This window comes from Myotis daubentonii, chromosome X (genome assembly GCF_963259705.1).
Source record: "Myotis daubentonii chromosome X, mMyoDau2.1, whole genome shotgun sequence".
In the NCBI taxonomy this organism is placed as follows: domain Eukaryota; kingdom Metazoa; phylum Chordata; class Mammalia; order Chiroptera; family Vespertilionidae; genus Myotis; species Myotis daubentonii.
Genome location: NC_081861.1, coordinates 26,196,233 through 26,337,389, shown reverse-complemented (window position 1 = coordinate 26,337,389; position 141,157 = coordinate 26,196,233). Strand labels below are relative to the sequence as shown.

General features: G+C 41.1%; 2 protein-coding genes and 1 non-coding gene across 12 annotated transcripts; all 3 read left to right on the top strand.

Moving 5' to 3' along the window:
- Window positions 1–11,422: 11,422 nt before the first annotated feature.
- Window positions 11,423–15,075, top strand: LOC132223860 (small integral membrane protein 10-like protein 2A). The gene is made up of 3 exons (XM_059678899.1): window positions 11,423–12,207; window positions 13,050–13,207; window positions 13,839–15,075. Exon 1 carries the CDS (start codon window positions 11,584–11,586, stop codon window positions 11,818–11,820), a length of 237 nt encoding a protein of 78 aa, XP_059534882.1. The 5' UTR covers window positions 11,423–11,583; the 3' UTR covers window positions 11,821–12,207; window positions 13,050–13,207; window positions 13,839–15,075.
- Window positions 15,076–29,793: 14,718 nt separating this feature from the next.
- LOC132225387 (small nucleolar RNA SNORA67) lies at window positions 29,794–29,935 on the top strand. Its single transcript, XR_009450900.1, has one exon. It is a non-coding gene; the product is annotated as a small nucleolar RNA SNORA67 (small nucleolar RNA).
- Window positions 29,936–68,286: 38,351 nt separating this feature from the next.
- Window positions 68,287–137,921, top strand: LOC132225091 (integrator complex subunit 6-like). Of its 10 annotated transcripts, none has more exons than XM_059680309.1 (18): window positions 68,289–68,757; window positions 68,899–68,976; window positions 92,208–92,357; window positions 93,167–93,256; window positions 93,489–93,672; window positions 93,933–94,061; window positions 97,470–97,633; window positions 100,164–100,316; window positions 104,350–104,482; window positions 124,204–124,298; window positions 125,297–125,407; window positions 127,587–127,805; window positions 128,688–128,811; window positions 130,174–130,316; window positions 131,458–131,560; window positions 135,288–135,659; window positions 136,501–136,594; window positions 136,963–137,921. In XM_059680309.1, the coding sequence occupies exons 1-18, from the start codon at window positions 68,647–68,649 to the stop codon at window positions 137,069–137,071; spliced, it is 2,562 nt and encodes an 853-aa protein (XP_059536292.1). In that variant the 5' UTR covers window positions 68,289–68,646; the 3' UTR covers window positions 137,072–137,921. The 10 variants fall into 10 exon arrangements, 9 of the variants coding, with proteins under 9 accessions (XP_059536287.1, XP_059536294.1, XP_059536292.1 ...); XM_059680305.1 differs by having other exon boundaries at window positions 68,290–68,757; window positions 131,458–131,692; XM_059680304.1 differs by having other exon boundaries at window positions 68,288–68,976; window positions 131,458–131,692.
- The last annotated feature ends 3,236 nt before the right edge of the window (window positions 137,922–141,157 follow it).

Genomic DNA, 141,157 nt, shown 5'->3' with positions numbered 1-141,157 from the left:
TTTTGTTTTGTTTTTTAATGATAAAAGCATTTAAGGCTATGGACTTTCCTATAAATATGGCTTTGGTCACATTCCATAGTTTTTATATATAATGTTTGTATGAATCAGGATTCTTCAGAGATACAGAAGCCAATAGATATATATATAGAGAGAGAGAGAGGGGAAGATGTTTGTTATAGGAATTGACTCATGTTGTTATGAAGATTGATAAATCCCATAATCTACCATCTGCAAGCTGAAGAAAAAGGAAAGCTAATGGTATCCCTCAGTCTAGAGTCTGAAGACCTGAGAACCAGGGGATCTGATGGTGTAACTCAGCCAAAGTCCTGAGACCTGGGCAGGGGGATGTAAATCATGAAATATGAAAGCCAGAGAACCAGGAGCTCTGATATCTGAGGGCAACAAAAGATGTAGGTTCCAGCACAAGAAGTGATGGAATTCACTCTTCTCTGTCTTTTTGTTCTATTCTGGTTCTCAATGTATTGGATGATACCTACACACACACATTAGTGAGGGCAGATCTCTGTACTCATTCTACTCAATCAAATGTTAATCTCTTTGAGAAGCACCCTCCAAGACACACCCAGAAATATTTTACCAGCTATCTGGGCTTCTCTTAGCCCACTCAAGTTGGTCTATAAGATTATTCATCACAGTGTTATTACTGATAATTTAAAAATTGTTTGTTTTTACTGTTTTCATTAATATTCCCTCTGACCCAAGAGCTGTACAATATTGCCATTTTCCACTTCATTTTTGGTTTTGCTATATTGTGATTAGAAAAATGCAGTTCATTCTATTTCTGCTTTTAAAGTTCATTTAGTTTTTTAAAAGACATATTTGATAAAATTTGGTAAGTATCCTAAAGACCCTAGAAAGTAAGGATTTGATCTGTAAGGCAGAGGTTCAGAATACAGTATTGGACCTCTCAATTAAGTTAATGTCTTTAGGAGTGTCCTTATGAAGGGACAGTGACACAGAATAGATTGCCTTGCTCCCCATTCTGAAAACCAGAATCCTGGTATTCTCCATTCCCCTCTTAAGAGTTTTATATTTTTGATCCATTTTATGAATGTCTTATAGCAATTACTAATAGCTTCCCAGCTATCAAAGCTGGCAGTTAAAGCTGGAAGCTAAAGGACCTAGGAGAGACCTAGCCTCTCCATACCAGGATGAGGAAGCTCTCCCTTGAGATTCCAGAGTAGTTTGTTCTGAAAGCAGAGAGATAAAGCAACTCTGCAGCAGTGGTCCTCCTGAATCAGCAGGGACTGTTTGACAGTGTGCTGGGGAGGTTGTCTAGGCCAGGGGTCCTCAAACTTTTTAAACAGGGGGCCAGTTCACTGTTCCTCAGACTGTTGGAGGGCCAGACTATAGTTAAAAAAAAACCCACTATGAACAAATTCCTATGCACACTGCACATATCTTATTTTGAAGTAAAAAAACAAAACGGGAACAAATACAATATTTGTACTTACATGTGGCCCACGGGCCGTAGTTTGAGGACCCCTGGTCTAGGCTAAAGTCAAGGTAATCAGGGAACATACAGGTGAATCAGCCCCCAAGTGGCTCACCATCAGGTTGGGGAGCAAAGACATTACACTCTGCCCTCTTGCATCTGCAGTCATCATGACATTCTGAAGAGAAACATTCTGGGCACCTCCAAGAAGCTACATGATCTTTGTTCCTGATACCCTCTTTCATTTCTAGCCTAGTCATATGGGCTGAATATTCTTTTAAAGAACTAAAGCTCACACTTAAAACTTGAGCAGCCCCTGCTTCTCTAGTCCTATTTGACAGATATAGAACAGATGGAAAGGCAGCTCATCTCTTACTCTTGCCTCAGTAGTAGTAATCTGTTTACTCAGCCCCCTATGAATGTCACATCCATTTGCAGCTAGGGTTCAAGGTCTCTGAGAAGGGGCTAATGCACAAATGAATATACTATACAAGAAATATAAATTTAGAAGGCATGGGGGAGCCAGACGGATAACTTCCCTCTAGTGGAGAAGCTGTCTGACTTCTTGGTCCCCTTGGCTTTTATTCACTTGAATACACATTTGCCCTTTAGGAAAGCAAACAGGCATATCATAGGTAAAGTTTGGTAAACAGTAAAAGGATTATCAGGTTAGGGGATTGCCTTCAGCCATTTTGCCAACAGCAGGGTAATATAAAGCTGATTTTCAGCCCTGCTAAATATCAAAGTCCATTAGCCTTCTAGCGGACTTCTCAAATTTATATATTAACTACTTTTGGTCTTTGCCTCCAGTAGCCCCCGATTCTGGAATTTTAACTTTTGGGGTTGGGTGTGGTAGTAGAGCCTTTTCTCACCAGAATGATGTATAGGTTAGTTTTTAGCCTTTTCCAGCTTGCATTGTCAGAGAGGACATCTCAGACATCTAGCAAGGCCTAAGTTCACATTTTTAAGCATCCAAAGATATTAAAAAACTGTATATCTTCCTTCTAAATGAGTGAAACCCATCTCAATCCCCAACAGACATGATTTTCAAAATCAAAGTTTTATCACCAAGGGATTACCTAGAACCATGGTTGGCAAACCGAGGCTCGCGGGCCACATGCAGGCGCGCACATACAGTGCGACTGAAACTTCATGGCCCATACGCAGAAGTCGATATTTTGTGGAAGAGCCATACTCAAGGGGCCAAAGAGCCGCATGTGGCTCGCGAACCGCGGTTTGCCAAGCCGCAGTTTGCCGACCACTGACCTAGAAACTTGATTCCTATATTAGAGAACCAGTTTACATTCAAAAGATATATTACTACTGAGTCACTGAAGAATTTCTTCAGGTTTTTATTTGAAATAAGCAATATCAGTAGTCCGTTTTGACTGCACCTTGCCTCTTACTGCTGCACTCAGAATTTTCTTTCAACAGAGCAATGACATATTCCATCCATGATCTTCCCTCCTGGACACTCCTACCGCCATCTTTACCTTTCAATATAGCCTGCATTTTGAAGTGCTATATTCTGAAGGGAAAAATGTCCAGGATAAAGAATGCAAAGGACTTGTATGCATGCATATTAGCATAACCAACAGTCACAGAGACTGGGGCAGTGGGGGCTTGCCCAGGGTGGGAATGGCTGGGGAGGTCGATTGGTGGAAAAGGAGACATATGTAAAACTTTAGACAATAATAAAAAAAGAATATACTTCATGCCACTCACATTTCTTAAACTACTTGCTTCATACTCCTGTTAGAGACACCTCTCACAGATACCAGAGAGGTATTACCAAACAGCCCCCTGAGTCAGTGGGAGATGGTCATTCCCAACCTTGATCCTTGTCTTCTCATATAAACAAATTTATACAAGAGACCTTACCTGTGTTGTGAAAAGCCAATTTATTAAAGTAATTAAAACATGTACCTTTACTGAAAAAGCAAAGCAAGCAAACCTATACATCTGGCTTATGAAGTGCAGACAGGCTCTCAGCGAATCTTAAGAGTAAGTAGGGATTTTAAAAAGATTCCCAGGTGATTCTAATGTGCAGCCAAGGTTGAGAACCACTGGCTTAGGGAGTAAAACTGCCTTTTTTTCCCTTTCCCTGGTACCATCCCTTTCTGTATTATCTCATTAGGGAGATTTTTAACCATTTGCTCTCAAGTGTCTTTAGCTGGGGAAGATAATGGCTTGTTAGTTACAAACTGGCTGCAAATTGCCCACATTGTTTGACCTTGTTTTAACTTTCCTGTCTCATTTTTCCTATTCCTTCTGCCTTTCAAAACAAAATACCTTTACTCTTCAGCTGTACCAAAGCCCCTGCTCGGACTCCTACATAAACTGACCCATATTTCATGCTTCTAGAGAATTGTAAAGCATGAAATAAAGAAAGCAAACCATCCTTCTGAATGCATCTTTGGCCTTTTCCTTCAACTGCTCCAGCTGCTGAAGAACTATGGAAGTTGATAAAAATATCTTTGTTGTGACTACAACACCTTGCATGAAAGTGATGAATTCAAAACCGGATGCTCTCTCTATCTAGCTCAAAATCTCAAGGTCCATGTAGATCTCCTTCTTGACACACTGAGTTTTGAACAATAGAATCTCCAAGCTTTGGAGTCTGGTTTCCCCTTAGAGGGCATTATGTTAACTTTATCACAGCACTATATTCTGATTTACCTCTTTAAAGGCACCTGATGTTCAGTGGAGTAACTTTAAAGTCTATTGTGAGACAACAAGAATGATAATACCTGGAACTGTTATTGGTCGGGATGTTACTGATTTCAAGGGGTTTGACACTTGGGGTGGTCTATTCAAGAACCAGATATGGCTATCATTAGGTAGTTTTATTTACTTATAATGGGTAAAGAAGACAGAGGATTAACATCCAAAGCTCTGTCTCCCTAAAGGAATTCTTAGTCATTGCTTATATACACTATTTGGTTAACTACATGTTGATTTCTTCTTTGCAGTTAGTTAAATTTATCTAGTTGCAATCCCAGTCAAGCTCATTAGTTTCAGCTGCATCTGCAAAATTATTACATTTTAGCATTTTAGCAAGAGTAGCATAAGAACCAACCTTGAGATCGTTGTCCTTTCTTAAAGGAGACAAGAAGCATTAAGACGAAGACTCAAATAATGTTAGTTCTTCAACAATAAAGATTTAAAAAACACACAAATAATGTTAGTGCCAAGTGTGTGGCATAAAAAATGACTGCTCCAGGTCCTGTCTAGGCAGAGAAGACAGCTGCACAACAGAGGTGACTGAGGGCCAGGCGGGGCCAATTGCAGTAGGATGCTGGGTGGTGGGCTCATCATCTCCCCCGCTTCCCGTCTGTAATCAGTAGGGTGGTCCATTACAGAAATGACATCATGGAGGGTTATATGAAGGAGGAAAAGGGGAAGGAGCAAAGCCTTGACTACAAATATCTTAATAATGAGCAAATATGCCAGGAAAAATATATTAAGTAAAATGCAAACAATTGAATCCCAGCAGGGTGGAACAGATTCTATGTAACATTCTGTGACAGAGAGCAAATCTGCACATATGCAAACTTAGATTGATCAAAATTCAATCTCTGATATAGCTCAGGTTTCTGTAGCTAGATCTGGTAGCAGAAGCAGCTCCCCAGCTGTAACTCTAGTGTAATTGCCCTCAGGCCAAACACTACATGTCCAAGGAGTAATTGAGACACCACAAACATCGGTTATTCAGTTGCCACAAATACAAACTGTTCAGGTAGCACCAATTGGAGAGAGATGAATCTGCAGAATCAGAAGGTGTTATCAAATCTCATAAATGTAGAGAAATCATTTTATGAAGACACTTTATTAAAAGTACTGAATGAACTTCCCTCTGCTGATGTGACTGGTGTTTTCAAGACTGAAGAAGAAAAATGAGAGGAATGAGAAATGTCTTATATGCTGTAATAAGAAATGATATAGTAGTAGCTTTGTCTTCTCTATTTATAGTGAAGCAACACAGGTTTTGCATTAAATTGTTCCATTTAAAAATACTAATACCTAACCTGTGTATTATAAAATGAAAAATGAATATTTTTATTAAAATGAGAATTTTTATTGATACCTGTCATATATTTTTGAAAAGTAAAAATTTTGTTACTAAATATAGAAGACAATTTGGGGTTAAAATAAACAAGGAACAGTTTTTTTCTATTTATATGTTCATATATTTATGTCTTGTAAAAGTTTAAAACTTATTTTTGTTGTCTTTATAATGCATTCAAACATGATAAGACACAAATGTCTGTATTTGATTCTTGTTAGCTTTTGGTACCAAATTTATATATCATAGTTACTAATCCAGAGGAAGTACATTTGTTTTCTAAATTATGTTTTATTTATTAAATATATTTTATTGATTTTTTACAAAGAGGAAGGGAGAGGGATAGAGAGTTAGAAACATCAATGAGAGAGAAACACTGATCAGCTGCCTCCTGCACACTCCCTACTGGGGATGTGCCCGCAACCAAGGTATATGCCCTTGACTGGAATCGAACCTGGGACCCTTGAGTCCGCAGGCTGACGCTCTATCCACTGAGCTAAACCAGTAAGGGCTCTAAATTATGTTTTAAATGTAATTTTGTTTTCACTACTCTCTACTAAGTTCATTTGTGTTGCAGTTTTTTTCCTAAAAAATGGGGAAAAAGTTTTTTTTAACCATAGCAATCAGACAGATCAATTTATTTAAAATATTAGTCACTAAACTAAAGCAGTCACATTTACTTTTTAAAATGACTTACATGAATTATATTAAGGTTCAGAGTGAGACAGCAAGCATGGATGGCACTTGGAATAAAATTAGGGTTCAATATTTGATAAAAAACAGGTAAATCTGACTATGGAATAATTTTAGATTCAAGCATGAAACAATGCACTGGATCAAAGTTTAGATTCATTTTGAAACCGCAAGCACAAAGGCAATCACTTGTTCATGTGAGACAAAAACCACTTGTTCTGTGTGAGACAAAAACAGGAAATTTTTACTGGGAAAGGTTATGGTTCAGTGTGAGACATCATGCAGACTGCTGCAATAAGGCTATTCTCAGTGTGAGAAACAATCCTGAATATGATTGTTGGAATGAGGTTAAGTTTCACTGGACAACACAAGCAATTAGATGGCTGCTCAAATAAGATTATGCTTCAGTTTAACACAACAAGTATACGATGAATGCCAGAGTGAATTTATTCATCAATGTAGAAACAAAAAAGTTTCAAACTGACTGCTGAATGAAGTTAGGTTTGGTATGCAACAAGAAGAAAGAAAATCCCCCTAGCCTGTTTGGCTCAGTGTTTAGAGCTTCGGCCTGTGGACTGAAAGGTCCCGGGTTTAATTCTGGTCAAGGGTGTGTAACTCAATTGCAGGCTCTATCACAACGATGTTTTGCTGTCTCTCTCTCTGTCTCTCCCCCTCCCACTCTCTCTTAAACAAACCAATGGAAAAATAACCTCAGGTGAGGATTAACAAAATAATAATAATAATAATAATAATAATAATAATAATAATAACAACAACAACAAAACAGAAACTGACAGAGTAGATTTTTAAAAAACATTTCTATGCTGCCTATAAGAACTTCACTTCAAATTTTAATGTGATTTTAAAGATTTTTTCATTTTAAACATAGTTTTTTTATTTTGTTATCCTCTCTGGAGGGTATGTTTTTACTGATTGTAGAGAGAGAAGAAGGGGGGCAGGGAGAGAGAGAGATACATCGATGTGAGAAACATTAAGTAGCTACTGGGGATGGAACCCACAACCTAGGTATGTACCCTGACCAGGAATCGACCCCACAACTTTTTGGTGCATGAGATGATGCTGAAATCAACAGAGCCACACTGGCCAGGGTGTCATTTTAAGCATAGTTTTATGCTTGTTATAAAATTTTTTCCAGGGGGGAGGTCAATGGGGGAAAAAGGAGACATATGTACTACTATTTGTAATACTTTAAACAATGATTAAATAAAATAAAAGAACATTTTTCCAAATATATTACAAAATAAAATTACTTAATTTTATAATGAACACAAATATTAGTGAACTTGGAAGCAAAAGAGCCCAGAATTGTAAAGGTTCTTTCAAGTCATCTAGTTTAATGACCCTATCATGGAAAACTTAATTTAACAATATCCCTGACCAATAATTTCCAAGTGGTGCTAAGATACGCAAATGACAGGAGCCTTATTGCTTCTCAAGGTTGTACATTCCTTAAATTGGCCAAAGACAGTTTCAGCCAACTGGCCTAAATTCCAAACCACAGAATAGTACTGTGATAGTTTAATCCCTCTCCAACATAGTAGGCCTTCAAGTACTTGAAGGAAATCTCATATCTCTTTTATGTCTTTGTTCTCTAAACTACAAACATTTCATTCATCAAAAGGCATGGATCCAGTTCTTTCATCACCCACATTGCCTTTCTCTGGAATCACTCCAGAGGGATGCTCTTCTTAAAGGCATAAAACAAATCTAAAAATATCTAAAAGAATGAGAAGCATACCGCCCAGCTGGCATGGCTTAGTGGTTGAGCATCAACCTCTGAACCAGAAAGTCATGGTTCGATTCGGGTCAGGGCATATGCCCGGGTTGCGGGTTTTATCCCTAGTATGGGGCATGCAGGAGGCAGCCGAGCAATAAATCTCTATCAACATTGATGTTTCTGTCTCTCTCTCTCCCTCTCCTTTCCTCTGTGAAATCAATAAAATATAATTTGAAAAATCAATTGCAGTTCTATATACTAACAATGGACATGTGACAACCAAAATTAGACACATACTATCTTGTGCAGCCACTCCAGAGAAAATGAAATAGATATAACTCTAACAAAATATGTACAGGGTGACTAAGTGAGAACAAAGAGCCCAAAGGAGTTCTTATGTGGTGATGAAATATTTTTGTATTTTGATTGTAGTGGTGATTACACAAATCCTGACATGAGAAAAAATTGCTAGAGCAATACATATGCACACACACAAATTAATGCAGGCTAGAAAAAATGGTGAATGCTGAATTAGGCTGTGGTCTAGTTAACAGTAATGTACCAAAGTCAATTTCCACGTTTTGATACTATACTGCATCTATGAAAAATATTACCATTGGGTAAGCTAGGTGAAAGGCACAAGGTCTTTTATGTATTATTTTTTCGACGTTCTGTCCCTAATTGTTTCAAAACCAAATGTTAAAAATAAATGAGATGAGGCTAAGGAGAGATTGCAAAAATGTTTGGAGAAAACAGGCACTGCACATGAATTAAGCTGGATCCAGTATAGAACAAAGGGTTCCTATGTGGCTCAAGTCTATATTTCTGTGGCCCCTTTTTCAAATAATTAATATTTTCATTGAATTACACAAGTAATACTTATATACATGTAGATATGCATAGATATACACAGTAAAAAGTGTTATGTCATCCTTCCTACTGTCTTAACCAGAGTTAAACAATGTTGACTAATTTGATATATCTGCCCTGGTATTTTTTATGCACTCATACCCATGCATAGTTATGTTATTGATAAAATCATGATAACATGATGACACACAATAATCTAGTGTCTCTGAAACTTGTTGTTTTTCCTTGACCATGTAGGTATGACAATTGCTCAATCAGTGTACATGAATCTGCTGGGTTCTGTAAACATTTATACGGATGCCATAGGGATGTTCACTTGCGACAGTGAACAGACATTTTGAGAGGGCCTTAATACTCAGGCCAGCCTTCCTCTTGAAAACTTGGATGAGTTCTTCCTAAATCCACTTCCTGCAGATAGATTTTTAAAAGTCATAACTATAATGAAGCGCGAGCATTTCAATAGTTGTGAAAACATGGTCGAGTTTGGGTTGGATTTGGTTTAGAATGAAGATGAGATGAAACCATGAAAGGGCTTTTAAGCCCACCAGCAAGAAAAAGTCATGAAAAGGGCAAATGAAAATCTGAGAAGACCTGCAATATCCAGGGCAAAAACAGACTAACAGGAATCCTTAGAAATCACTATGGAGTGAAAGGGAAGAGCAACGGGGCAATCCTATCTAATAAAAGAGAAACATGGTAATTGGCATACGACCGCTACCCTTCCCATTGGCTAATCAGGGCGATATGCAAATTAACTGCCAGCCAAGATGGCGGCCGGCAGCCAGGCAGCTTGAAACTAACATGAGACTTGCTTGCTTCAGTGATGGAGGACTCCAACATTCCCCGCCTGCCGCTGCAGGCCTCTGAACTGCAACTCTAAGCAACTATGTAACAAATATTGAAGCTAAACAAAACCCCAGAAACCTGCTTTAGTCGCCGGGCTTCAGCCAGCAGGATCGCAACATTGTAAGCAAAGGCAAGAAACCTACTTTCAGCAGCGGAGGCCTAAGAGCTGGAGCCAAGCCTCAAAGCTAAAGCTGGCCCAGAATAAAAAAGAAAAAAGAAAAAAAGGAGCGGTTGGGAGCTTCAGTCACCCCCAGCCTGAAAACAGCCCTCAGCCCCTCACCCAGGCTGGCCAGGCACCCCAGTGGGGACCCCCCACCCTGATCCAGGACACCCTTCAGGGCAAACCAGCCGGCACCCACCCGTGCACCAGGCCTCTACCCTATATAGTAAAAGGGTAATATGCCTCCCAGCACCGGGATCAGCGGAGCTGCAAGGCCTCCCGACACCGGGATCAGCGTGACAGGGGACAGCGCCCAAACCCCCTGATCGCCCTGCGGCTCTGTGTGTGACAGGGGGTGGGGCCACAACCTCCCTATCCACCCTGCTCTGTGTGTGACAGGGTGCGGCGCCCCAACCCCCCCTCCCCCCACGGGCCCTGCTCTGTGTGTGATGGGGTACAGCCATAACCTCCCCATCGGCCCTGCCCTGAGTGTGAGAGTGGCGGCACCCCAACCCCCTGATCGGCCCTGCTCTGTGGGTGATAGAGGGCGGCACCCCAACCCCCTGATGGGCCCTGCTCTGTGCATGACAGGGGTCAGCGCCCCAACCCCCTGATGGGCCCTGCTCTGTGCGTGACAGGGTACAGAGCCCCAACCCCCCTGATGGGCCCTGATCTGTGAGTGACAGGGGGCAGTGCCCCAAACCCCCTGATTGGCCCTGCTCTGTGCGTGACAGGGGGTGGCACCACAACCTCCCCATCGACCCTGCCTTGAGTGTGGCAGGGGACGGTGCCCCAACCCCCCAATCGGCCCTACCCTGAGCGTGACTGAGGGTGGCATCACAACCTCCTGATCACCCTGCTCTGTGCATGACAGGGGGCGGCGCCCCAACTCCCCAATCGGCCCTGCTCTGAGCCCGACCAGGGGCTGCACCTAGGGATTGGGCCTGCCCTCTGCCACCCGGGAGCAGGCCTAAGCCAGCAGGTCGTTATCTCCCGAGGGGTCCCAGTTATCTCCCAAGGGGTCCCAGACTGCGAGAGGGCACAGGCCGGGCTGAGGTACCCCCTGAGTGCACAAATTTTTGTGCACCGGGCCTCTAGTTCATGAATAAAGAAAAACACACATGACCAGCAAATGTACCAGAAAGGATATTTTCTGGGTTTGTTGGAACGCCATAGTGCATTGGTACTAGAGAAATATGAATTAAACAAAGGAATGATGGGTTGGGTGGCCACATTTTCTGTGGAGACAGTGAATGGTGGGCCTTCGGTAAGGACTCAGTATACCAGTCCAGAACTTCTGCCCTCCACTCTGCTCTAGGGTTTTCCACAAAAGTAATCCCTGGGGAGCACTGCTTTCTAATTAGCTCAAGCCCTAGTGCTTTGCTCTGAAAAGCCTGGGCTTGCCAACTGGGCCATGTCCTGGGGAGGCCTTGCCAACAGGGCCGGTGCCATTGGTCCAGGCTATATTCCCTGCAGAGGCTCTGAGGCTGCAGGCAAGAAAGGTAGATAAAAATGGGGGCGAGGCTACGCTGGTGGCCACACCTCAGGGAGCCGGCGAAGAGGCGGGGCTGTCTGTGAGCCTCGGAGGAGGGGCAGGAGCTGCTGCAGCTTTCTCCAGAGATGAGCTAGGGAGGAGACCAAGTGCGGAGCCGGGCAGGAGGGCTTCCACGGCTGGCGGGGTGCTCCAGACCTCCTGAACAACTGCCCTTGGCTCCTGCTGCTGCGGGTCCGCGGGGCTTGAGCCTGCCGTGCCCATGGCGGCATCCGCAGCTCTGTCAGCTGCTGCGGCGGCAGCGGCCCTATCCGGTCTGGCGGTGCGACTTTCCCGCTTGGCAGGGGCCCGCGCCTCCTATGGCGCCTTCTGCAAGGGGCTCACGCGCACGCTGCTCACCTTCTTTGACCTGGCCTGGCGGCTGCGCATGAACTTCCCCTACTTCTACATCGTGGCCTCCGTGATGTTCAACGTCCGCCTGCAGGTGAGGATCGAGTGAGCGCCTGTGGCCACAGCGGCCGCGGGAGGGTGCCGCCCCCGCCCGCCCGCCCGCCCGCCCACATGGAGGACAGCCGGGCCGCCCAGGTCGCGGGGACGCGGCGCGGAAAGGAGGAGGGGTGGCCCGGGCCCCTGGACCCAAGAGCTGCCCGAGAGGACGCTGGCCACCGAGCCCCCAGGGCCACGGAACCCCGGACCCAGGCGTGACCTGCGCACCCGCGTGGCGGCCAGTGCCGCTTTGCACAGAAACGGACAAAACGGGCCCTTTCCGTGGGGCTCCAGAAAATTCTCCGAGTACAGCCGACCTGTTGCCTCACATTGGGCCGAAGTGGGAAACCAGGAGGAAATGCTGCTGCAGGGACTTGCTTTGACTGGTCTCAGCCAAAAGGTGGGCTGCCAGAGAGAGGTTGCACCTGCGGGCTGGAGGGAGGCGGTTGCCATGGCATCTAGACGTCTAGGCCCCTGGGGTTTGGGTGGCGGGGATGGATATGGAAGGACCCAAGGAAGCCAGCCCAGAGAGCTGCGGAGCGGAGGCAGACAGGGAGTCACAGGCTCTTGGAGTCCCTTGCCATGATTCCAAACTGGGGGTGAGGGGCGGCTGTAGCTTAGGCATCTTGCATCTCAGAGAGAGGTTCAGCCCACCACCCACGGAGACCTGGGTGTCCCTTCCTGGGTGCCCCCTCCCGCCCACAGCCAGCCGCCCCCCCATCCCCAGAGGCCCAGGAAGTGTCACCTGAGCCAGAGGCAATGGAGGGGGATGGGCTGGGGTGGCCCACAGGAAGGCCCTAGAGGAGAAAAGATGGTACCCACTTCACCCTCCCGGACAGGGAGCCTGGAACCCCAGGTCTGTCCCCTTTTCAGCACTCAGGCCCCCGGACTCTCTGCAGCCCCCTGAATCCTGCCCCTGCTCTCCCTTTTGCTCTCCTCCTTCCTCTTTCGGGAAGAGTGGAGAGATGCCTTCCTCCCTAGCACTCCCCCCGGTTTTCCTCTTCTGCCACCCCCAGCCCTCCCCTGGCCACAGCATGCCGCCCTTTGGCCCAGACAATGTCCAGGGGTGCCCTGTGAACCCAAAGCACCTGGGAAAATGTGGATTTCCTTGAGCAGAGGCAGGTGTCAGGCTGGGGTGGGGAAAGCAGATGGAGAAGGGGCTTGTGGAGAAGGCAACACTTGGAGAAGGGGGGGCCTCTCTGGGTAGGGAGGCAACTCTCAAGTCTCATTTCTTTGTTTCAGAAGCCAGTGTTTGTAGCCAGTGACTCACCCCTTCTCCGGCCTCATCAAGAGTCAAATCTGTGCCCCAGGACCCCCTGCCCCTAGAGCTTCCTGCTAGCAGCTGAGAGAAGGGCCTGGCTGAGGAGGAGATGAAGGGCGTGCCTGGCAGAGGCCACGAGGTATGGGGCAGCCCAGAGGTCCGGCTCTGGCGTGGGCAAGGACAGGACGACGTCACCTGGGCACTGAAATCTCCTAGCACACCATGAGGGTGTTCTCTTCTCTCTCCCTGCTGACATGGGAAACGCGTTCTGGGAGGGGGGCTCACCTTTGCCCTTGCCACACAGATAAGGAGTGGTGGAGCTAAATCTTCCCTAAGGCCTGCACTCCCCCACCCGCACCCCAGGCTTCTGGAAGACCTGGCCCAGCGGGATGGGGCAGGGGCTCCCAAGGCTCCAGGGGAGCTCGGGAGAGAGGTTCAGGGTGGGGAATGTGGGGAACCAGCTTTCCTTGGAGTGGTATGGGTGGTCACAGGAAACACAGGAGGACAGTCTGAGCTGAGATAGATGGGCATAAGAGAGATGAGTGCAAGGATCCCCTGGGCAGCTAAGGTCCTCACCCACAGAGCCAGGTCTTCCCACCCCCACCCCAGGCTTAACCAAGGGCTCCTGCACAATTGGGCACAAGCCTCTCAGTTTGGGTCGGGGAGGTGGGGGTAGCTCCCGCGGACATGATGTGACCAGAGGGTAAAGGGTGACCTGGGGAGGGGAGTGGAGACAGGGAACCATGCATGACCCACCTCTCTGTCCCCAGGCTCGGATCCCCCACACCCAGGATCACACGGGAGACTCTCCTCCAGATGGGCTTGGACTGGTCCTGGAGGCCCGGGCTGTGCTGCTGACTGGTGCACCAGCACGGCCAGAAACAGCCCAGAGGGGAGCCAGGAGAGACCTGGCCCTCACCACCCACCCTCGGTCCCACATCTGCTCTGACACTGGTTGCTGTCAGCCCAAGTTCTCAGAGCCCCTGAGACTGAAAACCACAGTAGTGTGGTCAGCCCAAGGGACGGTGTGGCCCAGTCTCACAACATCTGCCCTACTCAGCTGCCCAGCTGGAGCCTGGGGCCTGGGTGACGTGCTCCTCCTGCCTCACCATAGGACTGGGGACCAAGGCTCCCACGTGCCCCCTGCAGTTTCCCACTAACAGGGCCTGATGGCTTCCTTCCTTGTGCCAAGTCACCTGGGAGCCCCTGGTCCTGGTGGCCCCTCCACCCCAGCCCTGTCCAACCAGGACCACTTTTGGGAGCCTGCCAGCCTGCCTGCCAACTCCATCCATAGCTCTCTGGGGACAGCCGCAGAAAAAGGAGAGCAACACGGCTGTATAAGATGGGAGGAGGACCAGGGGCCTCCTTGGGGCTGAGACACAGATGTGCCCCTTTCAGGCCCAGGTCTTACCCTCTGGGTGACTCCATCCTCAGCTCCAGCCTCTTCCTGGGCTGGCCAGGGAGGAAGAAGACCTGGGAATGGCATGAGGGAGGCTCCTCACTGAATGTGTGCTGGTGTCCCACAGGGAGAAATATGTCTCTGAACCTCAGGGTCCCCTGGCCTCATAGACCTGCTCCCCTGCCAGGAAGCTCTTCCCCATCCAGGGGGACACGGAAGTCCGCTGTGGCTCTGGCTGTGGCTGCCTCTGCTCAAAGGGAATGGCTGGGGGAGGGGCCAGCCACCAGTCCTTAGCCTGTTCCTGCACTGCTTTTCTTACCATTTTGGCCTTGAGTAGTGTGAGCTGCTTCTGCTCTCCCACCTCCCTCCAACCCCACTGGGCCCTGGCTGCTTGACTGGCTCTCAGTGCACTTTACTTGTTAGTCATCCGTTTTCCAGGCAGCGGAAATTCTACGCAATCAGAGACACCAACCTGAATAGGATAACTCAGTTTTCTGTGTGTGTGCACTCTGTACTGGTCAGAAGTGTTCTTGTTTCTGGTGTTGTCAAAACTTGTTGTCTAAGTTATTAAAAAGTCCTCAAGTTCAATAAAATAAATAAAACTGGAAGGCTCCTGTTTCTGGTGTGGTGCAATAGCCCTGGAGGACAGAGGGGCCAGTGGTGAGATCACTGATGCCCAGGAGCTGGGGAAGGGAGCGCCCTCAGAGGGCTACAGGTGGGCAGGGCCTCCTTAGGAGGCACTGGGGACCCCACTGGCCCTGGACCACTGCCCCCATGAGGGGAAGGCGGCAGCATAGGCCTGGCCCCGCAGGTGGCAATTGTCCCACTCACAACCTTGTTTGAAGAAACTAATACCTAAGTCTCAGCTTCATTTTAGAGCCTGGTGTTACAAAGCGCTTCAGTTGAAACCCAAGGGTGGGATGAGGGAAGTGAGGTGAAATTGTCTGTCTGCAGATCATTGTGTTTCACCAGAAGCCCCTCTGCAGCAGCAGGTGGCAAGGTCCCTGTCGCCTTCCTGCCGGCCACGTGGGTGCAGAGGTTTGGAGGAGATAAAGCACAGGGAAAGAAGCGTCCCTTCCCCCCACCTTAGATCCCAAGTCCCATCGGAGCTCCACTCCCAGTGCCTCCCCAGAGAAGCCAGGCCAGGGGTGCTGCCTTCTGAGGCTGCTGCAGGGGAGAGGGTGGCAGGTGGGCAGAGGTCTGAGTCAGGAGGCCTGGGGAGCAGCGCAGTGGCCAGGAGAGAGAAAAGCAGGTCCACAGGCCCCAGGAGAGAGCCGTCTCGAGGACGCAGGATTTGGGTAACAAGGAGGAGCACAGCCTGGGGAAGGGCCCTGGGTGCACTCCTCATCTGTCGCCAAGATCTCCCCAGGGGTCAAAGCACCCTGACAGCACAGACCCTTTCAACATCTGCCACCACAGGAGGGAGGGACCCAAGTGCCCTGAGCTTCCCACCCTTTGTCCAGATGGTCCTGTTCAGTCCCTGATGGTCTCACACCCACTCCAGGGATCATGTGGCCTGGCACAGCAAGATGGGAGAGGATCAGAACAGACCTCCAAGGCCCTCTGAAGAGGGAGGGCCACCGTTCCCGGCTAGGCACACCCTGTTCTGGTTAAGACCCGTGCCCTGGCCCAGCTGGCATTGCCTACCTATGAACCAGGAGGTCACAATTTGATTCCCAGTCAGGGCACATGCCCAGGTTGCAGGCTCGATACCCAGTGGGAGGTGTGCAGGAAACAGCTGACCGGTGATTCTCTTTCATCATTAAAGTTTTTATCTCCCTCTCCCTCTCCCTCTCCCTCTCTGAAATTCATAAAAATATATTTTTTTAAAAAAGACCCATGCTCTGAGCCCAGCTCCTCCTGTGTGGGCATTCAAGGGGATGTTGTCTAGTCAACATTTGTCCTCAGGCCTTATCACTCTGAGGAGAGAAAACCAGATGAAGGGAACTGGCATGTAATGCGAACCTACCAAACTCCTGGCACTGTGATGGGTGGTTTGCTGCCATCATCTATATATATAAAAGCCTAAGTGACCGTCCAACCATCTAACCAGTAGCTATGACGTGCACTGATCACCAGGGGGCAGACGCTCAACGCAGGAGCTGCCGAGCTGCAGTGACTTGGCAGCTGTGAAGCCAAAATCTTATTTCTGTATTTGTTGAAAACCAGGTGACCCACCCGGAACCAGAGAGGAGAGAGCCCAATTCCAGGGTGCATCACCTGAGAACCACCCTCTCACAGTCACAATCCAGGACCTCTCAGGGGATTTTAGAGAGCTGGTTTTGGCCCAATCCCTGCATGCCAGGCCAAGGGACTTCACCACTGTACGAATCATTCACCAGGCCTCTCGTTTAATTATAATTCCACAGCCATCTCCTGGAGGAGGTCATTGAGAGAATGTGACCACCAGTTGATCCTTGAGCTGGACCTGGACAATTAGGCCCTTTACCCTCACCCTTATCCTTGGATTGTACATTCTGCCCACCATTCCCATAGGCAGAGCTGTTTCAAAGACAGAGCCTTGAGAGAGTGAGGTGTTGAGACCATCTGGACAATAGAGAGACTGAACCAGTTAGGGCACCTATACATAGCTTTAAGATTCTTGCAATCACCCGACAAGCCGCGAATGTTAGTTTCCTAGCTAATTTAACCTGACCCCCACCAATCTGACTGGTCTGCCTCTATTCACTCTCCCCTTGTCCTCTATATTCATTGAGGTTGGGGGATGCATAAAATTTTGACTATATGTCTTCCTAATAGATATATTTTATCAGTATAAATAGCCCCTCATGGACATGCTTAATTCTTTGTTTTGTTGGAAATTGAAAATGCTATTTACTCAGCCATTTCTCCAAGGATTCCTAGTCCTTCTTATTGGAGACCATCATGTTTAGAAGCCAAAATCTTATTTCTGTATTTGTTGAAAACCATGAGGTTACAGCAGCACCTTCAGTGCCAGTCCAACAGCACAGGAATCACACCAGATTTCTTTCACTTTTCACCTTTCCATGTCTTCTGGCAGGAGAACCCAACCTCCCAGTATACTCAATATATTTGCTTATTTGCACAGTCCTTGTGTATACACTTTGACCCCTCTGGGTAGCCCTTTCATTATACTCTAATTCACTCCTCTCACTGGCCCTGGCTTTCATGAGGCCACCTTCACACCTTTTTTGGGCAGGAACCAGACCACCATCCTACCCCCAGTGATATACTAATTAGTGCTGGGAGCCAGTCCATGCTTGCTGTTTCAAGGGACCTGGCATATATGGCATACTGTTCTTAATATGTTTGCTCACCTTCTTGGCACTATGTGTTTTAACCAAGGTCACCTCTCCGAGAAAGGTTGAATCCCCAGGTAGGGATTTTCCCCTGAAGTTAGGGAGGGAATAAAACCCCTTAACTAAGTGCCAGGTGGGTAATTAATCACTTTAACTATGAACAATCATGCTTAAGCTACATAATCTTTACTCCCTGGAATGGAGATAAGAAACGCCCTAACCTTTGTAATAGAGATTGATAGGATTGAATCAACTGGTATAAATACAGTTGTAACAAGACAGAAAGAGACAGAACTCAGGAGACAGAATTCAGAAGACAGAACCTACACGGAGCCTGGAGACAGAAGAACTTCGCTGGAGAGAACATGGCAATAGATCCTGGACTGAACCTGACTATAGAACATGGCAAGAGAACCTGACTAGAACCTGATGACTGAACCTGGCTGGAGATCTGAAGCAGAACCTCTCTGGAGATCCAGACCAGAACTTGGCTGGAGATCCGGGCTAGAGATCCTGGCCAGGCTGCTGATCAACTGAACGCTATCTCCGTGTCATTCCTTCTTTGCCGACTCCGTCCACACCTTTGGGGACCCCTGGACCCACTGGGGCTGGACCCCAGGAAATTAGGAACAAACTTCTAAGACTCAGCCATCTCTGCAGGGGTTCAAATTCTATTGGCAGAGAAGCAGCTTGGAGACTCTGACACCAGGAAGGCCAGGTCACTGCTGGGAGAGGAATGCTCACCAAAGAGGAATCACTTCCAAACTGCCAGCCTGAGCACACTGTGAATTTACTCCCATGGGAGAAAGCCCCTTAGGGGTTGGAGTACAGAGGTCAGGAATGACTGCAGGGCTCATGGACTGGGTGAGACTAGCCTTCTGCCCTCCCTTCCCTGGTTGTGTCTCCTTGACACAGCTGTAAAATGAACTTGATAATACCACAACTTGTCTGACAGGAGTTTTTTGAGGATTAAAATTATGAATGCCCTTAAGGCCCAGATGTGATGACCACAGAAAATCTTCTCATGTTTTTCCAGATTCCCACCAAAAATATGAAGCTTCAAATTGTCCACTGAGTCATCAACTCAATGCCGTATTTGGGGTAGGTTTTTAGAATATAAAGGTGAGCAAGATAAATACGTCCCCTGCCCTTTGAGGGGGAACAGATATATGACATCCTCTTGGCTTCAAATAGTCCACTGAATTCCATTGTATCAATAAGGCACAAATTATTTATTCATTTGCCTAATCTAGCAGCATATTGAAATATAACACACTGCAATTAAATGAAGTTTATCCCAGGAAAGCAAGATTGTTTTATCAATTAAAAATCAATCATGTGACATGCCATACATACTAACAAGAAAGGAGAGTGTGGGAGAGAGAATAATGGTCCATCAAAGCTGCCTGTGTCTTAATCCCCAGAATTTGAGAATACTTTGCTACAAGGAATTAAAGGCGGGGATGACACTATATGGTTTCTAATCAGTTGACCATAAAATAGATTGTCCTGGATTATCTCATCACATAAACTGATAAAAGTGGAAGAAAGAGAAGAGTCGGTTAGAGAAATGCCATGTGAGAAAGACTCAAACCACCACTGTTGACTTTGAAGATGGAAGAAGGGACCAGGAGCCAAGAAATATGGTGGCTTCAGGAGCTGGGAATGGCCCCCAGACAGCAAGACAATGGGACTTGGATCCTGCAACCACAAAGAACTGAATTCTGCCAACAGCCAAATGAACAGGAAAGGGATTATCCCAAAGACTCTCCAGAAAGGAATGTAGCCTTCCAGTACCATGATTCTGGTCTGGGAAGACCTGTACCAAATTTCTGGCCTACAGAACTGTGAGATGATAAATTTATGTTGTAAATTTGTGCTAATTTGTTAAGACAGCAAGAGAAAACTATTACAAAGAGAAAAATCCCTATGATCATCCCAATTGAATAAACGCAGGCCGCGCCCTTCTAGGACAGATATATGACTGTCCATCTGGCGTCAAATACACGTGTGTTTGAAACAAAACCAAGCGCACCCTCTAATGAGGGCAGCACACTGTGTGGGAAATACAGAAAAGAATCTGCTGAAGGAAATGCAGGGGAGGGCAGCACCCCCAAAGGCCTTCTCTGCCTCCATCTTTGCCACTTTGGATGGAAAGGAGACTCTGGGGCTTGGGGTGGATGCCAGCCCAGCTTGGGGGACACTAGAACTCCAGGACTTGGGGACGCCCTTATGCTCTCAGGAGTTGGAGCCACCTCCCCACCGGCTCCCCACCCACCCATCACCAACCTGACCAAGGGTGGGGGAGCCCTTCAGGGGAGGGTCACTGTATGGGGAAATGAAGGGACTCAAAGAGTAACTGGCCGGGCCCTGGCTGCCTCAGGAACTGTCACTCCATGGAGTCTGCCCTCCTGCAGAAGAAGACCACAGCCGTGGTCAGAAGCTTGACCATGGCCTGGCCACTCACCACAGAAGAAAAAGCACAAGGCTGCCTCCTGACTCACTGTGGTGACAGAGGCCTCTCAGGGTCCCCGCCTCTTACTTCACTTGGTTACTCAGCCTCTAGGTCTCCCCACCCTTCTGCCCTGCTGGGACCTGCTGCCATCACAGGAGCTAGCCCACCAAGGCTGCAGACTCCCTACCTCTTAGTGCCTCTCCTTCAGGGTCTGTGCCCATCAAGGTCTGGCCAATGAGGGTGCAGCAGGAGGGTGGGATCTTGGGCCACCAATGGGTAGTGGCCAGGGCTGTTTTGCCTCCTCCCATCATTGGGAAAGGCACAAATATTGTGGCCAGTGGGCTGGGATCTGGGCCCTGTGTGTGCTTCAGGGGATAGAGGGGTTTCTGTGTGAGGTCGCTGGGAGGATGGGAGGTGCATCTTTTTAACCTGGCTGCAACCCTAGAAGAGGCTGGTTGCTCCACACCACCAACACTAGGATTCCGTTTTTTCTGCCTCATGGACAGCATTCTTGAATGCAAAGTAGGGAGATCAGGCAAGACCTGGTGCAAACACCCTAGAGATACATACCATGACCAAGTGGAATTTATCCCAGGTTCAAAGTTAGTTTCACATCTGAAAATCAATAAATATGATATCTCAATAAGTTAAACTTAGACTTACCGTGTGATCTAGTAATTCCCCTCTTAGATATGCACCCCCAAAATGAAATTAGGTTTTCAAATAAAACTTGTACATGAATGTCCACAGTGTCACTATTCAAAATGGCCAAATGGTGGAAACAACACACCTTTATCTACATTATTAATGCCGGGGGCAGGAGGAGTGACAGGGATGTCCATTGCAATAAATGTATAAAACAGATTTGACAGAAAACATATTTGACATAATCCAACACCCACTCATGATAAAAATGTTCAATAAATTTAGACTAGAAAGGAATGTCCTCAACCTAATAAAAATTGTCTACATAAACTCCCAGTGTGCATAATAATTAATGGTGAAAGAATGAATATTTTCCCTAATATTGGGAACTATGCAGGATGTCCACTTTCACCTTTTCTATTCAGCATTGTATTGGAGGTTCTAGCCAGTGGAATAAGTGCCCCCATCCACTAAAATAAAACCATTCTTATTGAAAAGGAATAAATAAAAATTTCTTTATTCACAGATGATCTTATATGTAGAAAATCCCAAGAAATGCACATACACAAAAAAGCTGCTAGATCCTTAAAGAAATATAGCAAGGCAAGAAAGCACATGATCAAGAGTAAAATGTTGATTTTATTTCTGTATACTGGTGACAAACATTCCAAAAATGAAATTAAGAAAATAATTTGATTCACAATAGCCTTATAAAGAATAAAACACTTATGTGGCCCAATTGGTTGGGTGTCATCCCATGCATTGAAAGGTTGCTGGTTTGATTCTGCGTCAGGGCACACGCACAGATTGAGGGCTCATCCCTGGTAGGGTGCGTGCAGGAGGCAGCAGATTGATGTTATGCTTTCACATCCATGTTTCTCGCTTCTCCCTTCCTCTCTCTCTCTCTCTACAAATCAATAAGCTATTCTTTAAAAAAAAGAATAAAACACTTAGGCATAAGTATTATAAACTACGCACAAAACCTGAATACTAAAAACTACAAAACATTTCTAGGAAGATTTAAATAAGCTACTAACAAGGACATTTCATGGATTGGGTAACTCAATATTATCAAGATGGCAATCTTCCCCAAATTTATCTGTATGTTGTCACAACATCTATCAATATCTCAGCTTACTTTTCTATAGAAATTGACAAGCTGATCCTAAAATGTATGTGGAAATGTATATTACCTTAAATAGCCAAAATATTTTGAAATACAAAATTAAGTTGAAAACTTATCATACCTATTTCAAAACTTACTATAAAACTACAGTAATTAACACAATGTGGTATTAGTGCAGGATAGGTGTATAGATCAATGAAACAGATTGAGACACTATAAAATCCTTGATTTTTATTGTGGCAAAATACATATAAAAATTGCCATTTAACCATTTTTAAGTATATAATTCAGTGGCGTGAAGTAGAGTGCAACCATAACCACTATCTAATTCCAGAATATTTCAATCATCCCAAATATAAATGCCATACCCATTAAATGGTCACTCTCCATTAATTCCCTACCCCAGCCCTTGGAAAACATAAACATACTTTCTGTCTTTAAGTTTATGCTTATTCTGGATATTTCATATGATATTTGGCCTTTTATATCTGGCTTCTTTGACTTAGCATAATGTTTTGGAGGTTCATCTACATTGATGCATATATCACTATTTCGTTCATTTTTTTATGGCTGAATTATATTCCATTGTATGAATATACCACATTTGTTTATCCATTCATATGTTGGTGGACATTTGTGTTGTTTGTACCTTTTGGACATTTTATTCATTTATTTTTAATATCTTTTATTGATTTTTTACAGAGAGGAAGGGAGACAGATAGAGAGTTAGAAACATCGATGAGAGAGAAACATCGATCAGCTAACTCCTGCACACTCCCTACTGGAGATGTGCCCGCAACCAAGGTACATGCCCTTGACCGGAATCGAACCCAGGACCTTTCAGTCCGCAGGCCGACGCTCTATCCACTGAGCCAAACCGGTTATGGCACCTTTTGGACATTTTAAATAGTGTTACTATTCATGTACAAGTTTTGTTTGAACACCTGATTTCAAATTTTTGGATTCATATTGAGGAGTGGAATTACTATATCACATGGCAATTCCATGTTTAACTTATTGAGGAACCATCAAATTGTTTTACATAAAGGCTGCACCATTTTTCATTCTTGCTAGTAACGTTTGATGGATCCAGTTTTACACATCCCCTCTAAAAGTTGCTATTTTCATTTTTTTAAAATTATAGCTATCCTAGTGAGTGTGAAGTGGTCTCATTATATCTTTACTTTGCACTTACCTAATGACTAATGATACTGAATATCTTTTCATTTGCTTGTTGGCCATTTGTATATCTTCTTTGTAGAAATATTATGTACTTAGGGATAAATTTGATAAAAGATATATGAGATCTGTACACTGAAAGCTACAAAAGAAATTAAAGAATATATACATACATAAATAAATGAAGAGATATACATACTATGCTCACAGATTTGAAGACTCAATATTTCTAACTGTCAACTCTACCAAACTGATCTAGAGATTCGGTGCCTACCAATAAAGTCATAGCATAAAGTATTTTAAAAAAACAGACAGATAATTTGAACACCTATATATATAAATCCCTAATATGCAAATAGATTGAACTGCGGAACAACCAAACAACTGGTCACTATGATGTGTGCTGTCCACCAGGGAGCGCATGCATAACATGGTGGGCATTGGCTGTGGTGGGATGGTGGAGCAGGTGAGCGGGGGTGCCTGGCCAAGGTGGGGCGTCAGTTGCTGTCATAGGGGTGAGCCTCTGGTGGTTACTGAAAATTCTTTGCTCCCGTGTGCTGCGGCCCTGCCTGGTGTTCTCACGTGCTGCTGGTGTCAGCCCCACTCTCACCCACTGCCAGTGCCAGAGCTGCCACTTGCACCCAATGCCAGCGCCCGGCGCTGGCCCCAATCACCCCTCAGGGTTTCTCCACCTCCTCCTGCTCCTGAGGGGTGATCAGGGCAGCAACTGCCACTTGCACCTGGTGATGGTGCTGGCCCCACTCTCACCTGCTGCTGGTGCCACCGCTCTGCACTGTCAGCAGGTGTAAGCAGGGCCAATGCCATCAGCAGGTGGGAGCAGCGGTGGTGGGAGTGGGGGCTGCAGGCAGACAGGGGACTGGGGCCGTGGCAGGAGGGGCCGGGCAGGGGTGTGGAGGATGGGCCGAGACCCACCCCTGTGCCCACCACAGCCTCGTGGCCCACAGTTTCTTTCAAGGTGCATGAATCTGTGCACTGGGCCCCTAGTTTGTAGAAATGTAAAAGGTTGAGGACAGGGAAAACACTTTTGAAAAAGTACAAAGTTGCAGGACTTACACTACCTAGTGCCAAGATTTACTGTTGAACAGCAATAATCTGAGCATGGTGGTGTTTCATTAAAATGGAGATCAATGGAACACAACACAGAGAGTTGAGAATATCTTCACAACTATAAAGACAATTGACTTTTGACAGAGAAATTAAGGCAATCCAATAGAGGAAGATTATTTTCAACAAATAGTATTAGAAATAATGGAAAAGCATATCTTTGAAAACAAAACATGATCCTTATTTCACATCATATACAATAAAATCATAACATATATGTAAGAGACAAAACCATAATAACATGTCACCTGCTTGTTACTTCAGTTCGAGGATGCAGTGCTGGGCCAGCATTTCTCTGATGTCAAGCAATAAAATCAGACCATATCACCCTTCGAATCAAGTGAAATTGCTAAAGCAGAGGCTCCACTCCCCCAATCTCTTCCTGAGCCCAAGGACCTTTCTCCTCTTCCCTTTACCAACACCTGCTGTGCCAAGGTGACTGGGGCTCTGAGCTATACTTAGGCTTTCTGATGTAGTTCAAGGGAACAGCCAGTAGGTGGCGCCGTTCCACTGGCGCAGGCCAGACTGGGGCTGCGGGAAGGGTCATTTCACCTCTCTTAGTCAGCTTCCTGTAATTGACCAAAGCAGGAGAAGGAGAGATATAGGTCTTCCAAAGTTCTACGTGGTGCGAGCTCTTGAACAAATAAGAACCTCTGAACTGATATGTGTTTCTGTGCGTTACGGCAGTGGTTGGCAGATACAACCTGGGAGAAAGGCCCCTCCATAAGTCAGGGTCCTTTCAGAACACCAGTAATACTGGGACACGGTCAGTCCATCTTTAAACTTGGGAAAGTGCGGTTTCAGCGGGCTTGGGCGAGGGAAACAGCTGTGGTTGAACCCTGGCTCGCCAGGTCCCGAGCAGGGTGACTATGGCCAGGTCCCAGACTGTCTGAGCTTCACTGTCTTCACATGCACAGTGATTAGTACTTGAGCGGTCCTGTGAGGAATGGGTGAAATAGTGCACATCGCTCAGTGAACACAGAGCACGGTGCCTGACACGTGGGAGCTGTCAGTGAAGCAGGACTCGTCTTTGTTAGCTATTAGCCTTATTCATCATGGGAGCTGTTCAGTCGCAGGGACGCCCAAAGACAGCACAGAGTCCGTGTCAAGGGTCAAGGGCACAAACTTCGTCGTCAGATACGGCAGCTGTACCACTTGACAAGGACTGTGGGAACACCCCTTGGCCTCTCTGAGCCCCAGCTTCCTGACTGGTAAAATTAGCATGTGCACCACCCACCTCAAGGGCTGTCATGGCCATCAAATGCCACTCTGTACGTGTGGAAGTGCCTGGCACTTGGAAGGGCTCCATAGGTGGCAGCTGCTGAGGCACTCTGCCAAACAGGAGCACCGACCGAGCTCCCCCCTCCCTCCCGCCCCGCCCCCCCCCCGCTCCCCACCCCCTTCCGTGGAAACAACTCATTCCTTCCGCCTTCGTCTTTTCTGAGCCTTGTTCATCTATTTCTCACAAGCTCTCACCCTCAGTTAAACTGATCTGGTAGTAGATATACCAGGATACCAGGGCAGGGGGGACGGGACAGTGACATAAAACAGGACATTCTATCCATCAACATTTTTCTCAATTTGGAACAGACAGTCACTCCATGACTTTGATGATTGTACTGCAGCTTAAATCCGATTGAGCCTCCCTGAATCTCCCAGCCTTCCTCTGCTGGCCCCCAGCTTTGCTGGAAAACACACAGCGTCTTAGTGTGCCTGCACCTTTGGCCTCCCACAGCCACAGAGCAAGCTTCTCCAGGAGGGTGCCTCTAGGGCAGACAAATGAAGGACAAGAGCTAGGCCACATTCCTGCCCCCACCGTTTCTTCCTGTGAGTTGGCTGTTTCCCCCTGCTAGGTTGAAGCAGGCCTTGCAATGCTTTGCACAGTTTCCTGTCCTTGCTTCCTGAGAAATCTTCTAAGCAGGCACACTTATTCCCCTCTTGTTGGTTCAGTCCAGCCAGCGAGGCTCTGTGGTGTGGCTTGTTTATAGTGGAAAGAATTTTGAATCCCAGCATTTTAGGGACCAAACATAATCTATGTTTTTTTGTTGTTGCTTTTTGTTTGATTTGGTTTGGTTTCATTGTCGTCACTAATAATATTATTGGACACTGAAGATGAACAGGCCCTGGCCTAGGCACCTTATAGTACTGGATTCCACAATGCTTTTTAGAGACAATAGAGATGAATCAGAATGGCTGATGTCAGGTAAACATAAGGCATTCAAGAAAGAACTAAGTTTTCTTGGTTGTAATTTTGAAAGCTTTTTTCTCCCCAATCTCAAAGCTGGCTTTAAGTAGAGCAATAGAATAAAGGCAGTTAAAAGTATGCCACAAAGATGGTAATGAGGCATAGTTGCAGGGAAAGAAATAGGTATGGCAAGTATGAGCATTTTATAGCCACTTTCTCGACCACTTCGTGAGTGCAAGCTGTCCTCATGTCTTTCCTGGAAGACAGCAACAACATCCTAACTGGAAGACTTGCTTCTATCTTTGCCCCTCCATTCTATACACACAACAAGGTTGAGTTTTTTAAAAAGTAAAACATGTTTTTTCCCTGCCAAAAGTCCCATGATTCTGCACATAGACTATGCTGCAAATACTATCTTTGTGTTGTTCTCTTGTGCTCTCCCAATGATCCTGCCACATGTGCCTTGGGAGATGCCATCCCTTTTTAATGGAAAGCTTCACCCTGATCATCTCATGGGACCTCCTCCTTTTTGTTCAGACCTTAGCTTAATGTACCATCTCAAAGTGGCCATTCCTGACCACCCTCTGCCATGCTTACTTATTATTTGTCCCTCATTAGAGAATGTGAATCCCAGTAGGGCAGCATCCTTGTCTGTCCTGCCCCTTCCCCCGCCACACATACTTCAGTTATCTCCAACACTTAGAACAGTGCCTGGCACATAACAGGAAGCTGGTAAATATTGGTTTAAAACTATCAAGATAATTGGACTATTATTTTCTCCTCTTTTCTTGAACATACAGTGATTCTCCACCTGGTTTCCTTATACTTTATAGTGCCTTTAAGCTTGGAAATGGAAAAAGGATCCAGGTATGGATTCTTGTCCTTCAGGAATTTTAGATAAGTGCTTCAGCGTTTCTAAACTTCAGCTTTACTTAAGCCCTACTTACCTCATGGGCTGTGAGAATTAGATAATAAATGAAAGTGAAAGCTCTTATGAACTACAAAGCACTGTACTAGACCACAAGAATGGAAAGATGATGAAAAGGAAGCCCAGAAAAAGTGATAGCAAATAGAGATTTGTCCATTGCACCAAGCTGTAAAGCACAAATACTAAACATTATGTAAATGCATTGATGTTAAGTAGGTAAAAATACCAATACAACACTATTAGGAGAGGTAATAGATATTGAATGATGTTGGAAAACTTTTTTAAATGGAGTTTTTCATTCTTTAAAAGTTTATCTCCCATTTCTCAAATTGCTTGTCCTTGAGAATTTTAAATAAGCTTGTATCAACCTTATCAATGTTATTTTTAGTCCTTCCCTACAGTCTGTACTACATGAACTGCCTTCAAACATGCAATAGTATTGTTTCTAATCTTTTGTGTTCTATTTTTTTTTAATCAGGGATAGAATTTTCTGAAATTCTACTCAAATAATCAATTACCCCAATTATTTTAAATTTCAATAGTGACTACAGAGTTGTATTATAATGTAGTGGAAATATCTTGACTCTTTTAGGCATTTTGGGCTTTTCATAGAGATAGCACAGCAGTTCCAGCACTATAAGCTCTGAAGCTAGGCGCTCAAGGATGGAATGACAACTCATCCTTACTAATAGTGACTCTGGCCAATTACTCAACTACTCAAAGCTCAGGTCCTCTGTTTAAAATACAGGGCTACAGAGTGAGCAGAAGGAAGGAGATAATAAAGATCAGAGCAGAAATAAATGACATACAGACCAAAAAAACAATACAAAAGATCAATGAAACCAAGAACTGGTTCTTTGAAAGGATAAACAAGATTGATGAGCCTCTAGCCAGGCTCACCAAGAAGCAAAGAGAGAGGACCCAAATAAACAAAATCAGAAATGAAAGAGGAGAAATAACAACAGACCCACAGAAATTAAAAGAATTGTTAAAAATACTATGAGCAACTCTACTCCAACAAACTAGACAACCTGGAGGAAATGGACATATTCCTAGAAAAATACAATCTTCCAAAACTCAATTGGAAGATTCTAAAAATCTCAATAGGCCAATAACTATGGAAGAAATTGAAGCAGTCATCAAAAAGCTCCCAGCAAACAAAAGTCCGGGGCCAGACAGCTTCACAGGGGAGTTTTACCAAACATTCAAGTAAGAACTAAAACCTATCCTCCTCAGACTACTACAAAAAATTCAAGAGGAAGGAACACTTCCAAGCTCATTCTATGAAGCCAGCATCACCCTCATACCAAAACCAGACAAAGACAACACAATGAAAGAGAATTATAGGCCAATATCTCTCATGAACATAGATGCCAAAATACTCAACAAAATTCTAGCAAATTGGATCCAGCAATACATCAGAAAGATCATACACCATGACCAAGTAGGATTTATCCCAGGGATGCAAGGATGGTACAATATCCGCAAATCAATAAATGTGATACATCACATAAACAAATTGAGAGATAAAAATCACAGTCATATCAATTGATGCAGAAAAAGCATTTGACAAAATCTAACACCCTTTCTTGATAAAAACTCTCAGCAAGGTAGGAATAGGAGGATCATACCTCAACATAATAAAAGCCATATATGACAAACCCACAGCCAACATCATACTCAATGGTCATAAACTAAAACCATTTCCCCTAAGAACAGGAACAAGACAGGGAAACCCCCTCTCACCACTCCTGTTCAACATAGCACTGGAAGTACTAGCCATTGGAAGAAGAATTAAAAGGCATCCAAATTGGAAAAGAAGTAAAACTGTCCTTATTCGCAGATGACACGATACTGTACATAGAAAACCCTAAAGACTCCATCAAAAAATTATTAGACTTAATAAATGAATTCGGCAATGTAGCAGGATGCAAAATTAATGCCAAGAAATCTAAGGCATTTCTTTGCACCAATACTGAACTTACAGAAAGAGAGACTAAAAAAGCAATTCCATTTATCATCACACCAAAAAAATTAAGATACCTAGGAATAAACTTAACTAAGGAGGTAAAAGACTTATATGCAAAAAACTACAGGACACTGAAAAAAGAGATAGAGAAAGACATAAACAGATGGAAGAACATACCGTGTTCATGGATTGGTAGAATCAACATCATCAAAATGTCCATACTACCCAAAGCAATCTATAGATTCAATGCAATCCCCATTAAAATACCAATGGCATATTTCACAGATCTAGAACAAGCATTCCAAAAATTTATCTGGAATAAAAAAGACCTCGAATAGCTGCAGCAATCCTGAGAAAGAAGAACAAAGTAGGTGGGATCTCAATACCAGATATCAAGCTGTATTACAAAGCCACCATTCTTAAAACAGCTTGGAACCAAGGTGATTCCCTCTCCAAGGAGACTAATAGTGCCCCTCTTCAGGAAAGTAGCAACTTGGAATAGAATCTGGCATGCCTCAGGTTTTCAGGGGAGGTGATACATAATTTCCTTGGCCTTCCTTTGGCTGCCTACATGTAAAAAACAAACAAAAGAAAAACAGGTTGGTACTGGCACAAGAACAGACATATAGATCAATAGAATAGAATAGAGAACCCAAAACTCAACCCAAACCACTATGCTCAATTAATATTCGACAGAGGAGGCAAGAGCATACAATGGAGTCAAGACAGTCTCTTCAATAATTGGTGTTGGGAAATTTGGACAGATACATGCAAAAAGATGAAACTAGACCACCATCTTACACCATACACAAAAATAAACTCAAAATGGATAAAAAACTTAAACATAAGATGGGAAACCATAAAAATACTAGAGGAATCCACAGGCAGCAAAATCGCAAACATATGCCGAAGGAATTTCTTCTATGATACTGCTCCTAGGGCAATGGAAACTAACGAGAAAATAAACAAATGGGCCTACATCAAAATAAAAAGCTTTTGCATAGCAAAGGAAACCATCAACAAAACAACAAGAAAGCCCACTGCATGGGAGAACATATTTGCCAATGATATCACTGATAAGGGTTTAATCTCCCACATTTACAGGAACTCATACAACTTAACAAAAGGAAGATAAACAATCCAATCAAAAAATGGGCAATGGACCTAAATAGACACTTTTCGAAAGAGGACATACAGAAGGCCGAAAGACATATGAAAACATGCTCAAAGTCACTATTTATACACGAGATGCAAATCAAAACGACAATGCGGTACCATCTCACACCTGTCAGAATGGCTATCATCAACAAATCAACAAACATGTGCTGGCTAGGATGCAGATAAAAAGGAACCCTTCTGCACTGCTGGTGGGAATGCAGACTGGTGTAGCCACTGTGGAGAACAGTATGGAGTTTCCTCAAAAAATTAAAAATGGAACTCCCATTTGACCCAGTAATCCCACTGCTAGGAATATACCCCAAGAAGTCAGAAACACCAATCAGAAAGGATATATGCACCCCTATATTCATAGCAGCACAATTTACAATAGCTAAGATTTGGAAACAGCCTAAGTGCCCATCAGCAGGTAAGTGGATTAAAAAACTGTGGTACATCTACACAATGGTATACTGTGCTGTTGTAAAAAAGAAAGAACTCTTACAGTTGGCAACAACATGGATGGAACTGGAGAGCATTATAAGCAAAATAAGCCAATTGGAGAAAGATAAATATCAAATGATCTCACTCATTTGTGGAATATAATCTACACTAATAAAAGATGTACATGCAAATTGACCATACCTTCGCTATGCCCTAAGCCACACCCACCAGCCAATCAGAGTGACTATATGCAAATTAACCCAACCAAGATGGCGGCCAGCAGCCAAGTAGCTGGAGCAAGCAGGAGGCTTGGTTGCCCCAATGATGGAGGAAGTCAAGCTTCCCGCCTGCCGCAGCTGGCTCTGAGCTCCACTCAAGGCTACAATGTTTCAATTATAGAAGGTAAATAAATCTCAGAAAAAAAAAAGAAAAAAAAAAGGAGAGGCTGGGAGCTTCTGTCACCTGGGGGCTTGGCCAGCCTGAAAACGGCCCTCAGCCCCTCACCCAGACTGGCCAGGCACCCCAGTGGGGACACCCCACCCTAAAGGGGGTGTGACCAGCCTTAAAACAGCCATCAGACCCTGACCCAGGCTGGCCAAACCTCCATGGGGTGAGGGTCCCCACTGTGGGGAGACCTTGACCAACCTGAAAACAGCCATCATCCCCTCACCCAGGCTGGCCAGGCATCCCGGTGGGGACCCCCACCCTGAAGGGAGTGTGACCAGCCTGCAAACACCCATCAGCCCCTCACCCAGGCTGGCCAGGCACCACAGCGGGACCCCCACACTGATCTGGGACACCCTTCAGGGCAAACCAGCCGGCCCCCACCCATGCACCAGGCCTCTATCCTATATAATAAAAGGGTAATATGCAGATTGACCCTAACAGCAGAACGACTGGGAATGACTGGTCACTATGACACACACTGACCACCAGGGGGAAGATTATCAATGCAGGAGCTGCCCCCTGGTGGTCAGTGTGCTTCCACAGGGGGAGCTCTACTCAGCCACAAGCCAGGCTGATGGCTGCCAGTATAGCGGTGGTGGCGGAAGCTTCTCCCGCCTCCTCAGCGGCGCTAAGGATGTCCGACTGCAGTTTAGGTCTGCTCCCTGGTGGCAAGTGGACATCCCCCGAGGGCTGCCGGGCTGCCAGAGGGATGTCTGACTGCCAGCTTAGGCCCGATCCCCCAGGGTGCGGGCCTAAGCCAGCAGGTGGACATCCTCCGAGGGGTCCAAGACTGCAAGAAGGCATAGGCCGGGCTGAGGGACACCCCCCCTCCCGAGTGACAAATTTTTGTGCACCAGACCTCTAGTGATCAATATAAACTGATGAACAGAAATAGATCCAGAAACACAGAAACATTGAACAGATCATCAAACCTCAGAGGGAAGGCAGGGAAGGGTGGGAGTAAGAAATCAACCAAAGGACTTGTATGCATGCATATAAGCATAACCAATGGACACAGACAGTAGGAGGGTGAGGGCATGTGCTGGGGGGGCGGGGTGGGAGCTGCTGGGAAGAAGTCAATGGGGGAAAAAGGAGACATATGTAATACTTTAAACAATAAAGAATTTAAATTTTTTTAAAAAAAGAACTGAGCATGCCTACAAATGAGTGAAAACATACCTATTTGTGGAAGGCTGGCAAAGTTTGAATGTCCTGGGATTCTTTCTGTACCTTTCCTGGCCAGAAGGAGGCTATCTCATATACAGTACACATGAATACAAGACACATTCTACTGGGAATGAAGGCAATGGTCCTTATGGTTGTGAGATTAATTGGGATGGGTTATCACTAGCCATCCATGGCTGCTAATTAACAGAAGTCTTCATTTGTCCTGTGAGCTTTTGAGAATATGAGATATCACAGGGGCTCCTGTTGGATTTCAGTACACAAAGCAGAGTGTGACTGGGGATGTGGACTATTTAGAGTTGTGTATGCCCTTCAATGTCTGTGTTAGAATAACATGGAAATGGCTGCTAAAACCCCTACAGCCCTTAGGTGATGCTGAGAAACAATGATCCCTTAACTAGAGTAATTTCTCTAGGCCTCTATAAATTATGTGAAGCCACTGTATTCAGGTGGGGCATGATAAGTGCTACTCTGAAAAACATTCTTTCCTCACCACCTGAACAATTCCCAACACCTACTAAGAATGCAAGACTCCTGGTTTCCATGGATCCTTAAAGGATAAATGTCTGTGTGTTCTGAACTGGGGCCTTGGCCAGGAAAGGAACATGTCAGGAATAAGGACAAGGGTCAGGATCTGGGAACAGGTTAGCTGGGTCCTCTGCTCTAGGTCTAAACCAGGTTACAATTTTCATCTAAGGCTCAGGGTCCTCTTCCAAGCTAACTGGATGTTGACAGATTCCTTTCTCTGTGGTTTTAGGACTTTCTTGCTGGCTATCAACTGGGGGATACTCTCAGCTCCTAGAGGCACCCCACAGTTCCTTGCCAAGTGGTCCCCATATTTACTAAAATAAAAGAAATACAAAAGGCTTGGATAGTGGTGGGAAGTCTGGAATGACAGGGAGAAGATCTCCATAAACCTTATCCTCCATAAAAGCAACAAAAACACTAGCAGATATTGTCATGTTTTAGAACTCTGTAAATTAACCAAAGACATGCAAAGACATGTGAGGCTTTTATTCAATAAAAACTGCTGGATTTAAGTAAAAACAGCAGGGTTTAAGGCTTTTTAACTTGGACTATTCTAATACCCCTCTCCCTAGCTTCATGGGAACCTTACAATCTAGCAGCTTCGCAATTATGGTGGCTATGAAAACCAGCCACCTGAAAAAAGAACTGCAACAAAGAAAAGCCAACATTGAAACAGCCAAAATGTCTTTCCTTTAATAGTGTTGACCACAAGAATAAATGTTCCTCCTGAGAAGGGCTCCTAGTGACTAACTGAGCTCAAATTTATAAACAGCTAGAAGGCATTTGCTAAATGAGGACCTCTCACTTAAGCCATGCTTTAAGGAGAAGCTTGCACTGACTGCCTCCCTCCCACACTGAACTACCAGCTTGCACTGTGTTTTTGCAGGCTGGGCCAACCTTTCTAAAGTAGTTTCGGGAATTGTATTTCAGTCTATAGGACTGAGACTTTCCCCCATCCAATTGGAACTGCACAGACATTTCCTCATTTGCATCCTCATGGACCAATCAGAGTGGATCCATTCCTACCAATCAGGACATTGCTTTTTTGGACCAATCAGACTGAGTGAGGAGTGAAATTTGAGAGACTTTTACTTTTATGTTTTACTAGCGGCCCAGTGCACAAATTCGTGCACATTGAAAGGAAATTAATTAGAAGAAATATTTTAATATTGCTATTCGCCCTTTCTCTATAATAGAAGTGTCAACCAAATTCACTGACAGATTGAAACACATGTGTGCAATTGGTGCCAGCAAGAGCTTTATATGTATCACTCATGCACGAATCAACTTCGCCTTTTATATAGAGAGAATAAACTTGCTTAATTAGATCTGCTTTCTGATTTAGCTAAACTTTTTCCAGCCCAGTGAAGCACCCCAATTTCTCTTTCAGGTAATTGTCAGAAACACAGCAGTAAATATCAACACGAAGAAAATTATTATTACAGATCACGCAGGGAGAACAAAGGGTAAAATATTTAACTGCAGCAGTGTTTGACTATATTCTGTGTAGTGAGAAAACCTGAAGTCACTTTCAAAGTCCACCATTTCTTACTTCTTTTCAGTTGGGTCAAGTTTCTCAGCTTTCTAAATCTCCATTTTCTGGCTAATGAAAAGAAAATAGGATTCCACTGAGTCTCCTATCTACCTACTTCAGGACTTCTGTGAGGATCAAATGAGATGAGACATGGGAAAACACTTCACAGACATTTGGTTAAAGTGTAAAATGTTTGCACCTGGCTATAAAGCAAGCCATGTTCCTGAGTTGAAGAAACTTCAAGGAGGCTAGTCGCTAGGGAGAGGAAACCAGACATTGCTATGTGATATCTTTACCTGGCGCCCACAGCCACTGTTTCCAGGCTGGACTGTGGGCTGCATTTTGCACCATGGGGTCTCAGCAGCATCGGCTGTGATTTGGTGGGCTGTCGCTCTGGGGTGGTTGCTTTGTGGGTGCCAGGTCCACAGTGCCTTTTATTGTTAAACTAGGGCCCCGGTGCATGAAATATGTGCACTGGGGAAAGGGGGTCCCTCAACCCAGCCTGTCCCCTCTCGTAGACTGGGAGCCCTCAGAGGATGTCTTACTGATGGCTTAGGCTGCAGTCTGGCCTTCCTCTGTGGGAGGTGACCAGGCTGATCAGGGCAAGGCTCCAGCCCCATCACCCACTGCTGCAGCCACCGCAGCCACCAAGGTGTTTTCATCAACATGGACTCCAGTTCCTTCACCATGAAAAAATGACAACTTTCTTTAGGCATTTTCAAGATGTGTCTTTCATAGGATATGACATTTCTTTCTTTTTTATTTTTTTATCCTCACCTGAGGATATGTTTCCATTGATTTTTAGAGAGTGTGGAAGAGAGAGGGAGAGACAGAGAGAAGCAACAATGTGAGAGGGACACTTTGATTGGTTGCCTGCTGCATGAGCCCTGACCTGGGCCCTGGCCAGGAAGGAGCCTGCAACCTAGGTACATGCCCTTGATCATAATCAAACCCGGACCCTACAGTCAGCAGGCTGAGGCTCTATCCACTGAGCCAAACCAGCTAGGGCAGTATATGACATTTCTTAGCCCCTCTAGCAGCAGACCTTCGTTTTTTCCTCCAGGAGTGTGGTGGAAAACCCTAGATCACCTTCTTGGATTCTTATAACCCAAGTTATAAGAACACTGCAAGTGGCAATGTACAGGGAGTTTAGCCAATGAGCAGTCAGAAAAGGTGTTTAAGCTCTAACTGGTTTGGCTCAGTGGATAGAGCATCGGCCTGCAGACTGAAGGGTCCCAGGTTTGATTCTTGTTAAGGGCATGTACCTTGGTTGGGGGCACATTCCCAGTGGGGAGTGTGCAGGAGGAAGCTGATCGATGTTTCTCTCTCATCGATGTTTCCGACTGTCTATCCCTCTCCCCTCTTCTCTGTAAAATTACCAATAAAATAAATTTTAAAAAAAGAAAAGAAAAGGTGTTTCCTCTGCAGCTCATGCGCAGAGGACCCACTGCATTGTGTCCACTGAGCTAGGGGCGTGTCCCTGCCACCAGGGTGAGGGGGGGCACACCTCTGAGGCTGGCAGCCAGCCCCGCGTTGTGGGCGCCAGGCTGGGGGGCATGGACCCAGGCCGCTGCTTGGCACCGGCACATGTGCAAGCGGCCATGAGGCGGGAACATCCGCTTGGTGCCTTTGCTCATAGGCCCAGAGTGGCGTGGGGCGTTCTGGGACCCCGGCCACACAGGGCCTACATGTGGGCCTACAGGCTAGGAGCAGTCTGGGTCCCAAGGATGTTCCTGGGATCCAGGCCGCTTGGCGTCTGTGCATGCAAATTAACCCGCCATCTTTGTTGGTTTAATTTGCATACTCAGTCCTGATTGGCTGGTGAGCATAGCACGGGGACGGTCAATTTACATGTTTCTCTTTTATTAAATGGGATGGCCTGTTGCTAGAGAGAGGAAGCCAGGCATTGCTACATGACATCATTACCCAGCACCCACAGCCACCGTTTCTGGGCTGGGCTGGGCTGTGGGCTGCATTTTGCACCATGGGGTCTTGGTAGCATCGGCTGTACTTTGGTGGGCTGTTGCTCTGGGATGGTGGCAGGGCCTGTGTCCCATTTGGAGGAAGCTGAGTGTTGCTTTGTGGGCACCAGGTCCACAGTGCTGTTTCTCTGTAAATGGACAGTGTGTGTCACGGCAGCTCCTGCACTGAGTGTCTGCCTCCTGGTGGTCAGTGCATGGCATAGCGACCAGTTGGGCGGTCAGACACTTAGCATATTACCCTTTTATATACCGGTATATAGCTAGTACTTCTATAAAACTAAATTGTTACAGGAGTATTACTTTAAAAATAACACAATCAAGATAAAACAGGAAGAGAGATTTCCTGAATATGCTCTAATGATTATGGAATGATAGATGGAAATTATACAGGATTATTTATGACCATTTCTAACTGAAGACATATATAAAATATTGACACTTTTTCTTTTTGATATGCCATCTTTGACATTTCATTTTAGTGAAAGCCAAGAAACATTTTTTAAAAATATGTTTTTATTGATTTTAAAGAGAGAGGAAGGGAGAGGGAGAGATAAACATCAATGAGAGAGAAACATAAACAATCAGCTGCCTCCTGCCCACCCCCTGCTGGGCATTGAGGCCAAAACTCATGGGAATGGAACTGGCGACCTCCTGGTGCATCATTTGATGCTCAGCCACTGAGCCACACAAACCAGGACAAGAAACATTTGTAAGAGCTTGTGTAGACTCATATTTGACCTTTGGTTCATGATTCTGCTTTCTCCATAAGATTCTAAGTTCATCAACTGTAAATGCTCTTACCGTGATTATTTTCAGGAGCATAACTATAGCAAGTGGAGAGAGACTACAGTATAGGTCAGCCGTGGGCAAACTACGGCCCGTTTGAAATGAATAAAACTAAAAAAAAAAAAAAAAAAAACAAAACAAAAAAAAAAAAACTAAAAAAAAAAAAAAAAGACCGTACCCTTTTAGGTAATGATGTTTACTTTGAATTTATATTAGTTCACACAAACACTCCATCCATGCTTTTGTTCCGGCCCTCCAGTCCAGTTTAAGAACCCATTGTGGCCCTCGAGTCAAAAAGTTTGCCCACCCCTGGATAGGTCTTTATCTGGCTTGTTTGCTCTATTACACTATGCAAAAATAATTGTGACTAACTCAGCTATAATCTTAAAAGCTAAATAGAAGCCATCATAAGAAGCTTTTTTATTCCCAATATTATAGCTTGACCTGGAGCTTGGAACTATTTTTGACAGTGCAGAATAATGTATCTTGTGCCCAAGAGATACATTAGCAGGAAGACTTTAGGTAGTTACCTGCTGTGATAATTTCTCCACAATTATTTACTAGGCCACCTGTGTGAATGAGTCTAGAAAAAAAAACCTGCCAGTAAAAAAATCCTCCACATTCCACTCCAGACACAACAATTATTCATGTTTTGTTTTAGAGAAGGAATTAAACTGCAATGCTCAAATTCTCCCCATAATTATTAGAAAGTATGTCTGCTTAAGTCCAGGAAGTAACTTCTGTGATCAAATTTCTACAATTATCTATTGACTCTAAATGGGATTCAGATGGTCTTTGATGGCCCTGAAATCATAGGTATAATTTTGTGCTAATGTGAATTAGAGAGTGTCCATGGCTTTCGTCAGTTGCCTACGGTGGCCTATGGCCAAAAGAATTATAAGATCTATTGATCTAAAGGTTTCCTGGATTGAGAGCGATGAAAGATATTCCTTCATCCACCCCCACCCCCACCCAGATTCTTCAAAGACAGCTCTGAGTCTGGGGTAATCCCTGTACCTGCAGTTTCTTTGACACTACTAGTATATCCAGGCAGAGGATGAAAGAGCTGAGGGGAGAGCTGGAGGCAGAAAAAAAACATGAAAAGACAGAAGGTTGCTTCCAAGCTCCTGACCCAAAAAGGTCTTCAGGGAGAAGAATCTATCCCAGCTTTGAGAGTAACCCCAGTCTAGAGGAGAGGGAAGCTGGATGTTTCTGGACGTAAGGACCAGGCAGTGAGTAACTGCCATCTTAGGAACCATCATGAACCATTTACTAGTTGGATTCCAAGGGATTGTCCCTGGAGCCCAGGCAAGATAAGACAAACAGCCAAGGCTGAGTAAGATAGCCTGCCAAGCTTAGAGTGAAATAGGCTGGAACTTGACAGCAACATAATATACAGGTAGAAATGAATGGCGGGACAAGTCCAGAAATCTCAGTCATTGATCAACTGTGTGCACTTGAGGAAGACCTTTTACTTTTTGAGATCTCATTTCCTTCTCTGCAGACTGTGAGTTTTGGACTAATGACACTTCCAAGTATGTATCAGTTAGAGGTTCAGATCCAAATATTTGTTTATGTTTCCAAAACTCAGAAAAGCCTGCCTTAAGAGCTAATTTCAGCCAAGTAAGATGTGACTCAGGTGATCATATAGTGTACCTACCTGGGGCCCTGAGATGCCTCACACTGTAGAAGAGTAGATTTTGATGTCTCAGTTGCTACCTCAGAGTGTTTGGATTTGAATGAAATGCTAGAGAGGAAAGGGCTAGAAGTGGAATAATGCTTAGAGCTGCAACCAAAAATTTGCTTTTCTAACAGGATAAATGAATGCATTTATCCCTCTGGTGGAGGCAGCATTCAGCAGCCCTAGAGTAAAAGACAGAAAGAAGACAGGTGCAGTTGGATTGATCCAAGATTGAAGTTCTTCTGGAGAAGCGGAATAGAATATAAGGGGTGCCTGGCCAGTATGGCTCAGTGGTTGAATGTCGACCTGGAAACTGAGAGGTAACTGGATCAATTCCCAGTCAGGGCACATGCCTGGGTTGTGGGTTTGGTCCCCAGTGGGGGTGTGCAGGAGGCATCCCATCTAAGCTTCTCTTTCTCATCGATGTTTCTATCTCTCTATCCCTCTCCCTTCCTCTCTCTCTAAAATCAATAAAACATACTTTTAAAAAAGAAATATCAAAGGATAGGGAGTCATTGAGTTATGTCTGGTATGGTCTGGATTGGAAAGGAATTGAAGACAGGAGTAAATGACTAGAAAAACATGGGAGGGTTAGGGACTGAAATCTGGTGAGATTTTAAAAAACCAAAAAAACCCAACAATAAACATATTTGTTATGGGTTGAATGGGTTCCCTCCAAAAAAAAAAAATATGTTAAAGTTTTAATCTCCAGTACCTCAGAGTGTGACCTTATTTGGAAATAGGGTCTTTACAGCCAGAATCCAGTTAAAATGAGGTTATTAGTATGGGCTCTAATCCAATATGACTTTATATGTCCTTATAAAATGGAGAAATTTGGACACAGAGACAAACACATATAGAGGGAAAACAGTATGAAAACACAGGAAGAATGCCATGTGAAGATAGAGGATTGTAGTGATGTTTCTACAATCCAAGGAACCCCAGAGACTGCTGGCAACTCACCAGAAGTTAATAAGACATAAGGAAGGAATCCCTTAAAGGTTTCAGAGGGAGCATGACCCTGCCAACACTTTAATTTCAGACTTTTAGCCTCCAGACTGTGAAACAATAAATTTTGTTATTTTAAGTCATCTAGTTTGTAGTACTTGTTGCAGTAGACCTAGGAAGTTAATACTAAGTATATGGAGAGTAAGGGAGGCAAGAAGCCCGAAGGATAAGGGTTGATTAGAGAGTAGACTCTAATTGAGTCCAGACCTTAAAGCAGTTAAGAAATCTTGAGAGGTTATACAGAATAATCAGTTACCCCAGAATTTCTGAAAAACCCAGATTTTAGAGGTTGATGCTAAGTAACTAGGGAGCTTAATTGGAGTCACTGGACTCTTTCTTATCTCAACCCAAATCTCACTGGTGGTCCTAGGACACCCCAGAGCAAACCAGGGGTTAAGAAAAATCCTCAAGGTAATTGTTTGAGGTAAAGGAGCCCTGTATTGCTTTTATCAAACATTGCTACAAGGCCATTTTGTGTGAAACTGTAATGGCAAACAGACGTGTGGTTCACCATAGGGTGACTTCCTTTGGCATCACTAAGCAACAAATCAGGATGTGTCCATCTGTAGCTAATTACATACTCTCCAGAAAAAAGACACTTTCTTTAGGAAGCAAACCTAAAAATCCTATATAATGTCATACAGCAGAAATCCTTTGCTTTGCTAAACACACTTACACCTTTTGGAATTTCTTCAAAACAAAGGCCAAAACTTCATGCTATAAATTGGGGTATAAGTTGTAGTTAAGAAATTCATTATTGTATGAGAGTATCTGGTTTTGTTTTATAAAGCTAGAGTTGCAGGTGACCCATTTCACTGATCTATTTTCAGTCTAAATAGAAAGTGTCAACTAAAATTCACCTCATGTCAGTTGCAGAGATCTGTCAAAAACAATGCATTAGGGAAAACTATTACTTCCAGTTTCCTCATAATCAACAACAAATTTCCATTGGACATTGACTTCAAAGATGAGTAAGACCCAGTTCCTACCCTCAGTGATATGCTACAACCTAGTTGGGAAGACAGTACATAGATAGTAAATAGAAAGATAATAATTCAAAATAGTACAGAGATTATCTCATTTAATGTTCACAACAATCCTATGAGGGAGGTACAGTTATTGTGGCCACTTTACAGATAAGAAAATCAAGGCAAGGGAGGTTAAATAAATTGTCTAAGAAAACACAGCTATCAAATATTACCTCCAACATTTGAGTCCAAGTAGTCTGGTTTCAGAATCCACACTCTTAAGACTTACTAGAATAAAAATGAATAACTCTTTGAACGGTAACCTCTCAGGTATTCTAAGTCTCAAACTAGGTCGAGAAGATGGACACTTAAGGAAGAAAAGCCTTTAGAACATAATTGCACATTCAGGTCCATAGTCTCTTTATAATATGGATAGCTTTTTAAAAGTACACTAGGTTATTATAGATGGTCAGCCAGTACCAATCCATTACTAGTATTATAAAAATCCCCGGACATGGGTGAGCATGATAAAGGCTCTAGATCACCCATACTTCAATGGAGAATCATCTCCTCTCTGGTTTGTTGCATTAAGCATTTCCATCATTATCCTCTGACTCCACTGTGATGGTCTGCCATCTGGCCAGGTAAGAAAATATTATGACTAACTAGGGGCCCGGTGCACGAATTCGTGCACTGGGTGTGGGGTGGGGGGGAGTGTCCCTCAGCCCAGCCTGCCCCCTCTCACATACTGGGAGCCCTCAGGCGTTGACCCCCATCACCCTCCAATCGCAGGATCGGCCCCTTGCCCTGGCCTGACGCCTCTGGCCTAGGCGTTCGGCCCGGGCAGCGGGGACCCACAGCTGCAGCGGCCCCGCGATCGTGGGCTTCGCTTTAGGCCCAGGCAAGGGACCCCTAGCTCCTGGGACTGCCAGCTTCAACCGTGCCCAGCTCCCATCGCTGGCTCCACCCCTACTTCCTGCTATCACTGGCCAGGGTGGAAAAGGCACCTGATTCTCTGATCATGGCTGGGGGGCAGGGCAAAGGCGGCCCCAGGGCCGCCTTTGCCCTGCCCCCCAGCTCTTAGCTACCCCCTAGGTTTCCGATCACTGTCAGTGGCAGGGGGCTTCTTCCTGCTTTCCCTTTTGCCTCCCTGCATTGTGCCTACATATGCAAATTAACCACCATCTTGTTGGCAGTTAACTGCCAATCTTAGTTGGCAGTTAATTTGCATATAGCCCTGATTAGCCAATGAAAAGGGTATCGTCGTATGCCAATTACCATTTTTCTCTTTTATTAGTGTAGATAAGAGACATACAATCTTACATTTGCATTTAAAGAACAATAGTAATAATGTATTGAGCACTAGCATACCTCAGCCTGTTTGTATCTATTATCTCAATCTCTATAAAAATCTATTGAATTATTATTATTATTATTATTATTACCCCATTCAACATCTGAAGAATCTGTGGTGCAGAAAGGTTAAAATCCATATAGCTAGCAAGTGGTAGTTGGGATCAGGTATGACTGATTGTGGTCTGTTCTCTTAAATATTGCACCCTAATGAGTTTCACACAATGTTGAATGAAAAAATTATTTCTACATTTCTAAATTGACTGTACTATTTTATATTCTTATTAATTTTATATGTTTATTCTGGATACCTCTTCTTAGCTTATTTTGAATGTGATTGCTATAAGCTTTCCTGTCATTAATATCTGCAAAGAAATCAGAATCCCCCACTTCCATATTGTGTGGCGAACGTCTCTAATTTGGGCTAACTCATTCAATTCACTCACTTTTCCTCTTTAAATATGCACATATGTATGTGCATGTGTGTGCATGTGCATGTGTGAGTGTGTGTATGAAGCAAAAATTTAGTTCAGGATAGCTATCAAATGAAGGACCTTACTTATAACAAACTTGCATTTCTAGATATGATTGCTGTGGGACAGCTAACACACACACACACACACACACACACACATGCACGCGCACGCGCAAGCGACTTGTGTCAAGTCAGAAGAGTCATCGCTACTTGGGCAGGTGACTTTGGGAGGCCCATTTTGCTGGAACTCATGTAAAGGGAGTGCTGGGAGAGAGAATAAATATCGGACATAAAAAAATTACCTGGGGCTTGTAAAGTGAGGCTGTAACGTGAGAGAGTGGCTTCCCTGGCAGCCACAATCACACTGCTCTGATTTCTTTTCCCTTTAAGACTATCTTGATGTGTATTTTAACTGGATTTGAAAAATAGATGGCAATGATCAAAGAAGGCATTGTGAGGTGATTTTCCTAGGCTCCTATTACTGATGACTGAAAATGTTCTATCATCATCTATTCTTCTCCAGTCCTACCACCTCAAACCTAGCCCAGGCTCTCATTTTCTCCTGCTTGAATAATCACTAGCTGGGTGAGATAACCACAGAGTACTGGTCTTTAAACATCACACATGACGCTCACTCTCCAGTGCTAATTTTTTAATGGCACCCCAGATTTCCAATAGCAAAAAATCAAAACTTATCAATTAGGCTATCAAGACCCTCCCCCATCAGGCCTCATCCCAGCCCCCACCCATTCTTTTTTCCCACAGCTCCCAACATTCCTCTTCTACTCTGCTCAGGCCTATCCCACTGGTGCTGTAAGAACCTAGCAAGCTTATTCATTCACACATTGTCGTATTACAGTGAGATACTGTATTTGTTTCATCCAAAAACATATTGTAAGTCTACTCTGTGCCAGGTTCTTGATGACGTGCTAGATCCCAAAGATGAACAAGACAGTCGTTAACCATCTGGTGGAGGTGACAGATTGCTAAAAGGGCAATCATATTGTTACAGCATGATAAGTGGTGTGGTAAAGGAGGCCCAGGAAGTTGTGAGTGCCCAAAGGAGAAGCGCCTAACTCAGACTTGGGAGAGCAGTGAAGGATTTAAGAAGCAGTGTCATAATCCTTACACATGAAGGATTAGTAAGAGCCAGGGAAACAAGGAACTGGAGAGGGGGAAAGTGATATTCCCAGGAAAAAGAACAGGAACCAAAGAAGACCACAGAGACAGAGTTAGAATGTGTTTCAGACATCTTTGCACTGTACCTGCACCTAGCACTCTCTTAGCACATAGGAAGCACCCAGGAATTGATCCTTAATTGACCATTCTGCCTCTTCACCTTATAGGCTATTTAACAGGTTCATTTTGGCCAAGGGATCCTGTGTTATTTATTCTGTGGTAATAAACAATGTAAACATCTCAGTGGCGGACTACAACAAAATTTAATTTCTTGCACTAATAAAGTCCATTGCAAATCCAGGTGACAATCTGGGGCATCTTTCCTCCATGTGGTGACTCAGTGATACTTGCTACTCTGATTTTGTGGCACCTACATCTCCACATATATTTCCCCAATCACGCTGAGAGGAGGAAGAGAAAGTGGAATGTCTCACACAGGCAATGAAATGCCCAGTCATGAAACATGTCACTTCATCTCACAATTCATTGGGTAGAATGAGTCACATGGCCCCTCACAAGAGCAAAGGGTTATGGAGTAATGGAATCCTTCAATGTGCTCAGAAGGAGAAGAGAGCCAGTTAGACTAGCACCAGCAATGTGAGTGCTAGATTTCACTTAAGCAGATATTATTTCTGATTATCATGTGTTAAGCTGGTCTATTGGTTATTGTGTTCAGAGAACAAACTACTCAAATGTTTGGGCTTAGATGGTTTTTTTACAGTTGTTGCTTTTCCTGAAGGGAAATTATGCCATCATCTATTCTTAGGTTTGAGCCAAGAATGCCAAGTCATCTGGCAAAGTGATTACATTACTTGAGCCACAGTATTAGTGATTATTTTGTCACCATTTGGAAAATATAATTTATACATGGTATGAGTGAAATAAGACAGCCAAGTAATAGACCCAAGACAGATCTGCTATACCCTCTAGGTCTTTGTTACCTAATAAAGATTTTCTTCACTTCACTTGTGTGTTTGATGGGTGATTAGGCTAATTCCTTAGATCAGGCTAGTATGTAACCTAAGTCATACCTATTATTCATTTATATCTATATTTCTTATATACAAACTCTACTAAGTGATGTATACCAGACAAATGTCTTGGTGTGTGTTCCCAGAGTGGGCATCTAATATTCCAGGTCCTGAAAAAATGGTCCTAATAACATCTGAATATATTTTCAGGTTATATGGAAGAATCATAGATGCCAGTTAATACTAGCTTCCTTATTCATCATAAATATAGAAGTTAAACATATATTGATTATGGAACAATCATAGTAGGAAAGGTTTAAAAGTTTGATGCTATTGAAGCAGATATGAACAAGCCATCACACTCTTACTGAAAGTGAAAATTAGTATAACATTTTCAAAGATAGATATCAAACATATCTTTCAATATATATTAAAAGATAACTTTTCAGACCCTATGATATAATGTTTCTAGTGCTAGAAACTTACCCTATGGAAATGTCACTTTAAATGTGCAAAGATTTATGTACAGGATGTTTACTGAAGCATTGTCCATAATAGAAAAAAATGGAAACAACCCAAAAGTCTATTCATAAAGGAAGTGAGAAAACAAATAATGGTGCATTATTTTTTAGGAAATTAGATGGATCTACATGTACTGATATGGAAAAATTTCCACATTTTATACTCAGAAGAAAAAAGTTTGAAATAGCACGGATAGTTTGTTTTAAAATGGTTTTGTCTTAATAAATGCTATTAATACATACAAGAAAAAAAGTTTTTGAGGAATAGATAGCAATCTAACAGTAGATATCTTTGTAGCACTGGGACTATGGGACATGTTCACTTTCTATAATACCTGTACAGTTCTATAATGTTTGAAAATTTTGTAATCACAAAATGACATTACGTTTTTTTTCTAATTTAAAAAGCAATGTAAACCCTTCTTCCATAAACACATAAAATTCTTTGAATAAAACCTAACTTCTGAGAAAATCCTGGTTTAATCTGAATCTCAGGGAATATATTTGACCAGCCAAGTGTAACAGAATAGAGCTTAGTAAAAGGCTCTGAGCAATTAAAGCTGCAGAATAATTACTAGACATCAGAGCTTCTGATGGAATCCAGGCCTTTGCACTGTTGGCTCTGATCTACTCTCAGGGCCTAATGATCTAAGTGCTTAGTGCTTTTGGGACAAGAGCACAGTTCTCATGAGATTAGACTCTAAAACTTTTCATGGCTATCGGTTGTCTACAGAATAAATCCAAATCCTTTAACATGGCATTCAAGGCCCTATGCTATTTCTCACCCTAAATCCCAATCTATTCAAAGGGCTTGTACAGCATAATGTCTAAGGGATGAGGCTTTAAATTTTTAGTCACATCTGAGATTGAATTTTCTGCCTCATCTCCATTTCAACAAACCCTAAACTATTTGTCTTTCAAAGCCAAGTTCACCTGTCCTTTTTAAATACCTTAACCTTTCCAGATCCCTAACAGAAAGCATTAAACTGCCTTTTTCCTAAACTCCTGCATGGCCATGTTTATACTGCTTTCATGGTACTTACTTACACTTTCTTACAAATGACATTCCTAATAAAATGTCATCCCCGTGAAGGTAAGAAACACCTGCCCCCCATAGTGCACAGCATCTTGCTTGCACACTCCAGGCTAATAGTGAATATTTATGGAATTGAATAAGTAAAGAATAAATTAATTCCATTTTAACAAGAGCCCCACCAATTTACACTCGCTGCCAGCCAGTGGCAATAGTCTCCTTTGGCTCTTCTACCATTCAGCACACTGCTCCTCAGAGTCCAAAATTATTCTGTAAGTGGAAAGCAATTCTCAGTTTAAGATAGTGTGGAAGATTTCAAAGTGCTGAACTCAGAGTCAGGTAACCTGACTTTTAGCCTCAGATCTTCCACTAACTAGATATGTGATTTTTCAAGCCACTTCCTTCACTTTCTGGATCTGTTTCCATGTTTTCAAAATGAAAGAACAGCTGGGATGATTTCCAGAGTCTGACATTCTATGGTTTACATGCTCTGCAAACTCAAGATAACTAGAGCTATGAAATCCTTGGATAGTTGCCACCGTCATTTCTCATCTATTCCAGAATGTACTTATGATAACAATATGGACAAAGGCATTTCCTTAAAAATTTTCTCCAAATGCTCTTTCCTTGTTTGGGTATAATGGGACACATCAGGGCCCAACCATCTCAACTGTGTGACTAGTGTTGACTCTCAGGAGGAAACTGGGTAGTAATCCTTAGAAGTGGAGGTCGGGACGATAAGGGGAGGACACTCAGTTTCAGAACATGGAGTCAGCCAAAGCCTCTAATAGTGGGAAAGAACTCTTGTATTTATTTGAAACCTCTTTTTTTGTTAGAAATGTGTTTAAACGCTATAATCTGGGGGAAAGGAGTAGTAACTTTTAGCATTACTATTATAATTAAACTAATTGATTTATTTTAAAACCACAGTTTGATATCAATAAAACATTGTTCTTGCCTTCCAAGGTGGGGAGTAGAGAGAAGGCCAAGGTAAGTGCAGGTAGGCATAAGGAGAAGAGAAATTGTAATCATTTAGGTCAGATTTTAAAGACAAGAAAGAACCAAGGGCTGCAAGTTACTTAGAAAAATATGTACATAATGAGGGTTTTATATTTCTTTGCCAGATTTAATGGATATTGCATTTAAAATTTGGGTGCTTATAAAATTACAAAAAGAAATATATTCTTTTGATAAAAAGTTGAACTTGGTATAGAAATCTGATTCTTGCTCTAAGGGAAATTAATCACCATTTCTCTATTATATGATGGAAGAAGGTAAAAATTACAAGAACAATGATGAAATTTGGAATAAGAATCTCCCTTGAGAAGGAAACTGCCAGGTGGGAAAAAATGTTTCCTAGTTACAATGAATGATTGCTTTAACTTTTGCTGAACCAATGATATAATAACATAAAGAAATAGTATCTACAGAAGACAGCAAGAGATGGGGGAAGGGAGGAGAAAGGGGAGGTACACACATATCACACTCTCACATATAAACCTAAAATAAAACGTTTGCAAACAATATCTGACAATCAGGCCTGGTTTCCTAGGCATGTGACCTGTATGGTAGCCCAGAGCTCTATGTCTGGATCCCTCACTGTATTGAAATTCTTAATTTTATTTTAGAACTTATGTTTTGCAAGTGAAGTCAGATGGAACAGTGGAGCATGCCTGTGAGCAGATGAGATTCAGGCAATGTGTGTGTCTGCTGCTATTTCTTGCTGATCCATTTGCATATAGAGTTTGTGATGCCCCATAAGCATAGAGCTCCAGTGAACCCATGATGCATGGGAGCTCAGTAAGACTCAAAGTGAGAACAAATTCAGTATGTTGTATCTATATTTGAGTAAGACGGGGGTGTGGGGTGGGGATGTGGTGGTGATGACAAACCAAAGAGGCCACACTTTCCTTTCCAACCAGAACTTGTTTCCAGTGCAGAAAGAATGCAATAGAGTTCTGAGAAACACAAAGACCAAGGAACCCAGCCACATCCTATTGTGTTACTTTCCTGTATTAGCTAACAACTTATGTTGAAAATGATGACATCAAAGAAAAAGGAAAGATAACCCAACCAGTTCCTATTCATCCTCCTTAATCATCAGTAAACTGGAGTTAGACAATGTTGATAGAATGCACATGTATGAAGAAGTGAAATCAAAACAGTGGAATTAGTTTCATGCAGTGTGCCCAGTGCTCTGGTTAAGAACTAAATACATAATATATGTGCATGTATGAACTGCAAAATATGAACTATGGAATTTTGGTGATTTAGCATGTAAGTTAAATGCTGTTACATTTGCATTTTAAACTGGCATTGCAAAACAAAGATGTATGGTAAATTCATGTTAATTATTTTTTACTTAGGATGATAATAAATAGCAAATGCAAATACCATGATAAGTCAAGAGAGAGAATGCAAAAGAGAGGAAAAAGGTTTACATTTGAATATTTTTAACAGCACTTTTTTTCCTGCTTTTTGACCAAGGCGGCTCACATTTTCATTTTGCACTGGGCCCTCCAATTCTGTAGCTGGTCCTGTTTATAATGTGTGAGGCACTGTCATGCTCTCTACTCTGATCTTCTCTATTTGTTTTTAGATATTGTTCATGATCCACTAAATCGATTTCATGACCCCTAAAGGGTTGTGATGGACAGATGGGAGAACCCTGGCTTAGAAGTGAGAGAGCATGGTTAACATTCCCTGAAACATTTTTCTCCTCAACTAAAGCAAGGGTCTTAACAGCCAGGCCTGGGGTCAATCAGAGGTTGTATTGGTCCCCTTGAGGGAGATAATAAGAGGTATCAGAAATGTCCTGCCAGCACATTCACAAGACTGCTTGATTAATTATTGCCATGGCTTCTAGAACCAATGAGATGGGTCATTTAGCTCCTCAAGGCCTTATACATATGTCTCTTTGATCTTACCTCAGAAGTCTCTGTAATCTATCAAACTAATGCTTCAATTATGTTTATCCCAAAGCTATGCCAAGTACTAGGTCAAGAAGTCAGTCACCCTTATGCTATTTCCCATCTAAAATCATGCGTGACTCTTATCCCAATAAGGTCATAAGACAGAATTATACAGTGTGTGCCAGATATTCACATCCTGCAGAGGAAACTACAGTTTTAACAAAATTAATACTATGGTGGTTCAGAACATAAGCTTAGGAATCAATTACACACAGATAGTAATCCCAACTCTGCCCCTGTCTTGGGCATGTCACTTAATCTTTCTGAGTTTTGATGTCCTCATCTGTAAAATGGGAATATTAATCCCTACCTCATAGTGTTGGGATTAAATTAGTTAATGTTTGCAAAGTGTCTAATAGCACTTAGTAAATGATAGCTGTTATCATTGTTGTCATTAGTATTTCCAACAGAATTTTAAGTGAAGTTATCTACAAATATATCTTCCTTACACCATTTTTATCCTAAATTGTTCAGTCCAGGCAGAAGCGTCTATCTTGAGTGCCTTTTCAGTGGTTCTTAATTGAGGTTGACTTTGCCTCACCAGGTGATATTTGGCAATGTCTAGAGAAATCATTAGTTGTCACAATTGTGGGAGAGGTGCTACTGACATCTAGTGGGTAGAGGCCAGAGATACTGCTAAACTTCCTATAATGTACAGTACACCTACCTCCTCCCCACATGCAACAAAGAATGATCCAGTGCAAATGTTAATAGAACCAGGGTTGAGAAACCTGCCCTGGTTGAAGCCTGGACTAGCATCTGTAGGAAAAGTACATACTCCTTCAACACCTCCAAAATTGAATTACTACAACTCACAACTCCTATTTTCCAAAGCTCCCAGAGCTATCCAATTAGTTGACACAAGGTGTAGTATCAAAGAAGAATATCCATAACTGTCTGAATAAATTATTAAAATACTCCTCTTTGGCCCTGGCCGGTTTTTCCCAGTGGTTAGAGCACCGGCCCACAGACTAAAGGGCCAAGGGTTCAATTCCTGGTCAAAGGCACATACATCGGTTGCAGGATCAATCTCTGGCCCCAGTCAGGCCACGAGCAGGAGGCAACCACTCCATGTGCCTATCTCACATTGATGTGTCTCTCTCTGTCTCTCTCACTCCCACCTCCCTTCATTCCACTCTCTCTAAAAAATCAATGGGTAAAAATATCATCAAGTGAAGATTAAATAAAAAACTCCTCTTTTTCCAAATGCATATTTATGAGTCCCAATTATCTTCACATACTGTAACCAAAACAACATATGGCAGCCAATTGAACACAGAAACAGATATGAAAAATTATTTTTTATTGCACCAGACATTGGAGATTTTAAAAAATGCAAAACAATGACACTTTTCTCACTCTTTTGAAAATGTAAGCTTTTTTAAAATTCACTTTACCAGTCCTGAGAAATACCTATACTCAATATGAAACTAAAATTGCAAATGGGACACAACCCTCATCACCTACCTGAATTATTATCACATCTAAGAATTATTATTTCAGAAAGAAACATCTATACATATAAAAGGCTAAGTGACTGATCATATGTCCATCTAACCATCCAACCGACTGACCGGCTGGTACATATGACGCACATTGGCAATTTAAAAATAAACATTGACTCACGCATACACAATACATATAAAGCTCTCTCTGGCACCAATCACACACGTGTGCTTCGACACTGGCCTCCCATTTAAATTAATTTGAAAGCAGTTTCCCATGATGCCAGCATTTGTGATGACTATTGATAAATCACACCAAGACATCTGGGCGTGTGGATTTTTCTAAGTTCCCAAGGTGATTCTAATTGTGTGGCCAAGATTGAGATGTTGCATCAAAAAGAATACTGCCAGAGTCCAGCTGGCATGGAGCAGTGGTTGAGCATTAACTTATGAGCCAGGAGGTCATGGTTCAATTCCCAATCAAGGGCACATGCCTGGGTTGTGGGCTCAATCCCCAGTGTGGGGCATGCAAGAGCCAGCTGATCAATGATTTTCTCTCATCATTGATGTTTCTATCTCTCACTCCCTCTCCCTTCCTCTCTGAAATCAATAAAAAATATTTTTTTTAAAAAAAGAAAGAATAGTAGATACACTAAAACTTGGATACCTCTGATTATTTACAAGTCCTTACCCTTGGCTGAACGTTTCAACCCCAAGCAGAGGTTCTCAATGTGCATTCCTCTGAGTGCCTAAATCTGCTGAGCTTGTTTAATGCAGACTTCTGGATTCCAAACCCAGAGTTTTTATATGAAGCCCATGGATCTGCACTGAAACAAGCATCTTCCATGGCTCTTAGGAGTACTACATTCTGAGATCCATGAGTCCTAGAGATGGGCCAATACCAACAAGTGGGGGGTGCAAAGCCCTGTTGTAGGTGATGCAATGGGTTACAAAAAGAAAGAATAAATCAAGGAGCTCACAGCCTAATTAGAGTGTTTGAATATCAGCAATTTCCTATTTTCCACCTAAATATATCTGCTGTCATCCCCTGTATTACATACATTAATGCTCAGCTATTCATGTTCAGCTTTCCTCTCCCCTACAAAGCTGTAATGCAAAAGGAATCAAGAAAATGTAACCAAATAGAACCCAGCAATATATAACAATTCTACATCATAACCAAACTAGTTTTATTCCAGAGATGCAAGGCTGAGCCAGTAATTTTCAAAAAATGAATCAATAAAATCCACTATAATAATCTAAAGTTATTCATACTTACTTCCTTGAGTATTTTTGCATCTAAGGTCATGAGAGATATTAGTCTATAGTTTTTTGTTTTTGTAATGTCTTTGTCTCATTTTTTATATTAGAGTAAAACTGGCTTCATAAAACCAGTTGAAAAGTGTTCCCTTCAGTGGCCTGTGTTGCTCAGTGGTTGAGCACCCACCCATGAACTAGGAGATCATGGTTTGATTCTCAGTCAGAGCACATGTACAGGTTTGGGGTTTGATCCTCGATGGGGCGGGAGGGGGGGGGCGGAATGCAGGGGGGGGGTATGAGATGCAGGAAACATCTCATCATTGATGTTTCTCTTTCTCCCTTCCCTTCTCTGAAATCAATAAAAAATATGTTTTTTAAAGAAGTGTTCCTCTCTTCTATTTTCTGGGAAACATGGTGGATTATTACTGTTCATTAAATGGTTGGTAAAATTCTTTAGTGGAATCATCGGGCCAAGAGATGTCTTTTTAGGGAGATTTAAAGTTAAAATTTCAATTTCCCTCATTGTTCTAGTGCTAATCAAATTATTTATTTCAAGTTGGGTGAGTTTTGATAGTTTTTGCTTTTGAAAGAATTGGTTCATTTTATCTAGGTTCTCAAATTTATGGGTGTAGAGTTGTTTATAGTATTTTCTTATTATCCTTTTAATGCCTTCAGACTGTAGTGACATCCTGTTTCATTCCTGATATTAGTCATTTGTTATTTCAATTTTTATAGTCTGGCTAGAGGTTTCTTAATTTTATATACTTTTTCAAAGAACCAGGTTCTTGTTTCAATGATTTTCTGTAATTTTTTTCTATTTTCAATTTAATTTATTTGTCCTCTTTTTTAAAATTAAATCTTTATTGTTCAGATTATTATAGTTGTTCCTCTTCCCCCCACCCCATAGCTCCCCTCCACCCGGTTCCCACCCCACACTCTGCCCTTGCCCCCCCCACTGTCCTCATCCATAGGTGTATGATTTTTGTCCAGTCTCTTCCTGCACCCCCCCACACTCCTTTCCCCCCAAAAATAGTCCACTCCCTTTCTATTACCCTGATTCTATTATATTCACCAGTTTATTCTGTTCATCAGATTATTTATTCACTTGATTTTTAGATTCACTTGTTGATAGATGTGTATTTGTTGTTCATAATTTGTATCTTTACCTATTTCTACTTCTTCCTCTTCTTAAATACCTTTCAGCATTTCATATAATACTGGTTTGGTGGTAATGAACTCCTTTAGCTTTTTCTTATCTGTGAAACTCTTCATCTGACCTTAAATTCTGAATGATAGCTTTTCTGGGTAAAGTAATCTTGGTTGTAGGTTCGTGCTATTCCTCACTTTGAATATTTCTTGCCACTCCCTTCTGGCCTGCATGGTTTTTGTTGAGAAATCAGCTGACATTCGTATGGTTACTCCCTTGTAGGTAACTAGCTGTTTTTCTCTTGCTGCTTTTAAGATTCTCTCTTTGTCTTTTGCCCTTGGCATTTTAATTATGATGTGTCTTGGTGTGGTCCTCTTTGGAGTCCTTTTGTTTGGGGTTCTCTGTGCTTCCTGGACTTGTAAGTCTATTTCTTTCACCAGGTAGGGGAAGTTTTCTGTCATTATTTCTTTAAATAGGTTTTCAATATCTTGCTCTCTCTCTTCTTCTGGCACCTCCATAATTCGGATGTTGGTATGCTTGAAGTTGTCCCAGAGGCTCCTTACACTATCTTTATATTTTTAGATTCATTTTTCTTTTTGTTTTTCCACTTGAGTGTTTTTTGCTTCTTCGTATTTCAAATCTTTGACTTGATTCTTGTGATCCTCTAGTCTGATGTTAGATCTCTGTGTAATATTCTTTATTTCAGGGTATGCTTAATTTCTAGTGTGTCCTTTTTCATATCCTCGAGGGTCTCACTAGATTTATGGAGGGTCTCACTAAATTTGTTGGCGGTTTCTAGAAAATTCTTGAAAAACCTTATAACCGTGGTTTTGAACTCTATATCCAGTAGTTTGCCTTCCTCCATTTCTGTCATTTGTGACCTGTTTCTTTGTCTTCGCATTTTGGCTGCTTCCTTGTGTTTGTAGAGTGGTTTTGTGTGCTAGGTGTCCTATAGGGCCCAGTGGCTCAGCCTCTCCCGTTACCTGAGGTGGACACTCTTGGTGCACCCCTTTGTGGCCTTTGTGCACAGTCTTGTTGTAGTTAAGCCTTGATTGTTGTAGGTATCACTGGGAGGAATTGACCTCTGGGCCAATTGGCTGTGAGAATCAGCTGTGTCTGCAGTGGGAGAACTTCTGTGCTGGAGACACCCTTATGGGGCAAGACTTGCTTCAGTGGGGCTTTGGTGCTCCCTGAGTCTGCCCCCTGAGTGTGTCCCTTATGGATCTGAGGAGTTGTAATCTGGATGTTCCCACTCTGACCACTGGGTACACTGGCTCTTGGATCTGTAAGGAGGTGCTAATTTAGCCTCTGCCTGAGGCTACCCAGCAGGAACTATGGAGAGATCTGCAGATTCCTCTTCTTTGTTTGGGATTTGGAGGTGCCCAGATGAGGCCCAGCTGTGAAGCAATGCAAGCTACTGTGGGGCCTTGGGCCTTCTTTTGGATGTTCTGGTTCTCTCTGACCCAGCTACAGTTTGTTAGGTAATTTTAGATTGCAAAGGGCCAGGCCATTCATATGCAAAAGCCTCTGTGCACAGGTTGGGTGGGGCGGGGTCTCAGGGAATCAACAGGGCAGAGCAAACAGCTATGGTTGATCCTCAGCCCTGCCCTAAGAGGTCCCAGATCTCAGTGTCCTTCAGTAATCACAGCAAGCACCTCTGAGAGAAAGCCGCCCTGGAGTTCCACCCGCTGCCAGACAGTCCAGTTTCTCCCTGTATGAGCCTGGCTCCCCACAGACTCGCCCAGAACTGGAGTTCAGAGCAGACAGGAGCTGTGATTCCCTCCCGATTGAAAAAGACAACCACATCCTCAATTACATTTGACATATAATATTATATAACAGGGGTCCTCAAACTTTTTAAACAGGGGGCCAGTTCACTGTCCCTCAGACAATTGGAGGGCCGGACTATAGTTTTTAAAAAAACTATGAACAAATTCCTATGCACACTGCACATATCTTATTTTGAAGTAAAAAAACAAAACGGGAACAAATACAATATTTGTATTTGCATGTGGCCCGTGGGCCATAGTTTGAGGACCCCTGTTATATAATATATAATATTATAGTTTCAGGTGTACACTTCAGGTATATAACTTACTAAGTGATCATCCTGATAAATCTCATACATAGCTATTAGAATACTAGAGGCCCAGTGCACAACATTTGTGCACTTGGGTGGCAGGGGAAGGGGGAGCCTTCAGCCTAGCCTGTACCCTCTAGCAGTCTGGGAGCCCTTGGCAGATATCTGACTGCCATGGAGGTGGGAGAGGCTCCTGCCATAGCCGCTGTGCTCACCAGCCATGAGCCCAGTTCAGGGCTTCTGTCTGAGTGGTGCTCCCCCTGTGGGAGTGCACTGACCACCAGGGGGCAGCTCCTGCATTGAGTGACCACTTGTTCCACTGTTTGGTTGATTTGCATATTAGCCTTTTATTATATAGGATTATCTATAACCAGAGGCCTGGTACACAAAAATTCATGCACTCGGGGGGGTCTAAGATGGCAGTCAGACATCCCTCTGGCAGCCCAGGAGCCCTCGGGGGATGTTGGATTGATTGGTTAGTGCTGCCAAGGAGGCAGGAGAGGCTCTTGCCACAGCTGCTGCGCTCACAGCCATCAGCCCAGCTTGTGGCTGAGCAGAGCTCCCCCTGTGGGAGAGCTCTGACCACCAGGGGGCAGCTCCTGCATTGAGCATTTGCCCCCTTACGGTCAGTGTGTGTCATAGCTACTGGTCATTCTTGGCCGTTCCACTGTTAGGGTCAATTTGCATATTACCCTTTTATTATATAGGATAATAAAAGAGTAATATGCTAATTAGGCCAGACAGCCGAATGACCTTCTGGACGAAGCTGGGGCTGAGAGGGCCAAGGCAAGCCACCATGGCTGCGAGGGCTGAACCCCTTGCTCGAATTTCGTGCATTGGGCCTCTAGTTGACTATAAACCCTATGCTTTACATTACACCCCCATGACTATTCTATAACAACCAATTTTTACTTCTTAATCCCTTTTCCCTTTTCACCCATCTTCAACCCCCCTCCCCTCTGGCAACTGTCAAAATGTTCTCTGTATTTATGCGTCTGTTTCTCCTCTCCTTGTTCCTTTATTTTGTTTGTAAGATTCAATTGTTGATAGATATGTATTTATTGCTATTTTATTGTTCATATTTTTTATCTTTTTTCTTCTTCTTCCTAAAGAAGACCCTTTAACATTTCATGTAATAGGGTTCTGTAATGATGAACTGCTTTAGCTGTTTTTTCCCTAAAAAGCTCTTTAAAAAAAATCATCTTTATTGTTGAAAGTATTACAGAGATGTCCCTGTTTTTCCCCCATTGACCCCCTCCACCTTGCCCTTGCTGCCCCCAACCCCCGCCCCAGTCCTTCACCACACTGTGTCCATGGCTTATGCATATATGCATATACTAGTAAATTCTTTAGTTAATCTTCCCACCCACACACCCCCACCTTCCCTCTGAGATTTGTCTGTGGGAAGCTCTTTATATGTCCTTTGATTCTAAATGATAGCTTTGCTGGGTAGATTAATCTTGGTTGTAGATCACTGCTTTTCATCACTTTGAATATTTCTTGCTAATACCTTCTGGCCTGCAAAATTTCTGTTGAGAAATCAGCTGACAGTCTTATGGGAACTGCCTGTTAGGTAACCTACTGCTTTTCTCTTGCTGCTTTTAATTAAGAGTCTCTTTTTATCTTTAAATTTTGGCATTATAATTATGATGTGTCTTGATGTAGGCCTCTTTGGGTTCCTCTTGTTTGGGGCTCTCTCCACTTCCTGGACTTGTATGTCTATTTCCTTCACCAAATAGGGGATCTTTTCTGTCATTATCTCTTCAAAAAGGTTTTCAATTTCTTGCTCTCTCTCTTCTCCTTCCATCACCCCCATGATGCAAATGTTGGTACACTTGAAGTTGTCCTAGAGACTCTTTACACTATATTTTTTGGGTTCCTTTTTCTTTTTGCTGTTCTGATTGGGTGTTTTTTGCTTCCTTATATTCAAAATCACTGACTTGATTCTTGGCTTCATTTACTCTACTATTGATTACCTATAAATTATTTTTCACTTCAATTAGTGTATCCTTCATTTTTTACTGGTTCTTTTTAGTGGTGTTGAAGTTCTAAGTTCATTGACTATCATTTTTTTTAAATCCTCACCTGAGAATATGTTTTATTGATTTGCGAGAGAAAGAGAAAGAGAGATTGATGTGACAGAGAAACAATGGAAACATTGATTAATTGTCTTCGGTTCTCACCCCAACCATGGATTGAACCTAAAACCTAGGTATGCTCCCTGACCAGGAATCAAACCTGTAACCTTTTAGTGTATGGGATGATGCTCCAATCAACTAAGCCTCCTGGCCAAGGCTACTTGAGCATCTTTATAACCAGTGTTTTGACCTCTGAATCTAGTAGTTTGTTTGTCTCCCATTTCATTTAGGTTTTTTTCCTATATTTTTATTGATTTCAGAGGGGAAGGACGATGGAGAGAGAGATAGAAACATCAATGATGAGAAAGAATCATTGATCGGTTGTCTCCTGCATGCCCCCCATTGGGGACCGAGCCTGCAACCCAGGCACGTGTTCTGACTAGGAATTGAAACATGACCTCCTGGTTCATAGATTGATGCTCAACCACTGAGCACACCAGCTGGGTTCATTTAGTTTTGTTTTTTTTCTGGAATTTTGTTCTGTTCTTTAATTTGGGACATGTTTCTTTGTCTCCTCATTATGACAGCCTCCTTGTGTTTGTTTCTATGTATTAGGGAGAGTTGCTGCATCTCCCGGGCTTGGTAGAGTGATCTAACGTAGTAAGTATTTTGTAGTGTCCAGTGGCACAACCCTCTTGTTCACCTGAGCAGGGCACTCCAGGTGTGTCCCACCCCATGTAGGCTGTGTACAATCTCCTGTTGTAGGTTAGCCTTGATTGCTGTTGGCACATCAGTGAGAGGGATTTACTCCCAGGCTGTTTGACTATGAGGACTGGCTACAACCACTAACCACCTTGGAAAATCAGCTTTGCAGTATCCCACCCCACAGACCAGGATTTACATCAGCAGGACTCAACCTGAACACTTCCAAGCCCAGCAGAAGTAGCAGCCATTTGTAGATTGCTTTGTAGCTCATGCCGAGTGGCCCTGGGTAGAACATCTGTGGTGGCTGACTTTGGTCTACACTTTCCAGGAAGCCCCAGAGCCAGTACACCTGGTGCCTGCTGAGTCTGCTCCTTGAATGTATTACTTGTGGAGGTGGTTTGGTGGTGCTTCCACATGGTCTGAAGCTGTCTACCAGATTTATATTTATTTATATAGGTCACAGATTTAGTTTTCTAAATTTGTCTGAGTAGGAGAATAATCTGAGAACTTGTTAAAAATATGGAGTTCCAGGCCCCTTTAGTGCGGATTTAGACTCTGGGTTATAATAAGATTCAGGTTTGGGATGGTTTCTGAAAAAATCAGTTCTTTTAAAAATACCTGGGATGATTTTGATGTTCAAGCAATTTTGGGAAATAGGTTTAAGTGATGGGGGGAGGGGGGAGACACTGAAGGTTTTTTCTCTCTTAATTGTAAATTATGTTATTTTCTAAAATGTCTCATTGTTTCAGTAGCTTATTAGAATATAGTTAATCAGAATTTTAATTTATCATACATGTTTGCCAAAGACCAATTAAGTGTTCTTATATTTGAGCTCCGTTAAACAAAGAGAAATGCTCTGTGTATTTGTAGTCCGTATGATATTAAGTCGAATTATGTCTCTTTGGTCAGTTTGCAGTTAACAGATGTGAATGGATGTTGACACTAGATTTCTAACTGCTTTCTCACTGTTTCTCCCACCTTGTTCCTTTTTTATTTTTATCCATGTGTAGCACATTTCTAACATTTACATCATTTATGCAATGTTTTCCAAAATGGAAAACCTCTTCTTACTGATAGTATTTAAACATTTTTAACTATAAAGAAAAAAATTAAAGTTGTCCATGGACTTACCTACTTTCCCAAAAAATCTTCTCTTAATGCTGCAGTATACTAGTATATAATTCAGACACTATGCCTTTATACAAAAATGGAATCACACTATGCCTTCTCTCTTTTTCACTTAATATGGGGAACATATTTTCATGTCAGTGCTTTAAAGATCTACCATATCCATTTTAATGACTGTATGCTATGTATGTATATGTTATAATTTACTTAATCACTACCCTTTTGAGACACTTAACTTGTAATCCATTTTGTTGCTAATGTGTTTTTTCCTTTGGAATAGAGATTTAAATATTAAAAAATAAAACCATAAATGTACTAGGAGAAATATAAACATTTTTATAACCATGGATTAGGGAGAGCTTCTTAAATCATGACAAGAAACCTAGAAATCATAAAGAATATTTTGATCAAACTTGACAGCAGAAAAATTACAACTTTTAAAAAAAGTTTTTTAATTTTTCAATTACAGTTGACATTTAACATTATATTAGTTTCAGGTGTACAGCATGGTGGTGAGATAGTTCTCTAACTTACAAAATGATTCCCCTGACATTTCAAGTACTCACCTGACACTATACATAGTTATTACAATATTATTGACTATATTCACTATGCTGCACTTTACATCTCCATGATTACTTTGTAGCTGCCAATGTGCACTCCTCAATCCTTTCACCTTTCTCACCCAACCCTTCAACCCCACTCCCACCTGGCATCCATCCGTATGTTCTCTGTATCTGTGTTTGTTTCTGGGGTTTTGTTGTTTGTGATGGTGGTTTATTTTGTTTCTTAGATTACACATATAAGTAAAATCATATGGTATTTGTCTTGCTTTACCTGACTTACTTCCCGAACATAATACCCTCTAGGTCCACCATGTTGTTGTTGTAAATGGTAAGATTTCATTCAGAAAAACAGAACTTTCATTTTTTTCTAATGGATCTTTTTCAATGTCTCTCACCATCTCATGCACCTCACCATTTCCTGTCTAGAACACTTCCTCCTCCCCCACATCATTCTTCAACCCCACCAGCCTTTCTACACTAGGATACTTCCTACATTTCCTGTGAGTGATGGCTTCAAAGTCGTACCCTTCTGAAAGTCTCTGCATGGCCCCCTGACCGCTCCACCCTCTCTAGAATATATGCTCCTTCTGAGTGCTCCCATGCATTTCCTCTTTCATAGCACTTATATCACATTGCATCTACTCTTGGTTATTTTCCCTACTGAATATAATTTATAAGAGCATGTACTATATCTATTCTTGCTTTTATTTAACAGTCATATAGAATTTACTCACTCTGTGCTAAGCAATTCTATAGACTATTTATAAATATCAATTTAATCTTCATAACAATCCTATGAGGAATTATGGTTATTAGCATTATATAGATCATGGAGCTGAGGCAGAGAGAGGTTAAGTAACTTGCCCAAGGTCACATAGCTAGTAAATGGCAGAGCTGAGATTTGAACCCCCAAATCCGAGCTCTTAAACACTACAATACACTGATCTTGTTTACCAATGTTCTTCTTGTTTGCCTGAAATATACAAGGTCTACCCAAGAAATTTTTAATAAAAGAAAGAATGACTAAATGAATAAAGATAGTGGAAATAATAAAGGCCTTCATGGAAGCAGTGAGAAGAAAAGATGCAGCCACAGATCGAGACAGAGATTAAGGTTAGGAGTCAGAGAAGTTGAAAGCAATAGTCTGAGGGGTAAGAAAGACAGCAGGAGAAGTTGCAGGTGATGAAAGGCAAGGTAGCGGGGGCAGGGCAGCTCAGAAGGACAAGTGACAAATAGCTCTGCAGTCAACAAAGGAAAAATAGAACCGACCATTTGATTTGACCAGAAGTTGGCCTCTGGGGACCTCAGAACAGTTTCCAAAGAGTGCTGGGGAGAAAAACCAGATTGCATTTGCTTCATGAAGTTGTGGGTTAGATTTTTCTCCCTTCTGAGCCATGAAAGGCAAGATTTGCGAAGGGGTATTCATTAGGTTAAGTAATGTCTTTTTTTTTTCAAGATGTGGTGATTAGGGCTTGCTTGAAGGTAAGAGGCAACAAATCTTCAGAGAATAACTCAAGTCAAACCAGCCCTCACCAAAACAAAAAGTCCTGTATAGTGAAGGACCACATCACAGGCCAACTACATAAAATGTACACATGACCAAAGCATGCTAATGTTTGTTGTGAAGGGAATGAAGGCCAGGAGAACAGTACTTGGTAGATATTTTTTTCTGAGAGATCTCTGGTAACCCTAGACACAAGTTAGAAAGGTCTGGTATGAGGGAGCATGGTGATTTGATTTAGAGGCTACTAATGAAATAAAAGCAGATTAAGAGTGGACACATGAAGAAGAAAATAGAAACTATTTTCAAGAGTTCAAAAAGCATGAGAAAACCAGAAAGAAGACAGGATGGTTAGGAAAGGTCATGGAGCTGCAATGAAAAAAGAATTATATTAACTGGCCAGAGGCCTGGCAGTGAAAATGGGCCTAATATTGAGGATCAGTTGGAAAGAAGATTTGGCTGAGGGAGCCAAACAGTGAGCAATGGCCCAGAGAAGAGTCACTTCAGAAGGGCAAGTGCAGAGATTCTGGAGGGGGCTAGCAGCTCAAGGGCTTGGCCTGTAAAGGCCTACTGAGGCCCAGATCCAAAAGGCCCTGCTTCCACAGAGAAAGGGAGCTAGGCCTACCACCTCTTTGGTAGGGGATAGCAGGCAGGGCTGGGCAGCCTGAGAAAAGGAGCACCCAGGAAGGCAATGAAAGAATGGTAGCCACAGCATATTAAATGATTTCTTTCAACAACTATTTATTGAGCGTGTACCTCATACCAGGTATTGGGTAGAGGCTCTGCCTGTTCTCCAGGAGTTTACATTCCAGTAAAAGAAAGCCAAAGCATAGATTGCTGTATAATACAAAGGCACTGAAGTTCAGTGGCTGAGACAGATGTAGAAAGAGTTCTGGGGGTTTTAGTGTTGATGTGTGCCAAAGAAACACAATACAAAAGTCTGTACATACTCTAGTTAATACAAGGTCTACTTTCCTCCAGGAAGTAAAGAAGAGAGGCTGAAGTCTTGCGTTTTGGTTTAATCTGAATATACCCATAAATCTACCAGATGGTTAGTTTTGGTATGTTGTCCCATTTTCCATTTTACTAGTATAATGAGACAGGTATTTTTCAGACATTATCTTTACATCATTTCAATTCCATTTTAGTATTTGCCAGAAAGGATCAATAACATGTTTGTTAGAAAAAAAATATGTTAAAAGGCATTCACCTGCCTGAAGAGCACATCCTAAGGTCCTATGGAGCCTGCATGCCCTCAACCTCTGGAGCACTGTGTGGCTAAAATCATTGTGTTTCCCTGAAACTGATAAATCAGTTTTGAAAACAGTTTCAATAGTATTTACCTTGGAATGATTTTTAAAATATTTAAATTTTTAACATAACCTCTTTCTGATTATAAAAATAAGGTATACTCATTGTAGAAAAGTTGGGGGAAGTATAAAGATTTTTTGATTTTTTAATGTAATCTTAAAATACTGTTTTGATGTGGGGAATATAATAATCTATATTATATATTATATATAATATATAAATATGTATTTGTTGATAGGTAATGTAACATTATAATTATAATCACCTAGATATATAAAAGCCAAGTGACTGGAATGACCAAAATGACCGGTCGCTATGATGTGCACTGCAGCTGGCCAACTGGCCTGATTTGGAGCAGGGCCAGCAGGCCAACCTCCTGTGGCCCCTCCCCCTGGCCGGCCCGGCCCCCGATCGGCCCCCCCCAACCCCAATTGGCCAGCCAACCTCACGCAGCCCCAGTCAGAGCAGGCCGGCCAGACCCCACCTGTGCACAAATTCGTGCACCAGGCCTCTAGTATATCTATAATAAATTATATTACATATCAATAAATATATAATGTTAATTAAGACCATTATAAACTGATGAACAAAAATAGATACAGAGGCAGAGCAACATCGAAGAGACTGTCAAACTACAGCGGGAAGTCCGGGGAGGGTGGGAGGGGGGGTAAGAGATCAACCGAAGGACTTGTATGCATGCATATAAGCATAACCAATGGACACAAGACACTGGGGGGTGGGGGAGGCCAGGGGAAGGTCAAGGGGAGAAAAAAAGGAGACATATATAATACTCTTTGTAATACTTTAAGCAATAAAACAAAATTTAAATAAATAAATAAATATATAATGTTATGTTACATATCAACACATATATATTTATGTTTATAAATAAATATATGTTTGTTTATATATAAATATACAAATAAGGACAGTGATATGCCCAAGTTCACAAATGTTATTATATATATATATATATATATATATATATATATATATATATACTAGTTACCCAGTGCATGAAATTCGTGTATGGTGGGGGAGGTTCCCTCAGCCCAGCCTACACCCTCTCCAATCAGAGACTCCTTGGGGGATGTCTGACTGCTGGTTTAGGCCCAATCCCTGTGGGACCCCTCAGGGGATTGGGCCTAAACCGGCAGTTGGACATCCTTCTCACAATCTGGGCCCACAAGCTCCTAACCCAGCCGTGGGCAAACTACGGCCTGCGGGCCGGATCTGGCCCATTTGAAATGAATAAAACTAAAAAATGAAAAGACCGTACCCTTTTATGTAATGATGTTTACTTTGAATTTATATTAGTTCACACAAACACTCCATCCATGCTTTTGTTCCGGCCCTCTGGTCCAGTTTAAGAACCCACTGTGGCCCTCGAGTCAAAAAGTTTGCCCACCCCTGTCCTAACCGCTCACCTGCCTCCCTGCTTGATTATCCCTAACTGCCTCTGCTTGCCTGCCTTATTGCCCCTAACCTCTCTGCCTGCCAGCCTGATCGCCCCTAACTGCCTCTGCCTGCCTGCCTGATCACCCCTAACTGCCCTCCCCTGCCGGCCTGATCTCGCCCCCAACTCCCCTCCCTTGCTGGCCTAATCTTGCCCCCAACCACCCTCCCCTGCTGGCCTGATTGCCCCTAACCCCCTGTGGGCCTGATCTCATCCCCAACTGCCCTCCCCTGCCAGCCTGATTGCCCCTAACCTCTCTGCCTGCCTGCCTGATCTCCCCTAATGGCCTCTGTCTCAGCCCCCACCACCATGGCTTTGTCTGGAAGGAAGTCGGACATCCAGAAGATGGCCTGTCTAATTAGCATATTACCCTTTTATTAGTATAGATAGATTATATAGGATAGGATTGCTTAAACCGTGCGGGGGGGGGGGGGGAGGGCCTTTTTCAGCAGCATAGTATTACTTGGAGTTGACTTTAACAAGAAAGTTTGTTTCCAGGTACTAATCTCATCCCCACTTAATGTTAGGCAAAATTACTAGACTGCCCCATGATCTCCACCTCATGGTGTTACATCCTGTATAATCCTCTCTCCTGAGTGTGGGTGAGACCAGTGGCTTGCTTCTAGTCAATAGAATATGGCAAGGGTGATGGCTGGCATTCTCATGATTAAGTCAAATTACATAAACTGGAGCAAGTGAGTGCCCTGATGGCCCTGAAGAAGCAAACAACCTTGCTATGAACAAGCCTATGGAGAGAACCACATGGCAGCAAACTGAAGCTGCAGAACCAAAACTGCAGATATACAGGAGGGTGGCCCTGAGCCAGCAGGCAGCCATAAGAAAGTGAATTCTGCCTGAATGGGCTTGGAAGCGGATTCTTTCCCAATCAAACCTCCAGATGAAAACACAGCCTGTCTGACACCTTGATTGAAGTCTTGTACAACTGAGCAGAGAATCCAGCTACACCATGCCCAGACCCCTGACTCACAGCAACTGTGAGGTAATACATGTGTATGCTGTTTTGAACTGCAGAATTTATGGTACAGTTTTCTATTTACACAGAAATAGAAAACTGACACATCAGCCCTCACCAGTCCTGTAATTTTTAGCACCATAGTCCATGTAGGCACTGCCCTTCTCCAATAATATTTATATGAAAATGGAAATGGGGACTTCTAGTGTCTATTTCCCCATTAATTCCCACTAAGTGAATCCCACCAGACTTGCCTGAAATGCAGCATGCATATTACTATCTATCTCTGGGTGAACTTTTGTTTACACCATTCCTTCCAACCTATAATCCCTCTCTTTCCTCTGTGCCTCATCCCTCTCATCCATGAAACCTTCTGAACTTCTAGATCACTGGACCATTGCTTTCATTGCACTTTTTATTTTCATTAATTATTTGTCCCTGACGCCGGGAGCCAGTCCATGCTTGCTGTTTCAAGGGACCTGGCATATATGGCATACTGTTCTTAATATGTTTGCTCACCTTCTTGGCACTATGTGTTTTAACCAAGGTCTCTGAGAAAGGTTGTTTCCCCAGGTAGGGATTTTCCCCTGAAGTTAGGGAGGGAATAAAACCTCTTAACTAAGTGCCAGGCGGGTAATTAATCACTTTAACTATGAACAATCATGCTTAAACTACATAATCTTTAGTCCCTGGAATGGAGATAAGAAACGCCCTAACCTTTGTAATAGAGATTGATAGGATTGAATCAACTGGTATAAATACAGATGTAACTAGACAGCAAGACACAGAACTTAGGAGACAGGACTTAGAAGACAGGACCAAGAGAGACAGAACCTAGGCACAGAACCTACACAGAACATTCTCTAGAGATAGAAGGACTTCGCTGGAGAGAACATGGCAAAAGATCCTGGACTGAACCTGACTACAGAAATTGCCAAGAGAACCTGACTAGAACCTGGTGACTGAACCTGGCTGGAGAACCTGGACAGAACCTGGCTGGAGAACCTAGCGAGGGAACATGGCTACAGAACCTGGCTGGAGAACCTGGAGAACCTGGAGAACCTAGCAAGAGAACATGGACACAGAACCTGGATCGAGATCCTAAGCAGAACCTCTCTGGAGATCCAAACCAGAACTTGGCTGGAGATCCTGGCTAGAGATCCTGGCTAGGCTGCTGATCAACTGAACACTGTCTCCGTGTCATTCCTTCTTCGCCGACTCCGTCCACACCTTTGGGGACCCCTGGACCTGCTGGGGTTGGACCCCAGCACCCTGATTCATATATTTCCATGTGGCCTTTTCTGAAATCTTATTTTTCTGACATTTATTATTGAATGTGTGCACATATCTATAATATATAATACAAGGAACATAGAAAAGATTACATAAAGAAATGTAGCAATAAAAGTATAAACTCATTGAAATTCAGAATTCCATATCATGCATAGCATCCTGCTAGGAATACACACCTCTGCATTTAAAAATTGTTTTACATGTCTGGCAGGTGTGGCTCTGTGGTTGAGCATCAACCTATGAACCAAGAGGTCATGGTTCAATTCTTGGTCAGGGCACATGCCTGGGTTGCAGGCTCGATGCCCAGTGTGGGGCATGCAAGAGGCAGATGATTGTTGATTCTCTCTCATTATTGATGTTTCTATTTATCTCTCTCCTTCTCCATTCCTCTCTAAACTAAATAAAAAAATATTTTTTAAAAAAATCGTGTTACAGCCCTGGCTGATTTTGCTCAGTGGTTAGAGTGTTGGCCTGTGGACCAAAGGGCCTCAGGTTCGATTCCCAGTCAAGGGCAGGTCAAAGGCGTGTACCTTGGTTGCAGGTTTGTCCCAGGTCAATGTGTCTGTCTCACATCAATGTGTTGTTTTTTTCCCCTCCCTCTCTTCCCCTCCTCCCTCCCTTCTTCTCTCTCTCTAAAGATCAATGGAAAAAATATCCTCAGATGAGGACTTTTTAAAAATCGTGTTACATAAAATAGCCAAAGGTGATTGGCCACTTATTGAGCTTTTCCTTGGAGTCAGACCTGAGAACATCCCTCATCCCTTTACTGAAAAATGTCATCTACTATAATCATTTCAAGCATTAAGTGAGACTAACACGGGTGCCTGGTACTTATTCAGTGATGGCGAACCCATGACACGCGTGTCAGAGGTGACACGTGAACTCATTTTTTTGGTTGATTTTTCTTTGTTAAATGGCATTTAAATATATAAAATAAATATCAAAAATATACATCTTTGTTTTACTATGGTTGCAAATATCAAAAAATTTCTATATGTGACAGGGCACCAGAGTTAAGTTAGGGTTTTTCAAATGCTGACACGCTGAGCTCAAAAGGTTCGCCATCACTGTTATAAATGCTCAATAAATGTGAGTTGAATGAGAATCTTGGTTGGCTAACCTCCCATGTGCAAAGGCTGTACAGATACAAGAGTGGGTGGATTTATCCCTAGCCGGCCAATACCTCAAAGAGATCGCCTTGAAGAAGCTTGTGCACACTAAAGACCAGTTTAGGTAACTGTGTTTAAGTTTTAGTTTCCTTTCCAAAGTAGATATATGTGGAATGCAAGGCCAGCAACCAACTTATACTTATCAAGAGTAGGGAGGGAGCTAAAGGAATGCGAGTAGGTCTTGCCAGGAATGAAGTTTGCTGTTTCTAAAATGTTTTGGTCTTAGCTAGTAGCAGGATTGATCGATTGAAGTTAAAAAGCATTTTCTGTGCAGCCAATCTAAGCATCTGCTTCTGTACTTTTGTACAACTGTTGCTCAAATTCACTCTTCCTTTGGAATGAATCATCGTCTTTGAAGAGCAAGAGAAAATCCATCCAACCCCCGGAGTATCCTAACACCTCCTAAGGCCTTTAGAGGAGGGTCCTTAACATTTCTCCTTACACCCTCCCTGGGTTCAAACTTCAACTCCCAGGGTTCGCCCAAATCCCTCCCTTTGCTGTCATCTAATGAATATGCAAATAAACATAATTGGCAGCCAATGGCGTAGGTTCTGGTCACATGGTGCCGGTGGTAGGTGAGCGAACAGAAGTTGTGTGTCCGTGAACATAGATAGCTCTCAGTCTGAGGCGAGCGCTTGAGTGAGCGTGGACGGATGCTTGGGCAGTAGTGCCTGTGGCAGCGGCGGCAGCAGTAGTGGTGGCAGAAGAGAGGAAGGGGGAGGGCCCCGAGGGCTATACACGCTAACACTTTCAAGTTCCCTTGGAGGGAAAGGAGGTGGGGCTGCAGAAAGAGGAGGCCAGGGGCAGTTTCATCTGTCCAGTCCTGTCTCCCTCTCTCCTCTGGCTCTCAGCGCCCTGGCTCTGCGGGAGTTGAGGGTTCGGGTGGCAGTACGCAGCAGTGAGGCCAAGAGGGCCAGGAGAGCAGGGAACAGAGCCAGGGGTGAGGAGGAAGATGCCCATCCTGCTGTTCCTTATAGACACGTCCGCCTCTATGAACCAGCGCACTGACTTGGGCACCTCCTATTTGGACATTGCCAAAGGTGCTGTGGAGTTATTTTTGAAGGTAAAGGGAAGGGAGGGGAGAGATGGGAAGATCTCTCGTGGGGGTGGGGGTGGGGTGGATTTAGGTGATTCTGTAACGTCTGTGTTGTCCTTTCCTCCCTCCTTCCCTTCGCGGGCCCCCTCTGTCATCCCTCTCCCGCAGCTGCGCGCCCGGGACCCAGCCAGCCGCGGAGACAGGTACATGCTGGTCACCTACGACGAACCCCCGTACTGCATCAAGGTAAAGGGGCCATCGAGAGGGTGCGGCGACCAGGAATGGGAACCAGTGGGCTGGGGCAGCTTCCCTTCCTTGCCCCCGCCAGAGCAGTCCTGCGTCGCTGGAGGGACATGGGGGTAGGGGGTGGGGGGGGAGGCGCAGAAGGCTGGCTGAGCGGTGCTGTCGGTGGTTTCGGAGCCTCTTTGGCGCCCGGGGTCAGGGGAGGGGTAGCTCTGGAGAGAAACCACAGGAAAGCCTGACCGGTGGCGGCGGCGACCGCAGTGGCCACGGAAGATGGCGGACATTTTGCTTTTGTATGAGCCAGAGAGGGAGACTGTGGGCGCTGCTGAGATGGAAAGGAGGGAGAGGAGGGAGGGGAAGAGACCCGCCCCTTCGGGGTGCACCCCGCGCGGCTGTGGCCGAGGGGAAGGGTGAGCCTGCGACTCCGCCCCAGGTGCTCTGGCCCGCGCGGGCTTCCCTGAAGCCCGGGCTCCACCTCTGGCCCCTCCTTCCTCCGCCCCTCCTGATCCAGGCTGCTTCCCCTCTCCCCCCTCCCTCCGCTGCTTCTTCTCCGCTCCCCCGCCCCCCCCCCCCCCCCCCCCCCCGCCTCCCCGCTTTCCTCCTACTCCCTCCGCCCCCTTCCTGCCGAGAGCGTGGCAGCGCCTGCCAGGGGCCTTCGAAGATTAGACTACTGCTTTTGCACTTCTGTGGTCTTCAACCCACCCCGCCCAATGGAAAATCTGTCCTCTGAGCAAGCCTCTCAACCCCTAGACTCGAGAAACTCTTTTCTTTTCGTTTCTTCTTCCGAATTGTTCGGTTACCTTAGCTACTGTTAGTGTTCCATTTGAGACTAGCCCCGATAGGGTGGGGCGGGGAGATGCCCTGTCGGAACCCACAGGATGCAGAGCTTTTTAGGGACCTAGCCTACCTATCTACATCATGTTAGGTTTGTGTTAGCCTTGGAGGGATTTGTCCAGTGAAAAAGGAAGGAAAGAGAGGACTCGACTAAGCGCAGTTATAATAGTAAAACTGGATGATTTGATCCAAAGGATTCTGACCTACAGGAGAAAAGTAGGAAGGACTTCACCTCCATGGGGTAGTTAATATATGTTACTAATGGAGAGGAGATAAAGAATCGCTTTGCCTGCAGTGACCCAAAGAAATAGAACTCAGACTATTAAATCAACCTGCGTAAGAGTCCTGTTTGCATATTGAACCTTAAAAAAAACAAAACGCATTACTGTAATCCTTGAAGTCTTTTGCTTAGACGTCCTCGTTTTCTTAGAATTATCTTAATAGTGTTGGGGAGGTGCCATTAGGATGTGTTGTAATTCGTTTCAGTTAAGTATGATATTTATAAGAATGGAAACTCCCAAACTGAATAGTTGATCAAGGAAAGTGTTCCTTCAGAAAGAAAACCAAAGGGGGAAAAATAATAGACAAAAAGGGAGGCTTTAACTTTGTAATTCTTAGTTCCCAATAACAGTTTGATTAGTAGGTTCCCTTTAAAAACTTCTGGTTTTGGTACTTTCTTTTTGGTTTTGGTTTTATCTATTTAGAAAAATGGAGCAAGTAGACATCCTTCCAAATGCCATAATCTTTTAAAAAATGTCTTTTCCAAAAGGGTGTGACCATTTCTTCCACTTAGAAGAGCAGATGTTTGTACATCCTAAGTCTGAAGGTCCACACCCCTTGAGTTCTAATACAGATAAGAACCCACCATTTACAGTGTGGCCACTTAGCAATGTGCCTTTTCTTTTCTTTAAAGGAACCACTTATTCAGCATTTTTTCTAAATGCCAAGACACATAATTTTAAAAGGGGTTTGAACAAACACAAACTCATAGATACAGACACCAGAAATTTTTAAAAAATAAAAATGGGTTTTGACCCATAAAACTTTCATGGCAATATTTACAGAATTTTTGGAAAGGAAAAAGAAAGTTTCACTACCACTCCCCTTAACAACCATCATCACATCTTTTTACCTAGAATTGTAATCACAGTGTACATACTACTTTGTGCTCTGCTTTTTCCACCTATAATGTCCCATGAATTTTTCTGGGCTGCCACATAATCTTCATACTTAAAATTTTTAGTGGCTGTGTAATTTATCCATGGTATTTTAGAGGCTCAAGATAGTTCTGTGAACAGAGGGGGGAAAGTTGAATATTGTCTTTAGTGGAAATGTCATCTGATAGCTCTTATCCTGCCATCTTACATACTTCATTTTTTCCTAAAGTAAAAAACAACATTCTTCCCATTTGAGTTTGATCTTTTTTCCTTATGTAGGCCAAGTATGGAAAGATACTTTCTGTAATACCTTTCATTACCAATCATAAATTATTTTGTTTTTAGTTTTTATGTTTTTCCAAGGTTATTCAGGTTTTTCATTTTAATCTTATATGATAATTACATGTTCTAGGAAATGGTTAATGATCTTAATGATGTTCTTGTCATGTTGCTACCTATACCTGAATTACTAATGTTATGCCATCGCTTGGGAGCATTTTTTTTTCTGAGTCTCTTTCAACCACTCCCTCCTGCTTACCCCCAACCCTCCTCTCAGCATGTGGTAACTATTTGTTCTTTTGCTGTTAGGATCTAGCCATTTTGGAAGGTCTGAAATTTTAGAACAGCTGGGGGATTTTTCTTAAAAGTTAGTCTAGTCTTTCATTTGCTCATAGCTAGGAGCCATAAATGTCTGTTTTCTGTCACACTGATTATCAAATAGTTTTTTCTTTGATTGTCAGCAGACATCTTAGTTCCTCAGGTCCTTTCAGCAAAGTGATGTTAAGGTTTGATTTGTAGCTTATTTTTAAGCAGAATAATGTGAAACGTATTTTTCAATTTCTCTATGGTTGGAGGGCAATTGTTTTGATCTCTTCTCAAAATAACTGCTTATTTTGGGGGTCTTGGTTATATTCAACTGTAAACACTGCAAAATGAAAGGGTTTTTTTCCTACTAGACGATTCAATTCTGTTGGTGTTGCTACAAGCATAAGTTGTGCATTTAGTTGGGAGGTTTTTTCCCTAATAGGCATGGAACTATTCCCAGTATATCCACTTACAAGCTCTGACAATAAATCTTGTTGTGAAAAGTTACTGTGACTGGAACTTTTCACTAATGTATACTGTTAAGTATGTGAATATAGTATTTCACCTAGGACTTAGTAACTTCTTGCTGCACACCCCTTAGGACATGGATATGTGCTCTTTTAAAATTAGTCATACCTGTTACTTGCAGTCAGCTTTGGATGGATGGAATTAAGTTAGATTGGGGGACCATATAAAAATCATATGAAATTTAAGCATTTGTGCTACATCTGTTTGAAGTGTTGCTTTGCAGACAAGTTTTATACACACAGTGTCACAAATGTTAACACTACATTTATATAATGGTATCTTTAATGTGTGCTAGGATGAGACTAATATTTTAAAATTTCCAGTGTATCCTTATAAGACTAAAACATGGTTTTTAAAAGTGGGGTTTTGGTATAATAGTTAATAGTTTTTGTCAGTGGTTCTGCTGTCTTCTCATATGTTTTGTTCTGCTATGAATCAAACTTTCTTTTTATTCACTGAATAGCAGAGATAAACTTGTCACTACCACTGACTTTGGGTAAATTAAGGGCATCAAGAAGAAAGTGAACCATCACCCCAATAAGTTCAATAAAAAAAATAAAAAGAATCAAAATAGTTTGATGTTTGCAGTTAGTTTCTTAAAATTAATTTTGATTGGAAGAAATGCTATTTAAACATAAAAGCAAGTCACCTTTCTAGAAATAGCGAAACACATGTATAAATAGTGGACAGAAGGATTTTTTTAAAAAAATAGGAAGACTTGTTTCAAAAAAACATCCTAAGTCTGTAATTTGAAAACACAGAGCATTTGAAAAAGTGAAAATTTCCCTTAAGTTTTGCTTTTTCAAGTCCTTTAGCTTTGCTTACTGTTATCTGCATGCCTTTGTCAACATGTATCAGTAAAAAGTAGCATTCTGGCTTATAGATTTAGGAGGTAAACATTTTTTTATGATCTCGGTTCCTAACATTTATTGGTATTTTAACTAAAATATAACATTTTCATATGCCCTTGAGTATATTTTATGGGTGTTATTTGGAAAAGGAGCTGCTTTTAGGGGAGTCTTTAATTGTGGTTGGAAGCCAAAAAAGTGCTTTTGGGTGAAACAGTAGCAATATGGCCTGTGAAAGCAGCCTGAGAGAATGGAAGGGGCATTTAAAACTTAAAATGCCACAAAGGCAGTGCATTGACTTTTATGATGAATTGTTTCTTTTGTGATCTTGCTTCCTTTTCACCTTCCTCATTGGCCATTTGAAGCATATGGTGATAGTTATTTTGAAATAATAAAAGAGGATATAAACCATCAACAAAATTAAAAGGCCATCTACTGAATGGGAGGAAATATTTACAAGTCATATATCTGATAAGGGATTAATATCCAAAATATACAAAGAGCTCATACAACTCAATCAATAGCAAAAAATTGGATAAAATAAATGGGCAAAGGATCTGAATAGACATTTTTTAAAGAGGACATACAGATGCCCAACAGGTACATGAAAAGATGCTCAATATCATTAGTCATTAGGGTTAAAAATCAAAACCACAATGAGGTATCACCTCACACCTGTTAGAATGGCTATCATAAGAAAGACAAGAGATGTGTTGGCTAGGCTGTCAAGATAAGACACCTTTGTGCACGGTTGGTGGGAATGTAAATTGGTTCAGCCACTGCGGAAAAAAAACATATGGAGGTTCCTAGAAAATTAAAAATAGAACTACACACACACACACACACACACACACACACACACACACACGCAAATAGAACTACAATGCAACCCAGCATTTCTACTGGGTATTTATCTGAAGAAAATGAAAACACAAACTTGAGATGTATATGTACCCCCTTGTTCACTACAGCATTAAGATATGGCAACAATCTAAGTGTCCACTGATGGATAAATTGATAAAGAAAATATGATTATACTGAAGTTCCTCAATGTTTATGCCACTAAATTGATAATTCTTAAAATACAATAAGGTAAAATAGAAAGTCTACTAAAATCTTTAAGTAGCCTTCCATTACATTTCAGAATAAAAACCCAACTCCTTAACCTGGCCTCTAAAGCCTTCATGATCTTTTATCATACTTTTTCAATAGTATCTCCCCACTTTCTTCTCTTCTGGACCTCAGGTGCCAACCATGATAAGAAATTATGCCATCAACTCACTCTGCCTCTTCCTTCTGTGCCATTGCATGTGTTTTTCCCTCTGCTTGGGACACACTATTTGGCCTGACGTGCCTCAATTCTTCATTCTACATTCTCAAAAGTCATCCTGCTCTGCCCTACCCCTACTCCAAACAGTGTAAGAACTCACATTGTGATTTCTTAACACTTTGTCCAGTCCTTAACTATAGCAGTTAACATGTTATATGGTGATAGTGTTCATGTATCCCTAATATGAGCTCTTTAAGTGCACACATTTGCACTTCTCTATATTTGACCCCATGTACCTAAGGAATGTCTAGATTTTAATGGGTACTCAATAAATTGGAGGGGGGGGGGAGTGATTTCATGAAATACATGAGTGTGAAAGCTACCCAGTCCTTCCCTCCCATTTTCACTACTCTTCTCCAGAGGGTGATCCCCATAACAATTTGATATGTTTAATATTTATTACAGCCAACATTTTCATTTAGATTCAGGTTTTATAATATAATAGAATCGTATTTTTACAAGAGCAGTGTATGTGTGTTCCCTTTCTTTTGTTTATTGAAGTATAATTAATATACAGTAAAATACATCAATCTTAAAGACTTGATGCATTTTTATATCTTTGTACATTCATGTAAATAAGATGCAGAACATTTCCATCTATATAATAAAAGCCTAAGCGACCGATATGGCAGAATGACCAGAACAACTGGTCACTATGATGTGCACTGACCACCAGGGGACAGATGCTCAACCCAGGAGCTGTCCCCTGGTGGTCAGTGCGCTTCCACAGGGGGAGCACTGCTCAGCCCGAGGCCGGGCTCACTGCTGGTGAGCACAATGGGAGCCTCTCCCACCTTTCGCAGCAGTGCTAAGGAGCAGCTAGCCGAGCAGTAAGGAGCAGTGAGCATGTGGGTGGTAAGGAGTGAGGGGTCCCGAACTGCAAGAGAGATGTCCGACTGCTGGCTTAGGTTCGATCCCTGGCAGATGGATATTCCCCCGAAAGGGTCCCAGACTGTTAGAGGGTGAAGGCCAGGCTGAAGGACCTTCCTATCCTCTCCAGTGCACAAATTTCATGCACTGAGCCTCTAGTTAATCTATAAAATGCCTCTTGCTTCTTTGGGCAATCCCTTTCTATCCTACTGATAACTGTTGGTCTGATGGTTATCAGCAGTGTAGCCATATGATCAAAATGGTGTTTCTGGTAGATAAGTCTAACAGTGGTTGTACAGCATTCTAAATACTCACTTAGCATATGTTTATTGAGCACACTTTCTGGACCACACTTTACCAGAGGGGCTTAATGTGATACCCGGAAAGACCTGGCCCAAGGGGGAAATCAGAATAATAAAATAGTCCTACTCATCAAGGGTTTTGAATATAGTCATTGAAGAAAGGTGGCCAGATGTGGATTAAAGATTGCAGAAGTGACTGTGTGATTTTTTTGTTACTGTAATGGCTCCCATTTAAGGAATAATATTGGTGTTTAATTCTGAGGCTGAGTGAAAGTAGAGATGTGCTGATGAATAGCATGTATAGGAGGTAGAACTATTTTATGCCCTAGTTTTGGTTCCTCCTAGAACCCATCTTATAATTAAAGGTGTTATTTAGCTTTTACCAATATGATTTGATTTATAGCTATACTTCCTTGTAATAATGAACAATAATATAATAGCTTTCTAATGATGATAGTAGCTGACACTTATTGAGTAATACTTATGCACAGGGCAGTGTGCCAATGAATATGAAGTGCATATTTCATTTATCTTCTCAACAATCCTACGTTATAAGTACTATTATTATCCCCATTTAACAGATAAGGAAACCTGGGCCCAGAGAGGTTAAGTAACACAGCTGAATAGTAACCCAGGTCTGTCTCTATTCCAGAGTCTTAAGTAATGAGCTACTACCAATCATGGTACAACATTCCTTTTAATAACTTCTCACTGGTATTTTCTCATTATGATATATGCCCTGGAGGCATGTCTTTAAGAATTGTCTTGCTGTTGTTCATAGTTGCTTTTGATATAACAGTGTTTGGTATTATAGCAAGCACTCAATGAATAAAATTTATTACCCCAATATTACCATTTTTATTATTTCTCTAACTACTTAGGTGAATATTATAGTGCATTTGTTAAACACTTTGGCCTTTGATGTTTCACAGTTATGCCCCTACTTAGGGACAGATGTGGAATTGTTGGAACTCTTAGTTGATGGAACTTGAGATAGTATGTATATCTTTGGGGTGGAGTTTGAGGAGTGGTGACCTTAAATGAATAGACCTATAGCAGTGATGGCAAACCTATGACACACGTGTCAGAGGTGACACGCGAACTCATTTTTTTGGTTGATTTTTCTTTGTTAAATGGCATTTAAATATAAAAAATAAATATCAAAAATATAAATCTTTGTTTTACTATGGTTTCAAATATCAAGAAATTTCTATATGTGACACGGCACCAGAGTTAAGTTAGGGTTTTTCAAAATGCTGACATGCAGAGCTCAAAAGGTTTGCCATCACTGACCTATAAGAAAGATGGTGGGAAGCCTGAAAAAGCAACAAGATAATCCTTCGCTATCACAGTGGCCTCCGGAAACTGATTTGCCACCTTCACTTTCTCAATCTCTTGATAAATATTTTTCTTGTAGGGAAAAGAAATTCAATGTACTCCACAGTATCCATTTAGCTTATCTTAATCCACAATCTGTAGGGGAAACAGAAGTGATTTTGTGAAAACCCTGAATGCACCATACCACCTTTGTGGAGTTTTATGTATCAGCTTGTGCTTCACCTAATGGTGCAGTCTTCATTGCATCCAGATCTCCCATTCTCCTCAAGCCACTCCCCTGCCATAGTCAGATAGCTTTTATTTTTCTTTCTGCTTAGTTAGGTTGGTAAGGGGTAGATTTCAGAGAAAGAATGGAGATACTGCCTAATCAGCCACTGAGGGCTTAACCAGAAGACTTTTGTGCTGATGTGCCAGATGTTGTAGAAAAAGTAGAGTTATGCATCTCAAACTATATTCACCTGATTAGATTATTTTTTAATGGCTATTACTCTTTCATTATTTATACCCTGCCCTGAAGTTCGAGTAGTTCAGTAAACTTAGTACCAAGAGCCAAACTCTGAACTTGAATGCTATTGAACAAAAGAAGACTTGAAACATTTATGTGTGTGAAAGTAAGTAACAGTACTAGTGAGAAAAGTAAATATGGTTTATTAAGGTCTCTGGATTTATTATATAGCTCCTTGGGCCAATTTACTAATGTTTATTCCCTTTGCCCTTGACTACACTTGAAACTGTTAATACTCCTTCCTTCCTTCCAGAAACTTATCACCTCCTCTATTCTGTTTCTCCGCCCCTCTTTCTGATAAATCTTTCCCCTATCTTCCTAATTCTTTCCCTTGTGGAATGTATCCTGCCTCATTCATGTTTCATATAGTCCTTCTACATCAAGCATGTAAAACTCGCGGCCCGTGGGCCACATGCAGCCCACAACGAATATTTTTGCAGTCCAGCCAATATAACGGTATGTAAGAAACATTTTAATAAAAATTTTGTAACTTAATTTTTACAATATCCTGTTATACATAATTATTAGTAATGAACTACAACATTTGCTAATGACTGATCACTATAATCGTGTTGCATTAATTTCCCTTACACACCTTATGCACAGCTGCACCATTTCTCTCCACTAATACTAGCAGCGAATATTTTAGCAACTGATTGCCACATCATTAGTCTTGGACTGACTTGTTTGGTGTGCGCAAGAGAACAAGAAAAATAGGTTTATTTGCATTATGCTTATTAATTTGTGTAGTTATTCACTGTCTGGTAAGTAAATGTTCAAGAAAAATATTAATTTTTATTAAAATGTTCTATTATTTTATGTTAATGATTACTCATTTATGTCAGCCCTTTGTATTCAGCAGGTCTCTATGGAAATAAACCTACGTTTCTATGAAAATTGAAGCTTTTGTTTTTTTGTGGCCCACATAAACTTAAACTTTGTTTATTTGGCCCATGTTAGCCTTTAGGTTTGACATGCTTGTTCTACACTCTCCATCTTAAGTTTCTCACCCAGGCATCTCTAGCTGACTACAAAACATCTACACCTGGCTATCTATCTTGCCATCAGCTCATACAAAGTTAACACGTCAAGACCTCTTATGGCTCTAAAGCCTATCCCCTCTTCTATATTCCCCATCTTTTAGTCACCCATAGATCCTGTCCTTGCATCTTATTCGAAGGCCCATCTGTCATCTCTTTGAAATATCTTTTACATATATATGTTTCTTCAACTCAATTTCTGAGGCTATCACTTGAGTCTGGGTCCTGACCTTTTATGCTTTGACTACTATATCAATCTTCTATGTGCCTCTCCCAAGTACCTCCCAAATTCCTACACTCTACCCACACCAACTGTTAACGTTATTAAAAAGCTAGTTTTATCAAATCACAACCCCCCTCCCAAGCCATAGAAAACTGCCTATGCCTATGAATGCCATTCTGAGCTCTCTGGGATCTGCTCCATATCCTATATAATAAAAGCCTAATATGCAAATTGTCCCCTTGATGCAAATTGTTCAACCACTCATTATGATGTGCAATGACCACCAGGTGGTGGCACAGAACATGGCAGGCGTTGGTGACGTGGCACTGGCAGCGGGCAGCAGTGGAGGTGCTGCCAGCTCCAATGGGCCCTGACAAGAGCGGGACATGGTGGGATGGTGGAGCAGGTGAGCAGATTGCCCCGCAGATGACAACCAGCAGTGGTAGTGGGGGGCAGGGCCGCCACCCAGCTCCCAGGCACTAGGGATCCTGGCGGGGGCCCAATGACTCAGGCGGAAGGGGGTGCGTCTGGGGGCCCAGGTGCTGCCCATGGCCCAGAAGTCAGATGGAGCCTGCCCTTCCACACCAGACGCTCTAGCTTTGATCACCAGTCAGGCCTAAGGACCACACCTATGCACGAATTTCATACACTGGGCCTCTAGTGTCTATATAAACTTATTTACCATAATTTTTTCAAAGAATCCCTGTGATTCAGCCAAACCTGTCTTTCCCACCCTGTGAATTTGTCTCTTCATTCCTGAAGCCAGCCTTTAGAACATCAATTAATAAAAGGAAGAGAAAATACACAGCCAGGAGAGCTGGAGGCCTGGGGGAGGAGAACTTGCAAACTGAAAGCATTCCACTAAGGGTGTGACTTGAGGGGGAGATGCTATTTTAATGATTAGGAGTTGCTAAAGGAAGAGGAAGGGAGCTGGTTATGACCTTTAGCGGTTGATTAGCCAGAACTAGACCAAGACATTTTGATTTACATTGGCCTGAAGTTGCCTCGAGGCACTGCTGTTTAATCAGAAGCCCCAATCTCTCTTTGCAGTGTCTCTGCAGAAGGAAACCCACATAACTAGACAGTAGTAATAGGATTCTAGGGAGAATATCTAGGCTTTAATACAGACATGGCATTAGAAAGTTGGGAGTCCCTCTTGTTTTTTTTGTTTTGTTTTGGTAGGAGTCCCTCTTTTTTATTTCTTGTAGGACAGCAGTTCTCAACCTGTGGGGGTCGAACAACCCTTTCACAGGGGTCGCCTAAATACATCCTGCATATCAGATATTTACATTACGATTCATAACAGTAGCAAAATTACAGTTATGAAGTAGGAACGAAAATAATTTTATGGTTGGGGGTCACCACAACATGAGGAACTGTATTAAAGGGTCACGGCATTAGGAAGGTTGAGAACCACTGTTGTAGGAGAATGTTAAAGATATGAGGAACAAAGCTCTCCATTTTTCTTTGTAATCCTCACCTGAGGATATTTTTTCTTTCTTTCTTTCTTTTTTTTTTGAGGATATATTTTCCATTGCTTTTCAGAGAGAGTGGGAGGGAGGGAGAGAAAGAGAAAAACATAGATGTGAGAGAGACACATGGACTGGTTGCCTTCTGCACTTACCCCAGTGGGGTGCGGGGGAGGGGGAGCAGGGAGAGAAATACAAACCAGGTACTAGCCCTTGATGAGAATCAAACTGCTCCCCCCTGCCCCACCCTTCAGTGCTCAGAATGAAGCTCTAACCCAAGCATGTCAAATTCAAAGGCTAACACTGGCCAAATAAACAAGGTTTAAGTTTATGTGGGCCACAAATAACAAACGCTTCAATTTTCATAGAAACGTAGGTTAATTTCCATAGAGACCTGCTGAATACAAAGGGCTGACATAAATGAATAATCATTAACATTAAAATAATAGAACATTTTAATAAAAATTAATAATTTTCTTGAACATTTACTTACCAGACACTGAATAACTATATGAAGTAATAAGTGTAATGCAAATAAACCTATTTTTCTTGTTCTCCAAAAGCGAAATATTTCCTGTTGCGCACACCAAACAAATCAGTCCAAGACTAATGATGTGGCAATCAGTTGCTAAAATATTCGCTGCTAGTATTAGTGGAGAGAAATGGTGCGGCTGTGCGTAAGGTGTGTAAGGGAAATTAATGCAACACGATTATAGTGATCAGTCATTAGCGAGCATTGTAATTCATTACTAATAATTATGTATAACAGGATATTGTAAAAATTAAGTCACAAAACTTGTATTAAACGTTTCTTACATACCGTTATATTGGCTGGGCTGCAAAAATATTCATTGTGGGCCGCATGCGGCCCGTGGTCCACAAGTTTGACATGCTTGCTCTAACTCCTTGCAACAACGGCCAGGGCCATTTTTCTTTTTTCTTTTTTTTTTTTTTAGTAGTGTGTGTTTACCACCCCAAGTCAAGTTTCGTTCCATTACCATTTATCCATTTTTTCTTAAAAATTACATATGTGTATAGACATTGTAAACTCCATTTCACGGTGATGCTTCTGAACTATATGTTAGAAGTTCTGTTTAAGCCTAGGTATTTTTTAGAAAAATCAGATTTTTAAAAAGTGATCATAGTACAGCCTATCTGGTAGATCATACCATCCATTATCATGTAAATCTGACAAGTTCTATTGCATTAGCAGCTCTCTAAAGAGTGCTTGGGCTTTCGAGGCAAGAGACCAAGGTTTTTAGCCACAATCTGCTACTGATTAGATAGATGCATGATCCAGAGCAATTTCACTTCACCTTATTTTAGATGACAGTTTTCTTATCTGTGAAATGAAGGGATTGGACTAGATTACTAACACTTCCTTCCAAAAATGTACTAGAGCAGTGTTTCTCAACCTGTGGGTCGCGACCCCTTTGGGGGTGGAACGACACTTTCACAGGGGTTGCATAAGACCATCGGAAAACACATATATAATTACATATTATTTTGTGATTAATCACTATTCTTTAATTATGTTCAATCTGTAACAATGAAAATACATCCTGCATAGCAGATATTTACATTATGATTCATAACAGTAGCAAAATTACATTTATGAAGTAGCAACGAAAATAATTTTATGGTTGGGGGTCACCACAACATGAGGAACTGTATTAAAGGGTCATGGCATTAGGAAGGTTGAGAACCACTGTACTAGAGAGAATTGTATAACTGAAAAGCAGGAAGTTGAATAATTGAGGCATTGGAATTTAGGGGGATTTCAAAATTGCTTTAAATTTTAGAAAACAATTCCTACATGCTTAATGTACTGTATCTCACACTGGTTAAATCAGTAAATGTCACTTCATCTTATTGGTGTTCTTTATTTTTGCTGCTAACAGTTTAATATTCAGGACAGAGTCTGGCAATGATTACCTCTGAACGGTAGAACTGAGAGTTTTGTGAAGAGACGGGCTAGCTTTGTATATCAGTTGGGATTTTTAACAATGATTCTGATATAAAAAACAGTCCATAAACTTTTTTGAGAATTATTTTAAAAAATTAGTCAGGAGGAAAGAGATGTTATCTAATCTTTAGAAAGTAATGAGTGGCCTTTCTGCTATTTCTTCTGTTTAGCTCTTTCTGCAGTGCTTGAGTGGCTTAGTGTCACTCCCATCTTTGTGTATTTTTCCAAGATCACCTTTTAAAATTTTAATTTTTTGTATGTCTTCATAAAAATGTCTCACCAGAGCCCCAACATCTGAATAATTCAATACGTGATCTGCACAATATCATTTTTTTCTGATAACAGATAATTGGTCAGTAGCTACCATTGAAATGGTCTGAAAGTGAGACAAGAAACGACATTTTAATCTGAACGAGTTTGGCAACTTCTTTGCAACTCTAAGGTATTTTTCCTTCAGTAACAGTGCAATTGATTCCAGAAGAAAGCAGAATAGTTTCTGAAATTCAGTTTCTACATGTTAGCATCCTCTGGTGAAGATCAAATTTCTTTTGATCTTGTCATGCTTTCAAGTGGACTCAGAGAGGTGTGTTATTTCATAATCTTATCCTAATTCCCTGTGGTAAGAATTGAAAATTCATAAATGCATTTTGCAGATATTTTAGACTAATCCTTATGATTATTTATCCACTCAAAAATCATTCTAGGTATTTTAAAAAGACAGGTAACACAAAATGGTGAACTTAGTGTTAGTAGAATCAAATTGTGAATTTTTTATTTGCCCTGTTTATTTTTTAGATTTTATTTTTCAATTACAGTTGACATACAATATTATATTAGTTTCAGATTGCCCAGTTTATTTTAAAATATGTGGTCATGAAAGTCTTTGACCATCTGCCAAATAAAAACAATTCTGCAGGCCACAGAGTGTCAAATAAGTTTTTGCAATATAGTAGGGAGTAAATTTCTTAAGAACTTTTTTAAAAGTAGAAGATTCAAGTAAGCTAGAATTATTTTATGTAATTTTGACTGGAAGTATTTCCTGAAGTATGTTCATGAAAATTGGTGGATTGAACCAAAGAATAATACCAATCAAGAGTTCTCAGGGAGAGATTTGATGCAATCAAATTAAATGGACTTTGAGTATTTTCGCAAGTTTAGGACACTAAAAATTGCCCCTGGGAAAGTAATTTTGAAAAAAAGAAATCCAAGAGAACTAGATTTTTTTGAGAACCAGATTTTTAAAGACAATTAATTTTATAAGAAAAAGCTATATTAGTATGAATAAAACAATAATAGAATGCCTCCTTTGACCCTAGGAGTGTATCAGTACCTGAGTCAAGTGAGAAAAACACAAAAAAGGTGAAATCAGACCAAATTAATAGAGTATTAAGGAAAAATTACATCAAGTAGGGTCAGAAAATGTAATTCGAGAAAAGAGTTTGAAAAGGAGATACAAGAAGCTAGACAATTCCATTCTTTTAATGATATGGCATCTTCCTAATGTGCACTTCACAATTTTAAAAACTTCCTTTATAGGTGTGCTAGCTGTAAACAATTTTAAAAGACTTTTGAACATTTTAAAGTGATTCAACTCTCACAGTGTTTTGTTTACCTAAGGGGACAAGTAAACCTTGCCTTATATCTGTTAGAATTGGGGTCCATTTGAATTGTGAAAAGGAAATTCTTCAAGTTCAAAAGTTTTAACTCACACAGATATTCCATATAAAGGCAAGGGGAAAGCTATTTGTCTCTTCAGGATACAGAGTTGATTGGAAAAGCAGGGCTTCTTATTTTTCATCTCATTCTGTTTCACTGGTTGGTTTACCAACAAAAGAGCAGTCTGTGATGACAACGATGATACAGTGTTAAGCTGGAGAAGAAAGTAAGTTGGTTGAAAAATGCTGTTGAGGTTGATTTTTCAAATTGTCTGGGTCATTGCAGAACGTATTTCCTCCAACCTTGTAGAGAGCAGATGGAAAAAGAAAAATAGTTTATCTTTCAACAAGAGAAATGCTGGCCCTACTAAATTTAGACTCTTTGGCTTTAACTTGTGACATCTGGGAAAATACTCAAATCCGTTAATCATCTAGTTTGTAACCACCTAGAAGAAGAGCTCAAAGTCCAGGATGGCCCTCTGTATGGGATAACAAAGGGCAAATATTATCAGGCTGATTTCATTTCCTTTGGGTCAAACAGAAGGAGCAACATGTATTGTCTCTAAGACTCCAGCAAGGCTTTTTATTCAGAGCTTGCTAACAAGCTAGGGAGACTTGGACTGAACTGAAACTACTGTCCAAAAAGACTTTGGGGTGTGTGTGCCCCAAATGGGTCAGTGCACTGGCTCTGCACCAAGTCAAAGGGACATAGTAAGTGGTACCTTGCAGTGAGAGGTTCTCTCACTGCTGTGGGAGAGAGCCTGGCTTGTGACCATCTATAATATAGAAGGATTATTTTTGCTCTTTGAAAACATTCACTGCCATTCTCTTTCAATAGCTATCATCCTAAAGAATTTTAATTATTTGATTAATTTCTGATTTACAAACAGCCAATTTACATAGTTTCTAAAGGGGCATTTCTCTAGTGGAAAGTTAGTTTTTAGTGGAGGAAAGGGTTCTTCTATTTAAAAAAAATAAAAAGAAATATCAATAAATTAATCAGAGAAATGGTCTAGCCCAGTGGTCGGCAAACTCATTAGTCAACAGAGCCAAATATCAACAGTACAACGATTGAAATTTCTTTTGAGAACCAAATTTTTTAAACTTAAACTATGTAGGTAGGTACAATGTTATTAACAATTAGGGTACTCCTAAGGCTTAGGAAGAGCCACACTCAAGGGGCCAAAGAGCCGCATGTGGCTCGCAAGCCGCAGTTTGCCGACCACGGGTCTAGCCAAAATGGGATAAAGTTCAGGAAGGACAAGTAATGGGATGTTGAGGTTTGGGGGACCAACTAAATGACAATCCCACCTTTCCCTCCTTCATTGAAACCAATGGGGAAATATGTCACAGGAGCCAGCCAGAGTTCTAAATAACAATTTTATTCCTTTTAAAAGCTACACTGGAGGTTATAGACTAGATATATATTCTCAAAAGCTTTCAAATAGTTCACATATTGACAGACCTCCCCTATAGGTTTTTGGAGGGACAGAGCCTACCCCTTAAGCACCATGTCAGAGAGCAGACCAGAAAATTAGAAAAAGCTTCAGCCACAGGCCTAGAGGGAGCATGCCAGTTTCCTGTTGCCAAACCCACCCCTCAGATAAGTACCATATTTTTCCGCATATAAGACGCCCCCATGTATAAGACACCACCTCCCCACTTTTCCAACCCAAAATTAAGAAATTAATATTTTAGCCCTAACTGGTTTGGCTCAGTGGATAGAGCGTCGGCCTGGGGACTGAAGGGTCCTAGGTTTGATTCCGGTCAAAGGCATTTTACCTTGGTTGCGGGCACATCCCCAGTAGGGGGTGTACAGGAGGCAGCTGGTCGATGTTTCTCATCGATGTTTCTAACTCTCCCTTCCTCTCTGTAAAAAATCAATAAAACATATTTTTTAAAAGAAATCAATATTTTAAACATTTTGCTGGTTTTTCTCTTAAGGCCTTTTTTTTTTTTTTTGGCATCTTAAGAAGTTGTACTTCCTGTTTTCTCCACTGTCTGATCATACACTCAGTGGAGGAAGGTCCAGATTGCCTCTCTGCAGCTCTATTTCCATGCTCTTTTGCATAGCTGATTACGTTCAGTTTGAATTTTGCAGAGTTAGACAATCACTTACCAGTATTTATCTTTTTTGTTTTTTGACATCTTTATGGGCTCAGAACACTCTGGTCCATGTTGCATTGTGCACTCTCCACCTCCACCTCCAATTATGGCATCAGCTGACATCCATAGCAATAAGGCTCGTGATTGGAGGAAGCCTGTTTGACAAGGTAATGGGCAGCTCCACACCCATGCGGCTCCCTCCTTCCCTGACTTCCTTGTATAAGACACCCCTTGGTTTTCAGTCTAACAATTTTAGGAAAAAATAGCATCTTATACACGAAAAAATACATAGATGGAAATAAGGGTGAAGAGGGTCAGAAACAGCCCCAGTAAGGAGTAAATGACTTACTTGCTTTACTTGCTTTGATAGTTACAGCCAGGAATAGACAAGGGTTTTCCAAGTCCTGATCCACTGTTCCCATACCCAATTTGTCTGCATTTGGGCATCAGGAAAAGTAGGCTTATATGAAACAAATTTGGAAATTCTGTTAAAGTTACAAATGTTTAAGCTAATATAAGGAAACATGTCTATGACATGAATATGTGGGATACATAGTAGAATCTCTAGTACAGCGGTTTAAATTGGTGGGCTCTCAGATTACCTGAGTTCAAATCCTGGCTGTATCATTTACTAGTTGTTTTACTTGGACAAGTTGCTTATCCTTTCTGAGCCTCAATGTGCTCATCTATAAAATGGAAATAGTAATAGCACCTATTTGGTTGGGGGTGGTTATAAGGCTCAGATGAGAAGGACACATATTAAATGCCAATGTGTAGCACAAATGAATTCCTGACACATAGGCACTGATAAATATTACCTATGGTTATTATTTTTCATCACCACCATCATCATCATTATTATTTTACTTCTGGGAGACTTTTAAAACTTGAATACAATAAACTCCTCTTACTTCAGGATTTCACCCATCCCAGGCTACTCCTTTGTCCTAAACCTCCATTCTTTAGGTTTTCCAGGCTAGAAGTTTTGTAATCATCTTTGAGTCCCTCTCCTTTAGGCTCATTGTCTGTCACCGAGTCTTATCTTGTTTGTTTAAAATGTTTCTCAGTTAGCCTCTTCCTCTTCATTCCCATTCTAATTCAGGCCTTGATTCCCTCTGGCCTGGATTGCTGCTATTTAAGCCTCCTAGCCTCTTTTTCCTGATATAGCTTCTCCTTCTCCAGTTTATCTTATATGTCCCTGCCAGCCTGACCTTCCTGAGATGCTGCTTTGATCCTGTTTCCCCTGCCTTGGAATCTGTAATGAGTCTATTGTCTGCCAAAGGTTTCCTAACTGACCCTCAAGTCCCTCTAGAATAGTGGTTCTCGACCTTCCTAATGCCGCGACCCTTTAATACAGTTCTTCATGTTGTGGTGACCCCCAACCATAAAATTATTTTCGTTACTACTTCATAACTGTAGTTTTGCTACTGTTATGAATCATAATGTAAATATCTGATATGCAGGATGTATTTTCATTGTTACAAATTGAACATAATTAAAGCATAGTGATTAATCACAAAAACAATATGTAATTATATATGTGTTTTCCGATGGTCTTAGGGGGCCCCTGTGAAAGGGTCGTTCGACCCCCAAAGGGGTCGTGACCCACAGGTTGAGAACCACTGTTCTAGAACATCTCTGGCCAATGGATATATGATACTAGCCATACACAAAATTGAAAATTTTCTAGTAGCACATTAAAAAGTAAAAAGAAACAGGTAAAACTTATAGTAATATATTTTATTTAACTGAAAATATTTAAAGCATTGTCATTTCAATGTGTAATCAATATAAAAATAAAATATATTTTCATTCTCTTTTGTTCCAAGCCCTCAAAATTCCATGTGTATTTTACACTTATATCATATCTCAATTCAGACTATTCATGTTTCAAGTGCTCAGTAGCCATATGTAGCCACTGTCACCTCCATAAACAAGACATACCTAAATCTTACTTCTTCCTGGTTAAAACAAAATAGGGATGATAATACCATGCCTCTTTTATTGGTTTGTGCCAAGCAAATTTGAAGTGCGGAAGTGCTTTTTAAGTTGCAAAGCTCCATGAGAATGTAGGGAGGTTACTATTAGGAGTAAAGGTTTTACTGACATGAGAGTAGGATATCTTTGGAGTAAATTAAAAAAAAATACTGTATTAAAAAGATAAATGGGCTATCCTCAATTCATTTGTGGGAAACAAACAACTTTAAGCAATGAAAGAAGAATATAAACATATACTTCCTCCCATTAGCTCTTCATAATGATCTTTTTGAAGACTTTCATATTTTTTATTTCATTAATTCTTTAATCCTCACCCGAAGATATTTTTCCATTGACTTTTAGAAAGAGTGAAAGAGAGAGGGACAGATAGAAAAAAAAAAAAGCATCAATTGGTTGCCTCCTGCATGAGCCCCAACCCGGGTTGGGAGGAGCCTGCAACCAAGGTATGTGCCCTTGACCTGAATCGAACCCAGGACCCTTTGGTCTGCAAGCCAATGGTCTATCCACTGAGCCAAACTGGCTAGGGCCATAATGATTTTTTTGAAACAAATTTGTCACATTAATAAGGTTCTCTAAATATTTAAATTAATCTTTGGCCTTCCCCCTACCCCCCAACTTCAGTATTCTGACGAATGAATTTAGGGCCACTTAGTTCCTCTCTCCTTCTCTCTCTCTCTCTCTCTCTTTTTGGTTGTTGTTGTTGGCCAAAACATTTTTTCTTTAATTTTTGCTCCCTTGTAGCCATGAACATTTTTAAAAGCCAAATGTTAATGTCATGTTTAATCTATTATTATTTCAAAACTACCAGAAAGACAAGATAGCACCCATTCATTGGCTAAATCACAAAACCCATGGTCTATCCATGGCAAAAACCTAACAATTCAGAGAGCTAATTTTTTTTAAATGAAGCAGAGGGAATTTTTTCAATTTATTTTATAAGGGCAGCATTATTCAGATATTAGTTCTTCTCTTGAAGGAGCCAGACTGCTACCAAAAAGTTTATTGCTTTGGGTAATAAAGTGTAGCCCATATGCCTTGTAGTACTGAGGTCGTAGAATCTTTCAGAATTCATTCAAATTCACCCACTTCATTGCAAAGAATTGTAATTGACCTAAAAACAGAACACCAATGATTTAAGGGGAGAAGTGATTTGTAAAATGTTTTCAATCCATTTTATAAGGGAAATTTTCAAGAGCAATTATTTCGACAGGTTGATTAGTAAGACTACACAATCAGAGAACACGTTATTTTAAACTAGAGGCCGGGTGCATGAATTCATGCACCATTGGGGTCCCTCAGCCTGGCCTGCAGGATCGGGCTGAAACTGGCTCTCTGACATCCCCCAAGGGGTCTTGGATTGTGAGAGGGTGCAGGCCAGGCTAAGGGACCCCACTGGTGCATGATCAGGGCCAGGGAGAGATGTGAGAGGTTGGCCAGCCAGGGAGGGACCGTCTGGCCGCTGGTGGTCAGTGCACATCACAGTGATCAGTTGAGCAGCCTTAGCATATCATTAGCATATTACACTTTGATTGGTTGAATAGATGACTGGTCAACTGGACACAGCATATTAGGCTTTTATTATATAGGTTAGGATAGTGATGAGTTATAGGGTGCTTGCTTAAGTGGTATGCAAATCTTATCCCAGCCCTTTACCAAATCAAGTATGTCACTAATTTTTCTGTAGTTGTGGCTTAAACTATCTGTGGCTTACAGGAATTCAACACTTGTTATATATATAACTCTTAAGTTTACAGTGTGGGAAGTAAAGCCAACTTTATAAAGTGGCTTTTGGGTGAAGGACCCCACCGTTTATAGGTTTGCCTAAGCTAGAAACCTCAACCTAATGTATGACCCTTTTTTCCTCACCCATCCCTCTAATTAGATACTAAATCCTTGACTCCACCTCTGAAATATTTCTTTTATCTGCAACCTCCTCTCTATCCTCACTGCCCTCACTCAGGTTTTCATCACTTTTCTAATAAGCAATTGCAACAATCTTCAAACCAGTTTCCCTGCCTCAAGCTTCAGCCTCCCTTTCACCCCACAATTTATTCTCTAAATCCCAGCAGAATGAACTTGCTAAAATTAGGGATCATGCCACTCCCCTAATTAAAAACCTCAAGCTATTCCCAGGGCTGAAAGACAAGATCCAAACTACTGAGCACAATGTACAAAGCACTTATAGTCACAGCCTGACTTATCAGCCTTGCCTTCTGCCATGTACCCAGAAAAATAATAATCAAATTACTTGTGATTCCCCAGCAGTCCCTATCCTCTTATGAACTCTCTGTTCTTTTCCCTTGGCCTGCTTCCTCCACTCCTCACTTCATTGTGGAGAGTCCCATGACCTTCATGCCGTTAGGCTTCCTCAAATGCTCCATGTTCTGTGAGAAGCCTTCCCTAACTCTCTGATCTTTCAGACTCCATAACTGCATTTCTTATTACTTTGTGGCATGAACTTCTAAAGGCTAATTCCTCTCTATATCCCTAGCACATAACATTCTTCTCAACATATCATAGTTGGTCCATAAACATTTGTTGACTAAATAAAGGAAAGAATTGATGCAATCCCTTCCAACTCTATACCTTTCTCTTCTACCCCAAAGAGGAAAGCTAATTTTTGAATTCAGTGTGATTTGCAAACATCTGCTGATATTTCTAGGTATTTGATTAGGACAATTAAAACCATGATCCTTCCTTTTAGCTCAAGTTTAGGTGGTCTAGTGCAATAAGATTTCCTTGGGCCATAGGTAATTATTCTCAAGCCCTACTTTCCCTTAGTACTAAAAGCCATATATACAGTCTGGCCAAAAGAACATATGGGAAGGTTTTACCTTTAGATACGTTTACCTACAGAATGTGTTAGGAATATTTTAAAAACTAAGTACATTTTTAATTACACAGAATCCCAGACTAATGGACTGAGATGGATCTTAATTAGGACCACTTTTACTCTGTATGATTATGCAGGTTGTGCACTGTTCAACCTTAGGGGGCACCATTTTCATTCACCATTATAGGGTAAATGACTCTCCTCCAGGGTTCTCATGCACAGTATTACATAGTGTGCCTGCTTATCTCATCCTCATAATTTTAAGATAATGAAATTTAGGTTCTAAGAGCCAATAGGTTTGCTCAAGGTCATGTAGATACTTCATAAGAAGGTGCAGTCAGTAATCTGTTCCCTTTCTGCATCTCAGTCATTCTGATCCAAATTGCTTCAGGAAACTAAAACTAGAAAAGATAGTATTTGCTATAGTTGTATGGATATGGGCAATATGCTTTTAACCAAACATGAAATTTAAATAATTTCATTTATCTCTGTATTACCTGTTCTTTTAAAAATATATATTTTTATTGATTTTAGAGAGAGGAAGGGAGAGGGAGAGAGAGGTTGAAACATCAATGATGAAAGAGAATAATTGATCAACTACCTCCTGCATGCCCCACACTGGGGATTGAGTCTGCAACCTGACCGGTAATCGAACCGTGTCCTCCCGGTTCGTAGTTCAACACTCAACCACTGAGCCATGCCGGCCTGGCTGTATTATCTGTTCTTGCTTTTCATCTCCAACTGTATTGGCCTTGTCACATGATTTCAGTATTTTTTAATATCACTGCTGCCCTTGGCTACCAAGACTCAGGTGGCTGTTTTGTCTCACCAAGCTGCCAAACTGTGCTGTGTTTTTTTTTTCTCTCCCTTGCTGCCCTACTCCTATGACCTATATTAGTTGCCTTCTTCTTCTGGCTTCTCTTCTTGGCATTTTGTGTTGCTCTGTTTTTATAGCCATTGCTGACCCATCAACCATTTACTCATAGCATGTTGGCTATTGACCTTGGGTCTTAGGTTCTTTTCTGCTGTGGTGTGCCTAGGGGATGCTGCTTCTTTGCCAAAACACTTTTCTTTTCTTTCTCCCATTATTCTTGATTTGGGGCTTTCTGAATGCTTGAAGATGCCAGGAAAGTCGTATCCAAATAATTGTGGCTCTATTCCTATAACAATCTCCTACCCCCACTGCCTTTACTCTTGCTTGGGAGGAAGAATCTTGGTTAGAAAAGTTCATGTAGATCACACACCCATAGCTGATTTTCTCTTTTAAAGACAATGCATTTAAAAATTACTCCTTCCTCTACTTCTTATTCCATGCTCATCATTAATGTCAAACTAAGGTAAATACTGAGGTGTTTTGGTGGGCTTGTTTGAGCCAGAATAGAAAACTGGTTTCTTGAGCCAAAGCCCTCCAGCTACAATGGACAATGTACTGTTTTCATCTTTGTTCTTGATCATTAACGCTGGAAAATTTTTCTGAAACTGATTACTTGCCTTAGTTCCACTTTTTCAGTCCAGATATAGAATAGAATCAGATTAAGGAACTGTTAATTTGTTAAAGGTTTTATGCTTGCTACTTAGTGGTTGTTTGCACTTTATATATTATTTACTGTATAATTGGGAATTTCTTTGTAAATGTTTGTTTTTCAGGCTGGTTGGAAGGAAAATCACGCAACATTCATGAATGAACTAAAAAATCTTCAGGCTTCTGGACTGACGACTCTTGGTCAGGCTCTAAGATCCTCATTTGATTTGTTAAATCTCAATAGATTGATATCTGGAATAGACAATTATGGACAGGTAAAAATATTTTTGAGTGAGTACAGCTAATTTAATTTGGTGACTTGGGGTAAGAATTTAAGAGTGGGTATGGTTACCAAGTTTTCTGCTATTTTTCATAACTTCCAAAAAGAGATCCATATATCTTTTAATTACATTTTTTAAAAAAATTCTCTTTTGAGGAGGTCTGGTATATGACTGGATCATAAAATAGTTAAAATTGCCTACCTGTCAGGTCATTAGATATCTGAGAATGGGATGAATAAATTGCTGAGAAATAAATACTGGAGCAAGACAACTGAAGAGAGGTTTTCAATCTCCTTAACTCCCTCATCCCTCCCAATTCAATGAAAAAGCTCTAGAATGAGAGGAAGGCATAATAGCATTTACTGCTGCTATCATTGTACTTTCCTACTTGAAAAGCTCTGCTCACAATAACCGGTCACTCTTCAGGATGCAGAGTGTAAGTCACTAATGTTCCTCTAGCTGTGCCAGAATTTTGACTCAGGCAGATGGTGTGGATGATGCTGCCATTATAATCTCTTTAATAGCTTTCTTTTATGATTACTTGGAAAGCAGAGGGAGAGGAGTATTTGGATGTGATAGTTTGGGAGTTCCTTAATTATAAGAATTTCTCAGTTTATTCTGAATGCTACCTCTTCAGGGATTGTTATTTTCATCCCCACCCACTCAGTCCCTAATCTTTTCCTTTTTATTTATCCAGGCAAATTTTATCACAGTCTTGGGAGATCACTGGCAAGGCAAATGTAAAAGTTTAAATACAATTTTATTACTTCACATGGCTCTAATACTTTTTAAATGTATTTTAGGGGAGAAATCCATTTTTTTTAGAACCATCTATTTTAATTACCATCACAGATGGAAATAAGTTAACAAGTACGGCTGGTATTCAAGAAGAGGTGAGATTTCATTTTTTTTAAATTTTCGCTTGAATGGCAGAGAACGTGCAGCTATTTCTGTGGGAGGCATACATTTCTAGTTAAGAATAAGTTTAGTGAACTTATTATCTTGGTAATCCTTGAAAGATTGCTTTATTTTATTGAGTACATGAAAGAAAAGTGGACCCCCTAATTCTTTAACTCTTCATGTACGGGTTGTTATGATGAAACCTTTCAAATTTTGCCTTCTCAGCTTCACCTTCCTTTGAATTCTCCCCTGCCCGGGAGTGAACTAACCAAAGAACCTTTTCGTTGGGATCAGAGGTTATTTGCCCTGGTGTTACGTTTGCCTGGATTGGCGTCTACTGAGCCAGAGCAACTAGGGAGTGTACCAACTGATGAATCTGCTATCACACAGATGTGTGAAGTCACCGGAGGTACTGGCAATATTTACTATTTCTAAAGGAAGAATTCAGGGCAGCAGAGTATAGTTTTTCTTAAATACCATATCTGGTCTTTACTTGTTTTCCTTCAGAATATTTTTAACTCTGCTGCTTAAGCTCATTAATAGTGTGATGTTTGCTGCCAATGTAGTTATGATTATTTCAAGTTATATTTTAGAATGTAAAATGCTTCTATTGTGAAATAGTATTTTATTTGATCAAACTTGTACTCTTTGTTTTTCCTTCTGATATAGGTCGTTCCTACTGTGTTAGGACACAAAGAATGTTGAATCAGTGTTTAGAATCTCTAGTTCAAAAAGTTCAGAGTGGTGTAGTTATTAACTTTGAAAAAACAGGACCAGATCCACTTCTTATTGGAGAAGGTACAGTAGATAACTTTGCTTTTACCCTATAGTGTTATTGAGGCAAACCATCTATGATTGGAAAAACATTAATCACAATAGGCAGTCTTCACTCTGCACACACATTCAAATGGTTGCAAACATCCATCCAAACAACTACCACTTATTCATTGCCTATATATACATGTCAGGTGGCCAAATTCTAGCAATTTTAATTCAATGTCAAATCTTCCTAAGAAAATTCTCCCTTTTCCCTACCAATTTCACATTCCCTGGTCCCCAGTCTTGGGATGACATTGAATTATTTACCTCTCTATTCATGAAATATCTGGAGATTCACTGCAGAGTGCCACTCAACTAGTTTGGTCTTGTGAGTGCCAAATGTACCAAGCTATCTTTATGAAATCTTGTGTTTGTTACCACACATCAGCAAGTGATTGTGAATATTTATGCTAGTCTAATCTAATAAAAGACAAACATGCAAATTGGCCATACCTTCGCTATGCCCTAAGCCACACCCACCAGCCAATCAGAGTGACTATATGCAAATTAACCCAACCAAGATGGCGGCTGGCAGCCATGAAGTTGGAGCAAGCAGGAGCCAAGCTTCCCACCTGCTGCGGCCAGCTCTGAGCTCCACTCAAGGCAACAAAGTTTCAATTATAGAAGATAAATAAACCCCAGATACCTGCTTTCAGCTGGCCGTGGCCACAGAGCTGGAGCGAGCAGGAGGCTTGGGTTGCCCCTGGTGATGGAGGAAGCCAAGCTTCCAGCCCGCCTTGGCTGGCTCTGAGCTCCACTCAAGGCTACAAAGTTTCAATTATAGAAGGTAAATAAATCTCAGAATAGAAAAGAAAAAAGAAAAAAGAAAAAAAGGAGAGGCTGGGATCTTACATCGCCCAGGGGCTTGGCCAGCCTGAAAACGTCCCTCAGCCCCTCACCCAGACTGGCCAGGCACCCCAGTGAGGACCCCCCTACCCTAAAGGGGGTATGGCCAGCCTGAAAACAGCCATCAGCCCCTGACCCAGGCTGGCCAAACCTCCATGGGGTGATGTTCCCCACTGGTGGGGGTGGGGGGGGCTTGACCAACCTGCAAACAGCCATCAGCCCCTCACCCAGGCTGGCCAGGCACCACAGCGGGACCCCACCCTGATCTGGGACACCCTTCAGGGCAAACCAGCCAGCCCCCACCCATGCACCAGGCCTCTATCCTATATAATAAAAGGGTAATATGCAAACTGACCCTAACAGCAGAACGACTGGGAATGACTGGTCACTATGACACACACTGACCACCAGGGGGCAGACGCTCAATGCAGGAGCTGCCCCCTGGTGGTCAGTGTGCTCCCACAGGGGGAGCTCTGCTCAGCCACCAGCCAGGCTGATGGCTGCCAGTACAGCAGTGGTGGTGGTAACCTCTCCCACCTCCTCAGCAGCGCTAAGGATGTCTGACTGCAGCTTAGGCCTGCTCCCTGCTGGCAAGTGGACATCCCCCAAGGGCTCCTGGGCTGTCAGAGGGATGTCTGATTGCCAGCTTAGGCCCAATCCCCCAGGGAGCGGGCCTAAGCCAGCAGATGGTCATCCCCCGAGGGGTCCCAGATTGCAAGAGGGCACAGGCCGGGCTGAGGGACTCCCCCCCCCCCCCAAATGCACAAATTTTTGTGTACTGGGCCTCTAGTATTCTATAAGATCCTACACTAGTATTTTTCTGGACACTTTTTAACTGCAGAACATTTTCTCTTCAAATGAGATTTTACTGAAAGTTCAATATCTCAAAATACATAAAAGCAGAGCTATTTTTGTACAGGGGAAGCAACTTCTCCCTCAAATCATACCTGCATTTCTAAGCTTCTCCTCATTGCTGTCAGTTCACACACATACACACTTGTTTGTACCTCATTACCAAAGTGCTTGTCTGATCTGAATCATACATTTTAATTGTCGTGGCCACAATCAGTGGTAGCTAGCTGCCTAGAGAAGAAAAGGGCCAAGTGCATAGGGGCAGAAAGACACATTTCTGTCTGAAGTAGTAGATCCTCTGGTTACTGACTTTTTTGCTGTTTAGTTCGGAACCCTTTGAGAAACTATTGGAAAAATAGAAATCCCTTCTTCCTAGGAAAATGGATAGAGGCCACCAACACACAATTTTGTATTTAATTTCAGGGGTTTCTTGGACTCCAGTTTAAGAACAACTGCCATAGAAGACTTAGGCATTACAGCCTATTTTAAATTAAGTTAATCATAAAGGAAGGACATGATATATTGCTAACAATTTACTGTTCAATCCACAATTTTGTGTTCATTACCTTCACATGAACTGGGAACTTTCATACTGAAAACCTTTGGATTTGGTGTCATATAAATAGCTCAGATTTTCTTTCTAGCTCCATTTCCTCTTTGTCCAGAGTTGTTAACTCTTAAGATTCTGATGAATGCTAAGAACTCTCTCCTCAGAAAAATACACATAACCAGAATTGTGAGTTTAACTTAAGAGGATGGGGGATCTCTTGTTTCCCTGAAGTCATTACATGTATTCCCTAGAGCTCCATATACCCCAGTAAATCTCTTGGTCTAAAGTAGTTACTTGTTTAAAGTAACACTTAAATAAGTAAATAAAATGACCTATAATTGAGAGAAAAAATTGACACTCAAATAATTAAAACTTCTCTTACAAATATAATTTAGATTGATGAATGATCATGTTAAGGGTTATGTAACTCTGCCTTGCCCTGTTTGGGGAGGTGACAAATGAAATATGCTAGTTTAAATAATTAAAATGCACTCAGGATACATTATGCAGCATTATACAATATCTATTTTCCTTGGAATTTTAATGATGATGGGGAACTTGGTGCATTTGCTTTGTTTTCTCTCCCACAACTATGTACATAGATTTTTTTTGTTGGCATTCTTTCTACCTTTAAGTGAATTGAACAGTTTTTATTTTGCCTTTGTGGTGATTGGGTCTAACTGTTTAGTAAAGAATACTTTTGTCATCTAAATGGGATTATAAAGAAAATCTAAATGGAATTTATGACCTATTTTTATCAGATTTGAAAAATGTAAAACTATACCAGGGAGTGAACAATTTCATTTGCCTAATTTGGAAAATGAACTGTAGTGGTTTGGTGTGTTTATGTGTCTAAATCTCAGAAAATTTAAAATTAATTTTATAATATTTTTCCTATTCTGCCTATTTTGGTCATAATTAAGAATGGGAGGGAGATGGGATGTTGGATTAGAAGGAATGGATTAGATGAAAAGAATTGATAAGGAGAACATTCAGATATCCTAGCAGAATAACCTTTTTACCTCCATTTTTCATGAATCACTGTTTTGTATTTTGCTTTTAGCTGACAATTTTGTACAAGAAAATCATCAGCTATAAAAAAAAATCATACCTTCGTCTGTCTTTTGTTTAACTTTTAGATGGACTTATGGATTCATCTAGGCCAAGCAATTCATTTGCTGCTCAACCGTGGCATAGTTGTCATAAGCTCATTTATGTACGACCTAACTCTAAGACTGGTGTTCCTGTTGGACACTGGCCAATTCCAGAATCTTTTTGGCCAGATCAGAATTTACCTTCACTAGTAAGTATAAAACAAAAGGCAAACATCCTTCTGGATTTTCAATTTGTTAATTAATTTTAATTTTTAAAAATCCTCACTCGAAGAGTGAGGATATTTTTCTCATTAATTTTTAGAGAGAGAGGAAGGGAAGAGGGAGAATTGGAGAGAGAAAGGAGAGAGATAGAAACATTGATGTGATGGAGACACATCGATTAGTTGCCTCCCACACGTTCCCTGATGGGAGCGGGAATGAGACCTGCAACCCAGGTACATGCCCTTGACTGGGGAATCAACCATGACTCTCTGATGAGCAGGCTGATGCTCTAACTACTGAGCAATGGCCAGCCAGGCTGCTGATTAATTTTAAATAGTTTTGATACTGTTAAGCCATACCTAGTCTATCTCTTGCTAGAAGTCTAGCTTGTACCCAAAAGCAAGAGAAGACTTTCTATTCTGGCATTCTTTCTTTCAGCTGTCTTTTCTATTTGAACTGACCTGTTTAGAGATTAAGGCATTGTTATTTTTTATGCTGTTGCAATATGTGACTTGGTTTTTATTTCAGAGCAACTGACTTGATTTACATCGTAAAAGCAATGGCTAAGAAGTGTTGGCATTGATTTTCATGTATATCCTCAGGAAATTAGGACTTAGTCTACACTTTATATAGGTTCTCAAAACATATTCAGATCATGTCTTGGGGTGGTGAACACACAATATAATATGCAGATGATGTGTTATAGAATTGTACAACTGAAACATATATAACTTTATTAACCAATGTCACCACAATAAATTCAATAAAAAATAAAGTTTAGAAACATATTCAAATCAGATGTCATCTTATTTCCTCCCAGGGAGTCATTAGATAACTAGGGGAACTTTGTAGACCTACTTTTCATCTTTTTGTAATCAATGGGCTTGTGTTCCTTGGGAATGTACCTTTGAATTATGGGTAATTAAGGAATGTTTTAAAAATGGTCTCCAAGCAAGGAATTGCCTTTTTGTTCACTGCATTTGGTAGATGAGGATTTGATATTATAGTTGTTCTTAGTACCAGATGAATTGGCTTTGGGGATAGGGTTGATGTCTAGTAAAAAGGGAAATGATATGAATTTAATGATCCCTTTCATCTTCCTTTCTCCCCCTATGAGGGAGAGTGCGGGGCATAAAAGTATCACTGCTCTTTCAGTTTAGCACCTTTCTGCTTTAACTGATCTGTAGTGTAAGTTTTCTAAATTTCTGACATGAACCGCATTTTTTCCTGAATTACTATATTTTTTTCAGGAATGGCCATGAAAAGCCTGAATGTACAATTCAAGAACCATTTCAGCCCCTGCTGTGGGAGAGGGTGAATGTTTTCCTCTTTCCCTTAGGGTTCCAAGGTGGCACACTGGTCAAATCTCAATGCCCAGTTATCTCTTGCCCCTTCAAACCCCAGAGAGAATGTTTTAGTTATGAAGTTACTTCATTATTACCAGTGACAGGTCTTCACTCATTTATTGCTTTCTTATAAATCAGTAAACCAAAAATATTTCTCAAGTTTAATTAACATTAAAACCAGGAAAATCTGGAATAAAGAAATACTAAGTAATTCAAACATAGCTCATGTTACCATGCCTTTAGCTTTTTCTCAGCTCCCAAAACATCTTGTAGGTTTGTCGGTCATGAAAGCAAGTGAGCAGGTTTTTTTCTTTATACGAAGGAAACAGATGCTTTGTTATTTATATTAGCCTTACAGTTCTCAGCAAGAATAGGTAGAGCCATGTATCATCCTTGTCCCTGGGACTTGTCCTAACTCCTTTTCTCTCCATATTGTCCATGCTGCCACCATTTCTCTCTCTGGTGCTCTCCATTCCCACAAGATACACCTGTTATCAAAATGGCTGCTCCATCAATCTGCTTTGGCACCCCAGGCACACAGGCCTTTGCAGCACAGCCAAAAGCACCCCCAGCTCTAGCTATTCAAGGCAAGTGTGTGGGTGTGAGAAATGCTGTAAAAATTCAACTGGAAAAAAATTTTACTGGGCCCTGGAGTTTTGACTGACTCCTTTTCAGTCTCTATTTTGCCCTTGCTATGCATTTACAATTTTTCATCTTGTTTGTTAGTGGCTCTAGCTCTGTCATTACCTCCTTAGAAAGCTTCATGGATTTCTTCTTTCTAGCAGTGTTTGGACTATCTGTAACCTCATGGTATAAAGGAAGGAAGGGCAGGTAATTTTTGGAGGTCACAAAGTAGATCTGAAATTCAAGGTTCATCCTATAGATCATAATGATTCCTGAAACATATTCAAAGCAGTTTTATTTTTATTTCACTGAAATTGTAGTTATGAGCATTATAATTTACATCTCCCTTTCCCATTGCCAAGTAGAGGGTATAGAGAAAGAGTGCCCTCCCCCCCACTGAAGCCATTGGTGATGCCTGGAGATCAGCAGCCCTGTTACTCAAAACACTAGTCTGTAGCTCAGTGATGGTTTATAAAGGGGGTTGCAGAATTGTTAGAAATGTAAGCTCACTTGTAACAGACCATATTTCCCCCCTCTTGTTTTTTAGCCTCCACGAACGTCTCATCCTGTTGTGAGATTCTCCTGTGTAGATTGTGAGCCAATGGTAATAGACAAACTTCCCTTTGACAAATATGAACTTGAACCTTCACCTTTAACTCAGTACATCCTGGAACGAAAATCTCCCCATACTTGCTGGCAGGTAATTTATCCTTACCTGTTGGACAAAATCTATAACCACTGTTGGATCTGGGAATTGTTTAAAGAAATTTCAAAGATTAATCTGGGAATAATTAGGCTGAATCTGTTAATAATGTTTCTCAAAAATGCTATCAAATAAACAATAGGGCCAAGCAAAACTTTCACACTGATATGAATCATTAGCCTACCATACCTTGACACTTATGGCAGTCAAATCTGATGAAATTTCTGTATTTGAGGATTTGGAAGCCTATCAAAAGACCTTAGGTTTATAATTCATTGCCTGGGGGATGTAACTCTATTCAGCTATGACTTCTGCAGGTGAAGCACAACAGATTGGAAGTACAGATTTCTTTTCTTTATCAATGTTTTTTAAAAATATGTTTCTATTAATTTTTTTAGAGAGAGAACCTCTACTACTTCCTCCTGCACGCCCCCTACTGGAGATGGAGCCAGAAACCTGGGCATGTTCCCTGACCAGGAATCTAACCTAGACCTCTAGGTGCTTGGGAGGATGCCCAAGTAACTGAGCCACACCAGCCAGGACACAATATATTTTTGACAAAAAACCAGGAGCCCTGAAACTACTTTCTGTATTAGTGTAATGTAATCAAACTCTTTGTGGTACAAAGCATATTGGTGTGTGTAGTTTCGATTTTACTTGAACAAAGCAAATGCACATCATTGGCTCTTCCAAGTGTGATCCTTCAGCCAGAAGGGCTTGCTTATTTGTTACTAGATTAACCTTTGGATTTTGATTTGTAAAAATCCAGACATGGCAGTCACAGCCTTTTTATTTAGATGTAATAAGGAAGTCCTACATTGTAAGGATGTCTGTTCTATTTCTAAACTATAGTACCATGTAGAAATCAATAATTGTTAGAGTCTATTTATACAAGGAACACTTTCAGACTGCCATGTGTTTCATCCTAAAATCTGTTTCATGCTACATTGCTACTAGTTGTCTTTAAGCTACTTAAATTCTCCAAAGATGCTAATGCTGGGTAGAAAAAACTGAACAAGCTTAAAGCAAGGATGTAAAAGGGCAAGAAACAGAACAATCTCATAAATATAATATTGAACGAAAGAAGGAAGACATAAAAGATCACATATTAGCTGTGGCTGGTGTGGCTGGTATGGCTGGTATGGTTGGAGTGTCGTCCCGTCCACCAGAAGGTTGAGGGTTCCCTGACTAACTCTGTTAAAAGTCAAGATAGTGGTTTCTCTCGGGGCTGCAGAGTAGTGACCAGAAAAGAACATGCGGGGGCTTCTGGTCATGTTCTATTTCTTGATCTGGGTGCTAATTACACATGTACATTCACTTTGAACATCCATTGCGCTATATACTTATAATTCATGCACTTTTTGGAATGTATACTTATATTTCAATAAATACAACCAAAATGTACTAGAAAAAAAGGGATACATGTAACAGAATGCTGATTTAAGTCAAGATAGGACATTTAAATTTATGTGTTAAAAAAGTTTGCAAAAAAGCAAATACAATTATAGATTATACCTCTTCCCTAAAATAAACCCTCTTTTTTGTGTGTAGCACATTCTTGTAAATGTACTCCAGGGAAACTTAAATCCTGTTCTCCCTCCCTACATCACCGCTCAAATATGCCATATGCCTTTTTTCCTGACCTTATGTTACTTTGGTTTAGAGTAGTTTAAATGTGATTAATTAGTGGGTCTGAAAAAGAATAAGATGAGCCAGGAACCAGGAAATTTGGCAAAATCATAATGGAAACTTGGATTTTAACTCTAGCTCTGCCACAAACTATGTGGTTATGAACCCAACACTTACTTTTTCTAGACTAGATGGTCTCTAATGATCTCTTTGAACCCCTAAATTTTATGAATCTGTGGGTGATAAGGAAAAACTCAAGGGGCTTATGGTAAATTAGGGAAGATAAGAAGGGAGGGAGGGGACAGAGGGAAAAGAAGTGAGAGAGGAACAAAAAAAAGTGCTTTTCTTTTCTCAGGAATCATAGGCCTGACTTTTGTTGGTTGTGTGTAAGCTTTTTATCCTTTACTAGGGGCCCAGTGCACAAATTCGTGCATCTCAAAAGGAACTGTGGGCTGCAAGGCCACAGTGGGCACAGGGACGGCCAGCCCCTGCGCCCCGCCCAGCCCCTCCCACCATGGCCCCTAGTCCTGCTGCCACCACTCCTATGTGCTGATGGTGCTGGCCTCGCTCACAGCAGCCTCGCTCACACCCGCTGAACAGTGCCAAGCAATTGGGGCCAGTGCCATCAGCAGGTGCAAGCAGCAGCTGCTGTTCTAATTGCCCCTCAGGTGTAGAGGGTGGTGGAGAAGCCCTCAGGGGCAATTGGGGCTGCCAGCCACTGCTTGCACCCACTGACAGCATTGAGCAATCAGGACCAGTGCCAGGCACCAGCAGCAGATGCAAGCGGCAGCTCTGGTGCCAGCACCTTGTGCAAGCAGGGCTGGCACTGGCAGTGGTTGCGAGCAGCGGCTGCTGGCCCTGATCACCCCTTGGGAGCAGGGGAAGGTGGAGAAGCCATAAGGGGTGATCGGGGCCAACAGCTGCCACTCGCACCCACTGACGGTGCCAAGCAATCAGGGACAGCGCTGGGCACTGGCAGCAGGTGTGAGCAGTGGCTCCAGCGCCCACACTGGGTGTGAGCAGGGCCAGCACTGGCGGCAGGTGCAAGCCCTGGGCAGGACCGTGGTGTGCAGGGGAGCAAAGGATTTTTAATAACCACCAGAGTCTTGCTCCAATGACAGCAACCGGTGCCCCACCTTGGTCTGGAACCCTGGCTCACCTGCTCCACCACCCCACCATGGCCGATGCCCACCATGTTCCACGCATGCCCCCTGGTGGTCAGCGCACATCATAGTGACCTGTTGTTCCACCATTCGATCTACTTGCATATTAGCCTTTTATTATATAGGATGATGACTTCCCCCTCTTCTATTATACACAATTGGGAAATAGGGGGAAATCCAACATGTTTTATTACAGTTTTCTGTTTCTATTAAGTTTCAAATTAAGACAAAAATCTAGTAGATGAGTCATATTTTAGCAATTGTTTTGTGGAGTCATAAATAACATAGGAAGGATTTATTCTTAGCTATAACTAAATATAGCAAGAATTTAGTGAACTAGTAGGTGATATTGCTGGTACCAAGAATTAGCAAGGTAAATGGATCCTGCTTACCATTAGGGTTTGACTTTTGTCTTAACCCTGTTGAAGGACTCATGAAACACAGAGAAAACATGTTTGCTAGAGGACTCTAGCCCAGCATATCAAGTGTATGGGACTTGACAATATAAGATATATCAAATCAAGAATATCAATAAAAATAAGATGATAGCCATATGTAATAAAGATTAATGTTTTGATAATTATTGAATGTTTGTTCTACCAGCATAATTTACAAGATAAATGACTTCCAGAATGAACCAAAGCATTTTCTTCCTGCCTCAAAATAATTACCACCAGTGCCTGACTATTCAGTAAATACTTATTGGATCAAAAATGAATAGTAGGTAGGGGAATGGGGCATCAAAGGGAAGTAGAGCAAGATTTAATAGTAGTACACATGAAAAATGTTAGCATAATCCTTTAAAAGGGCTTTGTTTTTATAATTGCCTGCTTTATGCATGGGCCATCTTCCATTTTCCTAAAAGTCTTTACTCTGGTCACCACTTCTTTTGAGAAGTCAATTTGTTTTAATGGCTGGTATCACTTAGTGGTATTGCAGCCTTATTTTCCATTGTTCTAACCAAGTAAATATTTGGGTACTGTTGATGTAGACTGCAAACTCTGAGTAGTTATTGCATATACAGTTTCATTTCTTAATATAAGTTATAAAAGAATTGTGATCTGAACATTCTTATTTAGTATGATATATTTGGTATAACCATAAGCTAAAAGCACTATTTCCATTTTTAAATTACAATTAAATTATGCCATAGATGTGGCTATGGAATATTGCTATGAGTTTGCTTTTACGTAAAATCCATATTGTCATAACTGTATATTACTTCATATTATTCTCAGGTATTTGTTACTAGCAGTGGAAAATACAATGAACTTGGATATCCATTTGGTTATTTAAAAGCCAGTACAACTTTAACTTGTGTAAACCTCTTTGTGATGCCCTACAACTACCCAGTTTTACTCCCTCTTTTAGGTAAGTAAAGTATGTCCTATTTAATCATCTTTAAAATACAACAAAATATACATGATGGGCTAAGCACCTTAAATGTAGTCAAAGAGTAGTTGATACCTAATATATAAAAAATCTAAATATTCATTTGAAAGGATAGAATTTGCATACTGTTCTGTTTTGTTTTCTTTTTGTTGCCTTTAGATCAAATGGAAGAGACACTTAACCTTTGGTGTGTGATTCTTACGCTTTTCTTGAGGTTGCAAGGTCCAATGCTGTCACCCCTCCCTCCCAACCTCCATTTTAAAAAATATATATTTTTATTGATTTCAGAAAGAAAGGGAGAGATAGAATCATCAATGATAAAAGAGAATCATTGATCGGCTGCCTCCCACACACCCCACACTGGAAATCAAGCCTGCAACTGGGGCAAGTGCCCTGGCCAGGAATCAAACCGCAACCTCTGGATTCATAGGTGGATGCTCAATGTTCACTGAGCCATGCCAGCCGGGCCTAACCCCCAGTTTTAAGTGCACTTGCCTTTTTCACAGACTAGTTTGAGCCAAAAAATGCCATTGATTGGGATTAATGCTCCAAAAATTTGATCGTTTTCTTCAGAAAATAGGGCTTCTGTGGGAGTATTGGCTCACACTAATCCTATATAATAAAACCCTAATATGCAAATCGACTGAACGGTGAAATGACCTGTCGCTATGATGTGCACTGACCACTAGGGGTCAGAAGTTCAATGCAGGAGCTGCCCCCTGGTGGTCAGTGCACTGCCACAGGAGGAGCACTGCTCAGCCAGAAGCTGGGCTCACAGCTGGTGAGTATAGTGGCTGGTGGGAGCTTCTCCCACCTCCGCAGCAGCGCCAAGGAGCAGCCAGCCAAGCAGTAAGGAGCAGCGAGAAGGCAGGCAGTAAGGAGCAAGGGGTCCTGGACTGTGATAGGGCGCAGTCTGGGCTGAGGGACCCCCTTCCCACAGTGCATGAATTTCATGCACTGGGCCTCTAGTTCCTTCATAAAAGGATATTCAGTGCTCTTGAGGCACCTGGTTTAGGCACGGTAGCAATTTATGGCAATAAGTACAACAATAAATTCTACAATAACTGTAGTTGTAGACACTTTAGTTTCCATGGCAATATTCTAAAATGAACAACTCCAGGAGAAGTTACTCAAATATCACCAAAAACATGTGTAGAGATTTTTTTTCTCATTTAAAAAGCCACATTTGTTTAGAGTAATAATACCACATGGTATCCTTCTAGTTGTAAAGTTGTGAACATTTTTATTTGGTGGAGTTTCTTAATTTTTGCCAAAAGAACCAAACCTTACTGAGTTTTAGTCATTAAAAGCATAATACTTTTTATTATGGTAAGTGAACTAAATCAGACAAAGATAGACAAATACCATATGATGTCACATATATGTGGAATCTAAAAAACAAAATAAATGAACAAAACAGAAGCAAACTCCCCCAACCAAAGTGACTTAGTTGTTGAGCATTGACCTATGAACCAGGAGGTCATGGTTCTATTCCTGGTCAGGGCATATGCTGGCTTGATCCCCAGTGGGGGGCATGCAAGAGGCAGCCAATCAATGATTCTCTCTCATCATTGATCTTTCTATCTCTTTCTCTCTCTCCCTTTCTCTCTGAAATCAATAAAAATATATTTTTATAAAACAGAAGCAAACTCATAGATACAGAGAACTTTATTTATTTATTTATTTATTCCTTTTTATGGTTGCCAGATAGGAGGGGGTTAGGGAGTTGGATGAAAAAGGGGAAGGGAATAAGTTGTGCAAATTGCCAGTTATAAAAACTGTCATGAGGAAGTAAAGTATAGCATAGGGAGTATATTGTAATAGGTATGTATGGTGTCAGATGGGTATTAGACCTATGGGGTGATCACTTTGTAAGTTATATAAATGTCTAATTACTATGTAGTACACCTGAAACTAATATAATATGGTATGCCAACTGCAAATGAAAAATAAAAATTATTGGAAAAAACATAAGATTTTTAGTGCTGTATGTACTATATGTATTAAATGTACTGAAAAGAAATTATTTTAAATGTTGCAAATTAAGGTTAAGAATGGGTCGTCATAAGGGTGGGTGTGGGGTGGAAGGGGTCAATGGGAAAAAATGGACATCTGTAATACTTTCAACAATAAAGATACATTTTTAAAAGAATGGGTCATCATAAATATATTAGTATGATTGTTCTGTGTAGCCTGTCTACTTTATTTATTAGTCTAATCTAAAAGTATCCTCTAAAAGATGATTGCCACTGCTATAAATATAGGTTATGTCCCTGAGATTAATAAGACTACCAACAAAAACTACCTGTATTTTGTGGATTTATTTACCCATTTTTCTTAAATATACCTTTATGACCTCAGTTTTCACAATTATACAATGAAGGATTAGACTTGATAATTTTGTTGTTGTTGTTGTTAATCCTCATCCAAGGATATTTTTACATTGATTTTTAGAGAGAGTGGAAGGGAGGGAGAGGACAGAGAGAAACATCAATGTGAGAGAGACACATCAATTGGTTGCCTCCATCACATGCCCCAACAAGGGCCAGGGATCAAGCCTGCAACCAAGGTAAGTGTCCTTGACCAGAATTGAACCCAGGATCCTTCACTCCCCAGTCTGACACTCTATTAGACTAGATATTTTTTACTTAGACTGTAAATAGTATTATTTTTCTACTTTCAAGTACACTTTTTATTTTGAGATATTTGTAGATTCACCTGCAGTTGTAAGAAATAAAAATAGATATGACACCAAAAGCAGACAACAGAAGCAAAAACAAACACGACCCCTCCATTCTGCTTTTGAATCCACTCATTGAACTTTTTACTTTGTTTATTGCATTTTTAATTCTAAGATTTCCATTTGGTTCTTCTTTATATCTTCTGCTTCTCATTCACTTTCTGTTTCTTTTTTTAATATGTTTTCTATTGATTTTAGAGAGTGAGGAAGTGAGGAGGAAGAGAGAGAGAGAGAGAGAGAGAGAGAGAGAGAGAGAGAGAGAGAGAGAGATGTCAGCTGCCTCCGGTACATACCTCAACTAGGGATCGAACCGGCAACCTTTCAGTGCATGGGATGATGCTCAACCACTGAACCACACTGGCCAGGGCTCATTTTCTATTTCTTTGCTGAGGCTTTCTATTTTTTCATTTGTTTCAAATGTGTGTAATTGGTTGTTGAAATACCTTTTGTTATGGTGGGTTTTTAAACCTTTATTGAATATTTTTAACATCTCTGTCATTTTGGCGTTAGTGTCTCTTGATTGTCATTTTGAATTTGTTTTGAGATCTTCCTGGTTCTTGTATGGTGAATGATTTTCAGTTGAAATCGGAACATTTTCAATATTGTGAGTTTGTGGATCTTATTTAAATCTTCTGTTTTAGCTTGCTTCCTCTCACATTCCTCTGGCAGAGATTTTGAGGTACTTTCTCATTAGTGCCAGAGTGGCAGAAGTCCAGGTTCCCCACTTGGCTTCCCCTGTTGACACCCAAAAGGAGGGGGCTCCTTTGGCTCCTTATTATTGCTGTGCAAGGATAGGAGTTCTGGATCCTCACTACAAGGATACCTCTCTGGATGGGAGAAGTAGCAGTTTCTCCTTACTCTTCTCCACATGGTCTCCACTGACACCAAAGGGGTGGAGGTGTCCTCATTACCATAGGACAGTGGAAAAGTTCTTTAAAACTATTATGGGCTGAATTCCGGCATTTCATCTTTGGTCTAAACTCAATCTACTTTCCAAATTATTACATGAAAATGCCCTAACTAGAATAGCTGGTCTTCCATCAGAAGTTGAGATATATAGCACTTTACAAAAGCAAGACCCACCCTCTAAAATTGGTCTTTGCTGATCTTACAGGTAATAGAGATCAGATGTGGACATAGCATAATGGTTAAGAGGAAGCATTCAGTTCTTCCTTTGCCTCAAACTGTCTGTGCCTAAGTTGCCACATTCCCAGACTCCCTAGCACTATGTAAAGTCAAATCCTGACAATGTCTTCCTGGTTACCTCTTAGTCTGTATCACTCTGTTCCCCAAATGCCAAGTTCTCCTTCTCTCTGAAATGTATTCTAACACCAGAGAGACATATGTAGCATTTGTTCTTGGTTCTTCTTAACCTGCAACACTGAGAATCCAGCCCTGCCTAGAGAATCATGATCCTTTGGCAAATATCCCAAACCAGAAACTTCAGAAGATTCTTTGATTTCTCCCCCTTCCCTAACCCCACATAGTCATTTCAGGCCATCCCATCCTTGACTCAGTTCCCATTCTTCCCTTTTGCTTCAAATATCCATTTCCAGGCTTTTCTATAATCTGTGACTTCTAAGAAGCATAGAGTTTTTCACACTCTTTGAGGCTAAAGGTCCTTGTGTCCATGAATCCCAAACTTGGGTTTCATGCTGAGGTTCAGAAATAGACACTCCTTACATTTCCACCATTACTTCACTTTCTGGGTTGTGCGGCTCCCATAATGTTTAAGTATATGGACTTTAGGGTGTAGCTACTCTGCTATGAATCCTGGCTCTGCTGTTTGCTAGCTTTGTGCTTCAGTTATTTCATCTGTAAAGTGAGAATGATATTACCTACCTCAAAAGGATTTAGTTGGGATTGAATGAATACAGTTAACTGTACATAACTCACGTGGCAAATAGTAAGTACTCAATAATGCTATTGGCATTATTATTGTTGTTGTCATTATTAATAACTATGCTATCTTAGTAGCCCTTGAAGGCACTGTTTCATATTAAAGATACAATATAAAGATACAGGATGGTTTTGCACTTTTAGTGGGCAGGGCATTAAGTAAAAAGGCAAGTTAAGTCACATACACTTCATAATGCCCAGAAATATCACTGTATTACTACATAGTGCCATAACTTTCCAAAAAGGTGACCTCTGTTTCTTTATCAGTTCAAGGTTTCCAGCAAAAGTAGCTAATGTAATTAAGCATTAAACTTACCTAAGGATAGAGAAGTGAGGCTTAATTGGATCAATGAACTACCATAACAATCACATTAGTAGGGTGGTAACCAGATTATCATAATTGGCAAGAAGACTATCTCTCAGTTAGGAAATTAGGATTTTTTGTTGTTGTTGAGGACCAATAACTATAGAGTTTAAGACATTAATGGCAGCTTTTTTAAAATACAGGGTGTCCCAAAAATGTATACACACTTTAACAGCTGGTTCTATAACATTTTGAAAATGAAATGTATTTTAATCTACACTGCCTTTATAATGATTCAAAGTGTATATACATTTTTTTGGAACACCCTGTATATCGCATTCAATTCTTCTGGGTTTTTTTTTAAATTAAGAACTAGGGACTTGTGTAAAAAATAAACTTTAGATCCACATTGAGACCAGGAGGAGCAAAAGAGAATAAATGCATATACTTTTATGTGGATTAATCACTATAGATTTAGTGCTTTACAGCTTACACCATTTTTCATTGTATGTGGTGTTTTCATGTACATAATATAGTTCTCAGAACAATGTTGTGTGGTAAGGCAGTTATTAAATTGATTTTATAGATGGAATGGAGACACAAAAAGGTGAAGTAATTTCTCAAAGCTCACTCAGCTAAGAATGTGGATGAGTTTGGACTCAAACCCACATCTTCCTCCTCTTCCAAGTGGGAAATGGGGAGAAAGGAACTGGAAGATAATGAGTCAGTAGTTTTGGGGGTATTGGCAGTATCATTTTAATTTCTTTCTACACTCACTTTCTTGTCTTTCAAATGTTGATTAGCTAATTTTTTATGACATCTTTACTGTAGCCTCCTACAGACTACATGTGAATGGAAATTTAATACCTTGGAAATCATTTTCTGAGCTATAGAGAAAGTGACTAAAGCACTGTCACCCTAATAGATCTCTACTCTTAATTTAGACTGTGGAAGATATTCTTTCTTCCTCCCACTCCTGTTTCAAAGAATTCGACAAGAAATAATTAGACTAAATTGGCTCCTGGGTGGAATCATTGCAATCTGCATTGTTAGAAATATTACAACTATTATTGACTCTCATTATCTAATCTATTTATGTCTAAATGTCTCTCCAGTCTTGTGGTATTTAAATTTGTCAGTTAGTTTCCAAAATCTGCCTAATTCTCAGCAGACTTCACATAAAGACACAGTAAAACACGATATCTCATTCCTCTGTCAATATATGAATGGTTTCTAAAAGACCTGCATACTGCCCTAGCCGGCTTGACTCAGTAGATAGAGCATCGGCCTGTGAACCGAAGGGTCCTGGGTTCAATTCCAGTCAAGGGCATATGCCTGGGTTGCAGCTCGGTTCCCAGTGGGGGGCGTGCAGGAGGCAGAAAATCAATGATTCTCTCTCATTCATGTTTCTATCTCTCTCTCCCTCTCCTTTCCTCTCTGAAATCAATAAAAATATACAGTAAAAAAAGACCTGCATTCTACAATGAGCCAGCAGTCTCTTCAGATCTTTTTTCTTCGTTCTTTCTACCCTGTTCCAAAAGAACAAAACCCCACATTTTATGACATTGTAACTTCATTTAAATTAGTCTCAACAGAAGTGAATAATTTATTATAGCAGTAAACTAACTAAATAATTCAGAATATTTACTAAATAAATGTAATAAATAACTAAAATAATTCAGAATTTCAAATAAATTTGTAGAGAAATTATGCTTATGGCATAAGAATGGTTTTGTCATTGGAAGTAAAAGCATTTGTTTTTGGATAGGAGCCAATAAAACCCAAAGAAACAAAATAAAGGTCGAATTTATAATATTTTTGGTATTTATAGTAAGTGTGGCAGGTTCGTGTTGATGTCTGGGATATCAATTTTGAATTATTATATCAGAAAAGAAATATTTTTTTTACCATCAGAAGGAAATAGTGAGCTGTTTTGGAAATTTTCATGTGGTGTATATAATGTATTTACATTATTAAAAAAATTAAATTTAAATGTGAAAAGATGGGGTATCTGCTTATTTAAAGAAAATATTTTGAGAGAGAAACCAAGATGGCGGCATAGGTAAACACCTAAAATTGCTGCCTCGCACAACCACTTCAAAAATACAACTGAAAGACAAAACAGACATCATCCAGAACAACAGGAAGGCTAGCTGAGTGGAAATTCTACAACTAAAAGGAAAGAGAAAAGCACACTGAGACTCAGAGGAGGTGAGGAAGTAAAGTGCAGAGGCACGGAGGCGCGCATGGAAAGGGCTGGCTACTGAGTACGTGGTTGTCTTTTTCAATCCAGAGGGAGACACAAGCTTCTGATGGCCCTGAACTCCAGTTCCAGGTGAGTCTCTGGGGACCCAGACTCATACAGGGAGAAAATGGACTGTCTGGCAGTGGTTGGAACTCGAGGGTGGCTTTCTCTCAAAGGTGCTTACAGTGATTACCGCAGGACACTGAGACCTGGGACCTCTTAGGGCAGGGTTGAGGATCAGCCATAGCTGTTTGCTCTGCCCTGTTGATTCCCTGAGACCCCGCCCCACCCAACCTGTGCACAGAGGCTTTTACATATGAATGGTCTGGCCCTTTGCAATCTAAAATTACCTAACAAACTGCAGCTGGGTCAGAGAGACACAGAATATCCATAAAAAGACCCAAGGCCCACAGCAGCTTGCATTGCTTCACAGCTGGGCCTCATCTGGGCACCTCCAAATCCCAAACAAAGAAGAGGAATCTGCAGATCTCTCCGTAGCACCTGCTGGGTAGCCTCAGGCAGAGGCTAAATTAGCACCTCCTTAGAGATCCAAGAGCCAGTGTACCCAGTGGTCAGAGTGGACCATCCAGATTACAACTCCTCAGATCCATAAGGGACAGACTCAGGGAGCACCAAAGCCCCACTGAAGCAAGTCTTGCCCCATAAGGGTGTCTCCAGCACAGTTCTCCAACCGTAGACACAGCTGATTCTCACAGCCAGTTGGCCTGGAGGTCAATTCCTCCCAGTGATACCTACAACAATTAAGGCTTAACTACAACAAGACTGTGCACAAAGGCCACAAAGGGGTGCACCAAGAGTGTCCACCTCAGGTAATTGGGGAGGCTGAGCCACTGGGCCCTATGGGACACCTACCATACAAAGCCACTCTATTAACACAGGGAAGCAGCCAAAATGCAGAGACAAAGAAACAGGTCACAAATGACAGAAATGGAGGAAAGCAAACTACTGGATATAGAGTTCAAAACCATGGTTATAAGGTTTTTCAAGAATTTTCTAGAAACCACCAATAAATTTAGTGAGACCCTCAATAAATCTAGTGAGATCCTCAAGGATATGAAAAAGGACCCACTAAAAATTAAGCATACACTGACTGAAATAAAGAATATTATACAGAGATCCAACAGCAGACTAAAGGATCGCAAAAATCAAGTCATAGATTTGAAATACGAAGAAGCAAAAAACACCCAACCAGAAAAGAAAAAAGAATCCAAAAATATGAAGAAAGTGTAAGGAGCCTCTGGGACAACTTCAAGCGAACCAACATCTGAATTATGGAGGTGCCAGAAGAAGAGAGAGAGCAAGATATTGAAAACCTATTTGAAGAAGTAATGACAGAAAACTTCCCCTACCTGGTGAAAGAAATAGACTTACAAGTCCAGGAAGCACAGAGAACCCCAAACAAAAGGACTCCAAAGAGGACCACACCAAGACACAAAGACACATCATAATTAAAATGCCAAGAGCAGCCGAAACCGGTTTGGCTCAGTGGATAGAGCGTCGGCCTGCGGACTGAAAGGTCCCAGGTTCGATTCCGGTCAAGGGCATGTACCTGGGTTGCGGGCACATCCCCAGTGGGAGATGTGCAGGAGGCAGCTGATCGATGTTTCTCTCTCATCGATGTTTCTAGCTTTCTATCTCTCTCCCTTCCTCTCTGTGAAAAATCAATAAAATATATTTTAAAAAAAAATGCCAAGAGCAAAAGACAACGAGAGAATCTTAAAAGCAGCAAGATAAAAACAGTTAGTTAACTACAAGGGAGTACCCATACGATTGTCAACTGATTTCTCAACAGAAACTATGCAGGCCAGGAGGGAGTGGCAAGAAATATTCAAAGTGATGAATAGCAAGAACCTACAACCAAGATTACTTTACCCAGCAAAACTATCATTCAGAATTGAAGGTCAGATAAAGAGCTTCACAGATAAGAAAAAGCTAAAGGAGTTCATCACCACCAAACCAGTATTATATGAAATGCTGAAAGGTATCCTTTAAGAAGAGGAAGAAGAAGAAAAACGGTAAAGATAAAAATTATGAACAACAATTACATATCTATCAAGAAGTGAATCTATGGGGAGAAACCAAGATGGCGGCATAGGTTAACGCCAGAGAGTGCTACCTCGGACAACCACTTCAGAGATATAACTAAAGGAAAGACAGACATCATCCAGAACCACAGGAAGGCTGGCTGAGTGGAAATTCTACAACTAGGAGGAAAGAGAATATCATACCCAGACTCAGAGGAGGCGCAGTGCTGAAGTGAAATACTCAGGTGCGGAGTGGGCTGGCGGCGGAGGGCACAGTTGTTGTTTTCAATTGGGAGGGAGTTTCAGACTCTGAGCTCCAGATCTGGGCGAGTCCCTGGGGACCCAGACTCAAACGGGAGAAGCAGGACTGTCTGGCTTCGGTCGGAAATCAAAGGCAGTTTTCTCTCCGAGGTTTGCTGCGGTTGCTGGGACTCTGAGAGGCAGAGCCCCTAAGGACGGAACTGAGAGCAGCCATAACTGCTTGCTCCGCCTGCCCTGTAGATCCCCTGGGGACCTGCCCCGCCCAAGCCCTGCGCAGAGCCATTTGCTGGATAGACTCAGGCAAACGCTAGATTAGCACCGCCCTAGAGATCCAGCACAGAAGCTCTCCCACTGCAGACACAGCTGACTCTCATAGCCAGTTAGCCTGGAGGTCAAATCACCCCTGGTATTACCGACAACAATCAAGGCTTAACTACAAGACTGCGCACAAAGACCACTAAGGGGTGCACCAAAATAAGATAAAAAAATGCGGAGACAAAGAAACAGGACACAAATGTCAGAAATGGAAGATATAGAGCTCAAAACCACACTTTTAAGGTCTCTCAAGAACTGTCTAGAAGCTGCCGATAAACTTAGTAAGGCCCTCGAAAAGACTGGTGAGACTGCCGATAAATGTAGTGAGATCCTCAAGAAATCTAATGAGACCCTCGATGTTGTGATAAAGAACCAACTAGAAATTAAGCATACACTGACTGAAATAAAGAATATTATACAGACACCCAACAGCAGACCAGAGGAGCGCAAGAATCAAGTCAAAGATTCGAAACGCGAAGAAGCAAAAAACACCCAACTGGAAAAGCAAAATGAAAAAAGAATCCGAAAATACGAAGATAGTGTAAGGAGCCTCTGGGACAGCTTCAAGCGTACCAACATCAGAATTATAGGGGTGCCAGAAGATGAGCGAGAGCAAGATATTGAAAACCTATTTGAAGAAATAATGACAGAAATCTTCCCCCACCTGGTGAAAGAAATAGACTTACAGGTCCAGGAAGCGCAGAGAACCCCAAACAAAAGGAATCCAAAGAGGACCACACCAAGACACATCATAATTAAAATACCAAGAGCAAAAGACAAAGAGAGAATCTTAAAAGCAGCAATAGAAAGAAACCCAGTTACCTACAAGGGAATACCCATACGACTGTCAGCTGATTTCTCAACAGAAACCATGCAGGCCAGAAGGGAATGGCAAGAAATATTCAAAGTGATGAATACCAAGAACCTACAACCAAGATTACTTTATCCAGCAAAGCTATCATTCAGAACGGAAGGTCAGATAAAGAGCTTCACAGATAAGGAAAAGCTAAAGGAGTTCATCACCACCAAACCAGTATTATATGAAATGCTGAAAGGTATCCTTTAAGAAGAGGAAGAAGAAGAAAAAGGTAAAGATACAAATTATGAACAACAAAAATGCATCTATCAACAAGTGAATCTAAGAATCAAGTGAATAAATAATCTGGTGATCATAATAGAATCAGGGACATAGAAAGGGAATGGACTGACTATTCTTGGGGGGGAAAGGGGTGTGGGAGATGCGGAAAGAGACTGGACAAAAATCGTGCACCTATGGAAGAGGACAGTGGGTGGGGAGTGAGGACGGAGGGTGGGGCGGGAACTGGGAGGAGGGGAGTTATGGGGGGAAAAAAGAGGAACAAATGTAATAATCTGAACAATAAAGATTTAATTAAAAAAAACAAAAATAAAGAAGTGAATCTAAAAATCAAGTGAGTAAAAAATCTGATGAACAGATTAAACTGGTGAATATAATAGAATCAGGGGCATAGAAAGGGAGTAGACTGACAATTCTCAGGGGGAAAGGGGTGTGGGGGGTGTGGGAAGAAACTGGACAAAAATCGTACACCTATCGGTGAGGACAGTGGGGGAGGTGTAAGGGCAGAGGGTGGGGTGGGAACCGGGTTTAGGGGAGCTATAGGGGGGAAAAGAGGAACAACTGTAATAATCTGAACAATAAAGATTTAAAAAATTAAAATAAAGAAAATATCTTTAGTTGTTTTAATGCATGTGGTATTCAAGAAACATATTTAGTTGGGCAGAATTTAAACTTCAATTTAGCATCTCTACTTGCTTTTACTAGTGCCATCAATTTTTTTCTTTAATTCTTTATTGTTTAAAGCATTACATATGTCTCCTTTCCCCCCCATTGACCTCTTTCCGGCCACCCCCACCCCCCGGTGCATGCCCTCACCCCCTGGTGTCTGTGTCCATTGGTTAGGCTTATATGCATGCATACAAGTCCTTTGGTTGATCTCTCCCCCTTATCCCCGCCCTCCCCTGCCTTCCCTCTGAGGTTTGACGGTCAGATCGATGCTTCTCTGTCTCTGGATCTGTTTTTGTTCATCAGTTTATGTTGTTCATTGTATTCCACAAATGAGTGAGATCATCACTCATTTGTAGAAAATAGAGAACAGCATAAACTGATGAACAGGGACAGATCCAGAGACAGAGAAACAGGGATCAGACTGTCAATCCCCAGAGGGAAAGTAGGGGAGTGTGGGGGTAATGGGGAGAGATCAACCAAAGGACTTGTATGCATACATATAAGCCAAACCAATGGACACATACAACAGGGGGATGAGAGCATGAGTAGGGGGGGAGGTTGGGGGTCAATGGGGGGGGATGAGGACACATTTGTAATACTTTAACCACTAAAGAAATTAAAGATAAAAAAATGAGTGAGATCATGTGATATTTATCTTTCTTTGACTGGCTTGTTTCGCTTAGCATAATGCTCTCCAGTTCCATACATGCCGCTGCAAATGGTAAGAATTCCTTCTTTTTTACTGCAACATAGTATTCCATCATGTAGATGTACCACAGTTTTCTAATCCATTCATCTGCTGATGGGCACTTAGGCTGATTCCAAATCTTAGCTAGTGTAAATTGTGCCACTATGAACATAGGGGTGCATATAGCCTTTCTGATTGGTGTTTCTGGTTTCTTGGGATATATTCCTAGAAGTAGGATCACTGGGCCAAATGGGAGTTCCATTTTTAACTTTTTGAGGAAACTCCATACTGTTCTACACAGTGGCTGCACCAGTCTGCATACCCACCAGCAGTGCATGAGGGTTCCTTTTTATCCGCATCCTCGCCAGCACTTGTCATTTGTTGATTTGTTGATGATAGCTGTTCTGACAGGTGTGAGATGGTACTGCATTGTCATTTTGATTTGCATCTCTAAGATGATTAGTGACTTTGAGCATGTTTCCATATGTCTCTTGGCCTTCCTTATGTCCCCTTTTGAAAAGTATCTATTTAGGTCCATTGCCCATTTTTTGATTGGGTTGTTTATCTTCCTTTTGTTAAGTTGTGTGAGTTCCCTGTAAATGTTGGAGATTAAACCTTTATTGGAGATAACATTGGCAAATATGGTCTCCCATTCAGTGGGCTTTCTTGTTTTATTGATGATTTATTTTGCTGTACAACAGCTTTTTATTTCGATGTAGTCCCGTTTGTTTATTTTCCCTTTAGTTTCCATTGCCCTAGGAGCTGTATCAGCAAAGATATTGCTACGACAAATGTCTGCAATTTTGCTGCCTGTGGATTTCTCTAATATTTTTGTTTTCCCATCTTATGTTTAAGTACTTTATCCATTTTGAGTTTATTTTTGTGTATGGTATAAGTAGGTGGTCTAGTTTTGTTTTTTTACATGTATCTGTCCAATTTTCCCAACACCATTTATTGAAGAGACTGTCTTGACTTCATTGTATGTTCTTGCCTCCTTTGTCAAATATTAACTGAGCATAGTGGTTTGGGTTGATTTCTGGGTTCTCTATTCTATTCCTTTGATCTATATGTCTGTTCTTATGCCAGTATCAGGCAATTTTGAGAACAGTGGCTTTCAAATACAGCTTGATATCTGGTATTGAGGTTCCTCCTACTTTGTTTTTCTTTCTCAGGATTCCTGCAGCTATTCGGGGTCTTTTTTTATTCCAGATGAATTTTTGGAGTGTTTGTTCTAGGTCTGTGAAATATGCCGTTGGTATTTTAATGTGAAGTGCATTGAATCTATAGATTTCTTTGGGTAGTATGGACATTTTAATGATGTTGATTCTACCAATCCATGAACACAGTATTTTCTTCCATCTGTTTATGTCTTCTTCTATCTCTTTTTTCAGTGTCCTGTAGTTTTCCGAATACACGTCTTTTACCTCCTTAGCTAAGATTATTCCTAGGTATCTTAATTTTTTTGGTGCAATGGCAAATGGGATTGCTTTTTAAATTTCTCTTTCTGTAAGTTCATTATGGCTGTATAGAAATGCCTTAGATTTCTTGTCATTAATTTTGTATCCTACTACATTGTCGAATTCAATTATTACGTCTAATAATTTTTTGATGGAGTCTTTAGGGTTTTCTATGTTCAGTATCATGTCATCGTGAATAATGACAGTATTATTTCTTTTCCAATTTGGATGCCTTTTATTTCTTCTTCTTCTCTGATTGCTATGGCTAGCACTTCCAGAATTATGTCGAACAGGAGAAATGAAAGTGGGCATCCCTGTCTCGTTCCTGTTCTTAGGTGAAATAGTTTTAGTTTTGTCCATTCGGTATGATGTTGGCTGTAGGGTTGTCATACAAGGCTCTTATTATGTTGAGGTATGATCCCTCTATTCCCATTTTACTGAGGACTTTTATCAAGAAAGGGTGTTGGATTTTGTCAAATGCTTTTTCTGCATCCACTGATATGACTATGTGATTTTTATCTCTCAATTTGTTTATGTGATGTATCACATTTATTGACTTGCAGATATTGTACCATCCTTGCATTCCTGGGATAAATCCTACTTGGTCATGGTGTATGATCTTTCTGATGTACTGCTGGATCCGATTTGCTAGAATTTTGTTGAGGATTTTAGCATATATGTTCAAGAAGGATAATTTTCTTTCATTGTGTTGTCTTTATCTGGTTTTGGTGTTAGGGTGATCCTGGCTTCACAGAATGAGCTTGAAAGTGTGCCTTCCTCTTGAATTTTTTGGAATAGTCTGAGGAGGATAGGTTTTAGTTCTTCCTTGAATGTTGGTAAAACTCCCCTGTGAAGCCACCTGGCTCCGGGCTTTTGTTTGCTGGAAGCTTTTTGATGACTGCTTCAATTCCCTCCATAGCTATGGCCCTATTGAGATTTTTAGATTCTTCCTGATTGAGTTTTGGAAGGCTGTATTTTTCTAGGAATATGACCATTTCCTTCATGTTGTCTAGTTTGTTGGAATAGAGCTGTTCATAGTATTTCTTAACATTCCTTTGTAATTCTGTGGGGTCTGTCGTTATTTTGCTTCTTTCATTTCTGATTTTGTTTATTTGGGTCCTCTCTCTTTGCTTCTTGTTGAGCCTGGCTAGAAGTTCATCAATCTTGTTTATCCTTTCAAAGAACCAGCTCTTGGTTTCATTGATCTTTTTCATTTATTTATTTATTTAGGTCTCAATGTCATTTATTTCTGCTCTGATCTTTCTTATCTCCTTCCTTCTGCTCACTCTGGGCTTTGCTTGTTGCTCTCTTCCTAGTTCTTTAAGTTGTAGAGTTAGATGATTTATTACCATTTTTTCTTTTTTTGAGGTAGGCCTGTAGAGATAAAAACTTCCTTCTCAGGACTGCTTTCACTGTGTCCCATAGATTTTGGTTTGTTGTGTTTTTATTATCATTCATTTCCAGGATGTTTTTAATTTCTTCTTTTTTCTCTTTGTTAACCCAATCATTGTTTAATAACATGCTATTCAGCTTCCAAGTGTTTTAATTTTTTTATTGTTTTTATTGGAGTTTATTTCTAATATTATGCCATTGTGATCTGAGAAGATGCTTGATATGATTTCAATCTTCTCAAATTTGGAGAGACTTTGCCTGTGACCCAATATGTGGTCCAGGGGTCCTCAAACTTTTTATACAGGGGGCCAGTTCACTGTCCCTCGACCGTTGGAGGGCCGGACTATAGTTTTAAAAAAAACTATGAACAAATTCCTATGCACACAGCGGTGGCAAAAACACCCGGCGGGTTGGATAAATGTTTTCGGCGGGCCGCATGTGGCCTGCGGGCCCTAGTTTGAGGACCCCTGATTGTGGTCTATCTTTGAAAATGTCCCATGTGCACTTGAGAAGAAGATATATTCCGTGGCTTTGGGGTAAAATTTTCTGAAGAGGAGGTCAATTAAGTCCATCTGATCTAGTGAGTCATTTAGGATTGCTGTTCCTTTGATGATTTTTTTTGTCTAGAGGATTTATCCAGTGATGTCAGTGGTGTATTAAAGTCCCCTACTATGATTGTATTGTTGTTGATCTCTCCCTTGATATCTTCCAGGAGTTTTTTTTATGTATTTGGGTGCTCCTGCATATGGCACATATATGTTTATCAGGTTTATATCAGGTTTATATCCTCTTGTTGTATCGATCCCTTTAGTATTATGAAGTGGCCTTCCTTATTTCTTGTTATGGCCTTCATTTTGAGGTCTATTTTGTCGGATATAAGAATTGTTACCCAGCTTTTTTTTTTTCATTTCCATTTGTCTGGAAGATATTTTTTCCACCCCTTCACTTTCCACCTGTGTGAGTCCCTTGTTCTCATGTGGGTCTCCTATAGACAGCATATATATGGGTCATGCTTTTTTTTCCATTGAGCCACTCAATGTCTTTTGATTGGAGCATTTAGTCCATTTACATTTAAAGTTATTATTGATAGGTACTTGTTTGTAGCCATTTTTTGTGTGTCTGTATTCCTTCTTCCCTTTTTATTTCTTCTTTTTATACCAGTCCCTTTAGCATTTCTTGCATTGCTGGCTTGGTAGTGATAAACTCCCTTAGCCTTTATTTTATCTGTGAAGCTCCTGATTTCCCTTTCAATTTTGATTGATAGTTTTGCTGGATAGAGTGTTCTTGTATTCAGCTCCTTGCTTTGCATCACTTTGTAAATTTCCTTCCATTCTTTTCTGGCCTGATGTGTTTCTGTTGAGAAATCATTTGATAATCAAATGGGAGATCCCTTATATGTAACTTTCTGTCTCTCTCTTGCAGCCTTTAAGATTCTCTCTTTGTCCTGAACGTTTGCCATCGTAATTATGATGTGTCTTAGTTTGGGTCTTTATGGGTTCATCTTGTTTGGGACTTTCTGTGCTTGTGTGATTTTTTTCTTCCCCACATCAGGAAAGTTTTCTGACATTATTTCTTCAAATAGGTTTTCTAACCCTTGTTCCTCTTCCTGTTGTTCTGGCACCCCAATTATTCGTATGTTGCTTCATTTCATGTTGTCCCATAACTCCCTTAGGCTCTCCTCCTATCTTTTAATTTTTTTCTCCATTTGCAGTTCAATTTGGGTGTGTTTTGCTATCCTTTCTTCTAATTCACTAATTCGGTCCTCTGCTTTTCCTACTCTACTCTTGAAACTTTCCATAATGTTTTTCATTGCAGTTATATCACTCTTTATTTCTTCTTGATTCTTACTTAAGTTGTTGACTTCTGGCCACCTCTTCCCAACCTGCTCTTCTCCCCAGCCTCTCCCCAGACTCCACAAGTCGGCACCTCCACCTGCACCTCAGCCACGGGTGTCTGTATTTGAAAGGTCCTATGAACTAGGTTCAGCGAACAAAAACAAAGACCAAAAAGAGGAGAGCCCTAACCAGTTTGGTTCATTGGATGGAGTGTCAGTCTGTGGACTCAAGGGTCCCGGGTTCGATTCAGGTCCAGGGCATGTACCTTGGTTGCAGGCACATCCCCAGTTGGGAGCGTGCAGGAGGCAGCTGATCGATGTTTCTCTCTCATCGATGTTTCTAATTCTCTATCCCTCACCCTTCCTCTCTGTAAAAATCAATAAAAATATATTAAAAAATAAAAGAGAAGAAAGACTGCACCACTGTGAGCCCCTCTCCCTCCAGCATGGCACAGCTTGGGCAGCCATCCAGTCTATCATGGCTGTGGACTCTGATCTAAAATCCCCTGCCACCAGCAGTCCTGCAGACCTCCTTTCCACAGTCAGACACTATGCCTGTCCCAAGGGATGCAGCTTCAGTGGCATGCGGTTTCCCTCTGACCCTCTGGGCTTGGAGGTCTCACAGTTCTCTCCAGCCCAGATCCCTGATTTTACTGCTCTCCAGGCATCCTCTGCCCTTCCCGGCTGCAAATTGTCTCACCAGCTGTGTCTATTTCACCAATTCTGGGTGGATGTTATTTGATTTAGTTGCTCATTCTATCTGCTCTGGGACAAGGCTCGGGACCCGTCCATCTATTCTGCAGCCATTTTGTCTCCTTGAGTTCTTTCTTTTTTACAGTAGCATAGTATTCCATTGTGTAGATGTGCCACAGTTTTTTAATCCACTCACCTGTTGATGGGCACTTAGTCATCCATTTTTAAAAAATAATTATTTTTCAATTACAGTTGACATATAATATTATATTAGTTTCAGGTGTTCAACCCAGTGATTAGACATTATATAACTTACGAAATGATCATCCCAATAAATCTAATACCCATCTGATACCACACATAGCTATTAGAATACTAGAGGACCGGTGCACTGCACCAGAGGGGTCCATCGGCCTGGCTTGTGGGGATTGGGCCGAAACCAGCTCTCTGACATCCCCCCAACGGGTCCCAGATTGTGAGAGGGTGCAGGCCAGGTCGAGTGACCCCACCAGTGCCCAATTGGGGTCAGGGAGGAACCACGGGAGGGCTCCAGGGCATGTCCAGCCCATCTCGCCCAGTCCTGATTGGCCGGACCCTAGCAGCAAGCTAACTTACTGGTCAGAGCATCTACCCTTTAGTGGTCAGTGCGCATCATGGTGACTGGTTGAACAGTCAGACACTTAGCATATTAGGCTTTTATTATATAGGATTATTGACTATGTTCCCTATGCTTTACATCCCCATGACTATTCTGTAACTAATTTGTACTTCCTATTCCCTTCGCCTTTTTCATCCATCCCCTCAACCCTCCTCCTATCTGACACCCAATTTTTTAAATATATATATTTTATTGATTTTTTACAGAGAGGAAGGGAGAAGGATAGAGAGTTAGAAACATCGATGAGAGAGAAACATCAATCAGCTGCCTCCTGCACACCCCTTCCTGGGGATGTGGCCGCAACCAAGGTACATGCCCCTGACCGGAATCGAACCTGGGACCCTTCAGTCTGCAGGCTGACGCTTTATCCACTGAGCCAAACCAGTTAGGGCTGGCACCCAATTTTTAAGTAGTATTTGAGAGACTCAAAGTTTGGTTTAAAATGTCTGACCACTGAAATCAGAGAAATGAAGAGAGGGGAAATATGACTAACAAAGCTGATTGTTGAGAATCCAAAACATAATTTAGAACTTGCCATCATTACCTAGAAATTAGAGGCTTAGTTTTGTTCTCATGTACGTTGTAAAGTCTATTACCTTGGCCTTTCAGGAAAAAGTATTAACACTATTTATTTATTTATTTATTTATGAAATATAATTGATATATAACATTATATTAGTTTCAGGTGTACAACATAATGGTTCAATATTTGTATATATTGTGAAATGGTTACAGTAAGTCCAGTTAATTTTTATTATCATACATAGTTACAATTTTTTTCTTACAATGAGAACTTTTAAGATCTACTCTCTTAGCAACTTTCAAATATGCACCATAGTATTATTAACTATAGTCACTGTGCTCTACTTAACATTTGCGTGATTTATTTATAACCGGGAAGTTGTATTATTTGACCACCTTCAGTCATTTCTCCCACCATCACCTCTGGCAACCATCAATCTGTTCTCTGTATCTATGAGTTCAGTTTTGTTGTTTTTCACATTCTCTATTTGAATAAAGGGAATATGCCATCAACCAGTGACCATGGATTCCCTATCAGGTGGAAATCACTACAGTAGAGTTACCAATATGTAAAAAAATTTCACATGGATCAGTTAGTGTTGTAACATTATATTTTATGTATCTTTGTGGACAAAAGAGAAATATGTAACTTGGAAATTTATTTCATTTAGAATACTAGAAAATACTAGAAAACTACTATATATAATTTTGGTAAATAGTGCCCAAAAAAAGACAATCAAATAAACTCCAATGAAAAGTTCATCTAATATAATCAAAATTTGAGATTCCTAAGAACTGATATAATACATGTGGGTTGCTTGATTTAGATCTTAATATTTGGAACTAGTATAATGTATTATTGTATTTGATTTTCTCTTACAGATGACTTGTTTAAAGTTCACAAGCTTAAGCCAAATCTGAAGTGGCGACAGGCTTTTGATGGCTACTTAAAAACTCTGCCTCCATATTACCTATTAGTATGTATTTATGTGTACATATGTATTAACTCTATCAGTGGTGATTCTTGTCACACACAAAAATGTCAATTAACCAAAAACTTTACCCCTGAAATGAGATAGTTTTTAAATTTATAAATATTTGTGTCCCATTGTTTTTCTCAAATTATGTGTAAGAGCTTGGAGATGTCATAGTGGCACAAAAAGAACTGTTTTGTTTATTTTATTTCCTTTAACTGCCATGGTTATTTTCATAAAGCACATCTGTATTTCTCATATTAAAAATTAACCTTATGAAGTTGTAATTTTGGAATTTAAGAATAGGTCTGGATTCATGTGTTATATCAACTTCCCTTTTTAACTCTAGAAATTATCCATGTGGAGTTTCCCTCTGAAATTTTTTTCTGAAGACATTATATTTACTTACTGCATCAAGTAGAGACACTGATGCAGAGGCGGGTTGGGGGGGGGGATCCAAAAAAAGTAAAAAAAAATTACTTGGCCTCATTTGGATTTTTACAGTTTGAGAAACATATTCATGATGATTTTGAACTGGCTACATAATCTAAATCAAGAGTTATCCAAATCATTTCAGAGGTAGATGTGGAAAACTTTAAGTCAAGTTTCTAGAGGTGAAAAGGCAGAACCATGGTATCTGGTGTCACTGGGAGGAGAAATTGGGTGTGTTATTATTTACCATGGCAGGAATGGGGTGCACAATAAATTGGAATATGAAATAATTTTATGACTTGAGAATTAAGACTAAAAGCAATTTACCTAATTGAATTTGTTACTTGCTCTTCTTATCCCACTCTCTTCTATTTTTTTTTTTTTTTTTACTTTCTGCTCCTTACTTCTCTGCTATTTTCATTGCCACTTTTTAATGTTCCATGTTTGGTTTTATGTGCAGCACCTTGACTTCTAAGAAATGAATCATGTCCCTTTGCCCCTTATAACTGAACTTTGAGTATTTTAAGATTTATTCTATTCTTACTGTTGTGTATTTTGTTTCCTTATAGCCATTAAAGAAAGCACTAAGGATGATGGGAGCTCCAAATCTGATATCAGATAATTTAGATTGTGGACTTAGTTACAGTGTTATCTCTTACCTTAAAAAACTCAGCCAACAGGTAGTATTGGTAAAAACAAACAAACAAAAATCCTTTGCCCTCAGAAGTGCATTTCCTTATTCTCTAGTGTAACTGTAATTTTTCAAATTAAATGTGTATATATTTCTACACTTTATGGATTAGTACTACTAATGTGATTCTCTATGGCTTCTAGCTTCACCATTAAACTGCAATGAAAGGTCTGTCAGTATCATCTGATGCTGTGCCATTTCTCCTTATGCTTGCCAGTTTGTTCTATCCACAAGCTGGTTGATATTTTGTGGCCTTAGAGGGGCAGAGGCTTAATAGATTTCATGGGTCACATTTTGCCTATTCTCAACTTAGGTTCTCCTCAAATCACATTGGGGTAGAGCATCCCTGTTTTTAGGTCAGCACATTGAGGCATGGTGTGATTAAATGACTTGCCAGAAATTAGTTTTGAGGCAGTAAATATCCATATGCTTTTTCTTGGAGAGGGGGAGATGAGACCAGTGTTCCTCATACTAGAGGGTGATAGGCCCCAAGGGGACCTGAAGAGTGGAGTTCAATCTCCTCTCTTCTTGCCCTCCATCTGTTACTTTATACCCACACCTCATTTATCATTATTCACCTTGTCCCTTGCCTGCCCCTCTCTATTAGTACCTCATCTTCCACTCACCCCTACTTATCATACTTCTCCTCTACCTAGCCCATTCTTGCAGGGTGGAAATGTTTGAGAACTACTGAGTTAGAGCTTTACTGCCATACAAATGTGTTATGTTATATGACAAATTTATGGAGCAGCTTTATTTTCTTATGCACAAATGTATTCCCAGGTAGGGAACAGTAGTAGCGTTTGCAGTGACTACTTCAAGTTCAATATATTTGGAAGTTAGACCTTTAAAAAAAAGAAAATAGTAAGCAAAAAAGTAAAAGTTTTCACTAAAGACCCAAAATGCCTCCACAATTTGGGATGCTGACACACCTTGTAGGAACTGGCAAAAAACTTTATGTTCTGGAGTTTGCCAGCTCTCACCAGTCCAGTGTGCTCATAAATACAAAGAAAGAAAAAGCAAACCCAGATTTCTGGTCTATCAAGTGTGCCCTTAACCCCTTTTCCTTTCTGCTGATATTTTTTCCTTGTTAATGTTTTTTTATGAGTTATTTATTTATTTATTTATTGCTCTATTGATTTGTATATTTTTATTTGATGTTTACCTTAGGCCTTTAAGGCTGTGTCAGCAGGATGTGGCCACTAGGAAGAATAGTAAACAGAGTTCAAAGTCATGCAAGTTCTGGGGCCTTCTGGAATATATTATTTGTGTAGTTTTATACATGAGCTTTCAGGATCATTTATGGAAACAGACACTTCCTTTACTCTTATCCCTTTTTTAATGACTTAATTTTTTTAAATAAACATACTTAATTCTAACAATTAGGGAAAATTAATGAATATCTCTAACCAAACCACACAAAAATAAAAATTATTTTGAGCTTACTGGACATTGGTGGTATTCCATCTTTTAGAGAAAAATAAAAGGTCATTACTAATTTAAAATAGCTCTACTAATTTAATAACTGTTACTTGTTTCTTGAACTATCTCAAATATATCACAAAATATGCCCAATATATTGTTATAATACAGTCAAGCACTATTTATCAATATGGTATAATAGTGTTTAGTAAGAATATTCTTTTGTTGTAAGTTAGTAAGAAACATTTAGCACATATTGCAAAGTAATACTTGGTAATATTTGTTAAATTAAGCATTAATTTTTTGCATGGTTCAATATTAAAACTAAATTGTGTCTTTTTTCAAATACCAATCTATGGAATCTGAGTTTTAGCACTAGTTTACATTTATAAATACAGAGTCCAAAATGAGTATGTAGACTAGATTTTACAATAACAAAATGTGATTTTAAATGTCTATGAATGTAATTTTTATCCATGGTTTCCATTCCCTCCATAATTCAATCATAGTTTTGAAATAAGACAAGATGAAAAAATGTATTAAGTTATTTGTCTTTCTAGCCCCCCCCCCCTCTGTTTGCAGTGGTAGTACAGAGAAGCACAGGAAAATGTTTAATTACCCGTTTTTCTGTGATTTACAATTAAAAATTGTTCTGTGGGGTTCTTAAAGTATTATCTTTCTTAAGTAGTAAAAATGACAGTGATAATACAGATCTTTTTATAACATACTATGTACTTTCATTTTAGACCAAACTAGAGTCAGAACGAATTCTAGCATCAGTGGGGAAGAAACCTCCCCAGGAAATTGGAATCAAAGTGAAAAATCATTCTGGAGGTGGTATGTCCTTGACTCACAATAAAAATTTCCGAAAACTATTGAAAGAAATCATAGGGGAAACTTCGTCAAGACTGGCTGAATTGAATACCAAAGAATTTGCTGGCTTTCAAGTAGGGCTCTTAAACAAGGTAAATTATGGCATAAATAGTTTGTGTTTGAACTTGTCTGACACATTTGTGTTTCTCATATTACTTCAGTTTTGAAATAATTGCAATGCTGTTTTGGATCTTATATTTATTGATGGACCAGTTTAGGAATTATCCTGCCAGCAGACACTGATATGGAATTAAATGTGCAAGATATGTTTAGGGGGTAATGTCTGTGAAAGGTAAAGAGGAGAGGGAATAGTAGTAAGCACAGAGATACTTCAGATTACACTGCTGACCTAGCACCTGTGAGAAGAAGGGGGAAAGGAAAGGAGAAATGGTTATGAAGAGCCTCAGACATTCGGTATAGTTGGGAAGAAGTCTTGACCAGCCCAACAAGGACCTCTGGCACCAAGATTTCCCATAGAGGAGGTCCACATTGGGCAGAACTGGCCAAGGCCTAATATCCCCCATAATTCTCAGTCATTGGCAGGGAGTAACCTGGGAAGAGCATGGCCTCAGCTCAAATGCTGCAGCAGAGCCCTAAGCCCCACTAACGGCACTCTTCTCAGCAGCCATTGCTTCCTGGGGGTAGATCCTAGCAGCTCACCTCCATGGTGCCAGAGGAACGCATCTATATTTTAAGCAGTGGGCCTGCAAGGCTGCCACAGGAATAAATCTCAGGATTTGATGTTTTAAATGACACACTTGAAAAATAATATTCCCAGTGGTTTTGAATACTTTGCGGGTGTATTAGAATTCAGAACAAGGCCAGCAAGTATAAATTTTCCACTGGGAAAATTCTACTGTAGTCAATTTTAGTGAATGTAGAGTCCTTTACTAAGATTTTAAGAGGGTTAAGAATTGTATTTCTATATTAAAAGTCTCAGGAATAACTAAAATTATTTGTTTCATTTCAAATAGGATTTGAAACCTCAGACATATAGAAATGCTTATGATATTTCACGTAGAGGTCTTTTAGACCAGTTAACCAGAATGAGATCCAATCTGTTGAAAACACACAATTTTATTGTTGGACAAGATGAAGGTAAATGAACACAAAAGTCATTTTTGTTGATTAAGAAAATGTCAAGGCTGATGTAAATGAAGGTGTTTATTATATATAACTAGAGGCCCTGTGCACGACATTCGTGCACTTGGGGGGGGGTCCCTCAGCCTGGCCTGCGCCCTCTTGCAGTCTGGGACCCTTCGGGGGATGTCCAACTGCCTGCAGTCGGACATCCCCCAAGGGGTATTAGCGCTGCTATGGAGGCAGGCCAGGCTCCCACCACCACCGCTGCACTTGCCAGCCGTGAGCCTGGCTTCTGGCTGAGCAGCAATCCACCTGTGGGAGCGCACTGACCACCAGAGAGCAGCTCCTGCGTTGAGCATCTGCCCCCTGGTGGTCAGTGCGCATCTTAGCAACTGGTCATTTGGTTGATTTGCACATTATGGTTTTATTATATAGGATTAGAGAGGTTATTTTTGCAATATTTTAATGTTTAGAATGCCTATTTTCACCAAATCCTATATCTATCCATGCACAACTTTACTGTTCCCAGGTTTAAGGAAAAGTGTACATTAGTCAGTGCATATATTACATTCCATGCTTTAGCTCCTACAAGCCTCAGAATAACCCCATGAAATAGATGGGGTTATTTTATAGATATGAGAACTACAAGTGAGTATTTTAGTAGTTTGCCCAGGGTTAGTGAGTTGGAAAGTGGTAGACCCTCATTCTGTCAGATTTCAGAAATTGCATGCCCCAATACTATGTCACCCATCCTACTGTGATGATTCAATCCATAATTCCTCGGTTACATGAAAAGAATGAACCAGATAGTGTCCATGTTAATTGGTGACAATGTATAATTCTCTTATACTCCATTTTATTCATTTCAAACAGGGTCACTTTTCCATTTAAATGTACAAATCTTAGCCTGGCCAACCTCTGGAAATTATACACCAAGTTTTGTGGGGAGGGAAGGACTTTTCTATGAAGAGAGCCTGCAGTTGTAATCAAATTATCCAAGAGGGTAAGACCCACAAACAAAGGTTCTCTGGATGATAAGAAAAAACCATGGAGCCTAGGCTCTTGGAAACACAGAACAAATATGGTGTTTTGAGTTGAAATGGTGGTATAAGAGATGTCAGCACATTGTCAGACCTGGTTTGAAAGGTAAGGTAGTCATTCTTGAACTAGTGATTTGAGATTTTAGGCAGTAATGATGGCAGAGTAGTAATGAATGGAATGAACAGAGATGATTTTAGGTCCTAGAATGCTAGATTCGAGCTTTTAGACTATCGGATCCAACATACATATTGCTAAGCAGACTATGATCATGTCCTCTCAGAAGGACCATACACTTAAGCCATATAGCATCTTGTTTCTTTTATGGTAATTTTGTAGATTCCCTTCATAGTGTTCCAGTCGCACAAATGGGCAACTATCAGGAATATCTAAAGACATTGGCTTCTCCACTTCGAGAGATTGATCCAGATCAACCCAAAAGACTACATACTTTTGGCAATCCATTTAAACAAGATAAAAAGGTAGAATACCTATTTTTTTATCTGCCTAAACTGTGCTATTCTTGCTATAATTCATTTCTTCTTGATAAGATGAATTACAAAGCAGAGAGTCTCCTGTTAATTTAAAAGATAAAATAAGACTCTGAGGCTCTCTGTGAATGGAAAGTAGAAACCTCCTGATGTAAGATTGTTTAGGTTGAAGAAAATAATAGCTGACATCTATTGAGTACCTGGTAGGAGCTGGTGTTTGAAATGATCATATTTAATGTTGACAACTGTTCTGCAGATTAGTATTACTATCTGTCCTTTAATAAGAAGAAATCAAAGTTCATAGTGGTAAAATGGTTTACCCTAACCATTTTAAGTGACACAGCTAATAAGAGGCAGGATTTAAACCCCTATCTTTCCAGTTCCAGAGTCTGTATTTTTTCCCACTTCCACATACTAATTCATTTAATATTGAGATTACCACTTACTTCCTTTGTTTCCATAATTCAGATGTCTAGTGTTCTATCTAGAAGATAGTGGTGAATTACTCCTCTTGAAACATGAAGTACAGGGTGACGTTGTTTTATTTGGATTGTCCTTCTAGATATCTAAATATGAGGGGTAGGGTGTATGTGAGAGAGATTGACCATAAAAGCCACTGTGTGTTTATTCCCATTTTGATTGCTGAGAATTGCACATTTTTCAAGCTTTCTGCTTAATTGTGATTGTATTTCGCTTGATCTTGGGGCAACACTATAAACATTGTTTTACTGGTTTTAGAAAGAGGAAGGGAGAGGGAGAGAGATAGAAACATAGATGAGAGATAAACATTGATGGCTGCCTCCTGCATGACCCCCACTGGGGATTGATCCCACAACCCAGGCATGTGCCCTGTCCTGGAATCTAACTAGGGACCTCCTGGTGCATGGGATAACTCTCAACCAACTGAGCCACACCAGCTGGGCAACACCTTATATTTTAGTCTCCTCCTTGTTTCACTTAGACTGGATTAAAATTGAGTAGCATCTTCTAAGAACAGAGCCTGTGTGGGGCATGATAAATCTTTGGCCCATGATTAAGACCTATATTGATGATGTAATACATGATTGTATATGCATATGAAGAGTGCTTCCAGTGTTGTCTTTAATGGAATATGTTCATTGATGTTTTTTAGGGAATGATGATAGATGAAGCAGATGAGTTTGTAACAGGGCCACAAAACAAAGTGAAACGTCCTGGAGAACCCAACAGCCCTCTGTCATCTAAGAGAAGGCGGAGTATGTCCCTGCTGTTGAGGAAACCACAAACACCACCTACTGTAACTAACCATGTGGGCGGAAAGGGACCACCCTCAGCCTCGTGGTTCCCATCTTATCCAAACCTCATAAAACCCACTCTTGTACATACAGGTATAGAGTAGTGGCTGTGATTTCCTTATGTCTCCTACAGGACTAGGACACTAAATAATTTTATTTTTCTTTGTATTCATTTCTTTTGTATTCAGTTTTGTTCATTAAGTAAACCAATATGAAATCATCAATGTGGTAGGTACAGAGAACCCAGGAAGCAGAGACCCTATTTCAAGGATCTCAATTTCTATGAGGGGGAAAAGATCCATACTTACATAGTAATTAACTATGTAAATTAGAATGGAGAGATGTGACCATGTTTGTCTTGCCAACACAAGGTATAATGAGGTGCAAATATTTGGAGTTGCTGTTCTAGTCAGAATGATAGAGCAGGTTCCTGAGGCACTAGGAACAAATGACCTCATAAGAATATGGATCTGCACTTGCTCTCTATGTCCTTCCTCATCTCCTCTTTTTGCTTTAATCTGGTGCACTCTGGCTCTGTCTCCTCCACTCCACTAAAACAGGCCTCATCAAGGGCCCTGGTGTCTGCCACACATTGCCATTATTTCTTACATCATTTGATACAGTTGTTCACTCCCTCCTCCATGGAAACTTTTTGGGTTCCCACCACCAACTACTGGGTCTTTCCTCGATTCATAACAACTTCTTTTTATACCCTTTTCTGATTTCTCCCCTTCTTTGTGAGTTCACTGAACCAGATCAGAAAGAGGGGCACCTTTAAGTAGTGTAGGGACCCAAAGCTCAATTCTTTAAAAAAAAAATCTTTATTGTTGAAAGTATTACATATCTCTCCTTTTTCCTCCATTGACCTCTCTCCACCCGCTCCCGCCGTCCCCACCCCAGCACATGCCACACACACCCCCCTATAGTCTGTGTCCATTGGTTGTGCTCATGTGCCAAAGCTCAATTTTGGACCCTCTCCTCTTCACTGCACTCTCCCTAGGTGGGAATGCAGACTGGTCCCTAGGTAATTTCATGCAGTCTTGGGGCTTTAAATAAGATTCACATTTCAACAACTCAGATATCTATACCTCTAGACTACATCTTGCTCTAAACTCCAGACTCAAATTTAACTGTGGACACAGTATCTCCACTTACGTGACTAATGGACATATAAAACTCGGCAGGTTTCATTTGTTTCAACTGAACTCCTGCCTGACCTTCCCGCTCTCTGAAACAGCTCTACCTGCAGCCATCCCCAGTGCAGCTAAGGACACCATCCAGCAGTGTGTTTGTAAAGCTGTGATAGTCCACTCTCCATGTGTGTAGGGCTTGGGAGGATGGAGAAGCCCTGGATCACAGTGTTTACAGGTTTCCACAGTATAAATAATGCTAACATTATCGGTGTCGAGCTATCAATGTGAGGTCACTGAACCAGATCAGGAAGAGGTGCACATAATCCAGTTTCTTGAGCAGTTGTGCACCAGCAGCTGCACACCCCTGGCACAGAAAAACCAGAATCACCATGATTTCTCTTTTATTCTTCTCTCACTTCCATCTGTGAGCAGGTCTAGGCAACTTGATGACCAATATAATTATTGCATCCGACACTTCTCTGTCCCTCAGTCTATGATACCATCTCTGTCAGTCACCAAGTTACTACAATAGCTTCTTATTTGATTACCAGGCTGCCCACCTCCTCCTCATCTGACCTGCAGCCAAAGTGATCATGTCAACATGGAAATCAGACAATGCTATGTCCATCCTGAAAACTCATTATCAGCTTTCCTATGTACTCACAACAGATTCTCAACTCCCAACTCTAGTCTACAAGATCTTCACAACCTGGCCCTGCCACCCTCTTTTTTAAATTGAATTTATTGGGGTGACATTGGTTAATAGAGTTAAATAGATTTCTATAATTCTATAATACATTATCTATAATAATAAAAGCATAATATGCTAATTAGACCGGACAGCTGACCTGGACATCATTCCAGACATCCTTCTGGATGAAGCTGTGGCAGTGGGGGCCAAGGCAGAGGTGGTTAGAGGCAATCAAGCAGGCAGGTGAGCAGTTAGGGGCGATCAGGCAGGCAGGCAGAGTGGTTAGGGGTGATCACACAGGCAGATGAGCAGTTAGGGGTGATCAGGCAGACATGCAGAGTGGTTAGAGGTGATCAGGCAGGCAGGTGAATGGTTAGGGGTGATCAGGCAGCAGGTGAGCAGTTAGGGGTGATCAGACAGGCAGGCAGAGGCGGTTAGGGGTGATCAGGCAGGCAAGCAAGTGGTTAGAGGTGATCAGGCAGTCAGGAAAGCAGTTAGGGGCGATCAGGCAGGCAGGCAGGCAGATTGATTAGGGTCAATCAGGCAGGCAGGCAGAGTAGTTTGGGGCGATCAGGCAGGAGTCCCAGATTGTGAGAGGGTGCAGGCCAGGCTGAGGGACCCCCCCACCTCGTGCACAAATTTTGTGCATCAGACCTCTAGCCTGTAATAAAAATGTAATATGCTAATTAGACCAGATGTTTTTCTGGATGAAGCTGGGGCTGCAAGGGAAGCCTGGGTCCTGGGTGCCAGAGGGAAGCCAGTGCCAGCAGCTGGGGGAAGGAAGGCTTACTCTTGCACAAATTTCTGCATCGGACCTCTAGTATATTATATTGTGTGTTCACCACCCAACGTCAAGTCTCCTTCCATCATCATTTATCCTCCCTTTACTCTCTCCTGCGATCCTCTGTTAACACATGTCCTATCTGTCTCCTTGTTCTCTCTGCCTCTGTCCTTTACTCTATGGTCCTGGATTGAACCCTCCTAGGGGGCCTGCACTTGCCCTGCTGCAGCCTGGCACTTCCTCTGCATGTGTACAGGGCAGGCTGTTTTTCCTCCTCCAGGCTCTGTTCGAAAGGCCTTGCCTGACCACCCCCATCCATTGAGGACCCCCCCTTCTGCTGTCTGTCACATCCATGCTTTCTTCTCCCTAACATAAATTCAAACTGTCATTTCATTTGCTCATTATGCCCTTACTGTCTGACTTTCCTATCAGAATGTAGCTTCCATAAGGGTAGGGACTGTTTCTGTCTGTCTTAACTGCTGATCCCCATATCCTGGCATGATGCCTGGCACAGGGGAGGATGAGAAAATGGAGTAGGGGGTGTCAGATTTGGACTAAATAGAAATTCCCTTTTCTGAGACAGAAAAATAGGTGAGGAAGATCATATGCTGACTGGGATTTTTGGTTATGGAGTACATTTAGAGCCCTCATACCTCTGTTTTCTTAGCTATTTTGAGATGGAGAGGAGGGAGGATGAAAGGGACCCACATAGTTTGGTGTCAAGCTTAGTAAAGCATGACATTTTATAGGTAAATTACAGAAATCATGACATCATGAGTCTTGCTGATTTTCCGCTTATAAAGCATAAGCTGCCACTAAACCACGAGTGCCAGGGAGCTGAGAATATTAGTTGTACTGTCTTACTTAATTTCCATATGTAATCATAGTGCCATGAAGAAAATAAAGTGGATTAGCTGTATTATCTTCCTGAGTTCAATTTGAGGGGTCTCAGGCTCCATTTGGTAACATCTTCTTGCTTTATGAAACAACTAATTTCCTCAAAACTGAGGAGCACTGGGATCTACCTGTGGAGCTGATATAATACACCTACCTCACATCTCAGCTTCTTTAATTTTTTTTTAGATGCTACTGTCACTCACGATGTTCATGAGGAGAAGATGGAAAATGGTCAAATCCTACCTGATGGCTTCTTGTCAAAATCTGCTGCACCAGAGCTTATGAATATGACAGGAGATGGTATTCCACCCAACCGATTGGATTCTCTGTCTGATGACTTTACTAGTCTAAGGAAAGATATTCTGATTAACAAACCTGGTAGTAATGCTCTTGTTGGAGGAACCAAAAACTGCAGTGTCCCCGCAGATGATCAGAAAGTCTCAGTAACAACTTTCAGAACTGTGCCAAATACATTGCAGATAACTCCTGCTATGGCACAAGGAATCAATGCTGATATAAAACATCAGTTAATGAAAGAAGTTCGAAAATTTGGACGAAGTAAGTAGTGAAAGAACATCTATGAATCATATAATGGGAGGTCCCTCTCATTGTAAAATTCAGAGTAGATTCAAGCTCTCTTGCGGTGCATTTTGGGGAGGCATTGGGTTTTCACATAATTTAAAGTGATTCCTCTTGCTTTGACTTAAAAGATGCAATACACCTTTCTCTCTTTCCCTACCTTACTTATTGTAATAGTTTCCTTTTGCTGCTATAACAAGTTACCACAGACTTTGTGACTTAAAACTATATTATCTTACAGTTGTGAGATAATTTTCACTGGGCTAACATGGAGGTGTTGGAAGGCCAGGATTCCTTCTGGAGCATCTAAAAAGAATCTGTTTTCTTAACTTTTCAAATTTCTATAGGCTGCCTGTGTTCTTTAAATCATGGCCCCTTCCTCCACCTTCAAACCTCTATCCTCTGCTACCATCCTTACATCTTTTCTCTCTGACTCTAACTCTGCTGCCTTCCTTTTAGAAGGATGTCTGTAATTATTTGGGCCTACATGCACAAACCTGGGTAATCTCCTCATCTCAAGATCCAACACTTAATTACATCTTCAAAATAAAGTCCCTTTTACCATATAAGGTAACATAGTCAGAGGTTTGGGGATTAGGACATGGGCAGTGTTGGTGACCATTAGTCAGCCTACCACATTTTATTAGTGTTTATAAGTGTTTCCTTAGTAGATATGCACAGATGGTTTGATTTGAATGTTTAAAAACAAACTATATATAACTTCTACCCATGAAGAATGATTGCTTAAGGATGTGTAAAGATTGAATTTTATTTTCCATTCACATTTTTTTAATACTAAAGTTTTTTTTAATATCTTCAGAGTATGAAAGAATTTTCATTTTGCTCGAAGGAGTGCAAGGACCTCTTGCAGTCAAGAAACAATTTGTTGAATTTACCATCAAGGAAGCTGCAAGGTGGGTGTAAAGAGGAGCTTGTTCTTTTTTTTAAGCTCTAGGGCCCAATACAGGACTGGGGGAGGAATAGGCTCTGCCCTGCTTTGTTCAAACCCTGGCTCTCACTCATGGTTGAATCTCTTCAGAGGCATTTAGATATATGAGTCTAACTCATTCATCCCATTCTGTGGAGCTTTATAGGCTCACCACAGTCTGAAGTGGGCTTGGGTGCTAAGTGGCACTGTTAGCACTTGCTAAACCCTATCTTTACATGAGGAGACATTTCTATTCTGTGTCAATTGTCAGTTCCAATTGTATCTGGCATAGTGCCTTGCATATCATAGTGCTTTAAGTATCTACTGGTTAATAACATTTATCTTTATTTTTAGGTTTAAAAGGCGAGTCTTAATCCAGTACCTCGAGAAGGCACTAGAAAAAATAGATTCCCACCACCTTCTTAACAACGTTAATCACATCAACAGCAGATCTTCATGTTAATGCAAAGATGAAGGAGAAAGAAAGGACAAGTTTTCTGTGCTGTAGGATGGAACAGGATATTGTTGAAGCTTCCTAGAATGCTTTAGTCAAGGGAATTGCCTTCCACAAGCTAAGAAAAAGCTGTGGAAATTTTTATATTTTATGAATTTCTAGCAGTAAAAGCTGGCTTTTGTCCTAAGACTTTTCTCTGAAAGTATTAATTTGTGTTGTTTCTTTTCCCAATTGAGGAAGGTAATGCTATTAATGCAGCGGGTTAAATTCAGTAAATACTGCCGCCCCTACCACAGGTGATAAGGGTTCACTCATCTGGGCATTTCCAGAGTGACTAGGGCCCACATGGAAATAGAGCACTACTTGGTGCTCTTATGTCCTTTAGAAAGAATAGATGTTCAGAGTCCAACTGGTAATCTTGTGTCTGCTGAACAATGTTTTCAACAATTTCCAGCTGTGCCTTTTAAACAGTGACATATTCAGGACAGTTTGAATCAAAGAGTAAAAAAGCTGCTATTTGGGTAATTTATTTCTCTGTGGGAGGGGGGCAGGGAGAGTCACCAAACAATCTACCTCCAACTCTCTTCTATTTTGTCTAGAGACATTACAAAGTGCACCTGAGGCTGCCCCAACCCCTGACATTTGTTCTTGCATGTGATGACAGTAAGTCTTCAGGTGGACTTGTGCATTTTGTGCTTTGAAAGCACTAAGGGGAAATTATGTATTATTTCCTTTAATATTTATATAAAGGTTTATATGGAGCAGTATTGTTATGTTTGTATTAATTTGCAAAAATTATGCATACAAAGAGATTTTGACTTTGAATATATGAAATAAATCATTTTATTGATTTTCACAAGTTTATTCATGCTAGAGAAATTTTTAGTTTTGTCTTTCTTGTGATTTGTTATTCCTTTCAGAAAAAAGTGCAGTTCAATTAAGATGTTAACATAAGGATTTAAACTTCAAATGTCACTCACAGAACTGAATGATGTTGGTGCAAATGGTTTAGAGTACTCTGGAGGTCAATCCCTCTCCAGAAACACTAAAAACACTGGGGAGCAGGGAGATCTGTCAGAATCAATTTTATTGGAACTCTGGAAGATAGTCAAAAGTTCCTAGCATCCAAACAAATGCTGAATCAGGAGAAAGGCCATTGAAACATGATAGGAGAGTCTTATGGCATTTTCACTTGTTCTTGCCCCATTCCCCTCCCTGGCATAGCAGTGGTCTTGAAGACGGCAGCCTGCATTCCAAATGTGGGTCCCTGGTTCTTCTGGGAGAAGCGCGGACCTTATTCCCAAGGAATTATGTTTGTTTGAACCTATCTCGGGGGCTCCCTGAAGGTTTGACAAAGGGGGATTGATTGCTTTTGTTTCGCCTAACTTCAAACTCTCTTAAGGTGGAACATCAGCTATATGGAGAATGGTCCTCAAAAATATTGAAAGGCAAGTGAACAAGCTGCTGCTGTTTATAAAAAAACAGTAGACATGCCAAAATCCTCAAAGAAAAAATTGGGGAGTGAGATACTTTGGAGAATAAGGGCTTTGAAATACTCCCATGTACCAGTATACCTGGGTTATTAGAAAACCATGTGCATGCCCTGGGAAATTCTCAGAGTCAGAAGAGACCTGAGAATACTGTAAGATTTCACCTCTGCCTCATTTTTAGGCTTAGCACAGTGACAGATAGAACTAGTCAGAAGATCAATAAGGAAATAGAGGACTTGAATGACACTATAAACCAATTACATCTAAGACATCTTCAGAATACCCCACCCCAAAACATCAGAGTACATTCTCAAGTGCTCATAGTATTCTCAAAAATTGACCATATATTAAGCCACAAAATAAGTCTTAACAAATTTCAAAGATCGAATCCATGCAAAGTAACTTCTTTGCTATAATGGAGTCAAACTAGAAATCAATAACAGAAGTTGGACCCTCGACTCATACCATATACAAAAATTAAAAATGAACAAATACCTAAATATATATGAGCTAAAATCATAAAAATGTTAGAAGGAAACTTTGTAGTGAACCTTCATGACCTTGGATTTGGTAGTTTTTAAAATATGACACAAAATCATAAGCAAAAAAGAAAAAATACAAGTAATTTGACTTCATCAAAATTAAGTTTTTGTACATCAAAGACTCTCCCAGAGAATGTAAAAACAACCCACAGGATAGGAGAATATTTTCAAAGCATGCATTTGATAAGAGTCTAGTACCCGTAATACAAAACATTTGAAAGGATATATCACCAAAGAACATATACAACTGGCATACAAGCACGTGAAAAGATTCTCAATATCATTAGTCATTAGGGACATGCAACTCAAAACCACAATAAGATACCATTTAACACCTACTAGGATAGTAGTAAAAGAAAAAAAATAACTAGTGTTTAAGATGTAGAGAAACTGAGACCTTCATACATTGCTGGGAATGAAGTACTGATACATGCTATGACATGGATGAACATCAAAAGCATTATGCTATGTGAAAGAATCCAGACAAAACAGGCCACATAGTGTAAGATTCCACTTATATGAAATATCAGAAACTGGAAAATCCATAGACAGAATGTAGATTACTATTTGCAGGGGGCTGGGGAGAGGTGGAAAATGGGGAATGACTGTTAATGGAGTTTCCTTTTAAGATAGTAATGACTTTTTAGATATGACACTGTAAGCACAACCCAAAATCCATGAAAGAAAAATTAACAAGCTGACCTCATTAAAATTAAAAACATATACTCTGCAAAAGACAATGTCAAGTGAATAGGAAGTCAAGCCACAGACTTGGAAAATAATATTTGCAAAAGACATATTCAATAAATGACAACTCTCTAATATATTCAAAGTATTCTTAAAACTCAACAATAAGAAAGCAAATAACCCGACTAAAATAATGGGCCAAAAATAACAGATATTTCACCAAAGGTGATAGGCAGATAGCAAATAAGTATGAAAAGATGTTCTACATCATATGTCATCAAGGCAAATGAAAACAAAATGAGATACCACTACACTACTAACAGAATGGACAAAATCCAGAACACTGATAACAAATGCTGGGGAAGCTGTAGAGCAACAGAAACTCTTATTCATTGCTGTGTGAACAGCCAACAAGAAATCAAAGACTTCAGTCCCACATGGCAAGAAACTGAATTCTGCCAATAATCTGAATGAATTTGGAAGCACATTCCATCCTACATCTTCCAGATGAGAACACAGCTCGGCTAAAATTGTGATTTTGGCCTTTTAAGACCTGATGCAGAGAACCAACTCAAGACTGTTCAGACTTCTGAGCCACAGAACTGTGAACTAAGAAATGGGTGTTGTTTTAAGCCACTAAGTTTGGGGTAAGTTTTTAAGCCACTAAATTTGGGTAATGTGTTACACAAATTAAAAACTAATACACTTTCTGAATCTGCACTCATATCCTCATATTGAATTCACTAAAACCAGTTGGCTTGAGAAGCAACATGTAAGGCCTTTCTTTAGGTACTTCATTATAGTACGCAGATCCTGCCTATGTTAGTTTCCTTCAGAACAAAAAAGAGAAGTAGTATAAGTAATTTACAGTCTGGTTCATCGGATGTATACTTAATTTAAAATGTAGTATATATGAAGAAGCAATTCTGGATTTGGTGGAGCAAGGACCTGTGAAAATCCATTCTGGCATGAAAGCAATGAGAACACTGGCAAATATTGTCAAAATAAGCATTTCAGAACTCTTGGAACTAACAAAATGTTTGCAACTAACTGAAGAGTGTTTATTCAAGGAAAATGGTTAGATAACAATACAAAGAGTGAATGCTGGGATTTTGTAACTTGCACTATTCCTACCCTCCTCTTCTCAGCTCCGTGGTAGCCTTGAAACCAATGACCTCTATTCTAGAGTAGTTCTGAACCCCAGCAACCTATCAGCTACTGGAGAGGACAAAACTGATTGGAGCTTCCCAGCATCTCTATACTCAGACAACTGTCACTACTTGATGTGCCTGGTGACTCCCTGAAAAGCACTATTCTTGGGATTTGTTCATAATTCAATAGTCTGAGATCTCACTCTGTGGATAACCCTATTCATT

Excerpts from the sequence above, each read along its gene's own strand:
- LOC132223860 (XM_059678899.1), top strand. The coding sequence starts at position 11,584 with ATGGCGGCATCCGCAGCTCTGTCAGCTGCTGCGGCGGCAGCGGCCCTA.
- LOC132225091 (XM_059680304.1), top strand. The coding sequence starts at position 68,647 with ATGCCCATCCTGCTGTTCCTTATAGACACGTCCGCCTCTATGAACCAG. Across the intron at positions 68,977-92,207 it reads AACCCCCGTACTGCATCAAG|GCTGGTTGGAAGGAAAATCA; the intron begins GTAAAGGGGCCA and ends TTTGTTTTTCAG. Across the intron at positions 136,595-136,962 it reads ACCATCAAGGAAGCTGCAAG|GTTTAAAAGGCGAGTCTTAA; the intron begins GTGGGTGTAAAG and ends CTTTATTTTTAG.